Source organism: Carcharodon carcharias, chromosome 16 (assembly GCF_017639515.1).
Source record: "Carcharodon carcharias isolate sCarCar2 chromosome 16, sCarCar2.pri, whole genome shotgun sequence".
Taxonomy (NCBI): Eukaryota; Metazoa; Chordata; class Chondrichthyes; order Lamniformes; family Lamnidae; genus Carcharodon; species Carcharodon carcharias.
Window position 1 is genome coordinate 108,020,458 of NC_054482.1, and position 144,179 is coordinate 108,164,636.

At 43.5% G+C, this 144,179-nt stretch overlaps 2 protein-coding genes across 10 annotated transcripts in view; one reads left to right on the forward strand and one right to left on the reverse strand.

Moving 5' to 3' along the window:
* Positions 1-2,828: 2,828 nt before the first annotated feature.
* usp33 (ubiquitin specific peptidase 33) lies at positions 2,829-80,876 on the reverse strand. 7 transcript variants are annotated; one of them, XM_041208228.1, is made up of 26 exons: positions 80,785-80,876; positions 79,556-79,665; positions 72,361-72,480; positions 71,267-71,390; positions 69,940-69,993; positions 69,784-69,846; positions 66,484-66,627; positions 65,786-65,876; positions 65,480-65,549; positions 64,362-64,475; positions 62,692-62,770; positions 59,681-60,101; positions 48,787-48,927; positions 44,669-44,781; positions 41,705-41,877; positions 41,497-41,567; positions 40,302-40,335; positions 37,178-37,223; positions 36,304-36,484; positions 33,516-33,642; positions 25,423-25,592; positions 24,745-24,826; positions 15,966-16,074; positions 8,716-8,818; positions 5,364-5,432; positions 2,829-3,640 (listed from the first exon to the last, which is right to left on the reverse strand). In XM_041208228.1, the coding sequence occupies exons 4-26, from the start codon at positions 71,345-71,347 to the stop codon at positions 3,486-3,488; spliced, it is 2,691 nt and encodes an 896-aa protein (XP_041064162.1). In that variant the 5' UTR covers positions 71,348-71,390; positions 72,361-72,480; positions 79,556-79,665; positions 80,785-80,876; the 3' UTR covers positions 2,829-3,485. The 7 variants fall into 7 exon arrangements, with proteins under 7 accessions (XP_041064162.1, XP_041064163.1, XP_041064168.1 ...); XM_041208229.1 differs by having other exon boundaries at positions 80,719-80,811; XM_041208234.1 differs by lacking the exon at positions 72,361-72,480.
* Positions 80,877-88,826: 7,950 nt separating this feature from the next.
* miga1 (mitoguardin 1) overlaps positions 88,827-144,179 on the forward strand; it is a 90,432-nt gene continuing 35,079 nt past the window's right edge. For 2 of the 3 annotated variants that reach the window (XM_041207531.1, XM_041207533.1), the window contains exons 1-9: positions 88,827-89,176; positions 89,315-89,494; positions 93,598-93,787; positions 102,763-102,893; positions 106,341-106,470; positions 107,812-107,948; positions 114,112-114,235; positions 126,569-126,664; positions 134,034-134,131. In XM_041207531.1, coding sequence (XP_041063465.1) covers positions 89,387-89,494; positions 93,598-93,787; positions 102,763-102,893; positions 106,341-106,470; positions 107,812-107,948; positions 114,112-114,235; positions 126,569-126,664; positions 134,034-134,131 — 1,014 coding nt within the window. In that variant the 5' untranslated portion in view covers positions 88,827-89,176; positions 89,315-89,386. The remainder of the gene's footprint in view (positions 89,177-89,314; positions 89,495-93,597; positions 93,788-102,762; positions 102,894-106,340; positions 106,471-107,811; positions 107,949-114,111; positions 114,236-126,568; positions 126,665-134,033; positions 134,132-144,179) is intronic. The other variant, XM_041207532.1, reaches the window with a different exon arrangement.

Consider the following 144,179-nt stretch of genomic DNA (forward strand, 5'->3'; position numbering starts at 1 on the left):
TTTTTGCATTAGTTACATAATTTTACCCTAGAGAATAATCAGCTGTGCTTTTAGTGGAATACTCCCATGAAGTTAGGCAAGAATCACACTTCGGTCTAAACCCAATTGATAGTCTCCTTTTGCTGCAGGTTCAAATTTACACCATTACAGCATTGAGGAGTTTCTCTTTCTTCATTGGACCGTGTGGCAGGAAGCCCATGGATTTATTACAACATAATTGGGTTGTATTTCAACTGGTTGGCAGTGACTGGGTATTTCGAGTCACAATGCTCCAGCTGACATGGAATATGGGGCCAGGCTTGGTGGGTAGTAAAAGATTAGCTGGTCTATCACTTCCATATGTTCAGCTGTAGGCACGTTACTGAAGGTAGGAGATAGGAGCCTCTTGTCACTTTGTGGCATCTAAAAACAAGGTTCAGAGTCTCAGTGTGGGAAGATTGAGCTGGCGAACAAGAATCAAAATTTAGGATAATAACTCAAAGAATTTTATAGCGTCTGCCAAACACAACAAAACGCTTAGCTTACAGCGAATTACTTTTGAAGTGAAGTGGCTCACTGGAGGCCGAAGACAATTTTCACACAGCAAGAACCCAGAAATAGCAAATCAAATTTTGATGGTGGTGGCCATATAAACCCATCAAATACCACAGTGGGATCTTTAGAGCCGGTAAGCAAGAGCTCAGTTTAATATCTCACCTGGTCAATAGGGATATGACGTTGACAGTGACAGGGGCTGGAGAGGAGTGGTGGATAGTGGTTTTATATAGCAGGCTCCCCAGGAGTTAGTACTGGAACCACTGCTCATTAATCTATATTAACTTGGACTTGGGCATATGGGCACAGTATCAAAATTTGCTGATGAGACAAAACTTGGGTGTATTGTGAGCTCTGAGAAGGATATTGAGAGACGTCAAAGACGACATAGGCAGGTGGATGGAATGGGCAGATACATGGCAGTTGAAATTTAACACAAGTGTCAAGTCATACATTTTGGCAGGAAGAATGAAGAGAGGCAAAGGTTACAATTCTAAAGGGGTTGCAGGAATAGAGAGACATAAGGGGGAATGTGCATAAATTGCTGAAGATGAAGAGCAGGTTGAGAAAGTGACTAAAAAGGCAGATGGGATCCTAGACTCCATAAATCAAGGCAGAGTGTACAAAAGCAAGGCATGGCCGATATTGGCCCAAGTGAGGAGTGTGTGTGACTTGGAGGGGATCTTGCAGATAGCGGTGTTTCCCTGCATCTGTTGCCCTTACTTGTTTAGGTGGAGGTTGCAGGTTTGGAAGATGTTGTCGAAGGAGACTTGGTGAGTTACTGCAGTGCATCTTGTATATGGTACACACTGCTGCCACTGTGCATCAATGGAGTGAGTGAATTTATGAGGTTGTGGCTGGGGATTCAATCTAGTGGGTGGCTTTGTCCTGTATGGTGTTGAGCTTTAGTGTTGTTGGAGCTGCACTGATCCAGGCAAGTGGAGAGTATTCCATCACATTCCTGACTTGTGCCTTATAGATGGTGAACAGGCTTTGGGGAGTCAGGAGGTGAGTTACTCACAGCAGAGTTTGCAGCCTCTGATCTGCTCCATTAGGCATAGTATTTATATGGCTGGTCCAGTTCAGTTTCTGGTCAATGGTAGACCCCAGGATGTTGACGTAAGTAGATTCAGCGATGGTAATGACATTGAATGTCAAGAGGAGCTGGTTAGATTTTCTCCTGTTGGAGATGATCATTGTCTGGCACTTGTATGATGCAACTGTTACTTGTCCAAGTCTGATTGTTGTCCATGTCTTGCTGCATACAGGCACAGACTGCTTCAGTGTGAGGAGCTGCAAATGATTCTGAACACTTATGCAATCATCAGCGAACATTCCCACTTCTGATCTTATGTGGAAGGAAGGTCATTGATGAAGAAGCAGCTGAAGATAGTTGGGCTGTGGACACTACCCTGAGGAACTTCACAGCAATGTCCTGGGTCTGAGATGGTTGGTCTCCAACAGCCACAACCATCTTCCTTTGTAGTGACAATGACCCCAACCAGTGGAGTTTTCTCCCCAATTCCCTTTGACTACAAATTTATCAAGGCTCCTTGATGCCACACTCTCATCTGCCTTGATGTTAATGGCAGTCACTCTCATCTCACCTGCTCCTGTTGGCAGGAGGGTTGAGAAATAGGGGACACTGATTTAAGGTGAATGGCAAATTAAGCAAAAGCGCCCATGAGGAAAAATATTTTTAATGCAGTGAGTGATTGTGATCTGCAATGCTCTGGTGGTGGAGGCAGATTCAATTGTGGCTTCCGAAAAGGAATTAGATAAGCACCTAAAAGGAAAACTTACAGGGCAACGAGGTAAGAGGGTGGAAGTGGGACCAGCTAAATTACTCTTGTAGAGTGCCAGCAGGAGCTGGACAGGATAAATCGTCTCCCTCTGTGCTGTAACCATTTGATTCAGTGAGCACCACATCAGACTCCCTCAGGTGTACATGGGAAAGCCAGCAGAGATTGTACGTTAAGTCCTTATGTGGGGTTGACTCTATAACCTTCTGCCTCATGAGGTGTCAAGGCAGGAGCTTGAAAGCACCTCCAACAATGTAGCACTCTTCAGTAATCTCAGTCTTGATCATGTATACAAGTCTCTAGAGTTGGGCTTGAATCCACAACTTCTGACTCAGAGGCACGAGTGCTATCAACTGAGGAGAGTTGATAGTCTGACAGGAACAAAATTATGGAAGGTGAAAGAGGGTAAATGATGAATGATTTCTACTGCTGTTTCAAATTTGTAAAATGAGAGCATTGATTCAGATTAGAGGATAGATGAAAGTCATTTTCTCCACAGAACATGCAATGTTTTATTACAAGTAGTTACTGAGGCAGAGACATTGAAAAAAGGAATTGGATAAACAATTGAAAAATATAAAAAGGTAGGAGAGAGGATTAGATGGTAGCTGGAGTCAAAGACCTCATGCTGGCACTAATGAAATGGGCTGAATGGCTTTCTATGTTGCTTGTAATTTAGATGAACACAATACTTGGGAGTTAGCCTGTCCCCCACATTACGTTTAGACTCAACTTTACAATTTTTGCAAATTCTCCTGAGAATATTCCTTTAGCCGCTTACAGTAGCACGGACAAGAGCTTTGAAATCTTTGATTTTTCGTCTACAGTACAGTGCAAACAGATATCAGTGCTTTCCTGAGTCAACTTAATATAAGCAACCCGTTTCACACTAGTACACTTCCAGTGTGTGGGCCTTTCACAGATCAAAGCTACATCACATACCACTAGAAAACACTTTCAACTCTTCAGTACAGCTTATCTGGTAAGCCAGGAACCTACAAACTATATTACATAACAGGGGTTTAACTTTGTGATTGTCCCTAAAACACAAAACATTAATGCCATCGCAGGAATTGTTTTCAGAAAATATATCACACCCTGGAATGCTTCGAATCCAGCATAATTCAATTTCTAACATTTCCTTTAACATTATTGCACTGGACGGATTTCAACCTCAACTTTCTCTTCTACACATGACGTATCAGGATGACCAACGTTCTGCCGCAAGGTGATCTCTGGGCCCCCTCCATAGATAGAGTAGAGGAAGTTCCAGGTCTCTTCTGAGATCTGACCAGAATCAGCTCCTGGGTTGAGAAATTAAAAAAAAAAGAACACGATGAGCGTCACTACCCAAAAGGTGCTTCCCCTCAACACATGGGATCGTGGAACGGGTAAGAGAGCACCCTTCCAGGTCAAAACAACCAAAACATTTACAAGAGTTTTTGTGCTCGCCAGTACAGGGCTGGAGGCTCCTCCGGACAACTGAATCCTCCACATGGCCGGGCTGTTCAGTCCACTATTCTGGACTACCCAAAAATCAGCCTGATTTGCCTGGCTACTACAACGGCAGCTGATTAATAAATTTAAAATATAAAGCTAGTCTCAGTAATGATGGCCATGACAAATATCATCAATTGTTGTAAAAACCCAACTTGTTCATTAATGTCCTTCAGGGAAGAAAGTCTGTTGTCCTTACCTGGTCTGGCCTACATGTGACTCCAGACTCAGAGCAATGTGGTTGACTCTTAACTGCTCTCTGAAATGACCAAGCAAGCCACTCAGTTCAAGGGCAACAAGGGATGGGCAACAAATGCTGGTTTTGCCAGCAATGCCCACATCCCATGGAAAAATAAAATACTAGCATTATGGACATACCAGATAAAGGATGACTATGTGGATGAGAAGTTTACTTGTTAAATTACAACTTCTGTATTTACAACATATGCAAACTTCCTCTTACAGTACAGTGACTACGCTTAAAATAGCTTAATTGGTTGTAAAGTGCTTCTACTGAGGTCATAACAAGAACGACATAAATACAAGTCTGTGTTTCTTAGGTGCCTTCGAATTTTGACACACATGAACTGCACAGACTTTACCCCTATGCCCTTTGGATTCCTATTTGTTACCGAGTCGTCTGATCTCTGATACAACTTGGAGGTGTAGGCCCTGTCCCACCGATGGGACAAACCCAACAGAAGGTGGTGGCACAGGGGAGTTGCCCTGGGAGTCCTCAATATTGAGTCTGGAGCCCATGAAGTCTCATGGCATCAGGTCAAACGTAGGCAAGGGAACTACTGATTACCACCTACTAACCCCCTCAGCTGACGAATCAGCCAACTTTTTCTTATATTCTACTTTCTTCCGCATTTTCTTTAAAAGTTATTCTTTGCGGGTTCTTAAAAGCTATCCAATCTCCTGACCTACCACTAATCTTTACAGACTTGTACAGTGTTTCTTTCAATTTGATACTATCCTTAACTCCCCTATTTAGCCGTGGATGATGCACCCCCCTCAGAGTCTTCCTTTCCCACTGGGGTAAATCTTTGCTGAGAGTTATTAAATATTTCTTTAAATCTGCCACTGCATCTCTACTGTCCCAACTTTCAATCTAGTTTCTCAGTCTACTTTAGCCAGCTCTGTCATTCATGACCTTTAGTTAGGTTTAAAACACTCGTTTTGGACCCAGTTCCAATTTTGGGCTCCCCCATATGGAAAATTTTTAAAAAATTTCTATTCTAGTAAGGTCCTTCATTATTTTTAAGGCCTCTGTAGGTCACCTTCAGTCTTCCGTTTTCTAGAGAATAGAACCAGAGCATGTTCAATCTTTCCTGTCAGAATTCGGCTACCATAATTCTAAATCATCTTTGCACGTTCTCCTATCCCTCTTCATCCATTTCATAATATGGAAATCAGACATACATACAGTATCCCAAGTGTGATCTAATCCAAGCTCTATACAAATATAACATACTCCTTTTCAGTTCTATTAAAAAAAATCTAGTGAAATAAAGAATGTGTACATACCTTGTTTTAAAGTCACATGGCTGCTCTTGCCAACACCTATCTTGGTGTTATCAATTGGGCCAGGATGTTCTAAGACATGAAAAGAATTAAATCAGGGATGATACTTATGTGCATAATCCCCATTGGCTGGCCATTTATTTAAATGGCACAAAGCAGGTCAGATATCACTACAAATACATAATGTAAACAACATATTTTGCATTATTTTCATTGAAAAGCATCTTATTGAAGTGAAGATAGGCAATTTTTGAAAAGAAAATAGACATATAAAAGGTCAGCAGTATTACACTCCATCAGCATTATGTTCAACTGCTCCTCAAGACAAGTTCTGTCATAATTAAGCAAAATCCTAAAACCCAAATACCTAAAAAAAGTCAACATTGATCATAATATAGTTACAACACTCACCAGGTTTGGAAATCTACATCTGGTTTATAACACATCATAATTAACAGCTTTATAACATTAAACAGGTTTATTTTACATTTGGTTTCCATGGTATCACAATTTAATATGGCAATATTTTAAAATGTATGTTCTGTACATACTTTAAAAAATATTTTCTAGTAGAAGAGCTGCAAAGACTAAATTGAGAAATCCGGACACTAATCTCAGGATAAGAAGCAATTTGCTTGTGCTTATAAATTAATGAGGCAAAAATACTTCATAATAAATTGTGGACCAAAGTCTGCAGAGCAGGTTGAAAATAAAGAGAAACAGGATAAAGCAGAAAGTGAAGTAAAGTTGATATCAAGCTTTATTTTTGAAAAGCTGAAGTTTACACGAGATAGGGATGACAGATGCAAGAAGTGGCACAGTTTTGAGCTTCTGAGAACAAACATGTTGGAGTACAGGTGCTCCAGCGAGTCTGGGCTCCAACCCAGTCAGAATGTAAACACAGATTAAAGTGAAATATTCCAAAGAAAGATTCTAAAACCTGGGGGCATCTAGAATACAGGCTTCTCAACTTCCAACTGCTATTAGTTCAATTACTCTTTTTGTATCGCTTGTATTGCTCTGCATTACAGCCTTTGAACGAGATCCCTCATTAATTCAATTCAATATGGACTGGAGGGAAATGGATCCTGGGCAGGATATAGTCTGGTCTTGATATCATAAAAGGGATATAGAAGCTTTAAAGAAGGTGCAAAAGAATGGTACTAGAACTGAGAGGTTATACCCATCAGGAAAGTTTAAACAGACCGGTGCTCTTTCCTCCAGAGGATTTAAGACTGAGGGGTGACCTGATAAGAGGACTTATGAAAGAGCTTGATAGAATAGATGGAGAGAAGATATTTTCACTTGTAGGTGAGACCAGAACTAGAGGCTATAAATGTAAGGTAGTCATTAACAAATCCAACAAGGAGTTCAGGAAAAACCTCTTCATTCAGAGTGGTGAAAATGTGAAACCCACTCCCACAAGGTGTGGTTGAGGTGAATAGAACATAGAAAAATCTATGCTATGTTTCTATTTAAAGGGAAGGTAGATAAACATGAGGGAGAAAGGAATAGAAGGATACGATGATGGGGTTAAATGGAGAGAGGGGGAGCATAAAACGCTGGTATAGGCCTATTAGGCCGAACAGTCCATTTTTACACCGTGAATACTTTGTAAGATGTTTGGACTAAATCTTCAATACATGACCACCCTCTCAGACATGCACCAGATGTAGAAGTGTGAAATCTAAGCCACATAGCAGGCTTTACGTTCTGGATAGGTCAAACATTCAACTCCACTAACACATCTAAAATGGATGCTAAAACGTGAGCTGACTGGATGAGTCAAGTTCTTGTTTCCTGCTCCTGAATTCATGACCCATAACTCCTGATTCCCAGTGGGTGGGTGGGGTCAGATACGGGAGGCAGCCCAGATGATGTGCTGGTATCGCCCACCCTCCAAGGTCCAAGGACTGCACAGGAATTGCCTGGGAAGTTCAAACTTCCAAAGGGCAATTACCCTGGAGCTATCTGAAACTTCGATTAAAATCGGCGACTTCAGATGGTTCTGACTCTCTCAACCAAATAGTTACCCAGGAAAAGTTAAAAGAATTAAAACCATTTCTAACTCCTGGGTAACTATAGTACTGACCTCACCCTCCCCCCGGCTACTCTCCCTCCTCCACCCGCCCCATCCTACCTCCCCCTGACCAAACACCCGACACCCCCTCCACAACCCATCCTATCCCACCCCCGACTGACCACCCGACCCATCCTATCCCACCCCCAGCTGACCACCCGACCCATCCTACCCCACCCCGACTGACCACCCGACCCGTCCTACTGTCCCACCACCTGACAGCTAGTGCTGTAAAAACAAGAGGTGGCTTCCTTTCTCCAGACTCTGTTGCACTGGCCTCAGGAGCTGGCTTCACTGCGCTTTCCTCAACCAGTTCAAGTTGGAAGGTTGGGAGTGAAATGTGCAGCTCCCGAATAAGTAAAAAGGAGTATAGTAGGGCCACTACTCAGAAGTTCTGGCCCATTTACTCTTATGCCAAGTTACCCTCAAAACACTTACCCACTAGGAAAGCAAACAGTAAAAAAAGCATAACAAAAACAGAATTACCTGGAAAAACTCAGCAGGTCTGACAGCATCGGCGGAAAAGAAAAGAGTTGACGTTTCGAGTCCTCATGACCATTCAACAGAACTGAGTGAATCTTAGGAAAGGGGTGAAATATAAGCTGGTTTATGATTGGGGGGGGAGAAGTGGGGGGTGGGGTGGTGTGGTTGTAGGGACAAGCAAACAGTGATAGGAGCAGATAATCAAAAGATGTCACAGACAAAAGAACAAAAGAACACAGAGGTGTTGAAGGTGGTGATATTATCTAAACGAATTAAGCTAATTAGGTATAGCTCTGGTGGGAGTGGGATGGAAAGGCTAGCAGGGCATAAAAGATTTAAAAATAATGGAAATAGGTGGGAAAAGAAAAATCTATATAAATTATTGGAAAAAACAAAAGGAAGGGGGAAGAAACAGAAAGGGGGTGGGGATCGAGGTCAAGATCTCAAGTTGTTGAATTCAATATTCAGTCCGGAAGGCTGTAAAGTGCCTAGTCGGAAGATGAGGTGCTGTTCCTCCAGTTTGTGTTGGGCTTCACTGGAACAATGCAGCAAGCTAAGGACAGACATGTGGGCAAGAGAGCAGGGTGGAGTGTTAAAATGGCAAGCGACAGGGAGGTTTGGGTCACTCTTGTGGACAGACCGCAGGTGTTCTGCAAAGCAGTTGCCCAGTTTACGTTTGGTCTCTCCAATGTAGAGGAAAAAAAGCATCTCCACATCACAAACTAATACAACCTCCAAAATAACCAATGCATTAGACCATGTTAAATGTTTGTGACATTGTGGTTTACATACCGTGTTCCTTGCCCTTGACAAATCCTTCCCATTCTCTAAACCACTGCATGCTAATACAGTAGATAACAGAAGGCGATTCTTCTTCCTGGAAAGCTTTGTTTAACTATATTTTTTAAAAAAAAAAGAGTTTCAAATATTTTATTTGCCACACTTCACAAACTTGCCAAAGGGTTGCAGAAAACAGTTAATGTAAAAACACTCATGTACACGCTGAATATTAATTTTTAAAAAAAAATGAAGGCAAGTGTTGGCACTGTTGTGATGTCCGAAATGCTGCAGCCAATTTGCACACACCAAGCTCCCACAAACAGCAATGCTATCTGACCAAATACAGTAAACTCTGCATCATCTGGCATTGTGCCAACTGGAATGCTCTATTAACCAGAATTTCAAGGCTGGGCTTAAAAAAAAAAGAGGCTGTACCTGCCCTACACCTGCGCAGCGGTTCTCACTTCACACATTCACTGCAACTCAAGTGGCTCAGCTCTGCATTTGGGCAGTGTTAGGAGCCAGAAAAGATGTTTGAGAATTCCAAAGAGCGGCTGCTGAGGGCACAGCAGCGGGTAGGAGAGGAATCGGGAGGCAGACCGGGTTGTGCGCGGGAGAACCGGACCCAGGGCCGAGAACTCCCAGTGTTGGAATGAGAGATGCTTAAAACGGGTTCAGTCAGATTGCTGCTAACTTTATATCTAACTGAAATAAAATTGTTGGTTTAGCAGTGATAACCAGTCACCATGCCTCTAACCTACAGATAAAGGTAACTGCGCGTCTCAGATACAAAATCTACCCACTTTCTGTAAGTTTATAATGAGTTTCAGTTTCGTTATGAAAACCACTTGGTTTTCAGCATTTCTGAGTGCTGTTAGGTCATCTCGGCATGGCTAGACCAAGCTTCCAGTAGAGGCACTGGTAGTCCTTTTTGATTAACAGTACCACCCATTCCCAGAACATGCTGGATAACAAATGTTGCGCTGCAATTGGTCGAGTGATGCTTGAAGAGGAATAATTATTGGCCAAATCACCAGGGAGAACATCTCTGCTTCTCTTAAATAATACCAGGGTCTCTTTTATATCCGCCTGAGAGTGCAGATGATTTAATGTCTCATGGACAGTGATGTTCGTTCTTTCAATGCTGCACTGGTGTGTCAACCTAGAGTATGCACTCAGGTCTCTGGAGTGAATAAGTGAACCAACAGCCTCTGACATGGGTGTCACTGGCAAGGCCAGCCTTTGTTACCCATCTCTAATTGCCCATGAACCGAGTTGCTTTCTAGACCATTGCAGTGGGCAGTTAAGAGTCAACGACACTGCTGTGGGTCTGGAGTCACATGCAGGCCAGATCTGGTAAGGATGGAAGATGTCTACGCACATGCATGTACTTACATGTAAATTGCCACACACTTTCTTACACTAGCATGTCTGAATTTCTTTTATGAAATGGAGATGTTTCAGACAGGGTAACAAGATAGGAAAGGTTTACATGGCGCAGTAAACTGGGGAGAAAATGTTGCGGAGGTAAGTGAAATGTCAAGTGTTTTGAGTGGAGGGGACAGAAGAATGTGGCGAAGCAAAAGGAGGGATTTCAACTGAGTTGAGGGGTGTAGTAGCAAATAAAAGTCGAGAGTGCGTTCGTGTCAAGTGACAAATCAGAGTGCAGGGTGCATGGAAGGATGCAAAGCTGGAGAGTGTTGCTCAGATACAATGGGGGTGAGAACAGCAGACAAAATTAAAAATAAGGACGTTGAAATTAGTTTGCTGGACAGGAGGGAGTGGAACTCAAGGAGGATAGAAAGTTATTATTGAATAAATAATTATAAAATGGGATAAATCAAAAAATAAAGTTGCTTGGTAGTCCAGAACTTAGAGACACATATTCAGCTTTTCATCTTGCACCCATCAGGACAAATGCAAGAATGCCAAATTTCAAACAATCACAACAATTTATACTCCAGGAGAAAAGGGATGCTGATTGGTTGGCAAGTCAACTCTGAGTGCCTGAGGTGCTGCCATGGAGAAAGTGCTAATAGCTACACTAACAGCCAACTTAAGATAATCAAGCAATCTCTCAACGTGGCCCATTTATGCTTGCTAGAAGCGAAATACATTGATACACAGGGACTCTTTCTCTGTAAAGGAAAAGAATATGTCAAGCCTTGCGCCTTTTTTGAATTACCCAGAATCACTGGGAGCCTATAGTTCCCCACTGGCTGAGGCATTGCCATGGAGAAGGCAATCAGAATTGACTTGCCAAGCAACCAGCACCCCTTTTCTCCTGTAATATAAATTGTTGAGATAGTTTGAAATTTGGCATTCCTGCCATTGCACCGATGAGTGTAAGACAAAAAGCTTCAGCAACATGTCTCTCTTTTCAGCAAAATCATAAATATTTAATCTGCATTTAAATTTAATAGGAAAGTCAGTTACATGCCTTTGTGGCAATGAATTTCAAAACCTCTGTGATTTCAACATTCAATGATTTCATCCTCATACAACCTCCACTAGCTCCCTATGACACCCCCAGAGCGATTTCAAGGACCCTGCCATCACATGCAAATCCCCCTGTCTTGGATTACTGTTTGACCCTCTACGGCATCAGGGACTGATTTTTCCATGACTAAAGATCTATCCCCTTGAATTTTGATAGAACCATGGATTCTTTCACATGAGGAGTGCCATGCATCACTGCTAGCTAGCTCCATGAGAATAGCCTGCACAGTTAAATGGAAGCTAAGTTACACTACAGTGCAGTCAGTTACTAGAAATCAAAGGCAGAATCTTCTGCTCTGTACAGAAACTCTATACCGAAGCAGTCCGTGTCCATATGCAGCAAGACCAGAGAATATTCAGGCTTGGGCTGATAAGCTTTTTATATTTATTCGTGGGATTCATAGACTGCAGCTGTTTAAGGCAGCAGCTCATCACCACCTTCCCAAGGGCAATTGGAGATGGGCAATAAATACTGGTCTAGCCAGTGACACCCACATCCCATGAACAAATGAAAAGAAATTAGCTATGCCAGATTATTGAGCAAGTTCACTAGAGCATTTCAACGAGAATTTAAAAAAATTTAGAAACATTAACTCAAATACCAGTCTTTCACTTTCAATAATAGAATAACCTTTTAAAGTGGTTTATTTAACCTGCAAGTTATTTGAGCCTATTTTATGACAGAGCGCTCCAAAGAACATCTTAATGATTTGTGCAAGTTCATACTTGCAGCTGGGCTACTCTGCTAAAAGATTACCCTTGTCACTGCACACAGCTAGGTTCCGATTTCCTGTAGTTAATAATTAAGGAATAGGTCAAAAATGGGTCAAAATACTGTGGTACAGTTGAGAGCAGACATGCTATTAATAGCTAGTTCACAAGGGGGAGTGAAAACTTGTTTAAAACAAGTGTCTGAAATGTGAACGCAAGTGATATTCTTGCCTTTTATTGCTCCCAGTACAAATGAATGACATGACAGGAAAGAGCAATTTTACCGAAATTAAGGAGTTTAATTTTTTCTTTGTGCTAAGTTTAACTATGAACCATTAGTCATGTATGTTGAAATGCGCAAGGCAATGAAGTATGCTCATGAAACCCAACAAAACAGAAGCCAATTAATTTCAGACACTCAGTTCAAAAGGTAATGTGGTTGGGACTTTCCAAGTGAGGAGGGAACGAAAATTGCAGCAGTCAGAAATTTGAAACGAAAGCTAAGCGCTTGAGACATACAGGTCAGTCAACACTATTCAATATTTCTACACATTTGGGCTGAGTTACTGAATTCAAGGCTATTCATGCATATTAGAAGCCATATGAGTTCCAAGGCTGAGGCACATTGTCCCACCACAATTTTCAGCCATTTTTATTACCCATAGGAACATAGGAGATAGGAGCAGTAGGTCATTCGGTTCCTCGCGTCTGCTCCGCCATTCAACAAGATCATGGCTGATCTCCATTTCCTGCACTATCCCCATATCCCTTGATATCTTTACTATCTCGAAATCTATCTGCCTCAGTCATGAACATATTCAATGATTGAGCCTCCACAGCCCTCTGGGGTAGAGAATTCCAAAGACTCACCATCCACTGAGTGAAGAAATTCATCCTCATTTCAGTGCTAAATGACCTGCCCCTTATTCTGACACTGTGTCCCATGGTTCTAGACAACCCCCCCCCCCCCCCCCAAAGCCAGGGAACCAACGATTCCTGCATTTACCCCGTCAAGGCATGTATGAACTTTGTATGCTTCAATGAGATCACCTCTCATTCTTCTAAACTCTAGAGAATAAGGGCCCCAGTCTCCTCAATCTTTCCTAGTCATAGAGGTCTACAGCACAGAAAAAGGGCCCTTTGGCCCATCAGGTCTGCACCAAACAAGTACCTAACTTATTCTAATCCCATTTTCCAGCACTAGGCCCATAGCCTTGTATACCATGGCATCACAAGTGCACATCCAAATACTTCCTCAATGTTATGAGGGTTTCTGCCTCTACCACCCTTTCAGGCACAGTTCCAGATTCCCACCACCCTCTGGGTGAAAACCTTCTTCTTCACATCCACTCTAAACCTCCTGCCCCTTACCTTAAATCTATGCCCCCTGGTTATTGTTCCCCCCACCAAGGGGAAAGGTTCCTTTCTGTCTACTCTATCGATGCCCCTCAATTTTATACATTTCAATCATGTCCCTCCTCAATCTCTTCTGCTCCAGGGAAAATAACCCCATTCTATCCAATCTCTCCTCAAAACTAAAATTCTCCAGCCCAGGCAACATCCTCTGCACTTTCTCCAGTGCAATCACATCCTTCCTATAATGCAGATTCCAGAACTGCATATAATACTCTAGCTGTGGCCTAACCAGCATTTTATACAGTTCCAGTACAATCTCCCTGCTCTTATATTTTATGCCTCAGCTAACAAAGGCAAGTAGCCCATATGCCTTCTTAACCACCTTAATCTACCTGTCCCGCTACCTTAAGGGACCGGTGGACATGCACACCAAGGTCCCTCTGATCCTCTGTACTTCCCGGGGCCCTACCATTCATCGTGTATTCCTATGCCTTGTTTGTCCTGCCCAAGTGCATCACCTCACACTTATCCGAATTAAATTCCATTTGCCACTGATCAGCCCATCTATGTCCTCCTGTAATCTAAGGCTATCTTCCTCACTATTTACCATCCCACCAATTTCCATGTCATCCGCGAACTTACTGATCAACCCTACCACATTCAAGTCTAAACCGTTTATACCACAAACAGCAAGGGACCCAATACCAATCCCTGTGGAACCCCACTGGTCACAGGCATCCAGTCTCAAAAACACCCCTCGACTATCAACTTCTGCTTCCTGCCATTTAGCCAATTCTGGGTCCAATTTGCCAAATTGCCTTGGATCCCATGGGCTCTTACCTTCTTTATCAGTCTCCCATGCGGGACTTTATCAAAAGCCTTGCTGAAGTCCATGTAGACTACGTCAAATGCATTGCTCTCATCTACACACCTGCTCACCTCTTTGAAAAATTAGGACAATCCCGCTATCCCAGGAATCAGTCTTGTGACTCTGTTGCACTCCATGGGGACTATATGCTTCCTTAGGTAAGGAGGCCAAAGCGAGGCTGCACTTTTAATTTCTCCTCAAGTTCCAATAGTAGGCTTTTGGGCAACATCCTGATTTGGAAATATATCACCATTCCTTCATTGTTGTGGATTAAAATTCTGGAACTCCCCCTCCTAACATCAGGTGTACCTCAACCAGATGGACTGCAGCGGTTCGAGAAGGCAGTTCACCACCAACACCCCAAGGGCAATTAGGGATGAGCAACTAATGCTGGCCTAGCCAGTGACGCGCTCAGCCCATGAAAGAAGAAAAAAGAAAAATTTATGTTGAAGTGTTTTGTAAGTCAAGGTATAACACAGCATTGGGCTTTCCAGTTATCTATGGTGGCTGAGCCTTTAGACCATCACTTGCAGTTGTCCCAATCGAAACACTGCAATTTTAGTTCTAGTATACTTGGTTATTTGTTGGCATATTTTGTGTAAATTTGCTTCAGGCTATAAATCCAATTTGTTGCTTTAGTTTGAATAGTATAGTTTGACTGGGTGAGGTTTATCCACTCAGTAAAGAGGCTAGAGGTTAAGGCATGCAATCCAGGTAAAAGAGAATTGGATAAGCACTTGAAGAAAAAAAACTCCGGGCTACAGGGAAAGGGCAAGAGAGTGGGGCTCACTGACTTGTTCTTGCAGAAAGCTAGCATGGACAGTGGGCTGAATGGCTTCCTTTGTTGCTGTAACCGTTAAATGATTTTACGAAAATGTTTTATTATTAATTCTGCGGCAAATTAATTGTCAATCATGCCATGCTCAGAAACTATGAAAAATTATGAGTGTTGGGTCAAGGCCTCATGACATCTTCAATGGAGCGTTTTTTTAAAAAAAGTCTATACCTGAAACTAGCTTTTTTTCCCCCTCTTTCAACATGTGGATGGGTTTAATGTGTATTTCCAGCAGCTTCACTGAAAAGGGACAGCTACATGGAGAGACTAGACAAGCTGAGATTGCTGCCCTCAGGTTAAGGGGAGAGGCGTTCAAAATTATGCATGGCTTTGATGGATTAAATAAGAAATGTTTTCCACTGACAGGAAGGTTACAGATTTAAGATGACTGGCAAAAGCAGTGTAAAATTTCGCAGGGCTATGGGAAGAACAAGAGAGTGGAACTAACTGGATGACTTTCATGAAGCCAGCACAGTCAATGGGTTGAATGGCCTCCCACTGTGCTGGAATGATTCTATTTTAGGTTTTCAGAGTAAATTGATAAAACCTGCTGTAGCTGCCTTTCACACACTCCTGTTTGAAAATGTTGAAATCAGTGTTTGTGGATAATAACAGTGGCAGATGTGCCAAGATATCCCAATGCTACTTTCTTTTTTTTTGCAGGACAACTTCTCTCTACACAAAAAAACATGACTCTTGTCCCAATGTACTGTTTGCCCCAATATCTTGTATTAACAATTCTCTTAATTCTCCATTCTGCAAAGGCCCAAACCCTCAAACTAACAGGTAAGACCTTACTGACTTGATTCCAATTTTGTTCAATTAAAATGGAAGACATGAGTTTTTAGCGCAACCAGATAATCGACTAAAGCACAAATTCCCCGAACATACATCCTGTAAGTTCTACAGATTTAAATTTTGGTTCGGACACATTTCAGTCCATGTTGAAACTCAAAGTGAAACGTCAAGATTTTTAACAATTTGTTTTCTTACCCTTATGAACATTTCCAGTTCCATCTTCCTTCTCTTTTCAACCTTTTCAATCTCGATCTGGCAGGTTTGGCAGGTGTAGAGATGATTGACAGCTGGTCCACCTCCATACCTGACAGGAGAACAGAACTGAAATTCTGGCTTCTGTAAAACTTGCACTGCTGCATGCCAAGTCAAGAATGAGGAAATAACTTGTATTGATATAGAAACTTTCCTGACCTCAGGGCATCCCAAAGCTTTTTATTGTCAATGAACTGCTTTCGAAGTACAGTCACTGTTGTAATCTAGGGAAATGTGGCAGTTAATTTGTGCACAGGAAGGTCCCACAAACAGCAAAGACATAAGTAATCTGTTTTAATGATGTTGATTGAAGAAGTGTGCTGGGTGTTATACAGTGGCATTAAAATCTAACACCAAGCCAAAGTGATATTAGGGAAGGTGACCAAAAGGCTGGTCAAACAGATAGGTTTTAAGGAGCAAGTTAAAGGAGGAAAGAGAGGTAGAGGAATGAAAAGGTTCAGGGAGGGAGGTCCACAGATTAGAGGAAAGGCAGCTGGATTAACTAAAAAATAATCAAACAAAACTGATAACCGTCCAGAATTATCATCCCCCATCAGCAAACAAAACATCCAACTGCTTCTTAAATGGAGCCAAGGTTTTTAACTTCACTATTCCACACAGATGTCCATTCCACATGATGGTCATCTGAAATCAGTTCTAAACTTATCTTCCATTAACTTACCTGGTGCTCCTCTCTGAACTGTCATAGTTTATTTTCAAGTAGATTCCAGATACCTTTTCTGCACCATTCTCTGCTTTTTATAACTTGCTAGTGTATTTTTGTAGAAAAAGGCCAATCAAGCACAAGTGCAACAGTCAATCAATATGCAGCATATTTAACATAGGAAAAATGTCCCCAGGTGCTTCACAACAGCCTAATCTGAGAAATGGACTGCAGCTGAGTTAAATGAGTGAAGATTTATTTGGTGGGTGGGGGCTTTGGTGAAGTAGGGGGAAGGAGGTGTTTGTTTCCTTTTTCTTATGGTACTGGGTTTGTAACCCCAAGATCAAGAGTTCAAATCTCACAATGGCAAACTATGAAACAATGTAACTTCATCTGAATAGGAACAGATGGAAACGTGTTTGTACTCGAAAGAGTTACAGGGAAAGGAGCTAGCCGTTTGGTAAGTATCTGGTAACTAGGTAAATTCAATTCTATCCCTGAGGTTTAAAATAGTATAAAAATTGGTGGTAAGGTTAATAAAATATATAAAAAAGCAACATAAAGTGATTAATGTAATTATTTAAAACACATTAAGGATGGCAGGACAGGTGATGTGTCAAGGCTGCAGCATGTGGGAGCTCCTGGATAACATTGTGATCCAGGGCAAACACATCTGCAGTGTTTGTGGCTTGAGGAACTTCAGCAAAGAGTCACTGAGCTGCAGGCTCTGCAACACATCAGGGAGGGGGTACGTTACCTCGATGCTTTGTACCAGGAGGCAGTCACATCACTTAGGATAGGGTCTTCTGATTTGGTCAATCGTCAGGGACAGGAGGGTGTGACTGTGAGTGAGGCAGGTAAGGGGACCCAGAGGCAGGAGCGCAGGAATGAGAGCCTTTGCAATTGTCCCGTGGGCTTGAGGTTCTCTCAGCTTGTTTGGATGAGAGTGGGGGCTGCAGGGTGGATGAGTAAACTGACCACGACACCATGGTACTTGAAGCCATTCAAGTGGGAGGAGCAAAAAGTAACGTAGTGGTAGTACAGGACTGTATAGTGAGAGGGATTGACAGTGTTCTCTGCAGCAAAGAGCAAGAATCCAGACAGCTGTGTTGCCTGCCCAGTGCCAGGGTTCAGGGCATCTGCTCAGGGCTGGGGAGGAACTTGCAGTGGGAGGAGGAGGATCCAGTTATTGTGGTCCATGTAGGTACCAATAACATAAGTAGAACCAGGAAAGAGATTTTGTGTGGGGAGTATGAGGAGCTAGGCACTAAATTGAAAAGCGGAACCTCAAAGGTTATAATCTCTGGATTACTACCTGAGCCATGTGCAAATTGGCATAGGGTAATTAAAATTAGAGAGATGAACACGTGGCTCAAAGACTGGTGAGAGAATTTGGTTCCAGTTTGTGGGGTACTGGCACCACTACTGAGGAAAGTGGGGGCTGTACCATTGGGACAGTCTACACCTGAACTAGGCTGGGGCCAGTGCTCTTGCAAACCACATAACTAGGGAAATAGAGAGGGTTTTAAACTAAATAGTGGGGGCAAGGGATCAAACGTGAAAAGATGTGGTATATTAAAGAGACAAGGTGAGCGGTAAGTAGTAATATGGGAAAAGAGTGTCAGGGAATGGCAGGAAGGGACAAAGGGGAAAAAAACCTAAGAATGCACAAAGAATCAAGACTAGATGTCACAAAGATAAAAAGACTAAAGACTCTATCTGAATGCATGTAGCATCCATAACAAAGTAAACAAATTGATAGAGCACACAAGTAAATAAATATGATCTGATAGCCATTACGGAGACATGGCTGTAAGACGACAAGGATTGGGTCTTGAATATGGAGGGGTATATGACCTTCAAGAAGAATACGAAGTTAGGTAAAGGTGGAGTGATAGCGTTGTTAGTCAAGGATGGCATTTGTGCAATAGTTAGAGATGGCCTTGGTTGAGGAGAGATTAGGATGTGGAATCGGTTTGGGCGGAGATGGGGAATAGTAGGTGAAAGAAGTCACTAGTGGGACTGGTCTACAGGCCCCCTAACAGTAACCAAAATGTAGGACAAAGTATACAAGAAGAAATACTGGATGCTTCTGATAAACGGATGACAATAAAGGGATAGTTGCTTCATCAATGACCTTCCTTCTATCATAAGGTCAGAAGTGGGGATGTTCACTGATGATTGCATAATGTTCAGCACCATTCACAACTCCTCAGATACTGAAGCAGTCCATGTCCAAATGCAGCAATACCTGGACAATATCCAGGCTTGGATTGACAAGTGGTAAGTAACATTCATGCCACACAAATGCCAGGCAATGACCATCTCCAACAAGAGAGAATCTAACCATCGGCCCTTGACATTCAATGGCATTACCATCACTGAATCTCCCACTATCAACATCCTGGAGGTTAGCATTGACTAGAAACTGAACTGGACTAGCCAGAAAAATACTGTGGCTACAAGAACAGAACGGAGACTAGTAATCGTGCAATGTGCAATTCACTTCCTGACTCCCCAAGCCTGTCCATCATTTACAAGGCACAAGTCAGGAATGTGATGGAATACTCCCCATTTGCCTGAATGAGTGCAGCTCCCACAACGCTCAAGAAGCTTGACATCATCCATAACAAAGCTTGATTGGTACCACATCCATAAACATTTACTCCCTCCATCACCGATGCACAGTAGCAGCAGTGTGTACCATCTACTGCAGGGCTCCTTAGACAGCACCTTCCAAACCCACAACCACTACCATCTAGAAGGCCAAGGGCAGCAGATAGATGGGAACACCACCACCTGGAAGTTCCCCTCCAAGTCACTTACCATCCTGACTTGGAAATATATCGCCATTCCTGCACAGTCGCTGGGTCAAAATCCTGGAACTCCCTTCCTAACAGCATTGTGGGTGTATCTGCATCATAAGGACCACAGTGGTTCAAGAAGGCAGCTCACCACCACTTTCTGAGGGGCAATTAGGGATGGGCGATAAATGCTGGCCCGGCCAGCAAAACCCACATCCCGTGAACGAATAAAAAATACCCACTCTTCTCCCTTTCAAACTGGATGTAAAATGGTTGAGCCAAGGACACTTATCCTGAGGAACTCCTGCAGTGATGTCCTGGAGCTGAGATGATTGGCCTCCAACAACCACAACCATCTTCCTCTGTGCTAGGTATGACTCCGACCCATGATTCCCACTGACTCCAGTTTTGCTAGGGTCTAAGACTAGTATTTTAAACTTAAAAAAGGGCAACTATGTGGGCATGAAAGCTGAGCCAGCTGAAGTCAACTGGGATACTAGGCTAGGGGGTAGATCAATAGAGAAGCAGTGGCAGACATTTAAGGGGATATTTCAGAATACTCAGAATAAAAATATTCCTCCTTTAAAGAACATTTCTATAGGGAGGGCACACCATCCATGGTTAACTAAAGTAATTAGGGAAAGCATCAAATTTAAGGAAAAAGCATATAATTATGCCAAGGTGAGAGGCAGGTCAGCTGATTGGTTAGAATATAAAGAACAGCAGAGAATGACTAAAAGGTTAATCAGGAGAAAGAAATTAGAGTGTGAGTGGAAGCTAGCTAGAAATGGAAAAACAGACAGCAAGAGTTTCCACAGGTATTTAAACAGGTAAAGTGAGTGTTGGTCCTCTGAAGAGTGAGAATGGGAGTTAATAATAGATAATAAGGACATGGCGGATGAAATGAACAAATATTTTGCTTCTGCCTTCAATATAGAGGACACAAAAAACACTCCAGTGATAGCTGTGAATCAGGAAGTGGAGCAGGAAGGTGTTAGAGTCGATCATTAATGAGGTTATAGCTGGGCACTTGGAAAAGTTCAAGGTAATCGGTAAGAGTCAGTATGATTTTATGAAAGGGAAATCATGTTTAACCAATGTATTAGAGTTCTCTGAAGGAGTAACATGTACAGTGGATAGAGGGGAGGCTGAAGTTGTACTGTACTTGGATTTCCAGAAGCATTTGATAAGGTATCACAAAGGTTATTGAGGAAAATAAAAGCTCATGGTGTAGAGGGTGATATATTAGCCTTGATAGAAGATTGGCTGGCTGGCAGAAAACAGACAGCATGCATAAATGGGTCTTTGTCTGATTGGCAAGATGTGATGAGTGGAGTCCCACAGGGGTCTGTGCCGGGGACTCAACTTTTTACAACTTACATCAATGACTTAGATGAGGGGAATGAAGGAATGGTAGCCAAATTTGCAAACAACACAAAGATAGGTCAGCAAGTATGAAGAAAACATAAGGAGTTTGCAGACAGATATAGAAAGGTTGAGTGAATGGGCAAAATCCAGCAGATGGAGTATAATGTCGGAGAATGTAAAGTTGTTCACTTTTTAACAGGAAGAATAAAAAAATTAAACAAACGGAAAATGACCACAGAATGAAGAGGGATTGAGGTGTTCTTGTGCACAAAAAGTTAGTATGCAGGTACAGCATGTAATCAATGTGGCTAATGGAATGTTATTCTTTATTACCAGAGGAACTGAACATAAAAGTAAGGCTATTATGCATCGGTTATACCGGGCATTGGAGAGACCACATCTCGAACTGTGCGCACAGTTTTGGTCTCCTTATATAAGGAGGGATGTAAATGTGTTGGAGGCAGTTCAGAGGAGGTTTACTAGATTGATAACTGGAATGAGCGGGTTGTCATAAGAGGAAAAGTTGGACCGGCTGGGCTTGTTTCTACTGGAGTTCAGAAGAGTGAGGGGTGGCTTGATTGAAGTGTATAAGACCATGAATGCTCTTGACAAGGTGGATGTGGAAAGGATGTTTGGGTGAGTCCAGAACTAGGGAGCGCTGTTTTAAAATTAGGGGTCACCCTTATAGGACAGAGATGAGGAGAACTTTTTTCTGAAGGTTGTGCGACTTTGGAACACTGCCTCAGAAGGCAGTGGAGGTGGGGAGTCACTGAATATTTTAAAGGCAGAGGTAGATTGATTCCCTTGCCTAACAAGAATCTAAGGTTATCGGGGTAGATGGGAATGTAGAACTCGAAACACATACAGGCCAGCTATGATCTTATTGAAGGGTAGAGCAGGCTCAAAGGGCCAAATGGCCTACTTTTGCTCCAATTTCATATGTTTGTATGTTCATAAAAACTAACACTAAGTCAAAAAAGGAAATAAAAGCAAAATACTGCAGGTGCTGGAAATCTGAATAAAAACAGAAAGTGCTGCAAATACTCATCAGGTCTGGCAGCATCTGAGGACAGAGAAAGACAGTTAACGTTTTGAGTATGACTCTTCTTCAGAACCAAAGGAACATAGAAACTTGATGGGTTTTATGACTTTGAAAGGGGGGAGGAAGAGGAAAAACAAAAGGGAAGTTCTGGGATAAGGTTGGGAGCAGGAGCTATTAAATGACAAAGATGTCATGGAACACTAGGCAAAGGGAGTGGTAAAGAAACAAAGCATTTCTCCAGAGTGAGTGTGAATGGCAGAAGAATGAACAGCTTTGTCTGAGAAGACAGAATCAAAATGGGAGACAAAGTTCGTGGTCCAAAAGTGTTGAACTCAACATCTAGTCCACAAGACTGTAAAAGTACTGAATTGGAAGATGAGGTGCTGTTCCTCAAGCTTACATTGAGCTTCACTGGAACATTGCAGCAAGCTGAGGACAGAAACGTGAATGTGAGAAAATGGTAAACAACTGGAAGCTCATGGTCATGCTTGCAGATGGAGCGGAGATGTTCAACAAAGCAGTCACCCAATATATGTTTGCTCTCCCCAATATAGAAATGACTAAATTGTGAGCCGCGAATACAGAATCCCAAATTGTTAGAAAATAAATCAAGTAAATCACTGCTACACTTGGAAAGAGTGTTTAGAGTCTTGGATGGCAAGAGGAGGAGGTAAAAGGGCAGGCATTACACCTCCTGCGATTGCAAGGGAAAAGGACGAGGTGTTGGGGGTGATTGAGGAGCAGACCAGGGTGCCAGAAGGAACTGTCCCTTCGTAACGCTGATAGGGAAGGCAGGCAAAAATGTGTTTGGTGCTGGCATCACGCTAGAGGTGTCGGAAATAATGGAGAATTTTCCTCTGAATGTGGAGGCAGTTGGGGTGGGAACTGAGGCCAAGGTGAACCCAATCATAGTTCTGGGAGGAAGTAGACAGTGTGAGAGCAGAAGGGGGGGAAATGGGTCAGACAGTTGAAGGCCTTGTCAACCAGCGCAGGGGAATCCTTGATTGCGAAAAAAGGAAGTCATATCTGAAGCACTGTCATGGAAGGTAGCAACATCAGAACAGATGCGATGGGAGATGGAAAAATTGGGAGAATGCAATGGAGCTCTTACAGGGGGTTGGGTGTGAGGAAGTGTAGCTGAGATATTTGTGGGAGTTGGTAGGCTTACAATGATTATTAGTAGACTGTCTATTCCCAGAAATGGAAAAAGGGGAGTTAAGGAAGGGAGGGGAGGTGTCGGAGATGTAAGCGTGAGGGAAGGGTGGAAATTGGAAGCATAGTTGAAGAAGTTTTCCAGTTCCAGGCAAGAGCAGGAAACAGCACTGATGCAGTCTGCAAGCATGACCCTGAGCTCCGGGTGCTTGCCATTTTAATTCACCATCTTGCTCTCACACTCGCATTTCTGTCCTTGGCCTGCTAAAATGTTCCAGTGAAATTCCACATAAGCTTGAGGAACAGCACCTCTTCTTCCAATTAGGCACTTTACAATCTTGTGGATTCTTTCAGACCATGAACTCTATCCCCCATTTTGATTCTGCTTTTTTGTCACATGCCAGTCTTAAGCTTGTTTTTCATGTTTTTGCTTTTGGACAGAGTTGTTTATTCTTCTGCCATTCACACTCACTCTGGAGAAATGCTTTGTTTTTTTACCACTCTCTTTTGCCTTGTGTTCCATGACATCTTTGTCATTTAATCTCTCCTGCTCCCAACCCTATCCCAGAACTTCCCTTTCGATCTTTAAAAGGGAGGAGAGGATTAAAGGCATAAAACCCATCACTTTTCTACCTTCCTTCTGTTCTAAAGGAAAATCATATTTGATACAAAACATTAACTCTGTTTCTCTCAGAAAAGGAAATATCAGGATGGGTGACCAGAGATTTGGTTCAAGAAGTAGGTTTTCAGGAGGGTCCAAAGAGGAAGAGATAAAGGTAGAGGTGGCAAGTGTAGGGAGGGTAAACATTTGGGCTTGACTTAGGATGCAACTGGCTGGACTATTGCATTGGTGCATTTTGCCCCAATGGTGCGACTATTACAAACCTACAAGACCCTTTACTAATAAAATAATATTGACGCAAACATTTTGGGTGGGGTCCTGCAATGGTTTGAACCAAAAGATATCAAGATCATTGACTTACCAGAAGAGTGGTTTCACAACTCAAAACAAAAGACACATTGATTCACATCAGCTGCCAGAAAAGTCCCACCACAGTAGGCGGGGAAGTTGAAACAAGCTACGACTTATTCAAATATGAGGCCATAAAATAGTACTCTGATGATAAAGGAATCTGGACAATGAACTTCCTACTCAGTGTCTCCAAATGAAAGCCACACCAAAAATGCTAGGTAGTTATCAATAAAATGTTGAACCAATTTATAGGGAACTCTCAAAAAATGTTTTGACTGCAATGGCAGCAAGGCAATGCTGACTGAAGTAAAACAACACTTATCTTGTAGCTTAAGTACACCAAATAAAGGTCACCCCAGCCTTTTACATCTTAAAAAGGGAATGTTTAAAACCAGATTTTTGGGCGTTTATCAGTGAAAATGGAAAATCAATGCCCTACACACAATTTACAAATGGCCCACTGAATAGCATATCAAATTCCACTTCAGTGATTCTGTGATTTTGAATGTGTTTACTGGATGGTCTTGCATAACTCTTTCAGGGATCGAATGTCATGATATTAGGTTTTCCTTTCGCAACTATGTGTTTACCGTGAAAACCAGTGGCCTTGCAAATCTGTAAAGGCACTACTGAACACGAGACATTATTCAGGGAAAGATTAACCCTAATAATCACTTGCAAGGGAAGGAGGAGAAGGAAGAAGGTGCCACATTACTCACCTGCTGTACAGATAGTCCCACACATTCTGAGGCAACATCAGTACAAGATCATCTATGCAACTGGCCTTCTGAGGGGGGACACCTGCAACAGACATGTTTCAGTGAATAGAATGTTATATATTGACTCTGCAATGCCCTGTTTCTATGATTCTTTAATATAAAATATGCAATGTTGGTCATAGCAGGAACTTATTTTTATGGTGACTTTCTTCCCTCATCTTCTTTTGAAGATGTTGACTCTTTGCTGGGTAAAGTTCCACAGACACCCTCTGCACAGCAAAGCCTAATGATATCTGACTTAAGAACATAAGAAATAGGAGCAGGAGTAGGCCATTCGGCCCTCAAGCCTGCTCTGCCGTTCAATAAGATCATGGCTAATGATCTTGTGTTTCGATTTCCACATTCCCATCTAATCTCGAATAAGAAATAGGAACAGGAACAGATCTATTCATGTCTTCTTCAAAGAGGTCACTGCTAGATAAGGATTTTCCTTTTACTTTGTCCAGGAATGCAGAGGTTAATTTTAAACAGAATCTCTGACTACCACCTCAGATGAGGTCAGTTAGCACTGTATAAAATGGGAATCTAATCTAGGACCTGTTAACCTACCCCTCCCCCCCAGACCCACCAGTTGCTAACAGTTGGCATGGCTGCAATGTCTTTCAAGCACCACCTTACCTCCATGAGCACAAAGGAACTCATTGTTGCTAATGGGGCCTGGCTCAGCAAAAGTCTTGAATTTGTTCAGCCACTGGCGTGATATGTAGAACTGAAGCAGACTAGGTTCCATCACATTCAGCAGATGAGTTACCCTCTGCCTTTCCTTCTGCATCTCCTCACTGCATTTCCTGCCAAATAAAAATGACAAGACAATGCAACATTGAAAATTTGCAGCATCTGATTTCCTGTTGACCCCACTGCAGAATCATTTTATCCTCTTCCTGTGGTATTAACAGTAATATTGTTGGAATCTGCACAAATCCATTCCCAAAAAAACGAGTCAGCTCAAATTATTCCATAATGAGAGGCACACCATCAGGTGTCATCTTCATATCATATTTGGATCAAACATCAGAGAATCATACAGCACAGATTGAGGCCAAGTGGTTCATTATGCCTGTGTCAGCTCTTAGGAAGGAACTATTCAATTATTCCCATGCCCCTGCTCTTTCACTACCAGATCCCACAAGTATTTCTTCTTCAATTTATTATTTTCAAAGTTACTATCGCTTCTATCTACCTTTCAGGTAGTGCATTTCAAACAATAAATCACTACATAAAAAACGCTCTTCTCCTGGCTTTCTTTCCCCTCTCCTCTTTGTCCCAGCTTCCAACACTGACAGCAGACTCAAATCCTAGTGACATTTTAACTGGGCAAAATGGAAAATCTATTAATCCAAGCCTGCATTTTTTTTTCAAATCAGGGGTAATAACGTCATTCTACCGAGTAAAAAAGTGCAACTTTCCTACAGGCTGCTTTTCTGAACGGTAGGAATAACTTATATTCAGAAGCAAAGAATAATCAATAATTTATGATCGCTGTAGGGATTTACTGAATGGCCCCCCAAAATGAAGAAATTACCAATAAGATTCCACTTTTTGTAGTTGTTACTTTAACACGAATTAGAACAAACCCAAATTAAACTTGAATTAACAGGCAAACGATACTTCAAAGCAAAAGGTAAATTTCACTTTAAATAGTCAATACGAAGATACGTCTTACCAAACCACAAGCATTCACATCACTCCCAGCATAAAGGTGGTACAGTCCCACAAAGTGGTGTTCTTTATTCACGCAAGGTAAGTCAGGAAAGTCCAACAACAGCTTTCACTTCAAGTTTCACAGGTACAATCATCATCAGCAAGGCATACTTCTACAAATCCTCTCTCTCTCTCTGGTTCATGACAACCCTGATGTCCCAGAGTTCTTCTTCAACTGACCAATAACATCCTGGTTCCTGGTTTGGCCACTTCTGGGAGAACACCCACCTCTTTAGCGTCTCCCAGCTACTCTCACAGCTTTCCAGTTTTTAGACTTTTTAAGCCAGCTCGCACAATACCCCCAAGGGCTTATGTCTCCTTTTCTGCCAAACAGAAAATCTGACCTCTTCCTGAAAGTGATTTACTACTTCCCCTCAAGAATTCTGTGGTCCTCTTTCTGTCACTGTCTACTTTCTCTGTCTCTGCATTCGTGCACTAATCAACTTCACTTTCCTGAACTCAGCAGGTCTGACAGGATCTGCGGAGAGGAATACAGTTAACGTTTTGAGTCCGAATGACTCTTCAACAGAACTAAGGAAGAATAGAAGAGAGGTGAAATACAAGCTGGTTTGTGTGTGTGTGTGTGGGGCCGGGGTGGTGGTGGGGGAGGACAGGGAGAGCTGGATAGAGGGCCAGTGATAGGTGGAGACAGTCAAAAGATGTCATAGACAAAAGGACAAAGAGGTGTTGACGATGGTGATATTAGCTAAGAAATGTGCTAATAGGTGACATTAAGGGTAGAAAGCAGGAGAGCAAGGTACAGATAGCCCTAGTGGGGGTGGGTGGGGTGGGGGGAAGGGATCGAAATAGGCTAAAAGGTAGAGATAAAACAATGGATGGAAATACATTTAAAAATAATGGAAATAGGTGGGAAAAGAAAAATCTATATAAATTATTGGAAAAAAGGGGGATCGAGGAGTGAGTTCATGATCTAAAGTTGTTGAACTCAATATTCAATATTTTGAGAAATTGAGTTCAACAACTTTAGATCATGAACTCTCTCCTCCATCCCTTTCCGATCCCCCTTTTCTCCAATAATTTATATAGATTTTTCTTTTCCCACCTATTTCTATTATTTTTAAATGTATTTCCATCCGTTGTTTTATCTCTACCTTTTAGCCTATTTCGATCCCTTTCCCCCACCCCACCCCACCCCCACTAGGGCTATCTGTACCTTGCTCGTCCTGCTTTCCTACCCTTAACGTCACCTATTAGCACATTTTCTAGCTAATATCACCACCGTCAACACCTCTTTGTCCTTTTGTCTATGACATCTTTTGGCTGTCTCCACCTATCACTGGCCCTCTATCCAGCTCTACTTGTTCTCCCCCCACCCCCCAACCACCACCCCCCCCCCCACACACACACACAGACACACATAAACCAGCTTGTATTTCACCTCTTTTCTATTTTTCCTTAGTTCTGTTGAAGAGTCATACGGACTCGAAAGGTTGACTGTGTTCCTCTCCGCAGATGCTGTCAGACCTGCTGAGTTTTTCCAGGTAATTTTATTTTTGTTTTGGCTTCTTTCTTAACTTCCTTCCCGTTGGCACTGCTTCAAGATCAATGGGTGCCTGGTCACATGGGCTAGTATTTCTTATCCAAGAAATTTACAACTGATCCCTTTACAATTGATGCAAACTCTTAAAAGTCCTTTCCAAATGTTTTCAAAAACAATTACAGATTCCACAAGCATTTGAAAGAAATTACAAATTTTCCCAATTGTATTGCTTCTGGGTTAAAGGTCGCCACGATGTTAAATATTAAGGGTTGCATTATGTAAAATAACACTGCAAATCAGTACTTCAGTGTAGTATTGCATTGTTGGAGGTTCTGCCTCACAGATGAGATATTACAGGCCCTGTCTCAGAGTCAGAGGTCTACAGCACAGAAAAAGGCCCTTCGGCCCATCAAGTCTGTGCCGGTCAAACAAGAACCTATTCTAATCCTATTTCCCAGCACTAGGCCCATAGCCTTGTATTTCATGGCATCGCAAGTGCACATCCAAATACTCATTCAATGTTATGAGGGTTTCTGCCTCTACCACCCTTTCAGGCAGTGAGTTCCAGATTCTCACCACCCTCTGGGTGAAAAAATTCTTCCTCACATCCCTTCTAAACCTCCTGCCCCTTACCTTAAATCTTTTCCCTCTGGTTATTGATCCCTCCACCAAGGGAAAAAGTTCCTTCCTGTCTATTCTATCGATGCACCTCACAATTTTATACACCTCAAATCATGTCCCCCCTCAATCTCCCCTACTCCAGGGAAAATAACCCCAGTCTATCCAATCTCTCCTCATAACTAAAACTCTCCAGCCCAGGCAACATCCAGGTAAATCTCCTCTACACTCTCTCTACTGCAATCACACCCTTCCTAGAATGCGGATTCCAGGACTGCACACAACACTCTAGCTGTGGCCTAACCAGTGTTTTATACAGTTTCAGCATAACCTCCCTGCTCTTATATTCTATGCCTCGGTTAATAAAGGCGAGTATCCCATATGCCTTCTTAACCACCTTATCTACCTGTCCCGCTACCTTAAGGGACTGGTGGATACGCACACCAAGGTCCCTCTGATCCTCAGTACTTCCCAGGGTTCTACCATTTATCGTGTATTCCCATGCCTTGTTTGTCCTGCCCAAGTGCATTACCTCACCTTCATCCGGATGAAACTCCATTTGCCAAAGATCAGCCCATCTGTAATCTAAAGCTATCCTCCTCACTATTTACCACTCCATTAATTTTCGTATCATCCGCGAAATTACCGATCAACCCTCCTACAATCAAGTCTAAATCATTTATATATACCACAAACAGCAAGGGACCCAACACCAATCGCTGTGGGATCCCAATGGACACAGGCATCCAGTCACAAAAACACCCCTCAACCATCACCCTCTGCTTCCTGCCACTCAGCCAATTCTGGATCCAATTTGCCATGAATCCCATGGGCTCTTACCTTCATTATCAGTCTCCAATGCGGGACCTTATCAAAAGCCTTGATAAAGTCCAAGTAGACTACGTCAAATGCATTGCCCCCAGCTACACATCTGGTCACCTCTTCAAAAATTCAATCAAATTGGTCAGACATGACCTCCCCTTAACAAAACCATGCTGACTGTCCTTGATTAATCCCTGCCTCTCCAAGTGTAGAGTAATTCTGTCCCTCAGAATTGCTTCCAATTGTTTCCCCACCACTGAGGTTAGACTGACTGGCCTGTTGTTCCTTGGTTTATCCCTTCCTCCCTTCTTGAATAATGGTACCACATTGGCTGTCCTCCAGTCCTCTGGTACCTCTCCTGTGGCCAGAATGGTCTCAAGTAGATGTAAAAGATCCCAGGGCACCACTCAAAGGGCAGCAGGGGCATTATCCCAATATCATGACCAACATGGATTCCTCGATCAGTACCACAGATTGTTGAGTCAATTATCTTATCGCAGTTTGAAGGAACATGCTGCGTGCAAATTGGCTGCTGCGCTTCCTACATTACAGTAGCTACAACACTTCAAAAGTATTTCATTGGCTATGAAGTACTTTGGGACTTACTCATGAAAAACACAGTACAAGTTCTTTCTAGCAAAGATATATTAAATGGTATTTTGCAATCTTAATACATGTTCTAATGACACTTAATGTCCTTAAACATTATACCACAATAGTAAAGAAAAAAGTGAATGTATGTGTAATATACATCACTTCACACACAATGAATTACTTTTGAAGTGTAATGACTGCTGCATAGACAGATGCAGCAACCATTTTGCACACAAGATCCTGCAAACAACAATGGGAATGGATGACCAGTTTCACTGCTTTTGGTAATTCTGGTTGAAGGAGGAATGTTGGCCAGGAGATGAGGAGAATACCCAGCTCTTTCATAAGTGGGATCTTTAGAATTATATTCAGTTTAAATCAAGTCTTCCAGAAGGTTATCAGGAAACCAATTCATACCACATGATATTTCATCTTAACTGTGCCAAGTTGCCTTAACAAGAGCTTCTAATTTCCAGTTACTACAAAAATAGCATTGATTCTGCTGTGGTATATCATGGCCAAGTGTTCACTTTGTTTTTACATGAAATAAGAGAACAAACATCAAGAAATGACCATTACAAAAATGAAGCAATTCTGTTAAGATACTAAACAAAATCTTGAAGTTTGTTATGCCATATTGCTGCAGTCAATGGACCAAATGGTCTCCTTTGTGCTGCACTGTTCCACATAGAAAATTGATTTTATCTCCTATAGTACAATTGTTATTCAATCAGTGGCTGTTATTAAGTTGGTGCCCAAAGGGCGAGAAATTCAATTCAAATACAAACATTGCGTGTAATTTGTTCAAATCTATTTTTGATTAGAAGCTCTTTTTTCAACTTAACTATTATTATTAATATGTTCTAATCCAGTTTATTTACTACAAATTTCCAATTGAAGCCCAAATCAAAGTGTAATGATATTGGTAATGTTACTCTACTGTCTTCCGAAGACACGGCTAATCGTGCGAGGGAAAATGATAAAATCAGTAGCTGAAGAAAATGGAAGGTGGCTCTCTTTTGTTCCCCGGATATGCTGCAAACTTAAAGATATCCTGGCAAGTTAAAACACTGATGCTAGGATTGCTTAAAAGAGTAGTTTCAAGTAGACAAAAATATCCATAGTAAATACAGGATAAAAAAACAGGTCCCAAAAAGTACAACAGCTTTGTCTTCCAGCATTGTACTCAAATCTAAGTTAGCTTTGCACTTTAAACAAGAGATGTTAAATTGAGAGTTTTCACGTGATAAATGTGACTGAGCATAAGTTTTATAGCTTATCACTGCTTGCTTGTCCCTACAACCACACCACCCCCCCCTCCACTTCTCTCCCTCCACCCAACCCTGCACCCCCACCCCCCCACCTTAAACCAGCTTATATTTCACCCTTCTCCCTGGATTCACGCAGTTCTGTTGAAGGGTCATGAGGACTCGAAACGTCAACTCTTTTCTTCTCCGCCGATGCTGCCAGACCTGCTGAGTTTTTCCAGGTAATTCTGTTTTTGTTTTGGATTTCCAGCATCCGCAGTATTTTGTTTTTATCTATAAGTTTTATAGTACTTGGAGTTTTAAAGTGCGTTAAAATGTGGCATTTATCATTTTCATCATTCTTGTAGGTTGCAGCAAAAGGAAGAATGTTACTGTACTGCACCATTTATATAACCATCTACAGTATATACAGAGTGTTGATTTGACTTCGAACTAAAAAATTCTTTTGGAAGTTGGGAATAAACAGATTATATTTGTGAAAATTACGTTAATTATGCACTCCCCCTCAAGGCATTCCGATTCACAGCAGCTGCATATGAATTGGGTCGGTTTTTACTGCAGAGCTACGTGGCAGGTTCCAGTGAATTTGCATTGTAAAATTTGAGTTGCTGCTAGGTGAGTCGACTTCACAATTACTCCCCTTCTGCAGCGCTACCGATCACAATTGTAAATTGAATTGTCTGGACCTGATGCAGCAAATTCATAACCTTTTGACTTCCACAACAGTCTTGTATAAACGTTTGGTGTTTGAATAAGAAGAGTGCAATAAACTCATTTTAACACAGTGTCTGGCATCCCAGTATGATATGTGTAACAAAGTCAGCTCGCTGCCAAAGTTCATTGCAGGGAGAGAACCATTATAGTGCTTTAACATATGCTGCAGTGTGATTTTTATAGAGGCATAGAAAGATGCAAAAGGTATAGAAAATCCAAATGCAGAATCCTACTTTAAATTAAGCAGTGACACTAGGGCAAGTTCCAACCAAAAAAAAATGCAAAGTCAGCTCCAATAGTAGGAGAAAACTTCATAAACAGGGCTCAGTGGATGGAAGTGACCAAAGTTGTGTAGCGAGAGCAAAAAGTGCAGAATCATTTAAGCAGCAGCTGGTTTCTGGGGTGGTGGGGGGCAGAGGGAAGGGGGGAACGACAGTCAGACCGTTCTGATCAGAAGAGCTCTGAAGGATTAAAACGTCCTTCCTCATTCACAACCACTGTCCATGCAAAGAGGCAGAGGTTAGATCTTAACTGTAGCTCAATCTACGATTACTGAAGATTTGCATGCTAAACGATATATGCACGACACTAAATAAAACTGCTGCTATAAAGAACTTTAGGGAGAGAAAAATACAATGCAGTAATCAAAATTGTGGAATTAGTATATATAAACAATGCATACATTTTGTTCAGGGACCAATCAGACTCACATTTTTCTTTTATTTTGAACAAGTTGGGCCAAGAGGGAGGGAGGTGACGACAATTTCACAGTGGTTTTGATCCTGATGTCACTATCTTGGTCACACCACAAAGACCAAAAATACCCCAAACCACTGCACTCAGGGAGGATCCAAGCAGTGCAGGAAGTGTGGAACGAGAAGGAAATACACAAAGATTATAAATAAATGACCAGTCAATGAATTATTTTGGACATACGGACAACTGAGCCAGAGCGGCCAGTTAAGGACAGGATCATGCACAGCAAGCTCCCACAAACACCTATATGACGATGACCAGATAATCTGCTTTAGTGATGCTGGTTGAGGAATAAATGTTGATCAGGAGACCAGAAGAACTCCCTCGATCTTTTAAAATAGGGTCATCTAAGAGGGTGGATGTGGCCTCTGTTTAATATCCATTCTAAAAGTGGCAGTGCTGGCCTAGATTTCATGCTCAAGTTACTGGAGTGGGACTATATCTCTCAACCTTCTGACCAAAGCACTAGTGCTACTACAGAATCATTGTTTGCACCACAAGATCACAAGCAGGGCCACTAGATTTCCTCAGCCAAGCAGGACTGCACTGAAATTGAGGTGATGACTTGGCTGACTAAAATCCAAATGGTAACATTTAAAGCCATGAACTGCCAGGTCCACTGGTTTTCAGGGTCTGGATAAGTCAAACCCTATCCTTATTATGGGGGAAACCACAATTCTACGCCCTTTCCCATGGAAAACAAAAACCAGCAGCTTTCATCAAGAGAATGGATTTACCTGTAGAAGAGCACGTAAGCTTCTGCATTCTGCACAGTGGATTCAGACACTTCCATAACACTCTGGTCATCGAATTCAAACCATCGATCATTCAGGTCATTTAGACAATAAGCTGTATAATGGCCACCTGAAGTGAGAAAAATACACAAACACTTGTAAAAGTATCTTGGATGAACTGACAGATCATATATTATAAACCAGGGCCACTGGCCTATAGCAGCAGAAAAGCTTAATATTGTTATTGCATTGGGGAATCTTTAACAGAGTTTTGGGAGCTCTGAAAACCATGACCTTTCTGACAATACATACAGAAGCTTCCATTCCTCCATAGGTGTTACGCAGTAAGCATATTCTCTCCCTTCTTTCACATGAGTCTTTCACAGAGCAGGTTACAGAGTCATAACCTACATGACCCTAAGAATTTTGATTAACTCTACCTTCTAGGCTTTGGACCCTATCCGTCAATTCCTCTCCTTCCAGCAACACATTTCAACTGTCTCCAGTATACTTTTACACCACCAGTTTCAACCAACATCTCTAGCAATTCATCCTGCAAGCATTACCCTCTGGGAGAAAGCAAGAATGCCCACCATCTCGCTCACACCACCAACGCATTTCTCTCCTTCCCCCAGCTCCTCTTTCTGTTAATTTTCTAGTAGACAACGCTGCACTAAATGGCAGTTTTTAAACAGCTTGAACAAAGCTGAAAATAATCATTATAAAGCAATTGGGATTCTGGGATTTATACAAAGGAATGCTGAACATAAAAGACGAAGAGATATTGAATTTGTGCATGGCATCAATTAGGTCCCAATTCAGCTACTACACTCATCATTATAAAAGATTATCAGAGTCAAGCAAAATACAGCAAACACTAAATTGTTATGAAGACAGACTCAAAATAATTCAGGGCTTTTTCACCAGAAACGAGGAGGGGAAGGGGGAGGTTGAAATTATGAAACGCTTAGGAGGGGTTCAACAGTGACAGACTGTTTCCACTGATTGTCAAAATCTAAAGACTGATAATCATTAGGAATTCAAGGGAGATGTTAGAGGAGGCATCAAATGAATATACAATCCTTTACCACAAGTTGCAATTGGGACATAGGTTGCAACAATTAGAATGGAGGGTAACACAGGCACAACGAGCGAAACTACCTCTGGAATTTCTATGCATCTATAAATCCTGTTATCCTACACTGTAACAGACTTGCATTTATAAATCACCATGACCATATGACATTCAAAAACACTTCACAATCAATTAAGTACTTTTGAAGCATAGTCACTGTTGAAATGCAGGAAGCATGGCAAGTAATTTGTACTCAGCAAGGTCCTACAAACAGTAGTGAGACAAAGACTAAATAATCTGTCTGAGAAATGCTGGTTGCAGGATAAAGTAATGGTGGCACAAAATATTGCTTCTCATGCTAAGCAAATTTCAATCATATGGATATTGAAGAAAACCTTCAGAATAGCATTAACTTAACGTTTATGTTTAAATAAAAACTCAATGCAGCAACCACTGTGTGAGAACAATATTTTGTCAACAGCAATGAGATGATTCATCCAACTTTTAAAAATTTAACTAGCAGAGGGAAAAGTTATTAGCCAGTGTTAGAATCATATCTCTCAAGACTGAAGTTTTATTTTACACAACGGAAGGAACTGGCATGATCTGATCATCTGGGTGCTAAGCTGGGACCTTTTTTTAAAACAAAGGTCATAAATTCACCTTGGAACTGTCAACAAGCAGGCCTCTTTTAATAAATCACCTGATCTTGATGGTGCGTGAGGAAGATCTGATTGTTTGTTTTGAACTGCAATCATTTTAATGAAAAAAAATCTGAAAAGGAAGACTGATAACATGTTGAAAATCACATTGGATCGGGGTGGGGGGACGGGGGGGGACACTTCAGTTGTGAGCCTGCTTGTTTTGGACACAGTCTTGTTGGAGAACAAGCTGAGGAAAGAAGGCTCCCTTCTCTGTACCTTGTCTAAAATTGTATGTGGCTATCAACCTGCAGCCAGAGAACCCTCATCTGAGTGTAACCAGTCTGCATCTGGGCCTACAAAGGAACCAGTTGGTGGGAACTTCCAGGCATTTACTGGGACCACAAGAGAAATCCAGGTCGACAGCGTTGAGGCCCTGTGGACTTGATCCTTCATTCTACAATGCCCATCATCCAAAGTCCATCTCTGCAGAGAAACCATCTGTTTGTCCTTTGCGCGTCTGCACACGCATCCACACCTGTGTGTGTGCGCGTCTGCCTGTGTGTGTGTGTATGTTAGGGGAATTCTTTTAAGAGATAGTTATACTTCCTGATTATAACTGTGTGTTAACCAGTACTTGCAACCTGTTAAAAGAAGTTTTATTTTAAAATAAATTATTCATTGAGTTTTTGAAAGAAGCCTGGTCAGAGTCTCTTCTGGGTGCTAGAGGTTTGGATACACAATTGGCTATTATGATGAGAAAATTAAATATTTAAATTAATTAATGGTGCAGCCTGCAGAGTAGTGGAGCTTGGTAATTCACAATCTCCTCCCATCCTGGTTAGAACACCAGACAACATGAGAACTCCCTGCTCTTCCAATTATGACATGGGACTTGATATCACAATTGGATCACTAGAACAGGCAGGTGGGACCTCGGTTTAGCATTCCATTTGGAGCAAAATACACTGCCTTAACTAAAAAAAAATTGGTGTCATTAAAAACCCCCGCAATGAAGCAACAGCTCAGTGAAGAGTAATGCATTACATTGAAAACAGCTGTTTGTGATACTCACAACTGGCAGTACCATGATGGCAGATAACTGATAAAAGGTTATAAGTCGTGATTTGAGAAGAGCTGTCTTTAGCGAGGAAAGGTTGAAGGTCAAGCCCTTCCAAAGGGAATGACACATGGCTGTTGATTTTGGTAGAAAACATGAGCTCATGTCTGAACCTCTTTAAGTGAATGCACAAAATCTACAACACAAAAAAAAAATACAATTACAATTTTATTTGATACGTTTAGTGCTTCACATGTAATTAATTAGTTTAAAATTCAATGATTTATTGGCGCAGATATGGCAGATATTCAATTTAAATCAAGATCCCCCAGCAGCAGCAAGATAAATGGCCTCAGCTTAGATTAAATGTTCAAGTCCTGGAGTAGGGTTTGAAACCACACCCTTCTGAGTCATGGAAGAATGTTACCACTGAATCAATTGGATACCCGACAGTCAGTTTCACCAGTGGATATATCACAGCCGCACCATTTAGCCCATCCGATGGGAGTCCATGGAAAGCAATCAGAAGTGGGAGCTCTGATTGATTGCTGCCTTCCCCACTTAACAGAACTAACTGCACCACTCAATTAGAAAATTGTCTGAGACCAATGATCGAACCTTGAAATTTCTGGTCTCCAGGGCAACACTTGGTGGCACTTCAACTCTGTAGGTCAACAGGTGAGTGCCTACTATGTTCCTTTAATACAGGTATATCCCTGCAATTATATAATTGGCAAAGAAATCACGTGGTTAGCCTTTGTTGGAGGAGGAGGAGGAGGAGCAGAAGCTCAGGATTCCCTGGAATAAACTATTGAAAGTTCAAAGGATTAATTAGCCAAATTTTAAGAACGAAAACCTAGGATTTAAAATCATGATTGAAAGAATTTACCTCTGGCAACTTTTGCACTTTGCAGAATTTCACTCCATTTCTCAATCTGGAAAAAGAAGTTTATAAATTAACTGTTCAATGCCAAGATAACAAAGCACAAAATCATGAAGGGCTATCTTGCACAGATCACACACAATCTACTGTTTTATGGGCTCTATCACCCAATTCATCTGAGGGAAAGATCTACCTAAATTCTCAACTGATCCCCCAACTCCCCCCTCCAAAGTGATCAAACAAAACAACAAAATATCAATTTACCTAAACAGCTTAATGTTCAACATTGGTCTGAATTTCCCTTCACAAATATTCCCTTTGCCTCACAGCCCTCAGAACATACAGGAACCATAGTAACCTGTGGAAAGCTTGATCGCTTCAGTCTATACTTGTCCACATCACTTCCCGTCCCAATTATATAACACCATTCTAAACTCTGAAAAATAACTACTTTAGCTGGAAGTCTGTTTACAAGATAGCTATGGATGAGGAAGGCCATTTGTCACATCCTTGCTGTTATGACACAGCAGTTGGTAAAGGCTGAGCTGTTTAAGTCCCAGAGGGAAATTTGAACAACTGTCATAACCTATATTTTCAATTGGTATGTTTGAGATGCAGCTATGAATTCAGGAATAAGACCACCGAGCCTCAAAAGATTTTTTTTTTTTATACAGAACTAAATTATACATTTGTTAATTTAACAACAAATTAAACACACACATCTACAAATTACTACCATAATAACTTTTAAACAAATTCCCAAATTAATCACTCCCAGGTTAATCTTCACCAAGGCAACAATAACCCATAGACTTTAAACAGACACCGGACAAAGCACATTTGACTGTACAAATTCAAAATGAGGTCCCTTGCAATTTGCAGACAGTTGTTGGTTTACAGGCTGGTTAGATCTTACATGCCTCTGACAAATACACACACAAACTCCTGTTTATACCTAGCTTACCCCTTTGAATGTAAGCTTTCCATTGTATTACTAGGTTTTTAAAATTTTACCTCTCCTAATAATAATCCTTTCATTCCACCAATTTTATTAGTAATATAAACACATTGCTTGGTGTTTCCCAGCTAGGTGCAAGATTTTACCCATTCTTTTGAACGTTTTATTCAACAAATGCAAATATATTATTTACCTTCTATCAAACTACTATACAAAGCACCCAAGACTAGCTGGCTTTAATCCAGTTACGTCACACACTGACACACATTGACAGACTCAATTCCAAATTAAAAATAATTTCCAGTGACATTATAGACATTAACATCTCTTCATGACACTTGCTCATCCATTGATAAAGAGCCGACAGTGACTACCTCACATGCAGCTGAGTCTTAAACGATTCTTAGGTTCGTACCTCCATTACCCATCTGGAAGTTAACTGCATGTGCTGTTCAGTCTTGTGTGAAGATTTTCCTCATATTGATTCTATGTTTTTTTTATCTTTTGCCAGTGTGAACCAGTGTTCTCTAGTTTAATGATCACTAACTTGAGCGAATATTTGTGATATACAAGGTGTTCATAAAGTCCTTGTGTAACTTCAATAACTTTGGCTGTATATATTATAGAAGCTGTAAATGGGATACGAAAGCATAAATCAAAGCTTTTTTTACATATTAATATTGCAATGCTATGTTAATGATGTTGAAACTAATCAAAAATGGCAAGTCTGGAAGGAAAGCTGAACTGTTGGAAAATTGGATTGAGTAATGTACCACGAAAGATGGCTGTTATGTTGAAATCTATAAATTTGAACTGTGAAGTGTCAAAACTTCATAATGCTTTCATATGCTATTTGCACTTTGCTTTTAGCACAAGCACATCCAACGTTATTAAAGTTTAAAAGTTAAACAAGGAGTTTATAAACACCTTATAATTTTCAAACACTATCCTACCTTGTATATATAATGGAGTTCCCCCTCTAAAGTTGTTTCCTTTCAGGACTCAAGGTTATCCTAGTCCTGAGTTTCACCAAAGGGATACAAAGCTGAACAGCAATAAACTGCATAATTCTGCAGTGTCACGCCAAGATGGTTGACTCTTAACTGCCTTCTGAATTGGCCTAGTAGGCTTCTGATTGGGTCAAGCCTGCTACCAGCAGTTCAAGAGGATGGCAACCAGGCATGAGCAATAAATGTCAACCTTGCCAGAAATACCCATATCCAGTGCCTTCAGCTGTCAAGGCCTTAAAATCTTTGGAATTTCCTCCCTAAACCTCTCTGGCTCACGGCTTCTCTTCCTCCTTTAAGACGTCCCTTAAAACCTACGTTTCTGACCAGATATATGGCCAACTGCCCTAATGTTGTTTTATGTAGGCCAGTGTCAATTTTTGCTGCTGGGCAGCACCTTGGGATATTTTATGTTAAAGGCATCTTATAATTTCAGGTTGTTGTTGTGGAGAACGAATACATTTTTCAAGGGGTGACTTGCTGTACTGCCACTGTTTTCTTCGTATTTCAGACCTTTGGCTTTTGCAGTTTTTTTCTCTTTATTTTACTGCTGCTTCTCCTAGGGGAATGCCAGGCCTTGAAGTATGCTCCTCTTTGGTCCCAGTTGTTTCCTCTTCCCATTTGTGTCTGTTGCTGTTAATCTTCAGTACTAATGAAGGGCTATACAGCCAATACATAATGAGCCCGACTTTTCTCTTTACAGATCCCAACTGACATGCTGTGGTTTCCAGAATGTCCCGCTTTTATTTTGCTTAGCTCTTTCCTCATAGCGCTTTTCTGACGCTACTCTACATATTTCTGGTCACATTGCATGAAATGCACGAACAACCCAAGCTAAAATCCTGGTACTGCCTATCCAACAGCACTGCTGGTGCACCTCTACCACACAGACTGGTTCAAAAAGGCAGCTCACCACTGCAAGGGCAACTGGGGATGGGCAATAAATTCTGGCTTTTCTGGGAAATGCCCATACCCCCAGAAATGAATTCAAAAAGCTCCAGATAATCAACCAAAAACAGCTTGATAATTACTCATTAAAAACCGATGAGCCAAGTTCAAATGACTAAGATGCGAGAATATTATTGGACAGAGGCACAAATAGGCTGTAAAACATAAATCTAATTCAAGCTGGACCACAGACAACAGAAACATGTACTGTACTTACTTTTTACACTTCTCACAGCTGTACATGTTATCACCTGTAATATTTTAGAACAATTTTACAAAGGATATAAATAGAAAGATGTGTAACAAAGTATAACAGTGATTCAAAAAACTTCCTCCTCTTTGCCATTTGTAAGCAATCATGTCTTGGTTTTGAAAACAGCCAGATTTTACCATCCACTCCCTGACACCAAAAACAGCAATTGATACTAAACTTTGTGGCCTTGAGTCATTATGGCACAGGAGGCCATTTAGCCCAAGTCCATGCCATAAGAGAGCAGTAATCACATCAGTATGCAAAGCTATATCAATCAATAGTTTTCCCTCCCAATAGCACCCTTGCTGGAATCTATTGGAATGGGTGCCTCTGACAGGACCTCAAATTCTGTCTTGACTGCAAGAGCTGGCAATCATTTGATCAATAAGAAATTCATAATAAGCTTGATCTCGCCTTGACCTAATGTAAACACATGTACATGGCGACCACGAACCATCTGGATTGTTGTAAAAACACCATCTGGTTCAGTGGTGCCCTTTAGGGAAGAAAATTTGCCATCCTTACTGGGTCTGGCCTACACATGACTCTGGACGCACAACAATGAGGTTTATTCTTTAATCCTTTCTGAAATGACCTAGCAAGCCACTCCGTTGCATTCATGAAGACAACTCACCACCATCTGCTCAAGGAGAACTGCAGATGGGAAATAAGTGCTGGCCTTACCAATGAAGCCCACATCCAATGAATAAGAGAAAGTTTCTGCACACACTTTTCAGCAGGCAGCTCTAGACAGCAAGTAGCAGGACAAAAAGGGACAGAATTTCTCAGAGACACAAAGGCTGATTGCGTCTCACCCAGTTCCTCTTCAAATGGGATCAGCACAGAACAGGAACTGACACATCAACATTCAAGCCTGTAGAGCACAGTACTACATTAGGCTGTGCTTTTATGTACCAGTTCACTTGAGCCAATGTAAACCCATTTTGCTGCCAAATCACAACATATTCTTTGATATAATCTTTGTAATATAGCACAACACATCTGCTGTTGACATAGTTGATTCAGAAGACAGCTCAAAGATGAACAAAGCTGGTGTAATTTTCTCTTTTAATGCAATGCACAGAGGTCATTATGTCCACCCCATGTTATCCTCCCCAACTATAAAAGAACTTTAATAGTATTCAGGATCCTTACTCACCTTTAAGTTCATCTCTAGCAAAAAAGGCAGCCAGACAATCCTGCAAAGATACCACAGGACCCCAGAACCAACTAGGAACACAGGAGATAACAAACAGAAATATTAATTTCAAAAGGTTGCAACTGCATTCCTCTCTCAGTAGGAAAGCAGCTTTAAAAATGTTTTAATTAAACTTTTGTTTCCCTCCCTCCTAAAATTTGACACGCACCTTTTAAGGTACTCCATCACATACGCTATCCAACCTTGTGGAGTGTATGCCTCACCACACGACCCTGCCTTCACTAAGGACATTTGGTGACTTGAGGAATGCAGCTTGGCCAGGTCTTCTTTACCCGGGATTGGCAGAGAGAGATCCTGAAAGGTCTCCAAGGTGGTAGACACCTACAGGCAAAAGCACCCAGACAGGAAACAGATTTTTAAAAAATAGCAAAAATTCTGAAAATATGAAATGAACAAATGCCACAGTTACACATTAGGATTGCCAGCCACTAAGAAAAGAGACAAAATAGCATTCTGTTTGTCAGTACTGACCCAGCTCAGAGAGGGCAGCCCCTTTATAGAGGCAACCAAAATGAAAAGTGGGGGGTGGGGCAGGGAAGGGAGAGAAGCTGTCAGCCAAATATGCTATCAACTGATGCAAACAGGAGATGCTAATTGATAGCATTCATATTCTGCGCTAAAGCTTATAATTTCACGATTTATACAGCAACTAATTGCACCCCCCAAACCTCCCTATATATCTCACAGCTTTTTGCATCCCTAATGTCTGCACGCAATGTTTACCTGGGTTTAATATAAAACACTAAGCATGATATAATTAACAAACATAATTCACTGTGGATTTTTGTGGTGAGAGGAATGACAATGCTGAGCAATCAAACACTTCCCTTCCACAAACAGTGTCAGCATCAGTGTCAAGCAATCCCAAGAACAAATTACTTATTACTCACCTGCTTAGACACCAGCATTTCCACAGATTCTGTGACTGAATGCAAAATTGAGCAACAAATCACAGTACGTTTGGTATATATTATGCATTAAGTCCCTTGATCCCACTTCACATTATATGCAGTGCACAGGTCTCCCTGGATCACATCAACAGGATTTCTCAAACCAAATTTCATGATCATTGTTATACCATTAAGATAGCTCAAACTCCACTGTAAACACCTGCTGAATGTGATATCCAACTGCTCCTAGGTTATTGGTGACCACCACTTGGTAATTTTTTTTTAAATATGAAAAGTTTTGCCCAACAAAATACAGGTTATTTACTAATACAAGAATTACCCAAGTTACAGCAAAAGACTAAATACATATGTTCCAGCCAATTATTTAGATTCCAACTCAATTTAGTCTGGCCAAGGTGTGAGGGCGGATGCGCGGGAGATGGGCCGGACACGGTTGAGGGCCCTGTCAATCACTGTGGGTGGAAAACCTCGGCTAAGGAAGGAGGTGGACATGTCAGAGGAACTGTTTTTGAAAGTGGCATCACTTTCAAATGGGATGGAGTCCTTACAGGAAGCTCAACTTAGTCTACTGCATTCGTTGCTCCCAATATGGTTTCCTCTACATTGGAGAGACCAAACGCAGATTGGGTGACCGCTTTGCAGAACACCTTCGGTCTGTCCGCAAGCATTACCCGGACCTCCCTGTCGCTTGCCATTTCAACGCTCCACCCTGCTATCATGCCCACATGTCTGTCCTTGGCTTGCTGCATTGTTCCAGTGAAGCTCAATGCAAACTGGAGGAACAGCACCTCATCTTCCGACTAGGCACTTTACAGCCTTCCGGACTGAATAATGAGTTCAACAATTTTAGATCATGAACTCTCTCCTCCATCCCCACCCCCTTTCCGTTTCTTCCCCCTCCTTTTTGTTTTTTTCCAATAATTTATATAGATTTTTCTTTTCCCACCTATTTCCATTATTTTTAAATGTATTTCCATCCATTGTTTTATCTCTACCTTTTAGCCTTTTTAGTATTCCTTCACCCCACCCCCACGAGGGCTATCTGTACCTTGTTTGTCCGGCTTTCTAACCTTAATTAGCACATTCCTTAGATAACATCACCACCTTCAAAACCTTTTTGTCCCTTTGTCTGTGACATCTTTTGGTTATCTCCACCTATCACTGGCCCTTTACCTAGCTCTTCTTGTCCCAACACCCACCTCTCCACCTTAAACCGGCTTATATTTCACCCCTTTTCTATTTTTACTTAGTTCTGTTGAAGGGTCACGAGGACTTGAAACGACAACTGTGCTCTTCTCCACCAATGCTGCCAGACCTGCTGAATTTTTCCAGGTATTTTTGTTTTTGTTTTGAATTTCCAGCATCCGCAGTTCTTTGCTTTTATTCATTTAGAAACCTACTTACATCTTCCGGCTCCACACACAAATTACCACTATGGTCCTTAATGGGCCCTCTTTCCCGTAACGTACTTCTAAAACAATGTTGGATTTTCCTTTATTTTACCTGCCAATGTTCATTCATGCCCCCTTTTTGCTCTCCTAATTTCCTTTTTAAGTTCTCCCCTACACATTCTATACTCCTCTAGGGCTTCCGCTGTTTTGAGCCCTCGGTATCTGCCATAAGCCTCCTTTTTTCTCTTTATCCAATCCTGGATATCCCTCAACACCCAGGGTTCCCTGGATTTGTTGGTCCTACCCTGTGACTTTACTGGAATATGTTGGCCCTGTACTCTTCCTATTTCCATCTTGAATGAGTCCCACTGCTCTGACGCAGATTTACCTAAAAGTAGCTGCTCCCAGTTCACTCTGGCCAAATCATATCTGACTCCTAGTTCTAGATTTTCCACAAGAGGAAACATCCTCTCCACATCCACCCTAGCAAGGTCCCTCGCGTTCTTATGTTTCAATTAAGTCACCTCTAACTCTTCTAAACTCCAGCAGATACAAGCCTAGTCTCATAAGCTTTCCTCATAAGACAATCCACCCATTCCAGGTATTAGTCTGGTAAACCTTCTCTGAACTGCTTACAATGCATTTACATCCATCCTTAAAGAAGACAACCAATACTGTCGACATTAGATATTAGGTGTTAGATCTCTCCAAGCTGTTAAAGGTTACGTGCTGCAAACAAACTTACCAAATTTAATTTTGTTAAACATAGGCTGCAAGTCATATTGGAGTTGCCACTAGTTGCACACTTACCCGGTCACAGGTCAAACACTGCACCGAGCTCACAATAGTGCCATCAAAGACATCAGAGATAACGCTCCTGTACTTCACTTGCTTTCTCTTTTTAAAAGGCGTGAAAGAGGCAACTAAAATATAAAAGACAGACACAAAAATAATGTCAACGGGAAGGAATTCTATATTCAAATGATTTTAGGAATTGCACATTTTAAAAGAGAATCACACTCTTTACTCCAGTTGCTTTGGAGCTCAAATCCAGCAGAGGCGGGTAGAAAGAAAGCTTCCATTGCCCCCGTGAAGATGCATGGTGGGCGTGGAAATTGCTGCAGTTGGTGAGTTGGGCAGGCACGATGGCGGAGGGTACCTGTGAAGTAGTAGCTGAAATTAGAGCACAAAACTCTGCAACCAAACCATACTTGATCTGGGAGTGTTCGGTGCTCAAACAGAAAAGTGGCCCATTAGCAGTAAGCACAAACTTTCACAAAGGAAACTAACTAAAAACCAGATGGTTACATTCTGCTTTTTTAAGTCAGCAGAATTTGTTGCACTGTTGGTCACTATGTAAACATACCTGGAAGCAGTATTCCGCATGGTGTAAGTCCATCTTTCTTTCCCCTTGTCAAACAGCATAAGAATCGTTCAAACATCAGAAGATGAAGGTATGGAACTCGGGGAGAGAGACTGCGAGGTTCTTGAGCAAATTGATATAGGGAGTGACAAGGTATTGGAGGTGTTGGCAGGTTTAAAATTGGACAAATCTCCAGGTCCGGATGATTTGTGTCCCGGGCTACTGAGGGAGGCAAGGGAGGAGAACGCAGGGGCTCTGACCCAAATTTTTAATTCCTCTCTGGCCACGGGGGAGGTACCAGAGGACTGGAGAACAGCTAATGTGGTTCTGCTATTTAAGAAGGATTGTAGAGATAAGCCAGGGAACTACAGACCAGTGAGTCTCGCATCAGTGGCAGGGAAACAATTGGAGAAAATTCTGAAGGAGAGAATCTATCTCCACTTGGAGAGGCAAGGGATAGTCAGCATGGCTTTGTCAGAGGGCGGTCATGCCTAACAAATTTGATTGATGTTTTTGAGGTGGTGACCAGATGTGCAGATGAGGGTAGTGCAGATGATGTAGTTTATATGGATTTCAGCAAAGCCTTTGACAAGGTCCCACAGGGGAGACTTATAAAGGTGGCAAATTCTCATAGGATATAGGGTAATTTGATTCAAAATTGGCTTAGTTGTAGGAGACAGAGGGTGATGACAGAAGGATGCTTTAGTGACTGGAAGCCAGTGTCCAGTGGCGTACCACAGGGGTCTGTGCTGGGTCCCCTATTATTCGTCATTTATATAAACAACATAGATGACTATGTGGTAGGTAGGATTAGTAAGTTTGCGGATGACACAAAGATTGGCTGGGTGGTTAACAGTGAGGTTGAGTGTCTTGAGCTACAGGAAGATATAGACGAGATGGTCAAATGGGCAGATAGGTGGCAGATGGAATTTAACCCTGAAAAGTGTGAGGTGATACACATTGGAAGGAGTAATTTGACAAGGAAGTATTCAAAGAACGGTATGACACTAGGAAGTTCTGAGGAACAAATGGACCTTGGTGTATGTGTCCACAGATCTCTGAAGGCAGAGGGGCATGTTAGTGGGGTGATGAAAAAGGCATATGGGACACTTGCCTTCATCAATCGAGGCATAGATTACAAAAGTAGGGAGGTCATGTTGGAATTGTACAGAACCTTGTTGAGGCCACAGCTGGAGTACTGTGTGCAGTTCTGGTCGCCACATTATAGGAAGGATGTGATTGCGATGGAGGGGGTGCAGAGGAGATTCACCAGGATGTTGCCTGGGATGAAACATTTAAGTTATGAAGAGAGGTTGGATAGACTTAGGTTGTTTTCGTTGCAGCAGAGAAGACTGAGGGGTGACCTGATCGAGGTGTACAAAATTATGAGGGGCATGGACAGGGTGGATAGGGAGTAGCTGTTCCACTTAGTTGAAGGGTCAGTCAAGAGGGGACACAAGTTCAAGGTGAGGGGCAGGAGGTTTAGGGGGGATGTGAGGAAAAACTTTTTTTTACCCAGAGGGTGGTGACGGTCTGGAATGCGCTGCCTGGGAGGGTGGTGGAGGTGGGTTGCCTCACATCCTTTAAAACGTACCTGGATGAGCACTTGGCACATCATAACATTCAAGGGTATGGGCCAAGTGCTGGTAAATGTGATTAGGTAGGTAGGTCAGGTGTTTCTCATGTGTCGGTGCAGACTCGATGGGCCGAAGGGCCTCTTCTGCACTGCGCGATTGTGTGATCACTGTCAAATAAACATGTGTTCCAAACCTTTCCTATTATTTATTCTGAAACATATGGATTAAATTAGCACACATGCTGAGATTGACATCAAAATGACTGATTGCCTCGCATCCTTTAAGATACAGACACCATGATGGGTACAATTCTCAAATGCCAACAGCTCTCTAGTACCTCGTCTAAATGGCCTTTCTTTCTACATGAACCTCAATGAGTGTTAGCACCAAAACGGTCAATTACTGCCCCATCAGTCTACTCTTTATCATTAGCAAAGTGAAGGAAGGTGTTGTTGAGAATGCTATCGAGCAGCACATGCTCAGCAATAACCTGCTCACCAATGCCAAGTTTGGGTTCTGCCAGGACCACTTGTCTTCTGACCTCATTACAGCCTTGGTCCAAAAATGGTCAAAAGACCTAAACTCAAGAGCTGAGATGAGCTCAGCTACCCTTGACATCAAGGCAGTGTTTGACCAAATGCAGCATAAAGAAGCTCTCACAAAATTGAAGTCAATGAGAATCAGGAGAAAACTGATGGTAGTGGTTTTTATGAGGCCAATAATCCTCACTCCAGGATATCTTTGTGAAGTGCCTCTGGGTAGTGTCCTACGTCCAACCATCTTTAGCTGCTTCATCAAGGACCTTCCCCTCCATTATAAGGTCAGAAGTGGGGATATTCACTGATGATTGCAGTGATCAGTACCATTCATGACTCCTCAGGTACTGATATTGACTGTACCTGCATGCAGCAAAACCTGGAGACAACATTCAGTCTTGGGGCAGTGACATTCATGCCACACAGGTGCCAGGCAATGGCCATCTCCATTGAGGGAATCTAACCTTCTCACCTTGACATTCAATGGCATTACCACCACTGAATCCCCCACTATTGACATCCTGGGAGCTACTATTGACCAGAAACTCAAATGAACTATTGATATAACTAGACTATGGTATAGAGGCTATGGCTACATCAAAGGCTGGGAATTCTGTGGCGAGTGACTCAGTGCCTGACTCCCCAAAGCCTGTCCACCATCTTAAACGCACCAGTCAGGAGTGTGATGGAATATTCTCCACTTGCCTGGATGAGTGCAGTACCACCAACACTCAAGAGGTTCGACACCAACCAGAATAAAGCAGCCTGCCTGATCAGCACCCCATCCACCACCTTAAATATTCACTCCCTCCATCACTGACGCAGAGTGACAGCAATGTGCACAAGATGCACTGCAACAACTCACCAAGGCTCCTTCGACAGAACCTTCCAAAGACGTGACCTGTGCCATCTAGAAGGACAAGGGCAGCAGATGCATGGGAACACCATCACCTGCAAGTTCCCTCCAAGCCACACACCATCCTGACTTGGAAATATATCGCCGTTCCTTCACTGTCACTGGGGCAAAATCTTGGAATTTCCTTCCCAATAGTGCTGCGGGTGTGCCTACACCATATGGACTGCAGTGGTTCAAGATAGTGGCTCACCATCACCTTCTCAAGGGCAATTAGAGATGGGCAACAAACACAGGCATTGCCAATGACACAGACATCCCATGAATGAATAAAAGAAGGATCTACTACTATCCTAGCCAAGTTCGATCGATCAGCATTGGGAGCCTCATCTCCTCCCTCAGTGCAAACCTAGTTTAGAAGCACTGATGACAACTCTAGATCTCCAATTATTGCCTGGGATGAAATCAGCTCATCCAGAGAACCTGGAATCTTCAGTTTTGTACAGCTCAGCACCACAGGAGACTGTGATCCCACACACTGGGGATAATGGGGATAATATCTGTGACAATTTTCAACTCCAACCGAAAACAGAGCATACCTTTTTTATGTGAGGAAACAAGACCTCCCCACACTGAAGCGGATCTGGGCGGACTGCTGGGCAGCCTTGAATTCACAGTTTCATCAAACACAGGACTGCTAGGTCTTGAGGGGCTACGCATAGACACATCAGAGGTAACTTCTAAAAAAGAAAGAAAAATACATTTTGGTTGTACTGTACTTGAAAGTAATTTGATAATACCCTGTAGTTAGTGCCATGCTCCACAAATTAGTCTTGTTCTTGATAAATGATGTGGACGTGAGTATAGAAGGAATATTAAATTTTTGTCAACTATTCAAAGGCGGAGGCAGAGAAACAAGGAATTTAGAAGACTGCAGGAAGATACAAAGCAGCTTAGTGGATGGGCAGATATGTGCCAAATGCAGTTGAACAGGACTCACCTGATAAGTAGTTTTAAAAGGATAGCAGATGGAAAAGGGCAGAAAATACAATTGAAAGATTGAAAACAGGGGACCACTAAAATAAAAAAAAGACAAACTGTAGAAGAAACTGGTTACAACACAGGAGGAGTACTGCATGCAGTTGTGACTAGACCATTATAGAAAGGGTATCGAAGCCATGGGGAGGTGGAGAAAAAGCACTGAGATGTGATATTTTGAAATTCATTTTCAAGAAATGGGCATCGCTGGCAAGTCCAGCATTTAATTGGGCATCTCTATTTGCCCTAGAAAAGGTGGTGGGCGAGGTCTTCTTGAATAGCTGCAGTCCACGTGCACCCACAATGGTGTTTGACAGGGAATTCAAGTACTTTGAGCCAATGATGAAAAAGCAATGCATGCCCAAGCTTGGCCACCACTGGCAGCTGTGCAGAGCCCTATGCTCTGGAAATCTCTCCATAAACTTCTCCATGCCTCTTCTCCTCTTTTTAGACACTCCTTAAAACCTCCTTTTTACTAAGCTTTTGGTCATCTGTCCCAATATTTCTTTAAGTGGCTTGGTCAGATAACCCGTGAAGCATCTTGGGCATCTTACAATGTTAAAGGCCCTCTAAAAGGCTCAATATGAAGACAAATTGTGGTTGCTTATGGCTTGGAGGGGATGCCAATCCCACATAAACCTGCTTCCCTTCTCATTCCAGGCAGTAGAAGTTTGAGTGGTGCTTTTGAAAAGTGATCGATTTGAAAAACTCAGGCAGTGGGCATGGCATACAGGAGTCTAAAATCAGTGTTCAAAATGTTGAGTTTATGGATGCATTACAAAATATCACTTCCAACAGTTGGTGGAAAAATATTAATGCAATATAAGATTAGGATTGGAATTAGAAGTTAAAGGAGATGTGAGAAGGAACTTCTTTAATGCCAAAAATCTTTTGGGCATCAGTACAAATGGCTACTGAATCAAAAAACATTTAAGAGAGAATTTGATTAGCATTTCAAAGAGGGACAATATTACAAGGTACAGAAATAGGGTAGGGAAATAGATTAGAGTATTGATGTGGCAGTAGCACTACCAAGAGTATGTTGAGGACAATGTCTCCTGTTCTCATTTAAGGCTCCAAGAATGCCAAATATTCTGCGCAGGGAGTTCAGCTGTTCTAAATCAATATTATAAAACCAGTCTGAAATCAATAATCAAGGCAGTTTGCAGCTAAAAACACTGGAATAATGCTGCAGGCTACCAATTGCACGCAAAACTCTGTTTCTGGCTAGAAAATGTTAAATGCTTCCAAAGTGCAGGCTTGAGCACCCCTCACAAAAGAAAACCAAGAAAAAACATTCTGTAGTTTATTAAATTCAGGCAGACCCCAGGGTGGAGTTGTGCTCCAACGCTATCAAGCCCAATCCAGGCAAGCCTGAGTGCCCTAACGGGTCTCTCTATATATTATTCCAAAGTCAATTATAGGCAAAGATACAGAGCCTATTGATGTATTGCTGAAAAAGAGGCATGTCGAAGCTTTTTGTCTTGCACTCATCAGGACACTTGAAATTTAAGTCAGGCAGCTTGACCCGGATTTAAATTTCAAACAATGCTGGGCAATTAACTGTCAGCCACCATCAACCGGTGCATTCTCCATGGCAACGCCTCTATCAAAGTCCACTTGCCAACCAATCAACATTCTCTTTTCATACAGTATAAACTGTTGTTTTCCCCTTATATTGATATTCTTGCAAAGTATCCTGATGAGTGCAAGACAAAAAGCTTCAAGGTCTCTTTTTTTTAAATCAATACTCATTGTACTACCAAACGGCTACCGATGTATCACACAACTCTTGGCAGGGTGACCATTTAAGTGCAGTAGGAGCCAAGTGATACAAATTTGAAATTCGTAGCCAAATGGAGAACGGAACTGAGTCAGACTTGGCCCAGTTATGTCATTACTCTTGATCTGCTGTTACCTGCTCAACAGCAGCACAAAAGGAACAGTGTTACTTGCATCTTTAAGACATTGTGGCTAGGTTAATGAAATACTATGACGCTGTATATGTCAGACTTAACTGAACCAATGAAATGTGGAGCTTTTGGACATGAGCTTTTTTTTAAAAAATCCATCACCTTGTTGCCTTCCAGGCACCGAGCTTCACTCAATAGGGACACAAATTGGAGAGCTGCTGGGGGCTTAGTGTGTCCAATTTGTGCTGACCACTACACTCAATTCATCTATCTCTGCTTCCACCGACACTGCACCGGAAGTTTAGCAACACAAAACACACATAGTAGATCTTTGGAAGAGAGCCCAAAAATTGAGAATAGGCAACATGAAATATTTCATCCAGACACAGATGACCTGGCCATGAGTTCAATTCTCAATTAAAATAAATTAGCTGTGAATTTCAAATAGGAATAAATGCGAAATACTGTGGATACTAGAAATCTTAAATAAAAAGAGTGCTGGAAAAACTTAGCTGGTCTGGCAGCATCTGTGGGGAGAGAAACAGAGTTGAGGTTTCGAGTCCGATGTGACTCGTCTTCAGAACCGTTGAAAAGAAGTGTCATATTGGACTTGAAACATTAACTCTCTCTCTTCACAGATGCTACGAAGCCTGAATTTTTCCAGCACTTTCTGATCAAATAATAAGAATCTGGGCAGGAGTTGCAAAGTGCATCAATAACCCAAATCCTTTTCTACTGATCACTCAAAACTTTATGAGATCAACCCAAACCATGAACACAGACCATATCTAGAAACTCCAGTTTAAACCAAAAGGTGTCAACGGAGGCGATGCGGTAGTGGTATTGTTGCTGGACCAGGGTAATGCTATGGGGACCCAGGATCAAATACCACCATGGCAGATGTTGGAATTTGAATTCAATAAAAACCTGGACTTAAAAGTCTAACAGGGACCATGAAACGATGACCATGAATTGTCGATTGTTGTAAAAACCCATCTGGATCATTAATGTCCTTGAGGGAAGGAAAACTGTCGTCCTTACCTGGTCTGGCCTACATGACTCCAGGCCCACAGTAATGTGATTGACTCTTAAATAACCTCTGAAATGGCCCCCATCTGGGGGCTAATGCCAAAATTGGGAGAGCTGTCTAACAGAATTATACTTTACAGATCATGTCCCAGACACCACCTGGTTATGTCCTGTCCCACCGGTAGGACAGGCCCAGCAGAAGTGGTGGCACAGTGGTATACAATCGGGAGGGAGTTGCCCTGGGAGTCCTCAACATCGACTTGGGACCCCATGAAGTCTCATGACATCAGGTCAAACATGGGCAAGGAAACCACCTGCTGATTACAACGTACCTCCCTCCCTCAGCTAATGAATCAATGCTCCTCCATGTTGAACACCACTTGAAGAAAGCACTGAGGGTGGCAAGGGTGCAGAATGTACTCTGGGTGGGAGACAATGTCCAGTACCAAGAGTGACACGGCAGCACCATTACAGACTGAGCTGGCCAAGTCTTAAATGATACAGCTGCTGGACTGGGTCTGTGGCAGCTGGTGAGGGAGCTAACAAGAGGGAATAATGTACTTGCCCTCATCCTTACCAATCTGCCTGCCGCAGATGCATCTATCCATGACAGTATCAGTAGGAGTGACCACTGCGCAGTCCTTGTGGAAACAGTCTCACCTTCATATTGAGGATACTCTCCATCGTGTTGTGTGGCACTACCATTGTGCAAAATGGGATAGATTTCAAGCAGAACTTGCAACTCAAGACTTTACATCCGAGGTGCTGTGGGCCATCAGCAGCAACAGAATTGTACTCGAATACAATCTGTAACCTCATGGTCTGGCATATCCCCCACACTGCCATTACCATCAAGCAAGGGGATTAACCCTAGTTCAAGAAGAGTGCGGGAGGGCATGCCAGGAGCAGCACCAGGCATACCTAAAAAATGAGGTGCCAACCTGGTGAAGCTATAACACAGGACTCCTTGCATTCCAAAAAGCATAAGCAGCAAGTAATAGACAGGGCTAAGCAATCCCACAACCAGCGGATCAGATCCAAGCTCTGCAGTCCTGCCACACCCAGTCGTGGATGGTGATGGACAATTAAACAACTCACTGGGGGAGGAGGCTCCACAAATATCCCCACCCTCAATGATGGAGGAGCCCAGCACATCAGTGCAAAAGATAAGGCTGAAGCATCTGCAACAATCTTCAGCCAGAAGCTCTGAGTGGATGATCCATCTCGGCCTCCTCCAGAGAACCCCAGCATGACAGATGCCAGTCTTCATCCAATTTGATTCACTCCACGTGATATCAAGAAACGGCTGAAGGCACTGGATAGTGCAAAGGCTATGAGCCCTGACAACATTCCAGCAATAGTACCGAAGACTTCTGCTCCGGAACTTGTCGCGCCCCTAGCCAAGCTGTTCCAGTACAGCAACAACATTGGCATCTAACCGGCAATGTGGAAAATTGCCCAGGTATGCCCTGTACACAAAAAGCAGAACAAATCCAACCCGGTCAATTACCACCCCATCAGTCTACTTTCGGTCATCAGTAATGGAAGAGGCATCAGCAGTGCTATCAAGCGGCACTTGCTTAGCAATAACCTGCTCACTGACGCCCAGTTTGGGGTCCACCAGGGCCACTCAGCTCCTGACTTCATTACAGCCTGGGTTCAAACATGGACAAAAGAGCTGATCTCCCGAGGTGAGGTGAGAGTGACTGTCCTTGACATCAAGGCAGCATTTGACCGAGTGTGGCATCAAGGAGTTCTAGCAAAACTGGAGTCAATGGGAATTGGGGTGAAACTCTTCATTGGTTGGAGTCATACCTAGACAAAAGAAGATGGTTGTGGCTGTTGGAGATCAGTCATCTCAGCTCCAGGACATCACTCCAAGAGTTCCTCAGGGTACTGTCCTCAGCTCAAAAAGCTTCAGTTGCTTCATCAGTGACCTTCCTTCCATCATAAGGTCAGAAGTGGAGATGTTCACTGATGATTGCATAATGTTCAGCACCATTCCCGGCTCCTCAGATGCTAAAGCAGTCCATGTCCAAATGCAGCAAGGCCTGGACAATATCCAGGCTTGGGCTGACAAGTGGCAAGTAACATTCCTGCCACTCAAGTGTCAGGCAATGACCAACTCCAACAAAAGAATATCCAACGATCGCCCCTTGATGTTCAATGGCATTACCATCACTGAAACCCCACTATCAACATCCTTGGGGTTAGCATTGGCTAGAAACTGAACTGGACTAGCCGTATAAATATTGTGGCTACAAGAACAGGTCAGAGGCTAGGAATCTTGCGATGAGTAACTCACCTCCTGACTCCCCAAAGCCTGTCCACCATCTACAAGGTACAAGTCAGGAGTGTAATGGAATACTCCCCACTTGCCTGGATGAGTGCAGCTCCTACAACACTTAAGAAGCTTGACACAGTCCAGGACAAATTTTCTTGCGAAAAGGGTACACAGGGTGGTCAACAGGACTTTAAGCTAGAAAGTTGGGGGAAGGGAAGGGTAAAACTCCAAGAAGTACGACTAATGGGAAACAAAGCAGCAGGTTAGCATGTGGGGGGTGGGGTGGGGAGTGGATTCAACTTCATGGAAAGTTATGAAAAAAACTGAAAAGGAAGGAGAGCCCAGGAGAGGCTATTAAAGTCTCCAGAACACAAAATAGGACAGAGTGTTTGGAAAGGGCTAGGAATCTAACTTCAAGCACATCAGATAAAGGGACGACAATGAGAAGGGGGAGGGGAAATACAGGACTGAAGGTGTTGTATCTGAATGCATGCAGAATGCTAAATAAGGTACATGAGCTTGTGGCGCAGAGTGAAATTGGCAGGTATGATGTGGTGGGCATCATGGAGACATGGCTGCAAGGGGATCAGGACTGGGAGCTAAATATCCAAGGATATACATCCTATCGAAAAGATAGGCAGGTTGACACAGGGGGTGGAGTTGCTTTGTTAGTAAGAAAAGAAATTAAATCGATAGCAAGAAAAGACGTGGGGTCAGATGATGTAGAATATGTTTGGGTAGAGTTGAGGAACCGCAAAGGTAAAAAAACCATAATGGGAGGCTGCTCAGTAAGACAAGAGCCCATGGTGTTAGAGGCAAGGTACTAGCATGGATAGAAGATTGGCTGTCTGGCAGGAGGCAGAGAGTGGGGATAAGGGGGTCCTTCTCAGGATGGCGGCCAGTGACTACTGGAGTTCCGCAAGGGTCAGTGTTGGGACCACAACTTTTCACTTTATACATTAATGATCTAGATGAAGGAACTGAGGGCATTCTGGCAAAGTTTGCAGATGATACAAATATAGGTGGAGGGACAGGTAGTATTGAGGAGGCGGGGAAGCTGCAGAAAGATTTAGAAAGGTTAGGAGAATGGGCAAAGAAGTGGCAGATGGAATACAACGTGGGGAAGTGTGGGGTCATGCACTTTGATAGGAAGAATAGAGGCATAGACTATTTTCTAAACGGGGAGAATTCAGAAATCTGGAGTGCAAAGGGACTTGGGAGTCCTAGTCCAGGATTCTCTTAGGGTTAACTTGCAGGTTGAGTCGATAGTTAGGAAGGCAAATGCAATGTTGGCATTTATTTCGAGAGGACTAGAATATAAAAGCAGGGATGTGCTGCTGAGGCTTTATAAGGCTCTGGTCAGACCACAGTTAGAATATTGTGAGCAATTTTGGGCCCCGTATCTCAGGAAGGATGTGCTGGCCCTGGAGAGGGTCCAGAGGAGGTTCACGAGAACGATCCCAGGAATGAAAGGCTTAACATATGAGGAACGTTTGAGGACTCTGGATCTATACTCAATGGAGTTTAGAAGGATGAGGGGGGGGATCTGATTGAAACTTACAGAATACTGAAAGGCCTGGATAGAGTGGACATGGGGATGATGTTTCCATTAGTAGGAGAGACTAGGACCCGAGGGCACAGCCTCAGAATAAAGGGAAGACCTTTTAGAACAGAGATGAGGAGAAACTTCTTTAGCCAGAGAGTGGTGAATCTATAGAATTCATTGCCACACAAGGCTGTGGAGGCCAGGTCATTGAGTGTATATAAGACTGAGATAGATAGGTTCTTGATTGGTAAGGGAATCAAAGGTTATGGGGAGAAGGCGGGAGAATGGGGTTGAGAAACTTATCAGCCATGATTGAATGGCGGAGCAGACTCGATGGGCTGAAGGGCCTAATTTCTGCTCCTATGTCTTATGGTCTTATGGACAAAGCAATCTGCTTGATTGGCACCACATCCACAAACATTCACTCCCTCCACCACCGATACACAGTGGCAGCAGTGTGTAGCAGCAATGTGTACCATCTACAAGATGCATTGCAGGAATTCACCAAGGCTCCTTTGACAGCACCTTCCAAACCCATGACCACTACAATCTAGAAGGACAAGGGCAGCAGATAGATGGGATCGCCACCAGCTGGAAGTCCCCCTCCAAGTCACTCACCATCCTGACTTGGAAATATGTCACAGTTCCTTCACTGCCGCTGGGTCAAAATCCTGGAACTCCCTTCCTAATAGCAACGTGGATGTACCTGTACCAGATGGACTGCAGCGGTTCAAGAAGGCAGCTCACCATCATCTTCTCAAGGGCAACTAGGGATGGTCAATAAATGCTGGCCCAGCCAGCGAAGCCCACATCCCGTGAATGAATAAAAAAAAACAAAGTATGCCCATCATTGGATGTTTAGCCCTGCAATCACTGCTTTAACGAGTGCAGTGATTCTACCTAGTCAGCAACTGGAATCTATGCCAGAATTCTGTGCTTGTAAACTGTGTAGTCTTTCCTCATTAAAACTCCAACAGTACACTTGATGGATCCTTTGGGATCCCCAAGCAAACCCGGTCTAAATTCTTTGAATTTAGTTAAGGGGGGGAAATACGGCCTTATTGAAAAGCCTGTCCTTCATATTAGGTAACAGGAGGTTAACTTGTGAATTTCTCAGTAGGTTGTTTTGGCGATTCTCAGGTATCGTATATATTTCCTATGCTTCAGATTCTCATTTGATTCCCCTGCAAATACCCCACAAATTTGTATATTTGCTTTTATGAAATCAGACGATAAAAATCATTTATAAATCGATTCCACACCAATTACTCTGCCATGTGAAATTCTGTCACAGGGAGCATCCACGTTACTAATTAACTATCAATCCCTGGTATTACCTTGGTAACTCTACGCTGTCTATGGCTATAATGTCCATTCTACTAAACTCTACAAAGTACTTCAGCTGTGGCCTAACTTATTGTTTCGTACAAACTCATTATTTCCTTTGTACCTTTCATTAAACCCAAACTTTTTTATGCTTCTTCGATCCACAATCTCGCAGTTGTGATTTAACTCTCCATACATTTCAGTGTTCATCAGGTAAGATGTGCAAAACATTGCACATAAAGCATACATTGCGCGCTCACCAACATGCTTGAACTCAACCTGCATCCTCCCAACATCAAATTCCACTCAAAAAGCCCAGTCACAAACACTGCAGTCACGCCAACTTGTATTTACATAGCACCCTTAATGTAGTAGAATGTTCAAAGGCATGGCACAGGAATGCTAAAGTAAAATTTGACACCAAAACACACAAGGATATGTTCGGGCAAAAGTAAAATACTGCAGATGCTGTAAATTTAAATAAAAACAGAAAATGCTGAAAACACTCGGCAGGTCAAAAGCTGGCCAATGAGTTAGGTTTTAAGGAGCATCTAAAAAGAGAGAAAAGAGGTAGAGAGACAGAGTATTAGGAAGGGCATTCTAGAGCTTTTCATCCACGAAGGCCACCAAAGGTCAACTGATTAAAATCAAGAATGCTCAAGAGGAGCACAAATATCTCAGAGGATCGTGGAGCTGGAGGAGATTACAGAGACCGGGAGGGATAACTTCATGGAAGGATTTGAAAACAAAGATGAAAAATTTTAAAATCCAAATGTCGCTTGACTGGGAGCCAATGCAGATTAGCAAACGCAGGGATGATGGGTCAACGGGACTTAATGCAAGCAAGAGTGCAAGGTAGTAGAGGTCCGGGTGACATCAAATTTGTGGAGGGTAGAACATGGGAGGCCAGCCAGGAGTGTATTGGAATAGTCAAGTCTAGAGGTAGTAAAGGCCTGGTTGAAGGTTTGAGCAGATGAATTGAGGCAGGAGTAGAGTCAGGCGGCGTTACAGAGATGAGAAAAGGCAGCCTTCGTGACAGTGCAGATATGTGGTTGGAAGCTCATTTCAGGGCCAAATATGACACCAAAGTCATATTTCATCTAAGTTTCACTCCCGTTACCGGCACTCACCATTCATTCACTATTGAGGAATGGACACTTAGAGCAGAGGGTGATTATTTGGCCAGTCACGTCTGTGTTAGAGGAAAATAATTAGAGGAACTAATTTCACTGCCTTGGTCTCGTCCCATAGCTCTGTGCCTACCCCTCCTTCAAATATTTATCCATCTTTCCCGTACAAGATGTACTACTCTTTGCTCCAAATGCTCCTCGACAAAGAATTGCTCAAACAGCCTGATTGAAAGAAAGTGCCCCTCACTTTTGACAACACTTTAAATTGATGAATCCTTGTCACCAACTCACCAAGAGGAAACAACTTTTCCTTATTCACTATCAAAACTCTTGAAAAACTTATGAAATCTCATTTCAACCCTCTCAAGTAGAAATAGTCTCAGTATCTCAAGTTTCTCCTAAGGCTTTGATGAAAGCAAAATGCTGCAGCTGCTGGAAATCTGAAATAAAAACAGAAAATGCTGGAAAAATTCAGCAGGGCTGGTAGCATCCATGGAGAGAGAAACAGAGTTAATGTTTTGAGTCTGTATGACTCTTCTCAACGCTTACTGCTTTCCGATCCCATGCATCATCTTGGTAACTCTACACTGTAAGCACACACTGTGGTTATAATACAATGTCATTTCTATAAAGGACACAAAGTACTCTGACTGTGGCCTAACCTAGATTTTGTATGCACTTAATGTAACTTTTTTTTAAACTCTTGTGCTCGATCACTATTTATAAAACAAATTGCTATTGCCTTGTGTTATGGCATTATCTGTCCATTGTCTTCCTTCCAGAATATTGATATTTAAATCCCTGTTCTTACATTACCTTCAGTAATTCTCTGTTGAGGGTATACTCGCATTCCTGGTTTTCATCCCAAAGAGTACTAATACATTGTCACATTAAACTGTATCTGCCACCTGCTTCTGTGTCTTCCTCAAGTCTTGCACAGTCCTCCTTGCCATTTTCTACACCTCTCGAGTTAGCACATTGAGCTGAACGTTTATTAAAAAGTAAAAATATTATACTATAAAACAAAAGGCTCAAGTCTGGCCAACATAAAAAACATCAAACAACAGAAACCATAAAGTCTAGTCATCTCTCTCATTTTTAAATCAGGAACCCTGTGGTTACAAATGGCACAATTATCCAACTTTAGACAAAAGATTAAGAACTGCTTTGCACAAACAGGAGAATAGGATTAAATCCACACAATGTAAACAAGAATACACCATTTACCTGGCAACCTGCTTTGTATCTGCACTTTGACTGTCCCATCACTGTCTAGCATTTGATCAACACCTGGCGAAGTGTCCATGTCTTTATCCAAATCATCTCCTGAATTGGGCTTATAAAGCTTATGTAGCAGATTCCTTTCTCGTTGCCAGCCTTTAGCTGACGCACGATTCTTCACTTCTTCATGCACCAGCATCTCTGCCTCTGTGCAGTCTTCTGTTGACATCTTAGAGTTGATGTCGGGATCAACCTTGTCACTGCCAGCACATGAATCGCAAGACTGAAATTCATTATCCGACAGGTTTTCTTCTTCCATTTGCTCTTCCATGGTTGCACATAGGCCATCTTCAATATGTTCTATAACTTGTTCCTTCAACTCCTCATGAAGTTGATCCATCAAACAGCGCAGAAACTCCTGGGCATCCTGGAAAAGGGAAATAACAGCATCTTAACTTAGCTAAATATCGACAGGTCAGAAACATTAAGTCTACAATGTAGTAACTTGGGATGGCTACTCAAAATTCTAATAGAAATTGTGATGCAAGGTACTCAACCTGCAAAGTTAACACAAACTCTCCTCCTAACCTGAGTATTTCCAACAATTTCTGCTCTTATTTTAAAATTCCAGCATCTGTAGTAATTTGCATTTGTATAAGTGGCTTGTTCTATGTATTTCAATCACAGACAATTTAAGATGTTAACGTTTCATGGAATAAAAATATACATCTACTTTATGGCCTCATTATTTGCCCAAAAAAATTGCACCTCAACAAACCCATGATCATGGTTTGGGAGGGAGGGAATTTGGGGGGGGGGGGGGGGTTGTGTGTGTGCATGAAGCTAACTGCCACAGATTGTTTCATGTAGGAACATAGCAACAGGATTGGGTCATTTATCTCCCCAAACCTGCTCAGCTATTCAATTTGATCATCACTGATCACAGAGGATCCGACAGCATAAAAAGAAGTCATTTTGTCCATCGTGCTTGAGTCTGCTTCATTAAAGAGCTATACAATTAGTCTCACTTCCCTCCCCTCCCCATCTCTTTCCCTTTGCCCTGCAAATTTCTCCTTTAAAAAGCCAATTCTCTTTTTAGTATTGCTATTAAATCTGCCCTTTCAGGTAGTACACTCTAGACCATCATAACTCACCAGGTTAAAAAATACTCTGGTCTCCCCTCTTGATTTTTACCTCAAAAGGTCTGTGTTTTCCCCACAGGACTTCAACTTTCCATTAGCTTCAAAGCTTGAATTTCTGACGTGTAGCTGTTACATGCGTGTGTATTCCAAACCTCACTGTAAACAGCTACTTCCAGGGAACATGTCAATCTCCACAGCAGCATGCAATAAAAATAACTCAACCCCAAACAAGTCAGTGACGGGTACGTATTAATTGCTTGACATCTGCACCTTGACTCCATTTATCCAGTTCTGATCCATATCTTGATACCCTTAACCCAATAAAAAATTATCAATATCAGCCTTGAAAGTTCCAATTTGTCCCAACATCTACAGCCTGTTGGTAATAAGTGTTCCATTTATACTATGCTTTAACTGGTTTCGGCGAGACCACATCTGGAATATTGTGTGCAGTATTGGCTTCCATTTTTAAGGAGAGATATAGATGCATTGAAGTGGCACAGTGAAGGTTTGCTAAATTGGTCCCTGAGATGAGAGTGTTGGCTTATGATGAGAAGTTGAGTAAACCGGGTCTACATTCTCTAGAATTTAGAAGAATAAGAGGCAATCTTAAACATATAAGATTTTGAAGGGTCTTGATAGGGTGAGAGATCGTTTCCACTGGTCAGGGAATCTAAAACACAGGGTAACGGTATCAGTATAAAGGGCCTACCATTTAGGACTGAGATGAGGAGAAATTACTTAATCAAAAGGTTGTGAATCTTTGGACTTCTCTACCCCAGAGGTCTATGGATGCTCCATCACTGAATACATTTAAGGCTGGGATAGACAGATTTTTGGTGTCTCAGGGAATCAAGAAATATGGGGAGTGGGCAGGCAAATCAAGTTGAACCCAAGGTCAACCATGATCATACTGAATGGTGCAGCAAGCTCGACAGGGCATATGGTGTACTCCTGCTCCTATTTCTTGTGTTGTGAGAGAAAATTTGCTTCCTGATTTCCCTCCTGAATGGCCTATTTGTAATTTTAAGAATATTTTCCTCTACTATTGACTCCCCCACCAGAGAAAATAGTTTCTGTGCATCTACCTTATTGAATTCATTGAACATTTCAAACACCTCGATCGGTCTACCCCTCAATCTCGTCTAATGAAGGGAATACAAGCCTAGTTTCTGCACGGGCTTATAATCGAAAATTTTCAATTTCTTATCCAACAACCAATATTGCCCATTTCTGTAGCATGCTTAATGGCACAACAAATCCACTTGCCACATAAAACTCCCCAGCAGCATTACCTGTACTAGTCTGATATTAATATGGAGTCAAACTACATACAAAGCAGTAGGTACACTGTGCAGCTTTGCTCATAACTTGATGTGGTTGCAAAACCACTCGTACTTAAAACAGTTAGAAAGATTTCAACATCAAAAGGAGAATGTGCCCAATTATGAAAGTGACCAAGGCCAAAGTGACTAGGGCTGAATATAATGGCTGTACAGGTGAAGCTTCTGTGAGAGGAAGCAGGGTTGGTGAACTAAATTCTAGACAGCTACTTTGTGAAAATGTGAGAGAATTATGCATTAAACTGGGATAAGTTTTGGTGATATTAGAGTGAGTTTCCGGTGATACAGCAGTGAACTGAAACTGGATTGTGCTGATCATTTGATCACTTCATTAAGACCAGCTAACTTTGTACTGATATGGAACTGAATTTGGGATCTTCCTTCCTGGTCTCCAAGACTGAGTCCATACAAGAGGGTAACTGTTTTTTTCTTTTTGCTTTCAAATACTTTAAATATATTGTAACTGAACATTTTCTTATTCAACAACCACAAAAAATTCAGTGAAAACATTTGCCAGTGATAAAGCTCTCACCTGTTGAGAATACCCCCGAAACATTGGATTCACAGTTTTAATTCCCTGGAACAGACTTGTAGGCACAACGTAGCTGGGGCTGGAGAAATGTCATACAAATCATAAGGAATAACATTGGTTAATTTACCTCATATATATAGATAGGCAGAGTACTGACCATACCCAACCAGCCTGTGTTTGCAAAATTCAGAAGCGTCCAATGTTAGATATTATTCTGCATTGGACAGCACTTGCTGAACAGTCTTGAGTGTGCTAATAATTACATCAACAACCAATTTAAGATTATCAGTTGGGTTTGCAATGTGGCTCACTTATGCTTGCTGGAAGCTACATATATTCAGACACAGGGACCTGTACTCTCCAGGCAAAAGTAAACATGTACAAGCATTGTGCCTTCTTTGAATTAAACAAAATCATGGGGGACAACAAATCCCTGCTGCATTTTCCATGGCAACACTTCGACCAGAGTCAACTTGCAAACCAATCAGTACCCTTTTCTCATGCAGTATAAATTGCTGCACCCATTGAAATTTAGCATTCTTGTGTCTGTTCTGATAAGTGCAAGATGAAAAGTCTTTGACAACAAGTCTCTTTGTCAGCAATACTCAAGCTCTGTATTACCAAGCAACTATATTTTATATATAGGCCCCGACACTTATGACTGGTGTGTTCAAGTGAATGCAGTTTACTGATTATACACAATGGCCAGAGCAGTAACTCTATATAATAAGAGTGTCGTTCCACATCTGTCTCCCCAGCCCCCAAATTAACCTGCCTACAGAAGGACCCTTGACCCCGAGCTTCGAAGTGCCAACCTCATCCTGGTTGTGGACATAAGGAAACTGGAAGAGTAGGGCCAGTCATTCAGAAACAAGACATTAGCAGGTACAGCATCATGGCAAGATCCAGGGAGGAGGGACAAATACACAACTCTTAACTTCTTCACTGAACAACCCAAACACCTAATGAGGGTACTAAATTTCAGATACTGGAATTATTGTGCATGAAGTGTTACTTTTGTTATATGTAAATATATTTTAACAAACAAGCATTAGTTTTATTATATGCATTTCATCCATACAATATAACGAGGATGTTTCTAGGAACCAATCAATTCTGCGCTAATAGCTGAAGGTGAACCCTTGTCATTAATGAAATGCAAACTAGTGAGTAAGCACCTCCTTTCCCAAATAAATGGAGTGTGTTAGGACATTATAACTAGTAACTTTGAAAACAGAATTTAATGCAAATACAATGGTTTGCTGATTTTGGCCAAGATAAGCGACTGCTCATTTTAGATTTGGTCAGTTAAGCTGTGGAGACTTTATTTATAAATTGTGATAACCACATGTGCAGCCAAATACTGTACGTATGTTTCTATAGCTCTTCCAACACTTACTGTCCTGATCTGCTCTGGCTATAGCCCATCCCACATCCTCTAAATTACAATTCATTCCCACTCCCCTAGCTCCACTATTGAAGGTCATTTTGGAATTCTTTCCAAACCACTTACTTCTAAAGGCAATTTAAAAAAAAACCTTCTCTCTGATCATACTGTTTCCAATCTGCCCAGCACCCTTCTCTACCTATTTTGAGGTGCTCCAAGACAACCATTAATTCGGGGATGTACCATTAAATGTGGGTACTGTAGTAAGTGTCGCGTGGCTTACCGATTCTTGTGCCATATCTCTGCCATCAGCTTCTGGTAACTTTTTGACAGAGCTGGCTTCTTGTCTGTTTGCACCAAGCCTCCACATTCAAGGAAAAATAAAGTCAAGGGAGGGCTGGGGAAAAAAATAAATGACATTCTTTACATATCATCATCAGGAAATCCCCAGTTTGTACTTTTGCAACAATGCTTCCCAATCCCATGACCTCTGCCACAGAGAAAGTCAAGAGTAGCAATATCATGGGAACACCATCGCCTTCAATTTCCCCTCCAAACTGCATTCAGACATTGACATGCATTGCAATTCCTTTACGGTCGCTGGGTTAAAATTGCTCGCCGTCCCTGCCCAATGCCGTTACAGGAGCATCAGCACAAGGACTCCTATAGTTCGAGGGGGAAGGTCTACCATCTCGTAGTCAGCTAGGATTGAGCAATAAATGCTACTGTGCCATTGCTACCCACAGCCCACGAACAAAAAAGAATTTAATTAGAAAACTGATTGAAATTTCATGATTTGGGCAATGACTTTTCCCCCAAAGGAACCTCACAATTAGTAGTTTAGAGCACAAACAACAAATAACTATGACATTTTAAAAGAGGGCAATGAATTGCAGAATAGAAAAATCCTTTTTTAACCTTCCCATCATCTCCTGAAAGTGAATGAATACTTGTAGTCAACAGGTATCCTGAAGCAAGTCATGCAACAGGTTGTTCTTTTGGGGTGAACAGGAGCAACACAGGTTTGACTAATGCAAGCATATACTCTCGACCATATCAGGAGCTGTGATCCCATTTGACTCTCTCTTACGTAGGTCGGTGAGAGAGCCCAAAATCTAGCATCTCTCACAGTAGTTCCAACTGAAAACAGCTTGCTCAGCAGACTGGGATTGACGCTACGAACAGCCAGTTCTTTATGGCTCAGCTAGTCTTTGACCTTTAGCAACTGAGGGGAGCAGTAAAGGTCATAAAACAAACAACAATAAAGTAAACAGAGTACAGGGAAGAAGCGTTGAGCTAAACTCTTAACAGTGTGCATTCTACAATATTCACTTTGGAAAAAGAAGCTAGCATGAAATTTGTTAGGGTGCTCAGATAAAACTTGTCAGAAGCTAGTCTTACCAGTTGGAAAGAGCTTGAAGAGCCGCATTCAAATAACAAGTGTTTCCAATGTTTTTCAATCCAGTGAGACCTGAAAAAACGATACAAGAACTTCAAAATCCATATCCTTCGCAAGATAACTTTCTTTTGCATGAACAGTTTTATACTTACAGAATATTACACTCAGTTTCACTGTAATTGCCCATTTCTTTTTAACCAAAACCTCCCAAATCAGGGCGCTTTTCACAGACGAAATAGGGGAAAAATAGGAATAGACTAACAGAGGAACACACAGGAAACTTAAAGCAGCAACTTTGAATGTCAGACCTCTTGTCTTTATGTCATCATATTCTGCATCTAGATCATGTCCCACTATAGTAATAGGAGCTTTCAATATCTGGTCACAAGGAGGGGAGTCCTAGAATACAAAACACACAGAAGGGCATAAGCAAAGTCAAGGACAGTCTTAGAAATAAGAAGAGAGCTAATGACCAGCACGTTGTAAACCACGAAGTACACACAATTAAAGCAAGCAACTTTACACTGCAGATCAATTGTCACCATCGTGTTCTCAGAGCAACTAAGGATTTGGCCTCATAAGCATCGTCCCACCTAGGAACAAATTTAATTCTGCAAAAATATCCAACATGTGGTCAGCAGGCTTTGAATCTTATCAATCTTGCTGTAGTCTACTGGAGAGGCTACTTTAGTTAGTGTAAATGTAGCCATCAAATTTCAATAAAACTGAGAGCCTGACTGATAAGTTTACACACATGAAACACGTTTTATCTCCCCTCCACCAAAATGCCCGAGAAGCAAACGTGTCAGATTCAGAGTTTCAGTGTGACAGATATTTCAAAATAGGGTAAAACAGGGATTGACCCTGGAGTAAATACCTCTGCTATAATATTTAGCAAAAAAAGTATCTATTCGTGCACCTTGGTGGTCATGCACCTGTTGTAATTTTTAAAATCAGCCGTACCTGGCTCTTTCACATCTGCGGTATCATCTGAATGGAGTCCTACCTGGTGTTCGTGTGCCTGTGGTGATCTCCCACGCTGCAGTGTCGGTGGAGGTCCAAGCTTCCTTTCCAAAAACACTTCTTTACCACATGCATAGCACCAGACTCTCAAGGTGGTAAGGTTAACAGTGAGGTTGTGCTTGGTGTCCTAGAAAAGCATGAGCCACGTTTAATTCAAAAGGAAAATCAGATCCCATTTAAATCCCAAGACCAAATGCTGCCTTTGAATTCATCTCGCCAAGCACACAAACACATGAAATAGCAAAAAGTCGGCCATTCAGCCGCTCGAGCCTGCTGTGCCATTCAGTAAGAACAAGGCCGATCTGTTTGTGTTTCGAATTCTACTTCCATCTGCCTCCATTAACTTTTGATTCCCTTGCCTAACAAGAATCTACCTCTGCCTTAAAAATATTCCATTACTTGGCCTCCACCGCCTTCAGGCAGAGAGTTCTAAAGCCGCACAACCCTCAGGACAAAATTCTCCCCGTCTCTGTCCTAACAGGGTAACCCCTAATTTTGAAACAGTACCCCTTAGTTCTGGACTCACCCTCAAGAGGAAACATTCTTCCCACAACCAACCTTGTCAACACCATTCAAGATCTTATATACTTAAATCAAGTCACCCCTCACTCTTCTAAACAAGAAACCAATAGTAAAAGAACGAGTTTGGCCAAATAACAGTAGAACACTCTGCACAACAAATCTGTACAAAAAACAGGAACTCTCCCTTCCCTGGCTAGTGTGTGAATTCACTCCCATCCACTGCTCCTGGGCCACAGCTAGCTTTTATCTCCCATAGCAGCAGTAACACTGATCTCCCACAAGGTGACACAACATGCTGTTCAGAAACAGGTTGCCACCTTATTTTGTTTGGCCTTAAAACAGGCTCCCCAGGTGTGCTGTACAGAGGTGAATGCATCTCTCCACGTGCCAAGGGGGGAAGCCTGAACAGAAGCTACCCAATTGCAGCCAGCTTAACCTGCACAGGAGCACCATCTATACATCGTCAAGCTTGTAAGCCACAATAGTTGCCGTGTCATTTACTTGTACAAAGCTGGATAATATGGTCACTTAGGGTTTTAACATGCCCCAGGAGGACACCAATGTTCAACAACGTGCCTCAAAACGGGCTGTACTTGAGAAAGATTTGATCAGACAGCTCCTAACCTTGTCACAGTGTGACAGGTGAAAATAACAAAAAATATACTCCCGTGAAGCTGCAATGCAAAAGATAAAGAGGCGCTTTTCTCAAAGAATAAAAAAAATTCAAATGCTGATCTTGGGCTGGGCAACACCATGGCAAAAATAGAAGAATCCTTTAAAAGGCCAACTGCAGCCGCCATGAAAAAAATAATCCAACAAAGTCCCTACAGCTGAAAACTATCCACTGACCCCTGCTGGAAAGTGAGATAAATGACAGGTAATGGCAAGGTCAGACTCAGCTCTGATCGCTGTCCCCTTTTGCGCCAAGGAGCCTGCCAACACTGCCTTGCATAATATTCTAATGCATTTGCAAGATCATTCCTTTATATAGAAATACTTAAAGAATCATTGAAAGCAACTTTTCCGCCCACAAACTGCAACCAACCGGAATAGAATGAACGACCACAAACCAATGGTGCTGATCAGAAGGAACAACAATTCCTTCGCTCATTATAGCAATACCAGCAGAATTGAACGTAGAATCCACCCTTTAAAACACTCAGAACTCTGTGGAACATATATGGAATTTGACTATAGCAGTTAGATTATTAGCCTTTATTGCTACTTATAGGTGAAGAGAGACACCCCGCCTCCCCACCCTAGGTCAACCAGCCAGCTGATAGTCAAAGAACTGAGCAAGATAATAGAAAATCAGTGGGCATCACGGACCTACAATCCAGTGACAATCACCATGCTCAGGCAAGGGGGGGGGAAGGAAAAAAAATCAGAACGATCCACCTGCGTCATCTCAGTTTAATAGGGATGTGTTTCAGTGTTGCTCTAAGTGGTAGAATGGAAACTCTCTAGGTTTTTGCATCCAAGAATAATTAGATGACCTTTTAGTCTGCCAACTGCAGCATCAAGAAAAATAAATTATGAATATTCTAATGCTTTAAGTAAAGGTGGCCATCATCAACATCAAGCTTTGGCAGTTCTGTATTGAAATCCTCAATACTTAGCAGATCCCTCATCATGCTGCTCTCAAAGTTGGAAGATATGCTGCTTGAGAACAAGAGAGATATCAATCTTTCTTTTTAGAGCTAAAGATTAAAGGGCGTTAAAATAAATCAGTTTAGCTCCTAAATTAGATTTAAAAGGGGTATTAACAAGTGTCTTGTCAAGTTGGCACAAACTTTGTAAATCAGCGGTTTGGTCTCAGCTGGAGCACTGTGGGCATCGCACTTCGGAAAAGATGTAAAGGAGTCAGGAAGACTACAGAGGAGGTTTACCAGGATGCTGCCAGGCATGAGGGATTCTGTTATGACAAGAGGTTGGAAAAGATTTTCACCGGAACAGGAAATATTCTAAGGTGACCCAATTAAGACATGAGAGGCTCTGACCTAGTAGATAAGAGAAAAATTATTTCCTCTGGCGAGTAGGTTAATAACTAGAGGCCATAGATTTAAAATCATTGGCAGGAGATCTAGGGGGAAAATGAGGAGAATTTTTCCACTTAAGTTGTCAGGATTTGAAACGTTGTATCTGAAAAAATGGTGGAAGCCGATTACATAAATAGTTTTAAAAAGGAGTTGGACAGGGGCTTGAGGACGAGAAACTTCAAGGGTAATGGACAAAAAGCAGAGGCATGAGACTAAGCACGATTATTCTTTCAAAGAGCCAGCGTAGGCAAGGCAAACCAAATGGCCGTCCCCTGTGCTGTGAGCTTCTATGATTCTATGAATACACCACAGAATATTAACATGAAACTGGCGCAACGTCCCCTAGGAGTTTATTACAAAGTCTTTACAAAAGGCGGCTTCAAAACACGTCTTTCAAAATATATCAATACTAACTTTGAATGGTGTACTAGACATTTGTTAGTGCGTTCTAAAAACAGATGAGCCATTTATTTTGTTTCATCTGCTCTCTGAAGTGAATACAGAAAATCCCATGGCACCATTTTGGAAAGAGCAAGTGGCTTGGGCAATATTTATATTAACAGGTCATTTATCACATTGCTATTTGAGAGAGTTTGCAACAGTGACCACATGTCAAAAAGTGCTCAAATGGTTGCAAAGCACTTTGGGATGCCCTGAGGTTGTGAAAGACAGTGTACAAATGCATGGCTTTTTTCATTCATAAAAGCAAAATTTATGCCTACCTGGGAGTGAATGGTGCTGTGGTCAGAGTGGGATTCTCCACATCCAACATAGGAACACCCATTCTGTTAGCAAAGGAAAGAAACCCAAAAATTAAAACAAAAAATACTTTTAATGTCACTCAATGTTTCGTAAGCACAGATTGTTTACCACCTTACCTCCAAACATGCCCATAGGTTTGGCCCTCCAACTTGACAGTCTTGACAAGTACCCTATTCAGAAAAGAGAGAAAAAGAGAATATAGGTATCATTTGAGAAAAATAGGGATGTAAAATCTAGTCTTATGCTAAAGTTAGAAGGCAGTTTCCATTTGCAGTGGAGCTGATCTACACCAAGAGTATTTTCAAAAAGCTCAGCTTAATTTTTTCATGCTCTCTTAATCCAACTCTTTATTCTCTAATCCAAAAAATTGGGGCTCCTGATTGTTTTTCCTTTCCTCCAGAATTTTAAAAGATAAGTTTGGGATTGATGTGGGGGAGGGCACCTAATGACAATTTCCTGATTAAACTCATCCCTTACTCTATTCTCAATGGTGACCTGCACAGAGTCCTGGCCTAGCACTTGGCTTTTTCGATGTTTTTTACACCCTAATCCCTGACACACACACCACCCCCCCCCGCCCCCACTCCCAACAATCAATGCAGTACTGAGGGAGTGCTATATTGTCTTTTGGACGAGACAATAATTCAAGGACCCCTCTACCCTCTCTGATGGGCATAAATGATGGTAAGAGATGGCACTATTCTAATATAAGTAGCAGAGTTCTCCCCAATGTTTATTCTTCATCCAACACCATTAACACAGATCGCCTTGACATTAGATTGCTGTTTGTGGGGGCTTGCTGTGTGCAAATTGGCTACCACATTTCATATATTATAACAGTGACTACAGGTCATTGGAGGAATGCACATAGCAATATTTTGAGGTTAAGAAAGGTGCTTTCTTAGTCCTAATCATCTCACTTCAGAAGTGTTTGGAAGAGAAATCAGTGAATCTACATTGCACAAGGAAATTCATTCAGCTCAGATTTAATTTAAACCTGTTCAAATTAACAAACTAAGTGTTTTGTGGAATAGTACACTTTCACGTTAGATTTTCGTTTTATTATAAATGAATCCATAGGCTGGTTTGACATTTTTACAACGTTGTAAAGCAAGTCACCACTTGTCTGCTCTTGATGGCTCAGCGCAACTTACTAGTGGCAGTAGTCCACATTACTCCAGAGTGCTGATCAGTGAATCACAGAGCGTGGGGCGTCAGGCATGACTCTGCTCCAGTGGAACTGCTCATCGCCCTCCACACAACATAGTGGAAGAGGAGTCAAACAGATTGCTTGGCAGCAAGGGGGTCTACATCTTCAAAAGGGGAGCGCAAATCATTGGCAAAAGAAAATTAAATTCACTAGGCGTTGGAGGGCGTGGAGTGGGAGGAGAAATGATTTGTTCCTGAAATCAAAAGACAATTTGAGCTAAAAGTGCAACTTACATGAGATTTCTCAATCAGTTCGTCTTTCGTTACTTCACCCACTGATTCCAAGTGTATGCAGTCACTAGCGAGATGCGACATCTTCACAGCAATACACTCCTGCAGGCTCTGGATTCAGTGCTACCTACACAACAGTGAAAAAAAAACTGCAGTTAAGTAGATAGTGCTATTTTGAGAAGGATACAGCTGCTTGTTAAAAGGCAGCAGTGATTGCAGAAAAACACAATACCTTAAGGCTGAAATAATTGCACTCCATTCAATGCAAACCACCTAGCCATAAGACTATCACCTCCTGCAGTTTCTAAAAAAAATCAAAAGACTCGCTTCACAAATGATCCTACACCATACAGGATACTGCACCAACTTTTAACCAATGAGTATTGTCAGTGGGTTTACTTTTTTAAAAAAAAGATCACATTCAAGCCAATGCAGCTTGTGAGACTCTATAACTCCAGCATCACCATGAGGCTTTTTTTCAGGTGTTCTTACTTTGCTTCAGAAAAATGCCACACCCTCGACTCTAGATTCACACGACAAATTTTGCATCAATGAAGCAGAAAGTGACCAATTTTAATGCATTCATGTAAAGGCACTGAGGGGAATTAATGGCGCAGTAGTAATGTCATAGGACTAGCAATCCAGAGGCCTGGCTTAATGCTCTGGGGACATGGGTTCAAATCCCACCACAGCAGCTGGTGGAGTTTAAATTCAATTAATGAATATAGAATATAAAATTAGTCTCAGTAATGGTGGCCATGACAGCTATCATAAATTGTTGTAAAAACTCATCTGGTTCATTAATGTCCTTTAGGAAAGGAAATCTGCCATCTTTACCCAATCTGTCCTACCTGTGGGTCCAGACATGTAGCAATGTGGTTGACTCTTAACTGCCCTCTAAAATGGCATGGCAAACAGTTCAAGGGCAATTAGGGATGGGCAACAAATGCTGGCATTACCACGTTCCATGAATAAAGGAAAAAAAACCTATGAATCATCTCACATTTTTCTCATTAGCAAAAAGGGACAAATGAGGAACTACAAATCACCTCTTTTTTTCAAAAAAAAAAGGGGATATAGAAGCTAGTTGAACTTACCAAGTCCTGGAAGGATAGGCATTCAGTCCCAGTGCAAGTGAGGGAACAAGTTGCAGTGCTGGATAGATTGTAGTTTATGGAGGGGAGAGACCAGCAAAGGAAGAGTTGGAGAAATCCAGCCTTGAAACAATAAAAGCACAGATTAGTCAGCAACCAATGGCAGTGCAGATGTGCTAGCCTTATCGCTATGAAAGTCATTGACATTGTCATCTCCTGCACAAAGGACTGGCTCAAGGAGCTGAACTGCCTACTCCTCTTCCTATTAATATTTGAGAGCTACACAGTCTGGAGGGCTCCCAACTAGCACTGCTGAGTTTGTTTCACGTGAACAAGATCAATAAGCTAGCTTAGTTTGAGGAGGTAAACAGGGAATAAAGCAACATGGTCAGAGAGTGAAACATCACAGGACATAAATTCATCAGCCTAGGAAGGTAGAAAATGCAGAGGGCTGTTTAGGCATGGAACATCCTATCACAAATAATGGCAAAAAAAGAAACCGCAGCAGCTTTTAAGATATGCAGATAAAGATCAAAAAAGAGAATGAAAAAAAAATTTGGGGAAAGGGGTGGGAAACGAGACGAAAAGTGGATAATTCTTTCAGCGAGCTAGAATAGGCGAGATTTGCTGAATGCGCTCTAAAACTGGTTCTATATTCAATCATAGAACAAAATTGCTGCCTAATCTTTTTATTTGGCAAGGATATTAAGGGTTACTGAACCTAGGCAGACAGGCATTAGAATACAGACCAGCTATGATCTTACTGAATGGCGGAATAGGCTTTTGGGGTCGTATGGCCGTTTCCTGTTTCTAGAAATATAGATATAGCTTAACGGAATGTCGCAGTAAAACTGCAGAGTGGAAACACATCTAAAAGAACAAAGGTAAAGTGAAGGGAGGTGTCTGCTGCAGTCCTAATATCAGGTTGAATTAGCTGGTCCCAATCCTGCCTCAGTCATAAGGTTCTGGGGCTTGAGCCCTAAATCACTGGAACACATGACCTAGGCTAGCATTCCAGTATAGTACAGCACTGCGTCGCAAGAAGAGAACACCTCTGATGTTAATCTTTGTGCCTGTGTGGGTGGAAAAGAAAAAGCTGTGTTGGCAAGGCAGCAGGCTTACATTAAATCCAGGAGGATGTGATAAAATGGCTTTTCTTCCTCCAAACTGATCTTGAGAAGTTTGACTCTTCAGAACTGCCATGCTGTTAGGGCTATTTTCCCATACACCTCGCAGGGTGCGAAAATAACAAGGTTACAAAATCAAATTCAAATTCATGCTTAATAAGAGAATCCTAATGGCAGAGAAGTTCTCCCAATGTGCTGACTAATAGTTAATCTTCAATCAACATCACTAAAAATAGATTAGCAAGTCAATTAGCTGCATTTGCTGTTTGTGGGACCATGTGTGCAAATTAGCTGCCTGATTGCCTACAAAACAGTAGCTATACTTCAACAACAGCAACATCATATTTACATAACCTATGAATATAATGGAGCATCTCAAGCCTCTTAACTAGAGCGTTATGAAAAATTGGACATTGAGCCACATAAGGCAATTGTTCACTGAAAGATATAGGCAAAATACTGCAGATGCTGAAAATCTGAAACAAAACCAAAAAATGCTGGAAAAACTCAGCAGGCCTGATGGCATCTGCGGAGAGAAAGACAGAGCAGTCATACGGACTCGAAACGTTAACTCTGTCTTTCTCTCCGCAGATGTTGTCAGGCCTGCTGAATTTTTCCAGCATTTTTCGTTTTTGGTCACTGAAAAAGAGTTGTGTTTTAACAAGCATCTACTAAGTGCAAAGCAAATAGAGAGGTAGATAACATTTAGTGAGGGAACTCGAGCTTAGGGCTTGGGCAGCTGAAAGCACAGTCACCAATGTGGAGCAGTTAAAACCAGGGATGTTCAAGGGGCCAGAACATATGAACAAGGCGGAGTAAGTCACTTGGCTCCTCAGGCTTGCTCTGCCATTTACCAAGATCATGGCTGATCTGATTGTAACTTCAAATCTGCATCCCACCTACCCCTGATAACCTATCACCCCTTGCTTACCAAGAATCTATCTAATTCTGCCTTAAAAAGATTCAAAGACTCTGCTTCCACCGCCTTTTCAGGAAAACAGTTCCAAAGACTGACAATCCTCAGAAAACCTTTCACTTCATCTGTTTTAAATGGGCGATCCCTTACTTTTAAACAGTGACCCCTCATTCTAGATTCTCCCATGAGAGGAAACATCCACTCCTCATCCACCCTGTCTAGATCCCTCAGGATCTTAAATGATTCAATCAAGTCGCCTCTTATTCTTCTAAACTCCAACGGATACAACCTTAGTCTGCCCAACCTTTGAAGACAACCAGCCCATTCCAGGTATTAGTCTGGCAAACCTTCTCTGAACTGCTTCCAATGCATTTACATCCTTCCTTAAATAAGGTGACCAATAATTTAGGATGTCCTGAGAGACATTTTTCTCTAGGGTCAAAGGCAGGCACTTTCCTCTGGCTGGGGTGTCTAGAACAAGAGGTCACAGTACCAGGATATGGGGTAGACCATTTAGGACTGAGATGAGGGGAAACGTCTTCACTCAGAGGGTGGTGAACCTATGGAACTCTCTGCCACAGGAGGCTGTGGAGGCCAAGTCACTGAATATATTTGAGGAGGAAATAGGTAGATTTCTGGACTCTAAAGGAGTCAAGGGGTATGGGAAGAACGCAGGAGTATGGTGTTGAGATAGATAGAACATAAGAACTAGGAGCAGGAGTAGGCAATTTAGCCCCTCAAACCTGCCCCGCCATTCATTACGATCATGGCTGATCTCATTTCGGCCTCAACTCCAATTTCCCGCCCTCTCCCCATAACCTTTCAATCCGTTACTAATTAAAATTCTGTCTATCTCCTCCTTAAATTTATTCAGCGTCCCGGCATCCACTGTACTCTAAGGTAGTGAATTCCACAGATTCACGACCCTTTGAGAAAAGTAATTCCTCCTCATCTCTGATTTAAATCTACCACCCCTTAGCCTAAAACTATGGCCTCTCGTTCTAGAATGCCCCAGAAGGGGAAACATCCACTCCATGTCTACTTTGTCTATCCCCTTTAGCATCTTATATACCTCAATTAGATCTCCTTTCATCCTTCTAAACTCTAGCGAGTATAGGCCTAAACTGCTCAATCTCTCCTCATAAGACAAGCCCCGCATGTCTCGAATCAACCTAGTGAACCTCCTCTGAACAGCCTCCAATGTAACTACATCCTTCCTCAAGGGGACCAAAACTGTGCACAGTACTCTAGGTACGGTCTCACCAATGTCTTGTACAATTGCAACAACACTTCCCTATTTTTATACTCTATTCCTTTAGCAATAAATGCCAAAATTCCATTTGCCTTCCTTATTACGTGCTGTACCTGCATACTAGCTTTCAGCAATTCATGCACGAGGTCACCCAGATCCCTCTGCACTGAAGCATTCTGAAGTTTCTCTCCATTTAAATAATAAGTCGCCTTTTTATTCTTCCGACCAAAATGGATAACCTCACACGTATCCACGTTAAACTCCATCGCCCAAATTTTGGCCCATTCACCTAACCTGTCCATATCCATTTGCAAATTTCTTATTTCTTCATTGCAACTTACTTTCCCACCTGTTTTGGTGTCTTCTGTAAATTTAGCAAGAGTACCTTCTATCCCTGAATCCAAATCATTAATATCGATTGTAAATAGTTGGGGCCCAAGGACCAAACCCTGTGGCACCCCACTAGTTACAGCTTGCCATCCAGAAAAAGACCCATTTATCCCGACTCTCTGCTTTCTGTTGGTTAGCCAATCCTCTATCCAAGCTAATATATTACCCCTAACTCCATGTGATCTTATCTTGTGCATTAATCTTTTGTGCAGCACCTCATCAAAGGCCTTCTGGAAGTCCAGATATACTATATCTACAGGATCCCCATTATCCACTTTGCTTGTCATATCTTCAAAGAACTCAAGCAAATTAGCCAAACACGATTTACTCTTCATAAAACCATGCTGACTCTGATGGATTGCATTTTGACTTTCCAAATGCCTCATTATTACTCCCTTAATAATGGATTCCAACAATTTCCCAACGACAGACGTTAAACTAACTGGTCTATAGTTTCCTACTTTCTGCCTTTCCTACTTTCTGCCTCCGCCCCTTTTTGAATAAGGGCGTTATATTAGCATTTTTTCAATCCACTGGAACCTTTCCAGAATCCAGGGAATTTTGGAATATTATAGCCAATGCATCTACTATCTCCACTGCCGCTTCCTTTAAGATGATCAGCCACGATCATATTGAATGACGGGGCAGGCTCAAAGGGCCAAATGACCTACTCTGGCTCCTATTTTCTATGTTTCTATAGCCATCCAATTCCTTTTTAAATACCTCGATCGAAACTGCCTCCAACATCCTCTCAGGAAGTTTGTTCCAGACTTGGAACTTTATGGCCATTCCTTCAGTGTTGCTGGGTCAAAATCTTGGAACTCACTCCCCAAAAGCACTGTGGGTGTACCTACACCACATGGGCAGCAGCAGCAGCTCAAGGTGGCGGCTCACCACCACCTTCTCAAGGCCAATTAGGGATGGGCAATAAATGCTGGCATAGCCAGTGATGCCCGCATCCTATGAACGAATAAATATTTTTTTAGAATAATTTCACCAATAAAGGGTGACTGATTTTGTATTGGAACACTAATCAAGATCCAAGGCCGCCATTATATTACACGAGATCAGCAGCTGTAGTTTGCATAAGCTTGGCCATAACATATATCCTTTAACGCAGATCATAAATCACATTCTATCCTCAAAGGGCATATCTCTCTGGGCACATAGTGGCACCTGTTCTTGCAACCCTGCCTCCTGGCTTGTAACGTGTTAATGTTTGATGATCGTGCAAGAAAGGCTGTCCACATTTCCCAAATGTTAAAAGCTCGGAAGTTTGTGAATGATCTCAGAAGTTAAATTTACCCTCTGAAATTACCCTTTAATATAATTTTTAAAAAACTGATATTTATATAGTGCCTTCAACAGAAGAAAAATCCCAAAGTCCTTAGCAACAATATAATCTGACAAAAATTGACATCGAGCCAAAGGGGAATGTATTAGGACAGGAGATTAAAAGCTTGGTCAAAGAGGTAAGTTTTTAGGAGGGTGTCAGAGGAGAGGGAGGCAGAGCATTTAGGGAGGGAATTCCAGAATTTAAGGCCTAGACAATCAAAGGCATGGCAGCAATGGTGGAGCAAAGGCTGTGTAAGTGGCCAGTTGGAGTAATGCAGAATTCTGAAAGACTGTAAAAAGAGATAGGGAGGGGCAATAGAGTTGTATTCCCGACAGACAAATACAAGTGGTAGCAGCTGCACAGAGAGGTCTCCTGCTGCAGCTAAAGTCAGATTGTGATCTATGCCGCTATTTTTCGCACAATGCAGTTTTGGAGCCACTTAACATCGATGCTAAAATTGAATGTAATTCTAACCCACGTTTGCAAAATTGAGCTGAGAAAAATCTCTTACATCAGTTCCCACTGAATGTTCATCAGTAATTTAATATGATCTAAAAGTTGAGGCTCCTCTGCTCCCACACAGAATCATTATTTCAGGGGCAGAATGAGATTATAGCTGAGGTGTATAAATAAGAACGGCCAATACCCCTCACCATTTAACACTAACCACTGAAACTAAGACCCAAGTCTTGTTAAATTTACAAAATTCCAAATGTTAAACTGCTGTGTAATCATGTAAGGAAATTAACAGCTTCCTCCCAGGGCTGATTAGGTAAAGTATCTGTGTGCTACTGAGCCAAACACAGGTTCGCTTCCTGATATGTGTTGAGTACAGGTGCCCTAACATCACCATAACCCCACAGGGCCCATGATTTTCAATCATCCTTGCCATCCATCAACACCTTAGAATCAGCAACCTGCCACTGTTCACTTCCCTGGCCAAGCAGGTGAAATGCCAGAGGTCTGCTGCCATCCTTGGACTTGTACCTCACAGCAGTGGGCTAGGGGGGTGGGGGGGAGAATAGCAAAGACAACAAAATATAGGATGCTCTGATAAACACAACCGCAGCAGCATTTGTTTATGAATAACATTGTCAGTGATCCACACTTCTTTGAATTTTTCTTCCTTGTTCCTCTTAAGCTGCTGATAATCAGTGAAATAGAAAATAGGATCAGGGATAGGTCAATCGGCCCTTCGAGCCTGCTCCGCCATTTAATATGATCATGGCTGATCCTCTATCTCAACACCATACTCCCGCTCTCTCCCATAGCCCTTGATGCATTAGAGTCTAGAAATCTATTTCCTTCTTAAATATATTCAGTAACCTGGCCTCCACAGCCCACTGTGGTAGAGAATTCCACAGGTTCACCACCCTCTGATTGAAGAAGTTTCTCCTCATCTCAGTCCTAAATGGCCTACCCCATATTCTAGACCCCTTGTTCTAGACCCCCCCTCCCAGCCAGGGGAAACATCATCCCTGCACTCAATCTGTCCAGCCCTGTCAGAATTTTATACGTTTCAATGAGATCCCCTCTCAATCTTCTAAACTCCAGTGAATACAGGCCTAGTCGGCCCAATCTCTCCTCATACTACAAACCTCCAATCCCAGGGATCAGTCTGGTGAATCACTTCTGTACATTCCAGTCTCCTCTTCCATTCATTCCCAATGTCTCAAAACTGTCAAAGATCAGGAATTGAGCCTACCATTCCTCATACATTCCTCATACAAACCCTAACACTTTCAAAACTCAAGCTTGTCACTAAGTCACCTCACAACCTCCACCATCTAGAAGGCCAAGGGCAACAGGCACATGGGAAAACCATCATATTACATGGGACATATGACACAGAAAGAGGCTATTCTGCCCAATTAGTCCATACTGACATGAGCTTCCTTCCTTCTTTCCTCACCTAAAATCCGTTGTAACCCTTCTCCCTCAAATGCATCTATGCTATTCACTTCAACTACTCTCTGCGCTAGCGAGTTCCATATTCATCCCAAGTACCCCCCAAGTCACAACCATCCTGTCCTGGACACGCATTGCCACTCAGTCAAAATTCTAGAACTCCCTAGCTAACAGCCCTGTAGGAGGGCCTTAACCACATGGACTGGAAGTCAAGAAGGCCCACCACCACCTTTTCAAGGGGGTTTTGAGGGGGGACAATAACTGTTTACCTTGTCAACGATGTCCAATATCCCCAGAATGAAGAAATAATTCACACCACCCGATCTATCAATCCTACACTTCTCAACCTTGGTGACATCCTTCACTCTAGCCCATGGTACTGCAATGTTGAAAGGAAAAGGGACAATTGTAAACTCACTGAAAACCTGGGCACAAAGACACATTGTATGAGGTTCTTTGAATTGGCAGAATCCATTCCCCCTTAAATGAATTTAACGTTACACAAACTAATTATCAGCCAAGTGATTCTAAAGTGACTATCAGAAATATTAAAGCCCATATCAATGGTGTTTGCATGATAGCCAAAAATGGTAGTTTATTTTGGTTTTAGATGGAAATATTTAGTCCTACCAACTGACAGGCCAACAGGTCATGTGTGTTATATTGCGCCTGCACACCGAAAAGCAGAAATAGTGCAGGCATGTTTTAAGCATGGACCTGGGTTGTGTATTAAGATTAACAGTGAAGCTATCAGCACTCGCTATTATTATGGAGCTAAATGGGACAGCAAAATCCAGAATCTGCACACATGCAATTAAATGGAGAATTGCAGTTGGTGCTCAAGTTGCTCTGCTGCACCACAATTGGGGGGGGGGGGGGGGAGTATGGGAAGGGGGAAGGGGGGGGGGGGGGGGGGGCCGGCGGGCAGGAGAGAGAGTCCGATCCCTGGAGACCCTGTCTTCAGTCGGCTCGGGTTGTCGGCCTCATTCAGCATCAACCCGCGGCTCCCAGCCCGACCGCCAAAGCGGCATCCTCACCGGACATGGGGGGCCCCGAGGCCGGCTCTGTCCCTCCCCGAGTCCGGAGGCCAGGGAGCCGGGAGCCGACTCTGTCCCTTCCCGGGGCCGGGGACTGGCTCTGTCCCACCCCGAGGCCGGAGGCCGGGGGCCGCCTCTGTCCCTCCCCGAGGCCGGAGGCCAGGGAGCCGGCTCTGTCCCTCCCCGAGGCCGGAGGCCGGGGGCCGCCTCTGTCCCTCCCCGAGGCCGGAGGCCGGGGGCCGCCTCTGTCCCTCCCCGAGGCCGGAGGCCGGGGGCCGCCTCTGTCCCTCCCGGAGGCCGGGCGCCGGCTCTGTCCCTCCCCGGGCCCACACACTCACTCTCTCTCACACATAGAGAGAGACTCCAGACCCGCACATTCCGGCCCGAAGCCTCACCTCCACCTGGAAGGACAGTGAGGGAATGGGCCTGAACTCCAGCCCCGATCGCCGGTTCTCACTCACCAGCTCCTAAACCTCCCTGAGATGGGCGCCTGCCACTGACTCAACCCAGGCCACGCCAGGCCAGGCCAGCCCCGCCTTCTGCCTGTCAATCATCCAGCCCACAGCCTGTCAATCACCGCGCCCCGCCCACACCCCACAGCCTGTCAATCACCAGGCCCGGCCCTAGTCCCCTCGTCTTCCAATCATCGAGCCCGCTGCCACCCCACCGTCAAGCACCGAATCCCACCCCTATCCCCTGTCAATCACCCAGTCCCCGCACCCAGCCTGAATCACACCGCCCCGCCCTATTCCCCGGTCAATCACCGCCAGCCCCGCCTGTCAATCATCGACCTCTGTCCCCGGCACGCCCCAGGCTGTCAATCAGCGAGCCCCGCCCTTACCCCCTGTCGATCAGCCAGCCCCGCCCACCCCCCCCCCCCCCCCCCCCCCAGCTTCAACTGTCAATCACCGAGCCGCACTCCCAGGAGCTGCTTATGGATTCACCCCCTTTTCTGTCTCACTGAACCATTCAGTCCATCAAGGTTTCTCATTGCTGATCTGTATCTTAATTCCATTTACCAAACTCCCCTTTCCCTTGATGGGGTTGGGGGTTGGGGGTTGGGGGTTGGGGTTGGGGGTTGGGGGGGGGGGGGGGGCAGTATTCCACTAACTTTCTTGATTTCACCCCAAAAAGACCTAGACCTAATTCTGAGGCTCAGCTTTGGCTCAGTGGCAACCGTCTCACATCCAAGAAGGTTGTGGTTTCATCGCCCATTCTAATCAAGGCTGACACTGTCAAAGGTAGAAACAAAAAAACTGCGGATGCTGGAAATCCAAAACAAAAACAAAAACAGAATTACCTGGAAAAACTCAGCAGGTCTGGCAGCATCGGCGGAGAAGAAAAGAGTTGACGTTTCGAGTCCTCGTGACCCTTCGACTGAGCTGGCAAAGGTGTTACACTTCAGGCGAAATGGTAAAGCAAGGCCCAGTCCCCCCAGCCCCCCTGACAAATAGAAAATTAAGATTCCATGGTACTATTTGACGAAACGTGTCTTCCGTTGCCCAGGTTCTAAGCTGTAAAATCCCCTCCCTCTCCCCCAATCTCCCTCCTCCTTTAAGGAGGTCCTTAAAACCTACCCTCACTTTCCCTAATATCTCCTGGTGTGACTTGGTGTCAAATTGCATTTAATAATTGCTCCTTGAAGTGCCTTGAAATGTTTGCTCAGCTGAAGGCACTATACTAATGCAAGCTGCTGTGATTGAGGAGCAGGTGACTTCTTCTGGTGCCTTGGACAATATTTATTCCTTAAGTAATACCCATGGAACAGATTATCTGGTCATTCATCTCCTTGCTGTTTGTGAAAGTTTGCTGTGTGCATATTTGCTGTGATGTTTCCCTATATTAGAGCAGTGACTATAATTAAAAAGTACTCTATGAAAAATTTGGTATAAATCAAATCCTTTAATTTAAGATTATGCCTTCTTGTTCTGGATTCTCTGTCCAAAGGAAATCATTTTTCTATATATTTTTAAAAGTCATTGATGGGATGTGGGCTTCGCTGGCTGGGCCAGCATTTATTGCCCATCCCTAGTTGCCCTTGAGAAAGTGGTGATGAACTGCTCTACTCTACAGAATGCCTTTATCATTTTAAACACCTTGCTACTCCGATTTCTAAACTTGAGGGCATACAATCTAAGTTTATGTAGCCTATCCTCATAATTTAGTCCTTTAATAATAATTCTGGCCAATCTCCACTGTGGACCCTCCAAGGCCAATATATCCTTCCTGAATTTCAGGAATTGTATGCTGTTCTCTAGATGGAGTCTGACCAAAGCTCTGTACAACTGAGGTAATCATGCCCTCATTATTGTATTCCAACCCCCTTTCAATAAAGGTCCTGTTAGCCTTTTTGATTATGAATTGCAAGCTGGCCACGAAACAGATAACAGACAGTAGGAGATTAGCAAATGGTGGGAAATGGTGTTCCACAATGATCAGGTTTGGGACCACTGTTGTTTCCCATTTATGTAAATGATTTGGACAGGGGAATCCGAAATACAATTTCAAAATTTGTGGATGATGCCAAATAGGGGGATGTAGTTAATAAAGAGGAGAACAGCGACAAAATACAGGAATACATTAATAAATTTGCAGAATGAATGTGCTATTGGCAAATGAACTTCACCACAGATAAGTGTGGTGGAACTGTCATGATGATGTGACTTGTGCATGAGTGATATCAATCTGTAATTTCATTGGCTGATCAAATATATACTGAACTGTTTAAAAAGGACTTTTTAAAAGCAAGAAAATGCATTAACTTATGGTTGCCACAAGTCACCTGATGTCTGGCAGTTTCTGGAAAGTTCCAATGTGAATTACAATTCAGACAAGCCACAACATCCTCATAGATGTTCACATCCGCTGATGTCAAGAATTACTTCAAAAGATTTACTGAAACTGCACTGGACTTCACATTTGCTTTTCCAGAAGGCTACCTCTCAAGCAGAGACAAGAAGTCTACTCGGGAAATAGCTACGTGGAAAGGTGTTCTTCTAATCTCAAGATGAATAATTGATATTCAGGTATTAATGGTTGGGACATGAAACAACCTAGGCCATGAGACAAAAGCCATGGTCTGTCCAGATATCAGTTAAGCAAATGGCTTCTGAAATCATTATGCGGAGAGAGGTCATGTGACTGGGGTAACCATTTTTGAAATCTCTTTTAGTACAGCACTTAAGCTGTACAACAGTAGTCTGGAAAAACTGTCAACGAAGCAGTAATGAACTCCCTTCTCTTCACTTCCAAGTTAAGATCCAGTCTCTATTCCAATTTAAAATCCAGCACGGAGATAGAGAATTTTTTATTGAAAGGAGCCTCAGCGGTAAAAATCATTGACTTCTGGAAAAGATGGATTACGTTTTAAAAAGAAAATGTCTCCGGCAATTGCAGTTTTACATGGGATTCAATTCCTGAAATCTTAAGACCACCTTGGAGAAAAATGTTATGCAGCCAAAGGCTCATAAACAGTGAACTCTCAATTTTTTTTACCTCTCAGCATTGAATCACAGAATTATTATGGTGCAGAAGGAGGCCATTCAGCCCATCATGTCTACACTGGCTCTCTGAGCATTTTAACTTAATGCCAATCCCTTGCCTTTTCTCCGTAACCCTGTATGTTGTTTCTATTTAAATAATCATCCAATGCCCTCTTGAATGCCTCAATTGAACCTGCCTCCACCACGCTTCCAGGCAGTGCATTCCAAACCCCAACTACTCACTGTGTGAAAATGTTTTTTCTCACTTTGCATTTGCTTCTTTTGCAAAACACTTTAAAACTGTGCCCTCTGGTTCTTGATCCATTTACGAGCGGGAACAGTTTCTCCCTACCCACCTTGTCCAGACCCCTCATGATTTTGAAAACTTCTATCAAGTCTCCTCTTAGCCTTCTCCTCTCCAAGGAAAACAGTCCCAATTTCCCCAATCTTTCCTCATAACTGAAGTGTCTCATCCCTGGAACCATTCTCATAAGCCACTTCTGCACTCTCTCCAATGCATTCACATCCTTCCTGTTGTGTGGCACCCAGAAGTATACACAATACTTCAGCTGAGGTCTAACCAGTGTCTGAGATAAGTTTATCAAAACCTCCCAGCTCTTGTACTCTATGCCCCTATTAATAAAGCCTAAAATACTGTATGCATTAAAAACTGCTCTCTACCTGTCTTGCCACCTTTAATGACTTATGTACATATACCCAGGTTTCTCTGCTCCTGCACACCCTTTAGAATAGTATCCTTTATTTTATACTTTCTCTCTATGTTCTTTGTACCAAAGTGTATCACCTCACACTTCTCCACATTGAACTTCATCTGCCTACTCCACCAATGTGTGTATGTCCTATTGAAGTTCTACACTGTCCTCCTCACAGTTTACAATTCTCCCAAGTTTTGTGTCATCCGCAAACTTTGAAATTGTCCCCTGCACACTAAAATCTAGATCATTTATATATGTCAGGAAAAGCAAGGGTCCCAATACCGATCCCCGGGGTACTCCACTACAAACTTTCTTCCAGCCTGAAAAATACCAGTTAACCATTATTCTGTTTCCTATCACTCAGCCAATTTTGTATCCATGTTGCTACTGTCACTTTTATTCCATGATCCATAACGTTCCTCACAACCTTAATTTGGCTAAGAAAGTAACTACCTACTGTATAGTTTGTAATTCTGCATGCTTGTGTGTGTTTGTGTGTGTGTGTGTGTGTGTGTGTGTGTGAGTGTGTGTGGGATTACCCTTTTAAGTATTTTTTATATATTTACCTATGGGTATTTTTTACACAATAAAAACTAACCCCTTTTTGTTTTAAATGGTGTTGGGGAAATTAATGGGATTGAAGGCTGATAAATCCCCAGGGCCTGATAATCTATATCCCAGGGTACTTAAGGAAGTGGCCCTAGAAATAGTGGATGCATTGGTGGCCATCTTCTGAGATTCTATAGACTCTGGAACAGTTCCTACAGATTGGAGGGTAGCAAATGTAACCCCACTATTTAAAAAGGGAGGTAGAGAGAAAACAAGGAATTATAGACCATCAGCCTGACGTTGGTAGTGGGAAAATTCTAGAGTCCATTATAAAAGATTTAATAGCTGAGCACTTGGAAAACAGTGACAGAATTGGATAGAGTCAGCATGAATTTATGAAAGGGAAATCACGCTTGACAAATCTACTGGAATTTTTCGGAGATATAACTAGTAGAGTTGGTGAAGGGGAGCCAGTGGATATGGTTTATTTGGACCTTCAGAAGGCTTTCGACAAAGTTCCACATTAGAGATTGGCATGTAAAATTAAAGTGCATGGGATTGGGGGTAGTGCATTGAGATGGATAGAAAACTGATTGGCAGATGGCAAACAAAGAGTAGGAATAAACCGGTCTTTTTCCAAATGGCAGGTAGTGACTAGTGGGGTGCCGCAGGGATCTGTGCTGGGACCCCAGCTATTGACAACATATATTAATGATTCAGATGAGGGAACTGGATGTAATATCTCCAACTTTGCAGATGACAAAGCTGGATGGGAGGGTGAGCTGTGAGGAGGATGCAGAGATGCTTCAGTGTGATTTGGACAAGCTGAGTGATTGGGCAAATACATGGCTGATGCAGTATAATGTGGATAAATGTGAGGTTATCCACTTCGGTAGCAAAAACAGGAAGGCAAATTATTAACAAAAACAGAATTACCTGGAAAAACTCAGCAGGTCTGGCAGCATCGGCGGAGAAGAAAAGAGTTGACGTTTCGAGTCCTCATGACCCTTCGACAGAACTTGAGTTCGAGTCCAGGAAAGAGCTGAAATATAAGCTGGTTTAAGGTGTGTGTGTGGGGGGCGGAGAGATAGAGAGACAGAGAGGTGGAGGGGGGGGGTGTGGTTGTAGGGACAAACAAGCAGTGATAGAAGCAGATCATCAAAAGATGTCAATGACAATAGTACAATAGAACACATAGGTGTAAAGTTAAAGTTGGTGATATTACCTAAATGAATGTGCTAATTAAGAATGGATGGTAGGGCACTCAAGGTATAGCTCTAGTGGGGTTTTTTTTATAATGGAAATAGGTGGGAAAAGGAAAATCTTTATAATTTATTGGAAAAAAAAAAGGAAGGGGGAAACAGAAAGGGGGTGGGGATGGGGGAGGGATCTCACGACCTAAAGTTGTTGAATTCAATATTCAGTCCGGAAGGCTGTAAAGTCCCTGGTCGTAAGATGAGGTGTTGTTCCTCCAGTTTGCAAATTATTATCTGAATGGCTATAAATTGAGAGAGGGGAATGTACAACGAGACCTGGGTGTCCTTGTACACCAGTCACTGAAGGTAAGCATGCAGGTGCAGCAGGCGGTAAAGAAGGCAAATGGTATGTTGGCCTTCATAGTGAGGGGATTCAAGTGCATGAGCAGGGATGCCTTGCTGCAATTGTAGAGGGTCTTGGTGAGACCACATCTGAAATGTTGTGTGCAGTTTTGGCCTCCTTATCTGAGGAAGGATGTTCTATAGAAGGGGTGCAGTGAAGGTTTACCAGAATGATTCCTGGGATGGCGGGACTGACATATGAGGAGAGATTGAGTCAGTTAGGATTATATTCGTTGGAGTACAGAAGAATGAGGGGGGGTTTCATAGAAACCTATAAAATTCTAATAGGGCTTGATAGGGTAGATGCAGGAAGGATGTTCCCGATGGTGGGGAGTCCAGAACCAGGGGTCACAGTCTGAGGATACGGGGTAGAGCATTTAGGACTGAGATGAGGGGAAATTTCTTCACCCAGAGAATGGTGAGCCTGTGGAATTCGTTACCACAGAAAGTATTTGAGGCCAAAACATTGTATGTTTTCAAGAAGGAGATATAGCTCTTGGGGTGAAAGGGATCAAAGAATATGGGGAGAAAGCGGGAGCAGGCTATTGAGTTGGATGATCAGCCATGATCATAATGAATGGTGGAGCAGGCTTGAAGGGTAGAATGGCCTACTCCTGCTCCTATTTTCTATGTTTCTAGGTTTCAAGTCCTTGTGACCCTTCTTCAGAACAAGATAGAGGTGAACAATTAGATTTTTACAACAATCAGAAAGCTTGGTAGTTGGTCACTTTTACCAATAACAGATTTTTGCATGTTCCCCATTTAATATTTTAAAATGAAAATTCCTGCCCACACCCAGAAACTAGTTGCTTAGCCAGGCAGAGGTCAAAGTGCATGTCACACCAAAGCTATGTTGTTGCTGCATCTGATGTCATTCAGACTGAGGCCGTAGCATGGGCTGTAACAAGGCTGCACCACAGCATGAGGTCTGCTGACTGTCAGATAGCGGTTATCAGCACATGACAAACAGTTGAAAAATCATTGCCAAATTCCATCATGAGTTTTTTCTTTGAATTTTTACTTGTCAGAACATGCAACCCTCATTAATCAACATCGGCACCAGCTTTTTGTTGCATTTGTGTATCAGTTGTGGCTCAGTTGGTAGCATTCTCCCCTCTACATCAGTACATTCATGTCTCAAGCCCAGGAATTGAGCTTGGAAGTCTATTCTGACATTCCAGTGCAGTACTTTTTGGATGAGATGTTAAACTGGGGGGGTCCTGCCTGCCCTCTCAGGTAGGGGTAAGGGTAAAGATCCTGTGGCACTTTCTTTTTATTCTTTCATGGGACGTGGGCATCATTGGCAAGGCCAGCATTTGTGGCCCATCCCTAATTGCCCTTGAATTGAGTGGCAGTGGGTCTGGAGTCACATGTCGGCCAGACCAGCTAAAGAAGGCAGATTTCCTTCCCTGAAAGTGAGCCTGATGGGTTTTTGCGTTATGGTCACCATTAAGAGAGTAGCTTTATATTGAAGGGTCATGAGGACTCGAAACGTCAACTCTTTTCTTCTCCGCCGATGCTGCCAGACCTGCTGAGTTTTTCCAGGTAATTGTTTTTGTTTTAGCTTTATTGTCTTGAAATTCATCATTTCAGCAGTATTCAGACACAATGAACTTTGTGCCCAGACCAAAGCTTCAGGTACAGTGAAGAGCCTGTTTTAGCTTTATATTCCAGTCTTGTTCACTGAATTTAACTTCAACCAGCAGCTGTGGTGAGATTTGAACCCATGGCCCCAGGGCATTGGCCTGAGCCTCTGGATTACTGGTCTAGTGACACTTAGCGCTACACCAACATCTCCTCCTAAATTATCTTGAAGAAGAATGTCCTGACCGATATTCATCCCTCAGTTAACATCACAAAAACGGGTGATCCGATCATTAGCCCATTGCTCTTTGTTGGGATAAGTCGGCTGCCACATTTCCAACATTTCCAAAAGTACCTCATGGCGCTGCAGAGCAATTGGAGAGGGCGGGTGGTCGTGAAAGGCGCTACATCAATGCAAGTCTTTCTTGCTCCCTCTCTCTCTCTCTCTGTCTCTTCCATCATTGCCGGGTGGCATGTGGTGAAGCATTTGGAACCCGGAAGTGGTGAGTTTTGGTATATTGTCAATCATATCAGGGGAATGGACAAAGAGCCCGGGGGTTGGGTGGGAGGGAGGAGGAGGCTTTGAATGCAGCAGTAACAAGCAGATAGCTTCACTCCCTCGGCCGCAGCAGGAAACCAGCACCCCTCCAGCCACAGACAGCGACCCCGCTGCATTCTCTGCCCACCTCTTCTACCCAGTCACAAGGTGGAGGAGGTTCGGGTCCCTCCTCCTCCTCCTCTGAGGGTTGGCGAGTGTATTTGACAGGCACCTCGGTGCATTAATGCGTCGGAAAGAATCCAGCTTTCAACTCGCACACCTTTCCGACCAAATGCGAAATTATTTCAACCTTCTCTTCATTTCACCTCCCTGTGGGGCGCAAACAGAAAACCGAGGCTGAGGTTGCTCGGTGTTGCAATATCAAGGTAGGGGTTGTGAAGAAAAATACACCGATGTTATTCCTGAATTTCTGGCTGGAAAACAATGCCGATAATTATCGTTGAATGCAAAATTACCCGGCCGATCTATTTCTGGTCGAATAACGTGTGTTTTGCATTTGTCAGGTTGCCCCCCCTCCCACACTCACCCCCTTCACAGGTCGGCTGGCGGCTGAAAGGGGATGGAAAATCGAAGATATGCCAGATCTACCCGAGGGACACATTAAGGATCCAGCGAGTCATTTGAAGAACCTGGCGCTGCGAGCAGCTGACCTGCCGGTGTCTCTGTACAATACCCTGTCCGAGGTCAGGCCACTTCGCACCTCCAACCGAATGTCTTCGTGGGCACCAAAGCTGGATAAAAGCTACCCCATCCCGTATTTAGGTTCTACAAAGGAGGGGAGGGGAGGGAGGGGGGGTGGGGGTGGGAGTTCTGCAAGCTCATCAGCTTTTATCAGGCTACAGTTTTGAAAAATTCTGTTTTTGTTGACTCCCTATTCCTGCAATCAGCAGAATGGCACGCGTTTGTGACACTGCCCGAGAGAGGTCAGGGGGGTCCCTGGGGGGTCTCTCAGTGTTTACACAGGTCCCTGGGGAGCGTGTCAGCATTTGCAGGGGGTCCCTGGGGAGTGTGTCAGCATTTGCAGGGGGTCCCTGGGGAGTGTGTCAGCATTTGCAGGGGGTCCCTGGGGAGTGTGTCAGTATTTGCAAGGGGTCCGTGGGGAGTGTGTCAGTGTTTACAGGAGGTCCATGGGAGTGTGTCAGTATTTGCAGGGGGTCCCTGGGAATGTGTCATTATTTACAGGGGATCCGTGGGAGTCTCTCAGTATTTACACAGGTCCCTGGGCAGTATCTCAGTATTTTCACGGGGTCCCTGGGAGTGTATCCATATTTACAAGGGGTCCCTGGGAGTCTCTCAGTATTTACACAGGTCCCTGGGGAGTGTGTCAGTTTTTGCAAGGGTTCCCCAGGGAGTGTGTCAGCATTTACAGGGGGTCTCTGGGGAGCGTGTCAGCATTTACAGGGAGTCCCTGAGGAGCGTGTCAGCATTTACAGGGTGTCCCTGGGGAGTGTGTCAGCATTGACAGGGGGGTCCCTGGGGAGTGTGTCAGCATTCATAGGGGGTCCCCAGGGAGTGTGTCAGCATTCACAAGGGGTCCCTGGGGAGTGTGTCAGCATTCACAGGGGGTCCCCGGGGAGTGTGTCAGTATTTACAGGGGGTCCCCGGGGAGTGTGTCAACATTTACAGGTGGGTCCCTGGGGAGTGTGTCAGTATTCACAGGGGGTCCCCGGGGAGTGTGTCAGCATTTACAGGGGGCCCCTGGGGAGTGTGTCAGCATTTACAGGGGGTCACCAGGGAGCGTGTCAGTATTTGTGGAAATTTAAAGTCACTTGTAGGGTGCATTTGTTTCAAGTGTTTCCATAAACTGTATTGGCTGTGAGTTTAAGCCATTGAACTGTAATGTTTTTATATTTGTTCATGGGATGTGGATGATGTGCCCATTTATTTGCCTATTTCTAGTTGCCTTGAGAAACTTGCCTTAGAAATACTACAGACTTTGTGTGATGATGCTCCCATAATGATATTAGGTCGGCAATTGCATAATTATGACCTACCAATGATGAAAGAATAGTGATATATGTCCAAGTCAGGATGGTACATTAGTTGAAGGTGAACTTGGAGGTGATAGTGTTCTTGCAGCATTGCTCCTTTGTTAAAAATTCATTCATGGATTGAGGGCTTCACTGACTGGACCAGCATTTATTGCCCATCTGTAGTTGCCCTTGAGAAGGTGGTGGTGAACTGTCTTGTTGAACTGCTGCAGCCAACATGGTGTAGGTACACCCACATTGCTGTTAGGAAGGGACTTCCAGGATTTTGACCAAGTGACAGTGAAGGAACAATATATTTCCAAGTCAGGATGGTGAGTGGCTTGGAGGGGAACTTCCAGCTGGTGGTGTTCCCATGTACCTGCTGCCCTTGTCCTTCTAGATGGTAGCAATCGTGCATTTGGAAGATGCTGCCTATGGAGCCTTGGTGAGTTCCTGCAGTGCATCTTGTAGATGGTACACGTTGCTGCCACTGTGCACCGGTGGTGGAGGGAGTGAATGTTTGTGGGAGAGGTGCCAATCAAGCGGGCTGCTTTGTCCTGGATGGTGTCAAGCTCCTTGAGTGTTGTTGGAGTTGCACTCATCCAGGCAAGTGGAGAGTATTTCATCACACTCCTGACTTGTGTCTTGTAGATGGTGGGCAGGCTTTGGGGACTCAGGAGGTGAGTTACTCACCATAGGATTCCTAGCCACTGACTTGCTCTTACAGCCACAGTATTTATATGACTAATCCAGTTCAGTTTCTGGTCAATGGTAACCCCCAAGATATTGATAGTAGGGGATTCAGCGATGGTCATGCCATTGAATGTCAAGGGGTGATAGTTAAATTCTCTCTTGTTGGAGATGGTCATTGCCTGGCACATGTATGGCACGAATGTTACTTGCCACTTGTCAGCCCAAGCCTGGATATTGTCCAGGTTTTGCTGCATTATATTACTCTTGATGGCTTTAACAAACACAAAATCTATCAATTTCAGTTTTGCAACTTTCAATTTGCCCCCAGCCTAAACAATTTTTGGAAGAACAGTGTTGCTGATTTCCACTACCCTTTGTGTGAAGATGTCTTTCCTGACATCAAATGTCTTATTCTAATTTTAATGTTATGCCCCCTTGTTCTGGACTTCCCAAATCATCCTACTAATTATGCAGTTGTATAAAGCTCTTGTTAGACTTCATCTGAAGGACTGCATTGAGTTTTGGCCACTGCACCTCTGAAAGAATGTATTGGCTTTGGATGGGTACAACACATGTTTATCAAAATGACACTCGGACTAAAAGAATTAAATTATGAGGATTTAAATTAGGTGACACTAAGTTTGGTTTTTAAAAGCCTGAAGGAGGAAGGGGAGATTTGGGGAGTTGGGATGAATTTTCTCACCAGTTGGCTGTTCTGAGATTTTGGTAAAGAATGAGTTTAAGTGGGAGAGGGTACAATACATCTTGATTTCAACACAATCAGAATGTAGGAAGGAGGTTGAGTATGTAGTGCAGAATAGTTTTTTTTATTCAATTGTGGGATGTGAACCTTGCTGGCTAGGCCAGCATTTATTCCAATTCTTAATTGCCCTTGAGAAGCTGTTGTTGAGCTGCCTTCTTGAACCGCTGCAGTCCATATGTTGTTGAGCTGCCTTCTTGAACCGCTGCAGTCCATATGGTATGGGTGCACCCGCATTGCTGTTAGGGAGGGAGTTCCAGGATTTTGACCCAGCAACAGAAGGAACAGTGATATCATTCCAAGTCAGGATGGTGAGTGGCTTGGAGGGGATCTTCCAGGTGGTGGTGTTCCCATGTATCTGCTGCCCTCGTTCCTCTAGGATGCAGAGGCTGCAGGTTTGGAAGGAGGCTTGGCGAGTTGCTGCACTGCATCTTGTAGATGGTACACACTGCAGCCACTGTGCATCCGTGGTGGAGGGAGTGAAAGTTGAAGGTGGTGGAAGGGCTGCTGATCAAGTGGGCTACTTTGTCCTGTTGATTCAGAAGAAGTAGAGGTGGAAGTTTCTGGGAGTACAGACCATAGCAACACTGACCTAATTGAAGAGGTGGACTATTTGCTGTTTCTAGAAGCTGTAATAGCTGAGTGTTTGCAGCTCATCAAACCAACAAGAACTAATTTAAAAGTATCTTGTAACTGATGGGTGCACTTAATAATAAAGATATGAAATTAGCAAACACAAAATGTGGTTGAAATTTGGAATTCTCTTCCGCAAATGGCAATTGGTACTTGATCAATTGTTAATTTTAAAACTGCGATTGATGGATTTTTAATAGCCAAAGATGTTAAGGAATATGGGACAAAGGCAGGCATGTGGCGTTAGGTTGCAGATCACTTATGATCTCATTAAACAGGCTCGAGGAGGTAAATGACTTACTCCTGTTCTTATGTTCCTAAGATGTTGGCAGCCTGTCAGAGCCAGTATCTTTCTTGAATGGAAACAGAAGGTGAGCTCTTGCTCTGCCTGGCTGCTTGGTGAGTTTCTGCAGTGTGTAGTTGAGCCATACAGATCAGGAAGGTCATAGATTCAGTGCCGAGTAAAGCCAAGGGAGTTGTTTGTCTGTCACCGTTGGTTTCATCATCATCACCGGCAACATCACCTTCACCAACAAGAATCATATTATAGAACCTTACAGAATAGAAGGAGGCCATTTGTGTGACTTGCCAATCATTTCCCCCCAGAAGGAATGTTGTATTGCAGTGTTTCAGAACCAGTAATTTCAGAAATCCCTTGCAAGATGTCTTTTTGCATTAATTAATAAATACATTTATGAATAAATCAGCTTTCCTTTCCTGCCTGCCTTAGGTAAAGCTCTCTCCTCTTGTGAGGAAACTCTTGCTGATCTCCGTCGTGGGGGCTGCTTCACTCGCTATTTTGGCTCATCAGTTAAAACGAAAGCGTGGGAGGAAGCAGAAGGAGAAGGAGAAGGAGCAGTTGCCATGGGAACAAGAGCTTTTTGTTCCTGAATTTTCCAGGACAGCAGCTTCAGAAAAAGGTAAATGTGGGCACGTTTAATTTAGCTGGCTTCGTGTTTTCTGTTTCATACGTTCCGTTACAGCCTATAACTGATTTTCTCACCTTGACTTCCCAGAATGTTTTCTTGCAATATACTGATCACTCTGGGGAATAGGAACAGGTGAAGCCATTTGGCTCCTCAGGCCTGTTTTGCCATTCAGTTCGATCATGGCTAATCCATGTCTCAACTCCATTTTAAAAAAAATCATTCCAGGATTGTGGGCCTCAATCATCCTTAATTGCCCTTGAGAACATAGGATACAGGAGCAGGAGTAGGCCATTCGGCCCATCGAGCTTGCTCCACCATTCAAACAGATCGTGGCTGATCATCTACTTCAACGCCATTTCCCCCCCACTATCTCCATATCCCTTGATATCATTAGTCTCCAGAAATCTATCGATCTCTGTCTTGAACATGCTCAGCGACTGAGCCTCCACAGCCCCCTGGGGTAGAGAATTCCAAAGATTCACCACCCTCTGAGAGAAGAAATTCTTCCTCATCTCTGTCCTAAATGGCCTGCCCTTTATTCTGAGGTGGTGTCCCCTGGTTCTAGACTCACCAGCCAGGGGGAACATCGTTTCTACATCTGCCCTGTCATGCCTGTAAGAATTTTGTGAGTTCCGATGAGCCACCTTCTCGACAATGGAAAGGCTTGCTAGGCCATTTCGGAGGGCAGTTAAGAATAACCCTCACTGCTGAAAGTCTGGAGTCAAAAATAGGCCAGACCAGGTAGAGGTGGCAGATTTCCTTCCCTAAAAGTCAGTTGTAGACCGGAGTATTATTTATTTAGCCAATGCAAATCCCCAAAGCCAAGCAATAGCCTCTTCATTTGCTGAGTTTAAGGTGATTAGTGCCACTTAGCCCGTACAGGGGACACTCCTTGGCAACGTGCAGCATTGTTTGTGACTTTCTATAAGTGTATAAGGGGTTTGTACTGAGGCATCAGCGGTGGACGTTCGCCTGTCTTGAATCTGTTTAGTAAGGACCACACTCCCGGTGGCAGTTCGAAGCCTGCCATTCAACAAGATGGAGTTTGTCGCAAGGAATTTGTTAGTGACTTTCCGTGTTTCCCATTCCTTGATCCAAAGGATGTCTGTTCTGATCTCACTCAGGAAGGGTGCTGATCTGGAAGGTGGGCAGCAGGTGGGCTGCAGGTGGACCAGATGGATTTTTATGACAATCTGCTAGTTACATGCTCACCATTACAGAGATGGTGGGCAGATTCTCGGCAATGGAAGGCAAATCAGAGGCCTTCTAGTTCAAAAGGAGCAGCAGAATGTAATGGAAGGTAAGTTTATAGAGAGGGTGCTTCAACATGGAGATGCCCTCTCACCAACTTTTAAAAAACTAAATAATGGCTTTCTGTAGAGGTGTGGTAGGGGAGAACTCCTCTACGGGGTGGCCGGTGGCTGCTTCTGCACCTAGGCAGGCAGGGTGGGCCTCTAGGTCTGCCTGGTGTGCTAGGCCCCAGCCTGGCACCAGAAGCCTCCCCCAGAAGCACTTAAACTGGCTCCGGCTGCTCCCGGGAACCTGGAGGTGACTGGAAAATCCCAGTTGGCCTCATTGAATTGCCCTTAATTAGGCTATCAGTGAGTCTACCCACAGATTGGGGGTGAGTAGCTTTGCCAGCTCCCATTCCCGCATCAACAAAGGTGGCTCGGAGTAGGGATGGAGTTGGGCAGGAAATCCAGCCCTAAGTTTGTACAATCTGTCTTCGTGGTTTAGCTCTTTTAGCCTGGCATTGTTGTGTGAATCTGTGATGCACCCCTTCCAAGATCTATATATCTCCTTGAGGTGCGGTGCCCAAAATTGAAAGCAGGATGCCAATCGGATTTGACCAAGGCTGCGTACAACTGAAGCATCAGTTCCTCACTTTTGAATCTCCTTGAGAAAAAGGCCAGAATTCAAACTAGCTGCTGCACTTACTTTTTTATACTGACTGCCATTCACCTCTTTCAGTCTGCCTGACTGAAACTTCAATTAACTCCCAGAAAGGAGAGGTCTTTGTGAAGGCACTCCTCTCTCAGAAGTTCAATTATTAATGCTTAAATGGCACAGATTGTACAGACTGCATTTCCCAAATCCTTCGATTAATTGCAGGTAGAAAGAAAAAAAGCTACGTTAATATAGTATCTTTCCCAACCTCAGGATATCCCAAGGTGATTTACCACAAAGGAACTATTTCTGATGTGTAGTCACTGTGGCAACACAGAAAATTTGGTAGCCATTTTGAACACAGGAACCTCCCACAAGAAAGTAATGGGGTAACTAATCAGATGATCTGATGCTGATTAAGAGATAAATACTGACCAGGAAGAACTTCCCTGCTCTTCTTAAAAATAGTGGCATGGGATCTTAAAAGGGGAGGCTGGGACTTAGTTCAAAGTCACATCAGAAAGTCAGCACCTCCAACAGTGCTGTAGTCCCTCTGTACTCAGATTGAACCTTTAACCCAAAAGTTATTAAGAGTTGTTGAATATGTCACCACAGAAAATCATCAAACCAGATGCCATAAATAGCCTTAAGGAGCAATCAAACATGTAGGTCTGGAGAGAAAAAAAAAGATTGAAGAGCATGGTGAGCAGATAGTGGTTGGGGATTGATCTATGAAAATGGAACAGCCCTGTTTGAGACTAATGGCACCTTCTGTTTTTAAACGTTCTTATATTCTTATGTTTTTAAATGTCCCTGAGGATGACCTTTGTATTCATTGCCATATGGTAATTTAAAGCAGAACGTTTTCAATCCTTATGTGGAATTGCGGGTCAAATACAGGTTAAGTGTCCAGAAGAAAACTGACAGCTTATGCACATCTGAATGTAGATTCATCCACTAATTTTCTATTAAAAGGTTTACCATATGCTGATTGCACTCTGAGTTCACAGATTGATAGTTAAAGGATTTGAGAATGTTCTCTATACTGAACTTTGTGTTGTACTGATGCAAGGCTGTATTGTTGGGTTCCTAGGATAAGGTATTAAACTGAGACCCTCATTGCCTATTCTGATGGTTAGGTTGGAATTTAAAGATTTCATGCCACCATTCATAGATGAGCAGGGAGTTCTGGTATCTGGGGCAACCTGTCTCCCTCAGCCAACACCATCAAGAACAGATTAGTTGGCTGTTTGCCTTGATTGCTGTTTGTGGGACTTTATCTGTACGCAAATTGGCTGCTCTACTTCCCTACTTTACAGTAATGACTGCATTTCACAAACACTTTGTTGGCTGCGACATGCTTTGATGCATCCTGAAGCCATGAAAAGCGCTGTGTATAATGCAGGCCTTCTTACAGAAGCCTCATTTGATGGGTCAGTGCAGATTCTTGTACGTTGGCCATATCTATTTCATTGCAAGTTAAGAAACATTAAAAAGCTAACACGCTTTATCAGTGTAGCTAGGGTACATAAGATTACATAAGATATATAACACAGGAACAGGCCATTCTGCCCAACTTGTCCATGTTGCTGTTTATGCTCCACTCAAGCCTTCTCCTATCTTTCCCCATCTAAATCTGCCATTCATTCCCTTCTCCCTCATATGCTTGTCTATCTTCCCCGTAAATACATCTATTCTATTCACTTCGATCACTCCCTGGGTGGTACTGAGTTCCACATTCTCACCACCCTCTGGGTAAAGGAGTTTCTTCTGAATTCCCTATTGGCTTTCTGGTGACCATCTTATATTGATGGCCTCTGGTTATGCTCTTCCCCACAAGAGGAAACATTCTCCCTGTATCCAATCAATCAAAACCTTTCATCATTTCAAAGATCTCGATAAGGTCACACTCAGCTTTCTCTTTTCAAGAGAAAAGAGGCCCAGCCTGTCAATCCTTTCCTGATATATATCTCTGGTATCACCCAATCTTCTCTGTACTCTCTCCAGGATCTCTATCCTTTTTATAATGTGGCATCCAGAACTGCACACAGTGCGCTAAGTGTGGTCTTAACAGGTTTAGCATAACTTTGCTACTTTTCAATTCTATCCCTCTAGAAATTAAGCCCAGTGCTTAGTTTGTTTTTTGTAAGGCCTTGCTAACCTGTGGCACCACTTTTAGTGACGGGTGTATTTGTACTCTAGGATCCCTTTGTTCCTCTAACCCACCTAGAGTTGCACCTTCCAGGTAACAAGTGACCTCCCTATTCTTCCTAACAAAACGCCAATTATTAGCCCATTCTGCAGCTAATTAATGTTGTCCTGTAATTTGTTGCATTCCTCCTCAGCTTTGACTATACCCCTAATTTGGTGCCATCCACAAATTTAAAAATTGCGTTTTTGATTCCAAAGTCTAATTGTTAAATTGTGAACCAATGATAACCTTTGACCAGATTTACAGAACAAGGAGTTACTAATAATGGAACAGATGGAGCAGCTAAGAAGCTCATCTGAATGGCTGATATTGTAGAATGTGTGCAATTTCTCAGCTTTCTCTGTTCTGGTTGAAACAGAACCCTGTCCACAATTCTACAAGGCACAAGTCAGGAGTGTGATGGAATACTCTCTTCTTGCCTGGAGGAGCACAGCTCCAACAATACTCAAGAAGCTTGACAACATCCAAGGCAAGTCAGCCTACTTGATTGGCACTCCCAACTGTGCCGATGCACAGTGATGGCAGTGTGCACTTGCCTGGATGAGTGCAGTTCCAACAACACTCAAGAGGCATGACACCATCCAGGACAAAGCAGCCCACTTGATTGGCACCCCTTCCACAAACACACACTCCCTCCACCACCAACGAACAGTGGCAGCAGTGTGTACCATCTACAAGATGCACTGCAGAAACTCACCAAGGTTCCTTAGACAGCATCTTCCAAACCCACGGCCACTACTATCTCGAAGGACAAGGGCAGCAGATACACCGGAACACCACTATCCGGAAGTTCCCCTCCAAGTCCCTCACCGTTCTGACTTGGAAATATATCGCCGTTCTCTCACTGTCACTGGGTCAAAATCCTGGAACTCTGTGGGTGTACCTGCACCACATGGACTGCAACTTCTGAAGACCTTTAAGAAAAAGCAATAAATGCTGGCCTTGCCAGCGAAATCCGCTTGCCAACAACGAACAAAAAAAAAATTAAAGCGGCATACTGAATTAAATGGTCTCCGCCATGTGCCAAAATACAGCAGAAATCTGTGTCATTTTTCATTTTCAGCTCGGTGAGGCAGCTAAAATCAGGTTCCTAGATGGCTTACCACAATAGCTGTGCACTCTCCCTCCTCCCACTGCCCTTGCCAGGATTTTTTTAATGGGTTTCTATTATGAATGCAAAATTTTAATGCTGTTTGACAATCGGAAAGCAGTAATGGGTTTTAACATGTAATTGTGTCTCTCCTGATTGAAGAGCCTCTTATAAGCTGACCACGCCAGTGCGTATCAAGTGGAAACACTTAAACATTGAACCAAAACTTCCCCATTCTCACTTCTAATTGGAATCAATAGAGATAAAGATTTTTTTCCATGTGCTCATCCAGCTAAGTGATATCACTGAGACAAAAACAAAGAACTGCGGGTGCTGGAAATCCAAAACAAAAACAGAAACAGAAATATCTGGAAAAACTCTGCAGGTCTGGCAGCATCGGTGGAGAAGAAAAGAGTTGACGTTTCAAGTCCTCATGACCCTTCAACAGAACTAAGTAAAAATAGGAAAGGGGTGAAATATAAGCTGGTTTAAGGGGGCGTGGGGGGGATGGTTGGGACAAGAAGAGCTAGGTAAAGGGCCAGTGATAGGGGGAGATAACCAAAAGATGTCACAGACATAAGGACAAAGAGGTGTTGAAGGTGGTGATATTATCTAAAGGAATGTGCTAATTAAGGGTAGAAAGCAGGACAAACAAGGTACAGATAGCTCTAGTGGGGATGGGGTGGGGAGAAGGAATACTAAAAAGGCTAAAAGGTAGAGATAAACAATGGGTGGAAATACATTTAGAAATAATGGAAATAGGTGGGAAAAGAAAAATCTATATAAGTTATTGGAAAAAACAAAAAGGAGGGGGAAGAAACAGCAAGTGGGTGGGGATGGAGGAGAGAGTTCAAGATCTAAAGCTGTTGAACTCAATATTCAGTCCGGAAGGCTGTAAAGTGCCTAGTTGGAAGATGAGGTGCTGTTCCTCCAGTTTGCGTTGAGCTTCACTGGAGCAATGCAGCAGGCCAAGGATGGACATGTGGGCATGAGAGCAGGGTGGAGTGTTTAAATGGCAAGCGACAGAGAGGTCTGGGTAATGCTTGCGGACAGACCGAAGGTGTTCTGCAAATTGGTCACCCAGTCTGCGTTTGCTCTCTCCAATGTAGAGGAAACCGCATTGGGAGCAACGAATGCAGTAGACTAAGTTGAGGGAAGTGCAAGTGAAATGCTGCTTCACTTGAAAGGAGTGTTTGGGCCCTTGGACGGTGAGGAGAGGGTAAGTGAAGGTGCAGGTGTTGCATCTTCTGTGGTTGCATGGGAAGGTGCCGTGGGAGGGGTCGAAGAGAAGGGGGTTGATGGAGGAGTGGACCAGGGTTCACGGAGGGAACGATTCCTACGGAATGCCGCCGGGGGGGTGAAGGGAAGATGTATTTGGTGGTGGCATCATGCTGGAGTTGGCGGAAATGGCAGAGGATGATCCTTTGAATGCGGAGGCTGGTGGGGTGATAAGTGAGGACCGGGGGACCCTATCATGTTTCCGTCGCATCTGTTCTGATTTCTGATGATGCCACTTTCAAAAACAGTTCCTCTGACATGCCCTCCTTCTTCCTTAACCGAGGTTTTCCACCCACGGTGGTTGACAGGGCCCTCAACCGTGTCCGGCCCATCTCCCGTACATCCACCCTCACGCCTTCTCCTCCCTCCCAGAAACATGTTGTGTAATTGATATCACTGCTGGGGTTCAGAACATATTGTATTTCTCTTTTGTTTCAGTTTGTGTGGTACATTTTGTAAGTGTTAATAACACTTCAAAAATACATTTTAAATAGCAGTAGCCTTGGGAATATTTGCTAAAGGGATGCTTTGCTGTTTGATAGAAAAAAAATTTAAAAGGAAGGAACTTGCATTTATATAGCCCCTTTCATGGCTTCAAATTGTCCCAAAGCGTTTTACAGCAAATGAAGTAATTTGGAAGCGCAGCCAATGTTGAAATGTAGGAAATGGAGCAGTCAGTTTGTTCACAGCAAGCTCCCACAGACAGCAGTGTGTTAATGACTAGGTCATCTGTTTTGATGATATCAGTTGAGTGATAAATATCAGTCAGGACACAGGGAGAACTTCCTCACTCTTATTTGAAATAGTGCCGTGGGATCCTTTATGTTCACGTGCAGTGCTCGTTTAACATCTCATCTGAAAGATGGCAATTCTGATAGTGCTGCACACCCTCAGTACAGCTTTGGAGCGTCAGTATAGATTTGAACCCATGGTGCGATTTGAACCCATGGTTGTTTTAGAGGCATTTTACCCACTGGGCCATGGCTGACAAAAGAAGCGATGTGACATGTTAAGAGCCTGTACAGCCGAGTGACGTTGTAGAGAAAGATTATCCTAATTGGTGGGTGTTCAGCTTCAGTTGTACAGAACCTCGGTCAGACTGCAGCATTCACTTTTGAGTTCGGCACTTCAAGAAGGATGTATTGGCCTTGGTTAGGGAAGGCCCAGAAGGAAAAAACAGTTCAGACCCAATACTCTTATTTCCCAATTTTACTGGTGTTCCATTTTAAGATATACAAGACCAGATTGGACCAGTATTACTGTTTTTCCCTTCGGGGTCGGGGGGGGGGTGGTGGGCGGAGGGGGGTAACAAATTAAGGTTAAAGTTTGAGGACAACTGAGTTTAGGAAGTTGAGGAGTGATCTAATTAATGTCTTCAAAACGACTCAACAACATGTGAAAGGAAAGCTCAAGGTGACTCTTTGCCAATCTACTGCTCCATTAATCCTCAATCAAATCTCTCTGGTTAACTCAAATTGCTTTGCTCTTTCAATTAGGGACGGCAGATGTACAAAGACTGCAACCTTTCTGAGTGCAGGTAGCACGATTAATGTATTTTAAAAAATTCATTCAGGGTATGTGAGCTTTGCTGGCTGGGCCAGCATTTATTGCCCATCTCTAATTGCCCTTGAGAAGGTGGTGGTGAGCTGCCTTCTTGAACCGCTGCAGTCCCTGTGGTGTAAGTACACCCACAGTGCTGTTAGGAAGGGAGTTCCAGGATTTTGACCCAGCAACAGTGAAGGAACAGTGATATATTTTCAAGTCAGGATGGTGTGTGACTTGGAGGGGAACTTCCAGGTGGTGGTGTTCCCATCTATCTACTGCCCTTGTCCTTCTAGATGGTAGTGCTCCTGGGTTTGGAAGGTGCTTTCGAAGGAGCCTTGGTGAATTCCTGCAGTGCATCTTGTAGATGGTACACACTGCTGCTACTGTGCATCAGTGGAGGAGGGAGTGAATGTTTGTGGATGTGGTGCCAATGAAGTGGGCTTCCTTGTCCTGGACATGTCTATCTTCTTGAGTGTTGTGGGAGCTGCACTCATCCAGGCAAGTGGGGAGTATTCCATCACACTCCTGACTTGTGCCTTGTAGATGGTGGACAGGCTTAGGGGAGTCAGGAGGTGAGTTACTCGTTGCACGATTCCTAGCCTCTGACCTGCTCTTGTAGCCACAATATTTATATGGCTGAGGGTAAAAGATCCTGTCGGCATTCTTGGGAGCTCTCCCTGGTGACCTGGTCGATATTCCCCAACCAATGTGATTAAAAATAGTCTATCTGGCTTTTGCAGTGCTCCCAGTTTGAGCTGCCACATTTGCTGCATCACTGCAAGTGACTACATTTCAAAAGTCTTTCATTCAAAGCGCTTTTGGACACGCTGAGGTTGTGAACTGTGCTATATTAGTACAAGTCCTTTCTGTCTTTCAAGCTGTGAAAGTCAACAGGGTAAAGCAAAAGATGCATTTGCGACAAGGTCACCCTCTCTTTGTGATTTTCATCCGCAGGTTCCAGTTGTGCGAGCAGTCGACAAAATCTGAGCCTCTCCTTGCAGTCGAAGGGGTCGCACTCGCTTAACACGTATGCCTCTCTGGGACTGCTCAGCAAGTACTCTGGCTCAGCGCAGAGCCTGGCCTCGGTAAGTGGATGATGAGCAGTGAGTCAAATCTTCAGGGGTTTACTCTCACTCAGACAGGAAGGAGTGGTGCATCGTGAGCCATAGGGGCAGGGTCAGGGGAAATACATCCTGCCAGCCGGGGCAGAAAAGCTGAGCAGGTGCTGACCGGGAGCTGCCAACTGACCCTCATTGCTGCAATTTTATACTAATTGGATTAGTCCAGTCAGGGAAGGTGATGGAGGCTCGGCAAAGAGTCTGTGTACAATCTGATACCACGTGACTATATCTGGCAAAATTCAGTAACCAGCACATATATACAGATGACGCGTAGGAATTAGGTGGAGATGATGGTGAAGTGGTTAAGTCACTGGACCAGTAATCCAGGCCAGTGGAACGTGGGTTCAAATCTCACCAAAGCAGCAGGTGGAATTTAAATTAATTCAGTAAATCTGAAATTGGAAGCTTGCCTCAGTAATGGTGACCATGACGGCTATCATCTATTGATGCAAAAGCTCCTCTGGTTCACTAATGCCCTTTAGGGAAGGAAATCTGCCATCCTTCCCTGGTCTGGCCCACAGCAATGTGTTCGACTCTTAACGGCCCTCTGCAATAACCTAGCAAGCTGCTCATTTCAAGGGCAATTAGGGTTGGGCAACAAATGCCAATGACTCCCACATCCCATGTAAGAATTAAAAAAAAAATGGGACCATAACAGCCTACATGACACAACAGAATGGGGAACATTGTCTGCAGACTTCAGTCAATTCCCAATTCACAAGTCAACTGTTCCCAGTAAATCATAACTGGCCACAGCCAAAGCTGGCTGACAAAATTGAGTGCCAAATGATTTCTGGTTGGATTTCCCAGTTGTTCTGGCTGCCTACCAGTTATTCCCAGCGGAGGCTGGTTAGACACAGTTGCAGCCTTCAACTTATTTTACTTTCTGGGCAAAAGGTGGGCTGCACTTTTCCATTTGGAGCGTCTGTACAACAACCACCCAGGGTCTGATTAATCTGTACCTCAATACAGCTTCATTTCAGATCAAAGACAGATTTGTAAAAATCTTACAAATATTATTAGCAGCTGCAAATGAAGCAACTTTCCAGAGGATTGAAATGGTGTTTTTTTTAGAAATTCATTCATGGGATTTGAGCATCGCTGACCGGGTCAGCATTTATTGTCCATGCCTAGTTGCCCTTGAGAAGGTGGTGGTGAGCTGCCTTCTTGAACTGTTGCAGTCCGTGCAGTGTAATGGTGATTTAGTAAAGCTTCCCATCTCCACTACATTTTTTCAACCTCTGGTTTGCCCACTGGTTTACACATTTCATGCCTGGCCACTCAAAACTCTTTAAGACAACTAGTAGGAAAGAATTTAGCTCTTTTCTCTGGAAAAGCAAAGGAGGCCTGGTAGTGGCCTTACTGTGAAGGGGTTCGATAGCGTGGATGTGGAGAAGTTAGTGGGTGAATACAGAAATAGATATGTATATAAAACAAAACTACTGACAGACCAGTAAAGAACGGAGGAAGAATTTCATTATATATGGAGTGGTGTGAATACAGAACTCGCTGCTGCTTGGAGTGATTGAAGCAGATTGGCATATTCAAGGGAAGGTTTAATGCAGGTGTGAGGGAGAAGTGAATAGAGGGATACAAGAGACAACAACAATAACTTGCATTTATATCTCACCTTTGACATATTGAAAAGCCCCAGGCAGAAGTTGGTACCAGGCCACATAATGAGATATTAGGGCAGATGGTCAAGAGCTTGGGCAAGGAGGGAGGTTCTAAGGAATGTCATAAAGTAAGAGAGATGGAGGGAATTCCAGGGCTTGGGGCCCAGGCAGCTGAAGGCACAGCTGCCAATGGTTGAGTGATTAAAATCGGAGATGCATGACAGGCCAGAATTGGAAGAACACAGAGATCTGGGAGGATTGTTGGGCTGGAGAAGGCTACAGAGATAGGGAGGGGGAGGGACTGGAGATCAAGGGCGAGAATTTTAAAATTGGTTTGTTGCTTGACTAGGAGCCAATGAAGGTCAACAACAGCAGGGTGAGATGTGGTAATTGGAATGGGAGGAGGTTCATGTAAAGTATTAACAACAGAACAGATCAGTAAGGCAGAAAGGCCTCTTGCTGTGCTGTAGAGTCTATGAAACAACACAGAGTTACGGGGTTCTCTCAGGTCTGTAACAATATAAATTCCATGGATGTCTTGGGTCAGTTGCCAAGTTTATGAACAAATTGGCAACATGTTCCTCCTACTCCTCTTTGTATTTAACAGTGAACTTCCTCCCACAATTATCATCAGCCCACTGACTCTCCCCCCCTCCCCTCCCCCCCACCACCACCACACTTCATCCACCAACAAAATAAACAAGAAAAGTGGCTAAGTGCAGCCTCAGGGAAATTGCTGACAGTTTTAAAAATGTTAAAAATAGGAAAAAAGTCCTTAACACATCCCCCTCATGTCACATGAGATGGGACATGTTCATAAATTACACTAAAACTTTATTAAACTTTTTAAATCCCTACATGAAACCTCATCCTGCCGCTGGATGAGGTTTCATGTTTTTCCTAGTTGCCACCGGGGCTCCTGGCCTGACTGACAGCCTTAAGGTTGGACGGGCAGGTCCTTTAATTGTTTCAATGATCCTGTCGAGGGCCTCAATTGGCCATTGACAGGTTGGCGGGCGCACAGCTGATTTTGCAGTGGGCCCGCCTTCCTGAAAATTTAAATGGGGCACGGTGACATTGGGGGTTCTGCCCGACGTCATCCTGCATCATTTTACATGTCAGCGAGTGGGCCCCGCCCCCTGATCGCCGACAGCAAAATTCAGCCCACTGTTTCTAAACTTCACCTGGCTAGGTGACCCATTTCACCCCTTCTTTGAAAACAATCTCATCAGGTTCATTTAAAAATGCAAATGTCCTTTTACACCTTACATTCTAAACTTCCCCCATGTTTACCATGTTTACATCAAAGCCTTCAGACCAGCTGCCTTTAATCTAATTAAATCTCACATACAGACACAGATACCACTATTTTATAACAAATTCCAATAACGTTATGAGAATTATTATATCTTCCTGACACTTTTACATCGTTTTAGAGCCCTGAAATTGTGTGAGTCTGTTCGAGTGTGAGTCTCACTTCATGGGAACCCGAGTTCCACTGGCCCTGAATTTTCAAAGAGGAAACCTGCTTTTCTGTCGCAACTTTCACATCTTCAGGACATCCTGAAACACTTCACAGTCGACAAGTTATTTAATATTTATCACTGTGACTGTTATTTTGAGGGAAACACAATTTGCACACATCAAGGTCCCCCAGACAGCAGTGAGACAAGTTGCCATTGACTGACCTCTTTCATTTGCTGTTTCAGGGAGGCAGGTTATTTTTTTTAACAGTTACAGAGTTACAGAAGTGGAAAGTGATTTAAGCTGTTGCACCTTTTGTTTCTGTACCCAGGCTCGGAGTGTGAACTCTTCCCACAGTTGTGTGTGTGCTGCGTCTAACTTGTGGGACAAAGTTGCTGAAGATAATGATGTCAACCTGGTTAATGTGCCGGTGACTACTCCTGAAAACTTGTATCTGATGGGTATGTGACGGGAGAATAAAACAGAGAATTGTAATTGTGTGAAATGGAAGACTGAGTAGTTTAAAGAAAGAAAGAACATAAGAGATGGGATCAGGTGCAGACTATACAGCCCATCAAGCCTGCTCCGCCATTCAACGTGATCATGGCTGATCTTGGGCTTCAGCTCCACTTTCTTGCCCACTCCCCAAATCGCTTGATTCCCTGAGACACCAAAAATCTGCCTATCCCAGCCTCAAATGTATTCAACACTGGAGCAATCACAACCCTCTGGGTCAGAGGATTCTAAAGATTCACAACCCTTTGAGTGAAGAAATTTCTCCTCATCTCAGTCCTGAATGATCGGCCCCTTACCCTGAGACTGTTACCCCACGTTTTAGATTCCCCGAATCTAGTGGGAACAATCTCTCAGCGTCTACCCTGTTGAGCCCCTTCAGAATCTGTATCTTTCAATGGGATCGCCTCTCATTATTCTAAACTCAGAGCATATCAACCCAATTTACCCAGCCTCTCATCCCAAGTACCAATCCAGTGAACCTTGCTCAAACTTGCATTTATGTAGCACCCTTAGTGACATCCCAAAGCGCTTCACAGCCAATGAAGTGTCGCCACCTTTGCGAAGTAGGGAATTGGAACGATTAACGTGTGTACAGCAAGATCCCAACAATAGCAATTTGATTGCAAAGGCAATCATCTGTTTTTGGTGATGTTGGTTGAAGAACAAATACTGGCAAGGACACTGGGAGAATTTCCCAGCTCTTCTTCGACTAATGCTGCAGGATCCTTCATGTCTACCTGAAAGCTTACAAGTGTACAAGATTATGAAGGGCATGGACAGGGTGGATAGGGAGCAGCTGTTCCCCTTAGTTGAAGGGTCAGTCGCAAGGGGACACAAGTTCAAGGTGAGGGGCAGGAGGTTTAGGGGGGATGTGAGGAAAAAGCTTTTTACCCAGAGGGTGGTGACGGTCTGGAATGCGCTGCCTGGGAGGGTGGTGGAGGCGGGTTGCCTCACATCCTCTAAAAAGCACTTGGATGAGCACTTGGCACGTCATAACATTCAAGGCTATGGGCCAAGTGTTGGTAAATGGGATTAGGGAGGTCGGTCAGGTGTTTCTCATGTGTTGGTGCAGACTTAATGGGCCGAAGGGCCTTTTCTGCTCTGTGTGACTCTGAGAGAGGGAAGCCAGGGCCTCAGTTTAATAACTGGTCTGCAAACCGTGCAAATATAGATGAAAGTTTTCCCTCTCTGATATCTGCAGTTTTATTTTGTAAATCTCTCCATGATTCGTGCCAATGACAAAGATTGTCATGTTGCTGTTACCTCTGACTCTCGCCCCTGTGCAGGTATGGAACTGTTTGAGGAGGCACTCCAGCGCTGGGAGCAGGCTTTGACCTTCCGCAGCAGGCAGGCAGAGGATGAGGCGAACTGCACTGCTGTTAAACTGGGGGCAGGAGACGCAATTGCGGAAGAAACGGTGGAGGTAAGGCTTAACAATGAGAAGGTGACATAAAACATTAACATGGAACGCTGGGCAATCCAGGGTTACTCAGCGCTGGAGAATTTTGGAGCAAGACAGCATGATGAAAGAATTTGTATTTATGTCACACCTTTCACAACCTTGAGATGCCCCAAAGCACAGCCAATGAAGTACTTTTCAAATGTAGTCACTATTGTAATGCAGAAAATGCGGCAGTCAAATGGGGCACGGCAAGCTCCCACAAATAGGGATGCGATAATGACTGGAATGCGGTACTGATTTTCATTGAGAGAGGACAATTGTTCAGGAAACTGGGGAGGACTGGCCTGATTTTGGGATCTTTTACATCCACCGGATTCAATATCTGATCCAAAAGATGGCACCTTCGACAGTGCAGCACTGCTTCAGTATGGCACTGGAGTGCCAGCCTAGTATTTGTGCTCAAGTTTCTTGAGTGGTACTTAAATCCAAAACCTTCTCACTCTATGGTGAGAGTGCTCCCTTTCGAGCCACAGTGGACACTGGAGTTGGATATCATTTAGGCTGATTACAATGTGAGCTCCATAGCTGGACAAGTACTCAAGAATGTTTGGTTTTTTTTGGACTTTGCCAGTTGTTAGTTAAAGATGCTGTGAATTAATCTGCATGCTTTTTGAAGTATGGTCACATCTTATTAATCCCTTCAGTAGGTAACTGATGAAGGATGCCAATAGATACTGTAATGATCTTGTACAGACCAATAACATTTAAAAGGAAATTTGAACTTCCAGTTAATAGCTGAGGAATTGAAGGAAATTTGTGTTAGTGAGAAGGTTGTATTGGAGAAATTGATGGGACTGAAGGTTGATAAGTTCCCAGGACCTGATATTCTACATCCTGGAGTGTTGAAAGAGGTAGCTATGGAGATAATGGATTCATTGCTGATCATCTTCCAAAATTCTATAGATCCTGGATTGGTTCCTGCAGAGCAAATGTCACCCCACTACTTAAGAAGGGAGGGAGAGAGAAAACAGGGAACTACAGACCTGTTAGCCTTACATCAGCAGTAGGGAAAATGCTAGAATCTATTATAAAGGGCGTGATACTTGGATAATAATGATCTAATTGGGCATCGTCAACATTGATTTATGAAAGGGAGATTATGTTTGACGAACCTGTTGGAGATTTTGAGGATGTTACTTCAGAATTGATAAAGAGGAGATGGTGGATATGGTATACTTGGATTTTCAGAAGAATTTTGATAAAACCCCTCACAGGAGGTTAGCAAAATTGGAAGTGACATAATGGCATGGATTATGGATTGGTTAACAGGCAGAAAACAGAGAATAGGAATAAACAGGCCAATCTCTCATTGACAGGCTGTGACTGGTGGGGTACCGCAAAGATCTGTACTTGGGCCCCAGCTGTTCACAATATATATCAATGGTTTGGATGTGGGGATCAAATGTTATATTTCCAAGTTCGTTGATGACACAAAGCTAGGTGGGAATGTATGTTGTGAGGAAGATGCAAAGTGGCTTCAAGAGGACCTGCACAGACTTAGTGAGTGGGCAAGAACATGGCAGATTGAATATAATGTGGAAAAATGTGAAGTGATCCACTTTGGTAGGAGGAACTGAGGTGCAGAGTATTTCTTAAATGGTGAGAGATTAGAAAGTGTTGATATACAAAGGGATCTGGGTGTCCTCATCAGTAAGTCACTAAAGGCTAACGTACAGGTGCAGCAAGCAATTAGGAAGGCTAATGGTATGTTAGCCTTTATTGCAAGAGGATTTGAATACAGGACTAGTGAAGCCTTGCTTCAATTGTATAGAACCTTGGTCAGACCGTACCTGGAATACAGTTTTGGTCCCCTTACCTTAGAAAGGATATTATTGCTATAGAGGGAGCGTAACGAAGGTTCACCAGACTTGTTCCTGGGAGTATGGGACTGTCCTCTGAAGAGAGATCGGGGAAACTGGGCTTGTATTCTCTAGAGTTTACTCAGAGGGTTGTGAATCTTTGGAGTTCTCTACCCCTGAAGGCTGTGGAAGCTTAGTCAATGAGTATTTTTAAAGCAGAGATTGACGGGTTTCTAAATACCAATGACATAAAGGGATATGGGGATAGTGTGGGGGATAAAGGCATAGATGTGGATGATCAGCCATGATCGTATTGAATGGCAGAACAGGCTCATTGGGCTGAATGGCCTACTCCTGCTCCTATGTTCCTCCCCATGACAACATGAAACGTTGTATCTAATTAGGGAGTTGAGGTCAAGACTAGCTATCATCTTAGAAGTAAAGGGACAGTTTACAGCATAATTGTTTACAGCTCGGTACCTTCAACACCTTTCTGGGACTTTGGGAGACTACTCATTATAAATTCAGACAAATTCATTATCTTTAAGCATAAATACTTTGCACCTTTTTCTCAGTAAAATCATCTAAGTCTTCCTTTGATCTCTAAAAATCAATCTACCCAGGCTTACTGTCGAGCAGATTGCAGAACAGGTCATATGATCCCCTTCATTTACCCAGAATTTAAAACTGCAGGTGCAAAATATAATAATCTTACAAACTATATAATTGTGCCAATAATTACTAAAGGCTAAATATTCCCCCGTTGGGGGCGAAGTTGAAGGGTGGGCACGCACAGGCGCACTTCTGATCAGCGCCCCCAACTGATCAGCGCCAATTAAGGCCTGCCCAATGTGACGTCTGCACAGAAGTGATTCCCAAAATCGAGAGAGCGCTCTTTCGCGCATGCGCACAAAAGAGCGTACTCATCTCCCTGAGGCTAAGTGCAGCCTCAGGGAGATCGGCTCTAAATGTTACAAACCTAAAAATAGAAAAATAAAATTTCCCTAACATGTCCTCTCGTGACAATGTCACATAATGTCCATAATTTTTACAAAAACCTTTAGAAACCTACATGAAATTTCATCCCGCCTGTGGATGGGGTTTCATGCTTTTTCTACTTTGCACCGGGGCTCCTGGCCTGCCCACCAACCTTAAGGTTGGACAGGCAGGTCCTTTAATTGTTTAATCGACTCTGTCAATGGCCTCAATTGGCCATTGACAGGTCGGCGGGCGGACAGCTGATTTTGCTGCGCCCCCGCCTTCCTGAAAATTTAAATGGGGCGCGGTGACATCGGGAGTTCCCGACGACATCGTCGCGCATCATTTTATGCATCGTGGAGCGGGCCCTGCCCCCGCTCGCCAACGCGTAAAATCCTGCCCTAAGATTTTCACACAGCATTTAACAATGTGAGGCTTCTTGACAAAATTAAGGCTTGTTGACAAATGAGCAAACTGGTTTGAAAATTTGTTAAACTTTAAAAAAGAAAGACTTGCATTTCTATAGCACCTTCCATGAGGTCAGGATGTCTCGAAGTGCTTTACAGCCAATGTAGAGCTTTGGAAAAGGGCAGCAGATGCACGGAACACCACCGCCTGCAAATTCCCCTCCAAACCACTCACCATCCTGACTATATCGCCGTTCCTTCTCTGTCGCTGGATCACAATCCTGGAACTCCCTCACTAACAGCACTCCGGGTGTACCTACGCCACATAGACTGAAATGGTTCAAGGAGGTGGCTCACCACCACCTTGTCAAGGGCAGTTAGGGCTGAGCCAGCAATGCCCACATCCTGTCGACAAATAAATAAAAAATGTCTCGTGTTTGCACTTTTCATAAATAATTGAACATGGAATTTCTGGTATTATAATATTTACTTATAATTTGAAGCTGCGTGGAGAATAAATGGATTTTAATGTGGATAAGTGAAAGGCAACGCGTATTTGGAACAGGAAAATGAAGCCAAGATACAATGTACAGGACCCATTAGCAAGAGCGGGAAAGAGCACTTAGATACAATTATTGGCTGTGTCTTGAATCTGTTACCAAAAAGGCTGATCTGGGCACATATTTAAATGTCAAAGTAAGTTACGTTATGAATTAAGGTTGTCTCACATATTGTATACAGTATCCCAACCTCACAAAGGCATTGATCCATGGAGGCTTTCATAAAAGGGAAAAGAAAGAAAGACTTTGCATTTATAGAGCACTTCCCTTAATCGTGTCATTGGTCATGTCAAAGTGTTTTATAGCCAATTAAGTACTCGAAAGTGTTGTAACTGTGGTAATGAGGAAACACAGCAGCCAATTTGTGCACAGAAGCTCCTACAAACAGCGGTGAGATAAATGACAAGTTAATTTGTTTTTAGTTAGGTTAGTGTTAGAGCCAGAGTTGGCTTGTAAAGGGCATGTCATGTCAAACTAAGGTAGTTGCATTTTATTTTGAAGAGGTAACTAACATGGTAGATCTGGGAGTGTCTATGGATATTAATTATATGGACTTCTGGAAGGCCTTCAATAAGGTCCCGCTCGAGTGACTGTTACCAAAAATGAAACTGGTTGGAATTGGAGGCAACCTATTGACATGGATAAGGAATTGGTCAGGAGGTAGGAGAGAGAGCTGGGATAATGAGTAAGCACTCCACCTGGCAGGATGTGATAAGCGTAGTCCGCCAAGGGTCTATAAGGGGCCTCAGCTTTTCACTGTCCTTATGAATGATTTAGGTTAAGAAATAAAGAGCCTTATATTCAAGTTTGCTGAACATGCTAAGCTAAGTGGCAGAGTAACTGGTGTAAAAGAGATCAGAAGGTTACAAAGGGACACTGATAGATTAAATGGTTGGGCAATTCTGTGGTAGATGGAATTCAGTGTGGGGACCAAAGAAAGATTGGATGTTGTACTTTCTAAATTGTAAAATGTTAGGGACCGTAAAGAAGTGGAGTGATTTAGGGCTCCCTGTAGAGAAATCGCTAAAAGCTAGAGGACGGATACAAAAATTAACTAGGCTATTGGAGCATTAGCCGTTTTCTCAAAGGGGTAGAAAACAAAGTGGCGGTAGTTATGCTAGACTTACATCATTAAGCTCTGGTTAGACTGTATCTGAAGTAATTGTGCTCGGTTCCAGGCACCACACCTCAGAAAGATATATTGGGCTTGGGGTGGGTGCAGCATAGATTCACCAGAATGATACCAGGGCAAAAAGGGCTAAATAAGGAAGCCAGATTGCATAGCTTGTATTCCTTTGAATAAGGGTTAATCTAACTGAGTGTTCAAGATTATTAAAGGATTGATGGGGTAGATAGAGAGAAATTATTTCCTTGGTGGGGGGAGTCCACGACAATGGGACTAAACCTTAAATTGGAACTAGGCCATTCAGGGGTGATATCAGGAAGCATTTCTTCACACAAAGGGTAGTGCAAATTTGGAACTCTCTTTCCTATGATTGAAGGATAAATATTGAACAGGACCCTGGGGAGAACTCCAGTGTTCTTCTTTGGAATAGTGCTTTTGGATCTTTTATGTCCTCCTCAGAAGGCAGCGGGGGGGCTTCAGTTTAACATCTCACCTCTCAGTGTGCAGGACCCCCCACAGTACCGCACTGAAGTTGCATAGAACCTTGGTGAGGCCACAGCTGGAGTACTGTGTGCAGTTCTGGTGGCCACATTATAGGAAGGATGTGATTGCACTGGAGGGGGTGCAGAGGAGATTCACCAGGATGTTGCCTGGGATGAAACATTTATGTTATGAAGAGAGGTTGGATAGACTTGGGTTGTTTTCGTTGGAGCAGGGAAGACTGAAGGGAGACCTGATCGAGGTGTACAAGATTATGAGGGGCATGGACAGGGTAGGTAGGGAGCAGCTGTTCCCCTTAGTTGAAGGGTCAGTCACAAGGGGGCATAAGTTCAAGGTGAGGGGCAGGAGGTTTAGGGGGGATGTGTGGAAAAACTTCTTTACCCAGAGGGTGGTGACGGTCTGGAACGTGCTGCCTGGGAGGGTGGGGGAGGCGGGTTGCCTCACATCCTTTAAAAAGTACCTGGATGAGCACTTGGCACGTCATAACATTCAAGGCTATGGGCCAAGTGCTGGTAAATGGGATTAGGTAGGTAGGTCAGGTGTTTCTCACGTGCTGGTGCAGACTCGATGGGCTGAAGGGCCTCTTCTGCACTGTGTGAATCTGCGAACTGTCAACCTGGATTATGAGCTCAAGACAGTGGATTGGAGATTGAAGTTGCAACCTGCCATTAAATAACTTGATTTACAGGGCGCATTCTAGAAGGACAGTATTGTTCTGTGGGTAATAAATCTGTCTCTTCTTGCCTTGAATAGGATATCATTAGTGCGGAATTCATACACAAGCTGGAGTCGTTGCTTCAGAGGGCTTATCGTCTACAGGAGGAGTTTGAAGCCACTCTGGGTGCATCTGACCCAACTTCTCTTGCAAATGACATTGGTGAGTCTGTGCTTGTGTAGTTTACTTGTATAATCCACTGCTTGTCTGTGCAATTGAAAAAGTACGACAGCACTATTCTAATGCATTCCTGTCTGGCCTCCCATCTTCCTTTATTCTTTCATGGGATGTGGGTGTCGCTGATAGGGCCAGCATTTATTGCCCACCCCAAATTGCTCTTGAACTAGCTCGCTCAGCCACTGCATAGGGCAGATAAGAGACAACCGCATTGCTGTGGGTTTGGAGTCACGCGTAGGCTAGACCAGATAAGGACAGCAGATTCACTTCCCTAACGGTCACTAATGAACCAGATGGGTTTTTACAACAATCAGTAATAATTGTCATGGTCACTGTTACTGAGACTAGCCTTATATTCCAGATTTTATTAATTGAATTTAAATTCCACTAGCTGCCGTGATGGGATTTGAACCCATTTCCCCAGAGCATTAACCTGGGCCTCTGGACTACTAGTCCAGCGATATTACCACTATGCTACCTAAATTGGTCCCGACGTGGCATAGGCTGATTTTTAAAAAATTTTCGTTCGTTTTCAAATCCCTCCATGTCCTCACTGGCCTCACTATCTCTGTAAGTTCCTCCAACCCTCCCATTGTCCAAGACTTCTGCATCCTTCCAATTCTGGCCTCTTGTGAATCCCTGATCCTTCATTATAACATTAGCGGTCATGTCTTTAGTTGTCTAGACCCTACACTCTGGGATTATCTCCCTAAACTTCTGTGCCTCTTTACCAATCTCTCATGCTTGAAGTCACTCCTTAAAACTGAACTCTTTGACCAACCTTTTGATCAACTGCCATAATATCTCCTTATGTGGCTTGGTGTCACATTTTGTCCGGTTTTGCTCCTGTGAACTGCCTTAGTAATTTTTACTGTGTAAAGGTACTGTATAAAAATAAGTTGTAGCTGATATTACATGTGAACTTAACAGCAAGTCGTGAAAAATATATCCAAAACTCAGGACCTTCCAAAAATGCAAAGTAAAATGGTCTATGCAATATCATCATCATTTACATGTCGCACTTTTATTTGATAATTGAATGCACCTACTCACTCCCTCGGGGGCCAGTGACTCCTCTAGGCCAATTCCCCGGCCTTTGATGGATTGCTTTGCATTGTTCCTCCTGAAGGCAATAGTTCAGACTGGGGTTGCGGTCCCTCTCCTACTCATGCTTGTCACCAGCCTTTGGTGCCATACTGAGGAAGTGCTGCCCTGTCAGAGATGCTGTCCTGCTGATGAGACATTATTATCGAGGTACCTTCTGCCCTCTCGGGTAAAAGTATCTCACGGCACTATTGCAAAGAAGACCAGGGGATGTTCTCCTCGGTCCCCTGGCCAACATTTAGCCCTCAACTAACACCAATACAAATGGATGAAAGCACAGTATTACACAATTCCAGCATCTGCACTAATGGAAAATGTTGGAAACGTTGGCTAGATCAGGCAGCATAAGTGGAGAGAGGAACAAAGCTAATGTTTTTGGTCCATTACATTTCATCAAAACAGGTGATATGTTCATTTATTCATCACTGTTTGTGGGATCTTGCTGTGTGCACATTGGCTGCATAGGAACAGAAGTTCCCCCGGCCATTCATTTGGATCCCAGGTGGTTTTTACCTTGGCTCCATTCACCTCTCTTGGTTCCGCTTCCCTTGCATAACAGTCATTTCTTGATCTTGAGTTTTCAAATTTTCAATCGGTTCCCAGCCTCGGTTGCTTTTCGTGGGAGCGAATTCCCGATTTTCAGCAATGGCCAAATGTCAAGTAGTTCACTGGCTGTAAAGCACCTTTGCTGCCGTTGAGGTGATGAAAGGCACTATAGTCTTTCTTTCCTTTGTCTCTCTCTCTCTCTCTCTCTTTGTCAGTTTATTGAAGAAAAGCACCTACAGCTCACCAGAGGGCAGCAGTTATCCCAACTCATCAGACTGATGACATTGCATAATGGCTCAGTCTCCGGGGAATGGAGGAGGGGCGGGGTAAAGGAGCCATATTTAGGTACTGGCTGCCTGCCTTGCATTTTTCCCTGTCACCTGCTGTTTAAGCTCTGTAGACGGGTTGCAGGCTACAAACCCTACATGCCTCACTGTGCGAGACCATGGAGACTGACTCAGGTTTATTATTTATGGGCCTATGACGAGAGCTCCAGCTGCTGCCTTGTCAGTTTTACTTCGTTCTTTCCAATTCCCAATGGAACTTATAATCTGGCGTTAATGGAAAGAAAGAAAATCTTGCATTTATATAGCGCCCTTTGTGCCCTCGGGATGTCCTTTACAGCCAATGACAAACTTTTTTGAAGTGTAGTCACCGTTGTAATGCCGAAAATGCCACAGAAATTTGCATACAGTGAGGTTCCAGAAATGGTAACCTAATAACGACCAGTATTTAGGTACTGACCAGGATGCTGGGGAGAGTTTCCCTGCACCTCTTTGTAATAGTGTCGTTGGATCTTTTATGACTGCGATTACAAGCCCATGGTTGCAGCATTTAACAACCTAATCGCTAAGGATACGGGTCTCCGGAAATGGAATTAAATGCAGAGCAACTTAAACGACTAAGGTGCAAACTGGGAAGCAGGGCCAGTTTCATCCAGTACTATTCTCCTCGTTTAAAAAGAAAAGAATATTATATTTACGTTATGTCTTTCACAACCTTAAGAACATAAGGAACGGGAGCAGGAGTAGGCCATTCAGCCCCTTGAGCATGATCCACCATTCAATAAGATTATGGCTGGTCTGATTGTGACCTTAACTCCACTTTCCTGCCTGTCCCCGATAACCCTTGTGTAGTAACTGAAGGTATAGCCTCTCCTGCTGTCTATCAGGGGGTCACGTGATGTTCTTGGAGGCTCTGACCAATGAACCTAAAAGCTGGATATTGCTGATGAGAGTCCCGATCAAACATGCAGCATCTGAAAAGCTCTCTGTAATAAAGTTTGCCTGTTTCTTGTTGAAACCTGTCCGGTACGCCACGTTATTACATTTGGCGACGAAGGTAAAGTAGCTCCTACGCTGCACCTCGCCTGGTTAACGTTAGTCCATCGAACCTTAAGAAAAAGAGAAAACTACTCACCAGTCATGCTGCTCTTCAGCAGAATTGATCCTTACGATGGGGCCATGGAAGACTGGAGCCAGTGTCTAGAGCCCCTTGGTTTTTATTTCGTAGTGAACTAAATTACCACATAGGAAAAACAGAAAGCAATCCTCTTGAGTGTATGTGGTAGCAAGACATACAATCTCAGGTGTGGTCTGACGGCCCTGTATGCATCCAATTCTAAGTCCTTTAATGAATTAGTGGACCTCGTGGAAATGCATTACCAGCCGAAGCCAACTGTAATAATGCAAAGGTTTAAGTTTAATTCTAGAGTTAGGGACCCGGGAGAGTTCATCACAACCTATGTAGCGAAGCTAAAGCAGTTGTCAGAACACTGCGACTTCGGAGACACACTCAATGATATGCTGCGGGACCGGTTAGTTTGTGGAGTTCAGGATGACGCCGCCCAGTGCCACTTACTCACAGAGATCGAGATCGACCTGAAGCACACCCTGGAAATGTCGCTCTCCATGGAAAGTGCTGCGAGAGACTCGCAGGCTTTGCAACACGTACGACATGGCGCTGTTTTTCATGTGGGGCAGGAACCTACCACCAGGCGTAGCGCAAAAACCAGACCCACAGCATCGAAGCGAGTGGCAACGTTCACTGTTAGAAACATGAAAAGACCAAGTAGAAACACTTCAGCAGCGACTCCAAGATTAATTTGTTATGGATGTGGGGGTGACAATAGACTGGACACCTGCACATTCAAGGAGGCAGAACGCCATTACTGCCATAAGAAAGGTCACGCAGTAAGGCAATGCAGGGCGAAGTCAAAACAGCCCATAGAGCAGCAAACCAACATGACTGAATTAAAGAATACAGCAGAACCTGAAGCTGCCGACACCGACATTTATTCCCTGTATAACATCACCACTGTAAAAACCAAACCCATCACTGTCACAGTCCAAGTGAATGGGAATCCACTAATAATGGAAGTAGACACGGGAGCCTCGACCACAGTGGAGGAAAAGCACACATTTAAATACCTAAATGAAGGTACCCAACCTCTGAATCTGGAGCGGACAATCGCTAAATTGAAGACATACACTGGAGAATGTATACAGGTAAAGGGCATTGCTACAGTACCAGTGTCTTATAGGCAACAGATAACCCAGCTGCCTGTGATAATAGTGACAGGAGAAGGACCCAGTCTTCTGCACCAAGACTGGTTATAGAAAATCAAGCTTGACTGGACTGAGATATTTCATCTGAAAGCATGAGGAGTTCCTGAGCTGCTAAGGAAATACGACAGTGTATTTCGGGATGAATTAGGGAAGTTTGAAGGCTGGCACGCAAAAATATATGTGGACCCTCAGGCGACACCATGGGCAGAATGTTCACCTCTGTGGGCGGACGCACACACCCGACCCACTCAAGCGTGAAATGACGTCAGATGAGCGTCCCGACATCAACGCGCAGTCACGCGATAGTGCACAGAAATCGGCAGCGCGCCCTCCGACAATTAGAAGGTCTATTAAGGCCATTAAAGTATTAAATTAACTTAAATTTTTCGCATCCATGGGGCGGGACGAGGTTTCCAACGTCAAATAAAAATAAAATAAAATTTCATTCATGACATGTCCCGACGACAGAGTCACCTGAGGGGACATGTTGTATAACATCTCTAAAATCTTTATTTCTACTTTTTTAAAAAAACTCTTCATTTCTCAGGCAGATTTTCAAGCGCTCGCTCACGTGCACGTGTGAAGTTCCCCGCTTGCCCCGCTCGCCCTCCTCCCCCGCCCACACAGACAGCGCTGATCACTGCCGCTCGCGTGTCACGCTGGGTAGGCCTTAACTGGTCCGCCAGAGTGGAATCGCGGTCCGGCCACGATTGCGGGCTGGGGGGAGGGGGGGGCGGGGTGGGGGGGTGGTTAGCTTCCCAACCACCACCGCTCGCCTCTGCCGAGCCCACACGACAAGGGCAAAATTCTGCCCCATGTTTCTTTAAGGCCAGGCCTGTGCCTTATGCGTTGAAGGGGAAGGTGGATGCGCAACTGTGCCGGTTAGAAAAGCTGGACATTATCCAACCTGTCCAATTCTCGGAATGGGCAGCACCCCTGGCTCCAATGGTTAAGCCTGACCAAACCATACGCATTTGTGGGGACTATAAATTTAACGTAAGCAAGATAGCCGAACTAATAGTACCCCATTCCAAGGATAGACAACTTAAATGCAAAGCTAGCTGGAGGCAAATCCTATACAAAATTGGATATGAGCCATGCCTACCAACAATTAGAGCTGGATAGCACATCTAGAGGATATGAGACTATCAACACACACAAGAGTCTTTATCAGTACACTCACCTACCCTTTGGAGTATCGTCTGCATGTGCAATCTTTCAAAGGACAATGGAGAGTCTTTTGCAAGGACTTCCCTCAATGGTAGTATACCTAGATGATGCTCTGATCACAGGGTCAACTGAAACCGAACACTTGGTCAACCTGGAGGAGGTGCTAAGAAGATTCATGGAAGCTGGCGTATGATTAGAGAAAGAGAAATGTACATTTCAAGTGCCAGAAGTTACTTATTGGGTCACAGGGTGGACGCCATGGGTTTGCATCTGGTAGAAGAGAAAGTTCAGACAATAAAGGATGCTCCCTCACCGCCCAGTGTAACCGAACTGGGTATGATCAATTACTATAGCCAATTCTTGCCAAACTTATCAACTGTGTGGGCACCGTTACACTTGTTAAAAAAAGAATCACCGTTGGTTGTGGAATTCACTATGGGAAGAAGCCTTTGTGAAAGTAAAGAAACTGTTGCATTTGTCGTGTTTATTGCTACACTACAACCCATTGAAAGAGTTGGTATTAACATGTGATGCTTTTCCTTATGGGGTAGGAGCTGTGTTATCACATAGAATGGAAAATGGATCAGAAAGGCCCACTGGCCATGCCTCAAGAGCCCTCTCCACGGCCGAGAAGGGTTTTCCCAGCTAGAAAAGGAAGATTTATCGATGATATTCAGAGTGAAGAAATCCCACCAGTGCCTACATGGACGACATTTTACCATTGTGTCGGACCATAAGCCATTAATGGGTTTACTCAGTGGGGATAAGGCAGTTCTGTCAATAGCATCAGCAAGAATACAATGTTGGACTCTGATATTATCTGCATATGAATATACCTTTATGTACTGTCCTGGCCTACGCATTGCAAATGCGGATGCACCTAGTCGTCTCCCGTTACCAGATAGCATTGTACATGCCCCAGTGCCACAAGAAGTTGTGCTTGTGCTGAATTTCTTGGATTCTTCACCTGTGTGTGCAAAACAAATTAGTAATTGGATGAACAGAGATACAATATTGTTGAAAGTCAGAGACTGTTTTACAAGGATGGTCAAATTTGCCTGTATCTGAAGAGTTGAGACTGTTCCATGCCAGAAACACAGAGTTAAGCTGTAAAGATGGAATTTTGTTGTGGGGATCAAGATTTGTCATTCCATTGCAAGGTGGAGAATCACTCTTGGCAGAGCTTCACAGTGCGCATCCAGGCATATCAAAGATGAAAATATTTGCACAAAGCTATGTCTGGTGGTCAGGCATTGACAGTGACATTGAAAGTGTGGTCAAGCACTGTCTCCATTGTCAGCAACAACAGAAGTTGCCTGTTTCAGCTCTATTGCATCTGTGGGAGTAGCCTGGTCAACCCTGGGTTAGATTATATGTTGATTATGTATGTCCATTCTTAGCTACCATGTTTTTTGTTTTTGTTGACCATAAATGGATGGATGTATATGAAGTCAGATCACCGACATCAAGCACAACTATTGAGAAATTGCGTCACTATTTTAGTATACATGGCCTACCAGAAATCATTGTTTCTGATAACGGTACAGCCTTTACCAGTACAGAGTTTGAGATTCATGAATCTGAATGGAATCAGACATATTAAAACAGCCCCAACCCATCCCTCATCGAATGGTTTAGCTGAGAGAGCTGTACAAACTTTCAAATCTGGAATGAAGAGGTTATCAGAAGGTTCTCTAGAAAATGGAATTTCCCACTTTCTTCTCCATTATCATACAACGCCACATTGGACTATGGGTTTAAGACAGTCTGAATTATTGATAAAACACCGCTTACATGCAAGGTTAAGTCTGGTGTTTTCAAACTTAGAGGGGAAGGTAGAGAGGAATCAGAGTAATCAAAAATTGAATCATGATATTCATAGCAAAGCTCACAGGTTCACTGTAGGAGACACAGTGTTCGTGCAGAATCGTGGGACCTTGTTGGTTCCTGGAACCATTGTCTCAGAGACTGGTCCCTTATCCTTCCAGGTCGACTAAATCGTTCGAAAACACATGATAGAGAGACATTCCAACAACCAACTATTCCATCTGTGATTAATGTAGAACCATAAATCCTTGAGGTGACAGATCGACCTAGAATAGACATGCCCCATGTCTCTGTAAAGTTGCCAAACCCTGAACTCTCTAGTGATGTCTCATGTTGCAATTCCTGCTCATGTCGATCCTGTGGAGGAACCTCAAGTGGTAAAGCTACGCAGCTGCAACTGAGTAAGCAAAGCACCTCAGAGACTCAGGCTGAGATTTTCCATGCCTGCCGGTATTGGGCATGCTCGATGGCATGACTGGACAATATGGTGCGATCGGTTTCACGATGGCGTGAAACCAGCTTGCGATCGTTTGTTCAGCCTGCCAATGGTGGGTTGTATTTCCCGCCATCAGATATCAGGAACCTCATTGTAATACATCAGCATTTCATTATAAGGCCAGCCCGCTGGATCGTCTGCCCACACCAGCAGAAAAACACAGCGACGTGTTTCACAACAGCACATAAGCAACATGCACCTGGCGGGCTGCACTTCACTCGGGACTTCCAAGTTTTGTTTGCCTACCTTGTTTCAGTCAGCACTCACTGTCATCAGCACTAGGTTTCACAGACAGCACCACATCACTTGTAGAGGGGCTCACAGGTAGGTCTCTACCTACCAGACCAGCCATATGTGTTGGGCTGCAGGGCAAGGTTTTGCTTGGGGAAGGGGGAGAAGTGGCCTCAGGCAAGGGAAGAGGCTGCAGGGCGAGGGCTGTACTGGGGAAGGGGGGTATCCCAGGGTGTGTGTGGGGGCACATGTTGATCTGCACAAGTGGCCTCATGATGGTAATGCCTGAGGACATAGTCTCCAGAGGAGATGAAGCCAGATGAACATGTCAGGGTATTTGTGTGAGAATGGGTGGTGATGTTCCTTGAGCTGGCAGTGAGTAAGAAGCCAGTGAATGTGTGGTGGGCTTGAGTGTGTGAGTTTAGAGTAATGAGATGGTTGCCATACCCTGGCTGCAGGAATGAGATCATTCATCCTCTGTCTGCAATGGATGGTCAACCTCTTGTGTGCAGCATTGGCACTGACCACCACTGCCACCAACTCCCATGCTCGATTAGTGATGCCGCTGCCCATCCTGCAGCCAGAGCGGGGGCAGGCCTCCACGATGTCCAAATGGCATTCCAGTCATGACTCATTAAACCTGGGGGCTGCAGTCTTTTTGCCTTTCGTGGACATCTTCCCTGCAGCAGTCATGGGCTGGAAGGACTGAGATGTGTGCTCGTGGCTGGACTTTAAATATGGCGCCCGGCGTGATGAAGCAGAAAGGTGATGGTGTGGCGGGTGAATGAGAGCCCGTGCACCTTGGAAATGGTGTAATTCCTGGGAATGCGTAAGTAATGCGGTGGGTTTGGGATGATACAGCCTGAAAATCTCCTTCGTGGCCGGCGAGTGAAACATCATTTTACCCACCCGATGCCACACTTAGTGCAAATCTAGGACGATTCTGCCCTTAATCTTTAATCACCCGAAGTTGTGTGTATATATAATATGTTGTTGGATATTCAAATGTTCTCTGTAAGTAGAAACTGTAAAACAAAATGTAGTAACTGAAGGTATAGCCTCTCCTGCTGTCTATCAGGGGTCATGTGATGTTCTTGGAGGCTCCAACCAATGATCCCTAAGAGCAGGGGTTGGGTCTTCCTGACCAAAATCTTGATCGAACGTGTAGCATCTGGAAAGCTCTCTGTAAGAACGTTTATCGCTTTCTTGTTGAAAATTGTCCGGTCCGTCAAGTCATTTCACTTTCACTCCCTTGTCAATCAAAAATCTGTCTAACTCAGCCGTGAATGTATTCAATGACCCAGCCTCCACTGCTCTCTGGGGAAGAGAATTCCAAACACTAACGACCCTCTGAGAGAAGGAATTCCTCCTCTTCTTCATCTTAACTAGGAGGCCCCTTATTTTGAAACTGTATCCCCTAGTTCTAGATTTCCCTCATGAGAGGAAACATCCTCTCAGCATCTACCCTATCAAGCCCCTTCAGAATCTTACGGCTAGAATTTTACACTCCACACACCTCCACCCCCCCCCCCCGCCCCCACGCCGGTGTGTTCTGAGGCAGGGGAAAGGGTGGGGAGCATGAAACTGCATGGACGGGATTCCTCCGTTTGCCTGGGGTGGGCAGGGCCTCGGGCGTGAAACCCACCCTTGCCCCGGTTAAGGCCCTTAAGTGGCCACTTTATGGCCACTTAAGGGTCGTTTCCCACCCAGCCTCAATTATTTAGCTGGCGGGTGGATGATAGATCAGGGGCGGGGGGGAAAGCCAGAAATGAAGGAGTTAGTTCTTGGGTGGGAAGTTGGAGGAACTGGGTAGGAAACATTTGTTTGATTGACAGCTAAGGCCCTCTGATCTCTGTGGCCAATTTCACAATGTTTGTTGACATAACTTAAGTGGTTTCAAGTGTCTGTGGTTTGTACTTTTTGAAACTTTAGAGGGCCTGAAACATCCACACTTTTATTTGCTTGGTCCAGACTTCTATTCAAGTTATCAATGGCTTACATTTTTCTAAGCTTTCTTTTTTTTACATATTCCACTATACACTATAGTGTTCATTGGTTCTAGAAAGTATACTGTGGGTCAATGGTTTGGATGTGCCAGAGCTTGGCATAGGGGCATGAAGGGCCTAAGGTTTTGTGTAGAAGGACAGAGCTTGGCATGGAGAGTGGATGGCAGGGCAGAACTTGGCATAGGGGCATGAGGGGACATGGGGGTGGGTGGAATGACAGAGCTTGGCATGGCGGCATGAGGGGACATGGTTTGGGTGGGGCACGAAGTGGCATGGATGAGGCATGGGGAGTGTTTGGAGGGTGAAGGGGCGTGAGGGCTGGAGGGCCTTTGAGTTATTTTTCACTGGGACAAAGTCCCACAGCACCGAGGTGGACCTTTCAAACAGCCCACCTCCGCACCCAGCAGCTCCTGTGGCTGCTTCTGCACTTCTCCCAGGGCCGGCTGTTCCCGCTCCAGCTCACACAGCCAGCCCCCGGCAATAAGATCCAGCCTTTGTGGGCATTTTCTCCCGAAGCGGGCGGGCTGAGCCGGGAATATTCCCGACTCCCACTGTATGTTTCGAGGATGAAGATCCAGGCCAATGACTCTGGGATTAAGAGCCCCATTACCATCAAATGAGCTAGCCAGGCTGTGCAGGAATTCGGATTTGCTGTAACGCTGATGCTCCTGCTGCTGATGGGAGAGGAGTCACGATCAGCTGCACATGTGCTGGTAGCCAGAGTGTGGGCCAAGTGCATGCGCACAACCAACCCTGATGCTTTTCCAGTCAATGGCTGGAATTACAGGAATGTGATAATGACGGCATAACCTGTTTTGCTTTATAAGCAAAATACTGCGGATGCTGGAAATTTGAAACAAAAACAGAAAATTCTGGAAAACTCAGTAGGTCGAATAGCATCTGTGGAAAGACAGATCGAGTTAACGCTTTGAGTCCGTATGAGTCATACCAACTCGAAACGTTAGCTCGGCCTTTCTCTTCACAGATGTTGTCAGACCTGTTTTGTCTTGTTGGGTTGAAGGATATAAATCCAGTGCTTTAGCAGCTGAAGATTTTAGGAGGAAGAAATGAGTTCCGCAGACTGGTGAGGCCCGATGAAGGAATGAGTCAGAAACGGAAGAGTGGAATTAATCTGTCAGATGCTCGTACTTTTGTTGTGAGGGGGAGAGATTGTTATAAGAGGAGACATAACTCATTGAGCATCGGTTCCAGCAAATTCTGTCATCTTGATGTCAGTAAGAAAGATATATCAGAGAAGGTGAAGATAACTCCCCAAAGGAAACCGTTTCACCACAGCAATCTCTGGATCCGGGCAGCTAACTCAGGATTCATTGTCCACCATACTCGCCCCAATAGCTTGGAGGATAGCATGGACAAGAGGTGATGAATGCAGAGAGTGATTTGGCACTCGGCCTGTTATCTTCCTATAATGAACGAGTTATATTTCTTTTAAAGCTCAGTTAGCTGATGGGGACTGTTGAAAGTTGTCAAGCGGTGTGAATAAGGGAGACAGGGATGCTCAAGTGACCAGAGCTGGATGTCCAGCTGAGGCATTAAAAACTGAGGAGAGAGTCACCGGACAGCTTGGGCCTAGGCTGTGTGGTCCCTGTCACTGTGGGCGACATTTTTCCACTGCAGATGCACAGCAACAACACAGCATCTTGGTGAGCTGTGGTCTTGTGGATAATAGAGAGCTGAAGGTGAAGCTCAGAGAAAAAGACAAGGAACTTTTTTTAAAAAAAAAGTGAATTGGAAATAATTTTCTCATTGTTTTTGGCGGGGGTGGTTGGGGGGAGGAGGGAGGTGGGCAGTGGCAAGTTGTGGAGGAAATGCAGCAAGAGTAACCCTGCCTCCACGTTGGAGAAGTGAACGACTTCAGACAGGGAGAAAATTGGAAAGAAACATAAAGGGAAATAAACCAAATTAGGAACAAAATAACTTCTGAATGTTTTTACGGTGCTGAATATTGAAAGATTTCGAATCACTTTTTGGAAGACCAATTGGCGGACAGAAATGTCCCCCAAATACCAAAGAGATGGATTAAGAAGTAGGAGCAGGTTTAGGCCATTCAGCCCTTCGAGCCTGCTCCGCCATTCAACACGATCGTCGCTGATTTTCTACCTCTGCACCACGTTCCTGCCCACTCTCCATATATTCCCTTAGCACCTGGAAATCCGCTGATCTCAGTCCCAGTCCGGAATGAAAAGGATATCAGTTCCATTCTGTAAATACAAGTGCTCACACCCATAACCCACTGGCCATGGCGTACTGTGCCAATTTGGTTTGCTGCTGCTGAGATTTTGGGTCTGTAAAGACTCCTGTGCAGTTATCAGGTTTTGGATAGTTTTAATAACCGATCTTTATTTTTCAGGCTGGCTTTCTCCTGTTTCCACCCTTACTACGAGACAATTCCTTGGACACCACTATTATCATCCAAGAGGTGGTTGGTCTTCATTTACAGACATAGGTCAGCATTTGAGTGCTGGCTTGGCTCGTTGGTAGTTCTCTCTCCTCCGTGTCAGCCAAATTTTGGTTCAAGCCCCGCCCCAGAACATGGGCGTTCAATCTGAGCTAACGCTTTACTGAAGGATTGTCAAAGGTGCTACCTTTCAAATGAGTTGTTAAGCCAAGCACCTGTTTGCCTGTTCAGTCAGAGATAAAAGATGCTGTGGCATTGTTCTGAAGAACAGCATTAAGTTCTCCCTATCCCGCAACCAACATTAGCAGAACAGATTGGCCTGGATTTTGAAGTCAGTGGCAGGGAATGGTGCTTGCTGTTTAACATGCTGACGGCCGCCCCTGGGTTTTGCTGTCATTGGTCGTCCGAAACGGAAATGGAGGTGCTCTCTGTAACAGGGAAAAATTAAAAGTTGCACATGGCCACAGCTGTCAGGCCGTCATTGTGGAGGGGGAGCCCCTCCAGATGATATCTTGTGGCCGCAGCTGTGGTCATTACATCTCAGCGGATCTGTGTTAGGGTGATCAAGTTGAGGCATCCGCTGAGTCTCGATCAGGAAATATAAATTAGATTTAAATCGTGACCAGAAAACAAAATAAAGAGAGAGATAGAAAGATGGAATTAAGAGAGAGAGAAATAAAAATATCAGAAAGAAAAAGTTTTAAAAAAAATCACTTTTAAACAAATCTCCAATGCTAATTAAATTCTGACTGAATGAGACTCCACACTTATAAAATTAAATTTTCTGCTGCGGAGATGTTGCTTGGCAGTAATTACACGTGTTTCAATGCCCAGTTTGTTAGCAGGGTTCTGTTATAGCATAACTTGTGGAGAAGTAGGTTAGAAATAGGTTGGTTAGCAATTTCTGGATTCCCACATTTAACTATGCATGTATGGAATCCAGTCCAATTTATTCTATAACAAGATAAGCACTATTAATTTTGTTATAATTCTCAATGTAAAATCAGGCCATCCGTAGTCATTTTTAGAATCTTGCTTTGTGCAAAATGACTTATTTATTTTACATTACAACAGTGACCACATTTTGGGATTAATCCTGGCCGATATTTTTTCCTCAACCAATATCATTGAAAGGACCTGGTCAGTATAAGGTCATTGTCACATTGCTGTTTGTGGGAGCTTGCTGTGCACAATTTGTATGCTGTTTTTTCCTGCATTACAACAGTGACTACACTTCAAGGAAGTACTTAAATGGCTCTCAAACACTTTGGAATACCCTGAGGTTGTGAAATATGCTATGGAAATGCAAATAGTTTATGTATTGCAAGCTTTGGGTGGGAATATTCCTAGTCTTTGAATTGTGGTAAAAATCTTTCAAATGGAAAAAGTTGTATTAGAAACTCTCTTTCTGTTTACGTGCTGGTAATATTGCAGCAGGAGTTTAACTGTCAAAATATTAGGCATCTGACTTTGCCTTTGGAAAGTGGGAGACGCTCCAACTGCAGCTGGCCACGGAGATGATGTAATTGCTGAAGAATGGCAGATTTTGCCAAGTGATGCTTTTCACTTCTATTTTTAATCTCTATTCATTAGGCTGCATATCAGACAACCAACGGAATTCAAAGACAACAGCTTGCGTTCATTTAGCACCTTTAAATGGGGAAACATTACAAGGTTCTTCTTGGGGTGGGTTGGTCGGTGGTTGTGGGGGTGCAAGTGGAACAGAACAGGAGCTTTGTGAAGAGTTAGGAGAGATGGCTGAAGACCATGGTCAATAAGGTAGATTTTTTTTTTTCCTTCATTCTTTTTCATGGGATGTGGGCAAGGCCAGCATTTGTTGCTCATCCCTAATTGTCCTAGAACTGACCTTGCTGGGTCATTTCAGAGGGCAGTTAAGAGTCAACCACGTTGCTGTGGGTCTGGAGTCACATGTAGGCCAGACCAGGTAAGGATGGTAGATTTCCTTATCTAAGGGTCATTAGTGAACCAGATGGGTCTTTACAACAATTGATGATAGTTTCATGGTCACCATTGCCAAGACTAGCTTTATAATTCCAGATTTATTAACTGAATTCAAACTCCACCAGCTGCTGTGGTGGGATTTGAACCCTTGTCCCTAGAGCATTAGCCTGGGTCTCTGGATCATTAGTCTAGCAACATTACCACTATGCTACCATGTCTGCTACAGGTAGTGTTTGCAGGGCTTTTGAGGATCAGAAAGACTTGCATTTCTATAGCATCTTTCATGACCTCAGGATGTGTCAAAGTGTTTTACAGCCAATGAGGCATTTTTTGAAGTGTGGTCACTATTGTAATGTCGGAAACACAGCATCGCATTTATACACAGCAAACAGCAATGTCATAATGATTAGTGTTATGACACATAATTGGTAAAGGTTGAGTTATTTAAATCCCAGAGGGAAACTCAAACAACTGTCATAACCTATATTTTCAATTGGTATGTTTGAGATGCAGTTCTGAATTCAGAAATGAAATCACCAAGCCTCAAGAGGTTTTTTATATAAACTAAGTTAAACATTTATTAATTTAACAAGAAATTAAACACATATGTCTACAAATTACTACCATAATAACTTTTAAACAAATCCCCAAATCAATCACTCCTAGTTAAATCTTCACCAAGGCAACAATAACCCATAGACTTTAAACAGACACCAGCCAAAACACATTTAACCTTACGAATTCAAAATGTGGTCCCTTGCAATTTGGTTCCTTTGCAGACACAGTTGTAAGGCTTACAGGCTGCTTAGACCTTACATGCCTCTGTCCTCCATATACAAAACTCTCTTCTGTTTATACCTAGCCTTCCCTTTGAATGTAAATTCTCATTGTATCACTAGGCCTTTGAACTCCGCCTCTTCCAACAATAAATCCCCTTTCATAGCACCAGTTTTATATTTTTTTATTCATTCATGGGATGTGGGCTTCGCTGGCTGGGCTAGCATTTATTGCCCATCCCTAGTTGCCCTTGAGAAGGTGGTGGTGAGCTGCCTTCTTGAACCACTGCAGTGCATGTGGTGTAGGTACACCCACAGTGCTGTTAGAAAGGGAGTTCCAGGGTTTTGACCCAGTGACAGTGAAGGTATATTTCCAAGTCAGGGTGGTGAGTGACTTGGAGCAGAACTTCCAGGTGATGGTGTTCCCATCTATCTGCTGCCCTTGTTCTTCTAGGAGGTAGTGGTCATGGGTTTAGACAGTGCTGTCGAAGGAGATTTGGTGAATTCCTGCAGTGCAGTGTAATATAAACACATTTCTTGATGTCTCCCAGCTAGGTGCAAGATTTTACTCCCTTGTTTTGAATGGTTTATTCAACAAATGCAAATATACTCTTTACCTTCCAGCCTTCTGTTTATCCAATTAACATCTCAAACTACTATACATCAAAGCACCCAGACTAGCTGGCTTCAATCCAATTGAGTCACACACAGACACAGACCCTACTACAAGGCCAATTTAAAAATAATTTCCAATAATTATACACATTAATATCTCTTCATGACAATTAGTTAATCTGCTTTAGGTGTTGGTTCAGGGATAAATATTGGCCAGGCCGCCAGACGTAACTCCCCTGCTCTTCTTCAAATTTGTGCCACGGGATCTTCTCTGTCCACCTGAGAGGGCAGATGGGGCCTTTGATTTGACATGTCATTCAAACGTTGGCAGCTCTGACAGTGCAGCACGCCCTCAGTCAGGGTAGTCTTTTCTGTTGACTCCCTGAGTGCGACTTGAACCTATGAGCATCTGACTCCAAGGGCTTGATTTTGTGTAAGCCATTGGAGCAGGCAAGACAGTGGGAGGGCACAGAGAATTGTGCAGGAGGCCATGTGTCCTGGACTCCCAGGAAACCTGTAAACAAATAAGTCAGTGGCAGGAAGGTAACAAAACCTGTTGACAGCAGGAAGCTCATTGATATGCTTAACTGCCTACTTGTTGAGTTGTATTTAAATCATATACGTGACTTAATGCTGCTTTCCTGATTTAGTGAAACTCACACAAGTGTCTTGCGCCTTCAGTAACCCGCCCAGTGAAAGTTGGCAACTTCCACGTGGCTTCCTTGACTCATTGGCTTGGATTTTCATCCTTGGGGCAGGTAGGGAGAGTCAGGAAAATTTCAGGCGCGGCCAGCAGGCCCCGGGAGAAAGTGCCCACAGAAGGCGTGATCTTCATTGCCGGGGGTGGCTGAGGTGGTAGGCTGGAGTAGGGTCAACCAACCCTGGAAGAAGTGTGGAGGCAGCCGCAGGGGCTGCCAGGTGTGGAAGCAGGCTGTTTAACAGGCCCATCTCAGTGCCATGGGACTTCACCCTCAAAACACTCCCCATGGCCCATCCTTGCCACTTCACCCTCCAAACACTCCCCACGGCCCATCCATGCCACTTCATGTCCCCATCCACACCCCATGGCTCCTCATGCCCCCTATGCCCCTCAACCGAACTCCTTTTTCCCCTCATGCCAATCTCCAGCTTTCTACTTATCCCCTATGGTTCCTCATGCCACCTATGCCAGGTTATGGCACTTCCATCCCCGTTGATCCATTGGACACTTTGTAGAACCAATGGATACTGTAAAGTGCAATGTGTTAAAAAAATTCCTTGAAAGAAATGTCATTCATTGAGAAGTTTCTTCCATTGAAAAAGTGTTGGAGTACAAGCTAGAAAAAGTGTCAATCATCCAGGTCCTTTGAAGTTTCAAAAAAACACAAACCATAAAACCTTGAAACCACTTAACTTGTGTAAACAAACATTATGAAATTGATCACATAGATCAGAGAGCCCTTTGGGGTGGAGAGGGCTGTGGTGGGGGGTGGTAGGGGAGGCGGTGGAACGTTAGCATGGGAGAGTCTGAAGATGAGAGTTACTGAGTGATGGCTGAATGCTCTGGTAATAATTTGCCATTGTGAGATTTGAACTCTTGATCTTGGGGTTACAAACCCAGTACCATAACCACTTGGCTATTTAGGCCAAGCGTTGCTCTGGTAATAATGGTGGATGGTGGAGGAAGGGGGAGTAAAGAGGTGCAGGAAGTGAGCATCAGAATACTGTAACAGGGGCATCTGGCTGGAGAAGCTTGCAATGGTAGAGAGGATCACAGCCATGAATAGGTTATTACAAAAGGGGACTTGTGATTATGAGTAATGAGTTCCAGGATATCAGGCTGTAGAGGTTTGCAGCACAGAAGGAGGGCATGCAGTGCACCAGGACCATGCCAACTCTTTGCCAGAGCAATCCATTTGTCTAACAGCTACGATGTTATTCCCATTACTGTATAATAAATTCTATGGCAGCCTTCCGTCTTGTAAGACGATGGTTAGTACCATGGTTTTCGACACTGTGTTAAGCATTGCCTGGTGTGACAAGAGTTAGTCTTCCAGGGCTAAAGGGAATGGAGATGGGGCAACAAAAGAAGCAAAGGAATGAAATATGTACCTAGAGCAGCTGTGCTGCTGACTGAAAGCAAAAATAAGAGGAAAGTTGATGCAAGCAAAGAGAAGGAACAATGGGCATGGATATTATGGTCTGAAATTGTTGAACTCAGTTTAGTTTAGTCCAGAAGGCTGTAAAGATGGGGTGTGGTTCCTGAAGCTTATGTTGAGCTTTACTGTAACTGTGCAGCAGGCCAAGGACAGAGATGTGAGAGCAAAGTGGAAAATTCAAAAGGGAGCTCAGGGTCAATCTTGCGGACCATCGTCTTACAAGACGGAAGGCTGCCATTGACCTCAGGGTCAATCTTGAGGACAGAATGGAGGTGTTCCACAAAGCGGTCACGCAAACTGCATTTGGTCTACCTCTCCTGTCTTTTGCCCTATCACAGACCTTCCTTTTGTCCTTATCCCACCCACCCCTTGCTCAAGACCTATTACACCTCTAACTTCTCCTAGTTCTGGTGAAAGGTCATTGACCTGAAACGTTAACTCTGTTTCTCTATCTTTTGGAGGAGATGTTAAACTGAGGCTCCATCTATCTGCTTGGGTGGATACAAAAGGTCCTGTGGTGCTATTTCGAAGAAGCGTAGGGGAGTTTATCCCTGGTGACCTGACCAATATTTCTCCCTCAATCAATACCACAAATCACAGATTATCAGGTCGTTATCACATTGATGTTCATGGGAGTTTGCTGAGTGCAGATTAGCTTCCACATTTCCGACATTACACCAGTGACTACATTTCAGAGAAGGTGCTGCATTAGCTGTAAAGCGCTTTGGGATGTCCAGTGGTCATGGAAGGTGCTATGTAAAAGCAAGTCTTTGTTACTCTCACGGCAAAGGTTAGAAGCTTACTGCATCCTTGGCCTCTGTGATGTCACTTGAGGCAGGTTTGGCAAGGCCTGCAACTTCTTTGTTTCATTTATCCTTGGGATGAACGCCAGCATTTATTGTCCACCCCTGGTTTCCCTGGAATAGCAGCTTGATATGACTGGGAGGCTTGTTAAGCCATTTCTGAGGGCAGTTTAGAGTTGACCTTTGAAACGCATTCCAAGCTCTGTCTTTTCTTTGAGTAGACTTTCACTCACAATGGGGGTACCCACCACCCCACCCACCAACACTCCCCCCAACTCCCCTTGGTAAGTCTCTGTTCAGTCCCATCTGTGAATTGTTGTTGCCAACCCTCCAGGATTGAGCTGGAGATGGATCTCCGTGAATGATGCCAAGGAGAAAAGACACATCACGGGGCAGTTTTTAATCTTTGAAAACTTTCATTTGTTAGTCAAAAATGAATTTGTTAGTTAGAAATCTTGGCGATGGGGCAGGAGCAGACTGTTTGACAGGGTGGGGTGGATGGTTTGAGATCATGCAATGAAACCTCAAGGATTAAGTTTGACCAAAATTGGGAGCCTTGCATTGATGGCTTTTTTTCATTTGGCTTCAAAGGTGTTAAGTAAATGCAAGTTAAGGAGCAGATCAGCATGATCTAATTGAGTGGCAAAAGAAGCTTGAGGGGCTGAATGTCCTCTTCCTGTTCTTATTGTCCTTAAAAAGTGTGTTGCAGTCAGACTCACTGCACTCTGTCACTGGACTGGCAATCCAGAGACCCAGAGTAATGCTCTGGGGACCCGGGTTCAAATCCCACCACAGCAGATAGTGCAACTCGAATTCAGTAAAAACCTGGAATTAAAAGTCTAATGATGACCATGAAACCATTGCTGATTGTTGTAAATACCCACCTGGTTCACTAATGTCCTTTAGGGAAGAAAATCTGCTGTCCTTACCTGGTCTGGCCTACATGTGACCCCAGACCCAATGTGGTTGACTCTTAAATGCCCTCTGAACAAGAGCAGTAAGGGATGTGCAATAAATGCTGGCGACACCCACATCTCATGAATGAATAACAAAAAAAGCTTTGCTACTGTAAATGCCTCTTAAATATTGCAATCGGATTAGATAATTGTTTGCCTTTTTACAGACAGGGAGACCGACATCACTGTCAGAGACACTGAAGATTTCTGCCTGAGGGACACAACCAGCATTGCGTCGACAGACTCTTTTGTCTCAGCGGCTGAGGTGAGTACACTCCTGACGCATGCAGCACCTCTGTCCGCAATACAGTCTGATTCTGTCTCCCCATTTTTAAAAAAGCTTCTTTATCTCTCTGCAGGTAAATGTGCTTTTATTCTTCTTCATTTCCCCACCCCACAATCTGGAGACACTGAGACAATGACCCCTTTAAGGGACACGGTTCCTTGTGTCCAAGGACACCTTCACTGCCCCCGGTGCCTCATCTACACGGTCATTCTCCATTGTTCAGTTGAGTGTCGATGGCCTGCTCAACCAAAGGGTCCATTACGGTGCATTCCTGCCCTTGCTAGAGCAGAGAGCACCGGATAGTGAGCAGAAGTGAACACTTTGACCTAGATTTGGGTATAAAAATAATTTTGGGGGAGAATTTCGCCCAATACTTTTGGTGTGAAAGAACAGGGTTTTTTTCAGCTGTGATGCCAGTTTAGCCTCTGTTTCGTGCAAGATGCCTGGTGGCTAAAGGAGCTAAAGCACGTGCCAGGAGTGACTGGCCAGAGGCTTGTTAAAAAGCAGATTGCCACATAAATTAACGGCTAGCACTCATTAAAGAGGCTGCAGGGCACTTTAGGGACCAATGCCCTTCCTAAGAGCCATGCTGTTTAGAAGTAAACACAGCATTGGTGTCGATTTCAAATGGCACTTAAAGGGATACTCACCACTTAAAGGGATACTCACCACATAAAATGATACTCAACATTTCATGGTGATTAATGCTGGAGCTGTGAAGAAGACCTCATTTTGAAAGACTTTTTGGGACATCCTGTCAAGCCTTGGAACCCTCGAGCAGCATTTATTCTGGAAATGCTCTGAGGATTTCACCTAAAATGATTGAGTGCTGTGCTGCTGCTCTGTACTGGATGCCTAAGGGGAGTCACCAGGAGAAAGAGAGGGCTTGGTCGGGAACCTTGGAGGACCTTCCCCCTCCCCTCAGCCTTTTTCACTATTGCCATCTCCAAGTACGCCCTCGCCCTTGAGCCTTAAGCCCTGCTGAAACCTGCTGCTGTATGTCAGCCAGATCCATCACCTTCTGTAGAAGTGGATGCCAGAAGCCTACATATACTGCTTCACAAAAATTGTGTCTAATCATGACTTGAGTGCTAAACCTGCAGGTTCCCGGTAAGTTACAGGTAACTTTAAATTAAGGTGACCAGCAATTCAGATCCTAATTGTGTGCAAAATCCCGACTTTCAAACAGGTATTTCTTATTAGCATTGCACCCATGTAGTGCTTGTTTTCATCCTTTGCCCAATTAGGTGATAAGGTTTGAGGAGCTTAAAATGAGGTTCCTGCAGGACAAAATTGAATCATCCATGATTCAGCACTGATCGGACAGTCTTGATCACTGATGCCACATGGATAGCTGACATGGGAAATGAATGGTGTCTCCAGACCAGTAGAGGGCTCAGTTTTTGAGGTTGGGAATTTGGTCACATTTTCCAACTTGGTAGGTAAGAGAAGACTCCATGTGCAAAGTTGTTGCAATGGGGGCAGGGACAATCAACACAACAAACCCAATACAATAGGGGAAGAAATTGGCTGAGCCCCATAAACAGGTATGGAGACCACAGTGTGTGATTAATTCATGTCCATCCCTTGCATTGTAGGCAGAACATTAACTTGCTGCAGTCTGCTCTTTTAAATTCTTGTTACGCTCCCTGCAGCGTTCATTGGCTGCATGCATTAGCAGGGTGTCTGGTATCATGAGTGACCTTTGCTACTAAAAGGCAGCCTTCACACCTATAAGAGCAGATGCACTGTAGCTGTAATAGTGGTGGGAATTTTTTCAGAAGTCCGTTTGGGCTATGATGCTTTGAACAGTGGACAGTGCAGGGCACATGTGAAAGAGTGAACACCAAGATTTTCAAACGAGGCACTGGAGGTCTTGGTAGATGAAGTGGAAATCTGCACCCATATTGTATGCAAGAGGTCCTTCAGACTGGAGGCAGTGGGAAGAAGTAGGGGCAGAGGTTAATGCCAGGAGTGTTGGTCTATTATTATGAATGTAGTGCAGGAAGAAGTTTAATGATCTGACACCTGTTGTCAGAGTGACTGAGTTAATTTTCGATTGGTATATCTTACCAACAAACTCATCTACTGATCAATTCTCTGCACTCCCATCATCCACCTACCAACAATCTCTACCAATCAGTCCAAAGGAATGTAAGGCACTACACTTGGACTGTCTTGGATGCAGGAACTGCCGGAAAGGTGACATATTTGGGCTGTACTTGATTTTTTGTCAGGGTTTACTCCCTTAATCTTCATCTCTCACGAGGTATCCACAAAGCTATTGAGCGATTTGCCCATTGCTGAGGGTTTGATTCATGAGTTGCCAGGGCATGTTCACATGCCAGTGGGCCTGCACACTACATGTTTAGGGACCAAACCTCCTCCGAGTTCCTCTGTAGCTTATTATGACACAACTGATGGTAAAGGCTACATTGTTCAAATCCCAGAGGGGAACTTGAAACAACTGTCATAACCCATTTTTGCAATTTGTATGTTTCGAGATGCAGGCTTTGAATTCAGTAGTAACAAGACCACCGAGTCACAAGAGGTTTTTCATAAAACTAAATTAAACATTTATTAATACAAGAAAGATTGTAAACACATACATATGTCTACTAAATTACTACTATGATAGCTACAAAAATCCTCTAATTAATCTGATTCTCAATTACACCCCTGGTAAGGCTACAGTAAAACAGACCTCTGGCAAATCATACCCTGGACAGTCACATTCAAAATGAGTTTTCTTCAACTCTGGGTCCATGCAGACAGACTTGAGGCTTACAGGCTGGAGGCTTCTCACATATGTTGAATCTTAAAATGCCTCTACCTTACACACAACCTCCTTTCTCCTTTATACATATCTTTCTTTTTTATGTAAATTTTCCATTGTGTCACTAGGCTTTTAACTTTACTGTTCTAACAATAACATTCTTTCATCCCACCAATTTTATTAGTAGGCTGAAAAAAAAAATCACCTGGCATCTTCTAGCTATGTGTAAGATTTCACCCACAGTCTTGAATGGTTTCTTTTAACAAATGCAAATTTACACTTTACCTCCTACCCTCCTTACGTTTATCTAATTAACATCTCCAAACTACTATACGTTAAAGCACCCAGACTAGCTGTCTTTAATGCAATTAAGACACAGACAGAGACCCCACTAGAACTCTATTTTAAAATAATTTCTAATAACATTATTATAACTTCTTGACAAGCTTTAGCTTGGAGCTGTGCGGGACCCAGCTTCTGTGTGTCACCACAGGATGCACAGCTGAGGACATACTCAGAGGCTGTGTACTGACAGGCAGAGACTTATACATTTGGGTCTCCTTTTCACATTGTTATTAGCCAGCTGTGTAGGTTGAAAATGAGAAGCAAACTAACATACAAAAAGCATGCTGGTTCTCTTCACCCACACACTAGACGCATCACATCAACCTGTTGAACACATCAGTACTCAACCCTGAAGCTTATATGCTTTATCTCATTCACATACACTTGGCACCATTGCAAGCCTTGCACACACAATCATAGATCATCACACTGGTAGCTATTCAACTATGACAGCCACATCACCCAAACATATTACATGACACTCAGGGACACCCTCGCCCCAGTTGAGGCCCTTAAGAGCCACCTCCCATCCGGCTGCACTTTTGATGCTTGGATCTCGAGCAGGAGAATGGGACTGTCTCCCTCAAGGGCCTCCTTTCCACACTGGGCACCCCTCCTCCCAAAGTTCTGACCTCCCCCCAACCCCACCGGCCCTCACCTTGATGAGACCCCTGTGATTAACTGGTCGTCCATGCCAGGATTTAAAATTTGCCTGTAGTCCCAGTCCTGGCCACCACTGCCACTGGTGCTGTTGGGACTACAGTGTTGCTGACCAATCAGATTGGCCATCAGCTCTCTGAGGCGGGACTTCCACCCGAGTGGGTGTCTCCAGCCAATTAACACTCTTTGGAGCATAAGGTGGCTGTGGGGCTGAAGTGATCGACGGATGCTTTCCCCACAGACTCTTCGGGTGGCGGGTTGGGAAAGCCCATGAAAAATCCTGCCTCATATTGTAGAGACTAGGACAGAGATGGGATCTGTGGTGAGACACTGGGCACAAGTGCACAGGAGCCAGGGCTGTAATAAAGGATATTTAGCTCAGGAGCCAACTCATTGGAGGGTGAGACCATACACTCATTCGGTTACAGAGGTGTCAGATGAGGACTTCAGTGGACCAGGCTACAGAAGGCGGCTGATGTGTATACATAACCAGATGCTTGGTGCATTGGGAAGACTGACAGAAAGCCTTTGCTCAATGCCAAGGAGCATGGTGAAGTCCAGGTCCAACTTGGCATAGGGTTTTGTGTGGAGCTTGGAGCCCGTCCTTTCCAAATGGTTGCTAACTCCACCATGGATGCAGGGTCTGGTGGCCAATGTCATAGCTTTCATTGCAGCATCAACAACTTCCATCAAAGGTCTGAGTGCCCCATTGGAAGCTCAGGCTTCTGCCATCATAGCTCTGGATACAACTATGAAGAAAGACTTCCAGGACATCACAGCAGTCCATCAATCTCTTACCCAATGGGTTAGTAGGATCGTTGAGATACTGCCCCGGGAGTTTGGCTGTGGCTCTATGGAGTACGACCCTGCTGTTACCTCAGGATGACAGCATTCCTGCTGCCACTTTGTGCCAATCCTCCTGTGCCCGACTGTCAGCCAGGCAGCCCAGATTATTGCAGTCCAGGCTGAAACCCAGCCTTCTAGGCCCAGAGTTACTCAAGGTTGCCCCCCCACCGCAAGGCCATCAGCAGCTTTCCATCAGCCATGTTGCACCCAGGGAAAAAACCTCAGAGGAAGACTAGGAATAGATAAAGGCAGATGGAAGCCAGACACTTACAGACACAAGAGTAATTAACTTCTTGTTGCATTATGTCATCACTGAATTGATAAAATTGGTTTGGAATGTGCATTTTCTGGTGATTATTTTTGCATTGGAAAGAGTATGATGTGGTCAATGATGGAGGAAAGACAAGGAGTGTGGAAGTGTTGGTGATTGGGGACGTGTAGTTGAAGTTTTGTCTGTTGCTCACAAGTTATTTGATCACATAGCCTGGGAAGAAGGGGGCTGCCTCCATTGTAGCCTCCCTTCCTCTTGGTGCTCCTCCACTCCCTGTTTTACCTTCTCTTCCTCCGGATCCTTTTCCTCCTCTTCCTCGTATAGCTCCTTTTCATTTTCGCACCTGATTGGAGGTGGCAGGAGCTGTTCTCTCAGTATGGTGAAGCTGGGCAGCATACTGCCGCATATCTTGATATCTGCTCAGCTGAATTGTCTTCCAGAGTGGTCAGGGCAGCATTGCTTGAAGATGCTAATGGTGTGCTCCAGAATGTTCCTTGTGTGGCAGTATGGCCCTCACTCGCCCTTCTGTGCATGTGTGTGAGGTTTCCAAACCGGAGTCACCAGCCATGGAGTGAACGAGTGGATAATCTTTGAGGCCCAGTAACCAGTCTTTGATTTGTCATTGTGGTTCAAATACAATTGGCGCAGAGGACTGCTGCAGGATGAAAGAATCATTGACTACTGCCAGGATAATGGGCATTGACCTGTGCGATGAGCTGCCCGTTGTGACATACCAGCTGCACATCCCTTTCAGCACGTTCATATGTTCAATTCATGAAAATGGCCGAGTTCACACGAGGCACACGCAAGGCCATATGTGTGCGCTTGGTCACTGCTGCCCTGCAACACGGGGAAGACTGCAATCCATGCTCACGCTGCCTGCTTGCCTCTGGCAAGAGGGAGGGAGATAAAGCTGTCTCCATCTGTACAGAGGGCCTCAGCAAACACCCTTATTCAGTGCAGCAAACGACAAGATGTTATATCTCCAGCAGCCTGGGTGTTAGTTGCCAAGTTTCCTAAAAGTGACTTTGTACATTGTTGGCTGTGAAGTGATTTCGGATTTCTTGAGGTCAGTCTCTCTATCTGATGTCTTCGCATTAAATGCAAGGAGTATATAAATATTTACAGAGGGTGACGGCAGACTACAAAATTGTCAAAGAGGCCGATTTTCACTTGGGAAAATCGTCATTAAGCGGACCCTAAAATGGAGTCAGTAGACTAAGCAACCTGTTAACACAGCCGTTCACTCTCTGCACCTTTCACAGGGAATTAGAGCTTACCACACCCCCACCCCACAAACACTTGCCTATTCCAGGCAATAAGCCTCTTTTAATATTCCAAAATGGGGTCCTATGATGTGTACTGTACCTTATCAGTTGCCATTTTAAGAATTGAACCAGTCAAAGTGGATGTTCCGGTCAGTTCCACGAGTGACAGGGCCCCTGCCCCCCTCCAACTAATTCACCCCTCAAATGAGGCCCAGGTCTCAAAATGGCTTCTTTGCCTCATGCTCTGACGATTAGTTGGCTTCTGCCAGTTGGGCATCCAAATTTAAAAATGTTAATAAGGCTATAAAAATAGAAAATGACATGCTGGAGTTCACTAATTGAGAATAAAATTCAAAAGCAGAGAAGATGTGTTAAACTTGCATGGAACCTTGGTTAGACCACGCTTGGAGAACTGTGCACCGTTCTAATCTCCATTTTATGATAAGAATGTAGAGGCATTGGAGATGGTGCAAAAAAAGTAAGATTTGGTTGTTTGGTAGTACAGAACTGGAGTATTGCTGAAAAAAAGAGACATTCTATCAAAGCATTTTGTCTTACACTCATCAGGATCACTGGCAAGAAATTACCAACAGTAATGAGGGAACAACAATTTATACTGCGTGGGAAGACAGTGCTAATTGATTGGCAAGTGGACTCTGATTGGTGGAGGTGTTGCCATGGAGAATGCTGCTGTTAACTGTTCCATGCTGCATTCTCCATGGCAACGCATCCACCAATCAGTGTCTACTTGCCAACCAATCAGCACTCTCTTCTCGTGCAGTGTAAATTGTTATTCCCCCATTACTGTTGGTAATTTTTTGCAAGCTGTCTTGATGAGTGCAAGATGAAAAGCTTTGATAGCATGTCTCTTTTTTTCAGCAATACAGAAATAATATTTATTAGAGCGTCAGCAGTACCGAGAAGGCACAACTATCAGGAAAGACAGGCCGGGATGCTTTTTTCTGGGAAAGAGAAAGCTGAGGCCTTTAAAATGATGGAAATGCTTGATGTTTCTTTTTCAAGTGAGACCAGAACTAGGGGCCATAAATATAAGATAGTCACTAATAAATGAAATATGGAATTCAGGAGAAATTTCTTTACCCAGGGTGGCGAATAGCATAGATACAGTTAAAGGGAAGCTAGATAAGTACATGAAGGGGAAAGGTTTAGATCGACATGCTAATGGGATTAGATGAAGCACCCCGGGAGGAGGCTCACGTGGAGAATAAACACTGGTATAGATAAGCTGGGCCGAATGGCCCCTTCCAGTGTGGTAATGACTATGGGTCTATGAATATATTAGTATTTGCAAGGAGTTCCCATGTTTGTTCAACATAAGCAGGGGCTTTTTGGGTGTATGTCAGTATTTGTATAGAGGTTCCCAGGAGTGTGTCAGTATTTTCAGAGGACCTTTGGCTGTGTATCAGTATTTCCTGGAGATCTGTTGAAGTGTGGCTTTATTTACAGGAGATCCCTGAGTGTACGCCAGTTTTTTTTATAGGCACCTCTCCAGCTCTTCTCCACCTCTTACACACTGAGACAGGTGCACACACAGGCACGCAAGTGTGTGCCCACACACGTGGAAAATGGAAATTCCCTATATTGGCCGAAGAGACATGTTGCCAAAGCTTTTTGCCTTACAATTGTCAGGACAAATGGAAGAATGCCAAATTTCAAACAATCACAACAATTTATACTGCAGGAGAAAACGTTTTAAGGGGTATAGTAGGTATAGTAAAGGGTATAGGCTCCCCAAGCTCCCAGGTAATTCAACAAAGGTGCAAGGCTTAAATACTGCCAGGACGGTGGTGTAGTGTCAATGTCACCGGACCTGTAATCCAGAGGCCCAGGCTCGAGCACTGGGGACATGGATTCATATCCCACCAAGGCAGCTAGTGGGATTTAAACTCAATAAATAAAATCTGAAATTAAAAGCTATTCTTAGTAATGGGTGACCATGAAACTATTGTTGATTGTCGTAACAACCCACCTGGTTCATTAATATCCTTTTGGGAAGGAAATCTGCCATCCTTACCTGGTCTGGCCTGTATGTGATTCCAGACCCACAGCAATATAGTTGACTCTTAACTGCCCTCTGAAATGGTCAAGCAAGCCACTCAGCTCAAGGGAAATTAGGGATGGGCAACAAACGCTGGCCTTGCCAGTGAGGCCCACATCCCATGCTTTCCCATGGCAAAGCGTCAGCCAATCAGAGTTGACTTGCCAACCAATCAGTACCGTTTTCTCCTGTAGCATAAATTGCTGTAATTGTTTGAAATTTTGCATTCTTGAATTTCTCCTGATGAGTACAAGACAGCATTTCTCTCTTTTCAGCAATATTCAAGATCTGTATGACCAAGTGACCCCCCTCTCTCTCTCTCTATCATATATATACACCCACAAAAAGTCTGGAATTATAGTCATAACTGCATTAAAGTTGACCATCTGCTCTCCCATGGCCTGATCTGAGGTACGACTCTGGCAATTTCCATTAAGCAGTGGGCAAAGACCACCAGTCGGACTGCTGGGTATATGCAGAGTCCAGTGAGACAGAATCTTAGTGTATCTTAATCATACCCACTGTGACCAACAGCAGTAAAAATAATCACTGTACAGAGAGTGTTCCAGAGGACTAAACAAGGCAGGTTGAAAACTTGAAGCCAGTCTTTATAGAAAAATTCTGGAAATAAAGCATTGCTATCAGTGACTATGAATCCATCCAATTATCGCAAAAACTCAACTAGTTGACTAATATCCTTCAGGAAAGGAAATCCGCCATCCTTACCTGGTCTGGCCTATAAGAGACTCCAGTCCTACAACAAATGATGATGACCCTTAGCTTCCACTCAGAAGTGGCTGAGTAGGTCTCTCAGTTGAATCAAATGAGTAACTGGGGAAGGCAATAAATGCTGGCCATGCCAGCAACGCCCGCCTCCTAAAAATTAGTTTTTGATAAACAAGAATCAGATAACAAAAGTAGAATAGGCATTCCATGTCTATTTATGAAGCTGGACATAGTGCCCAGGAATCCCTGCTATCTGCTACAGATGACTACTGGCAGTTTGCTAAATTTATAATTGCAGCGCAGCGATAAACAGAAGGCTGTAAATCTCTCCACACACTCACAAAATGTTTTGACTGTCTAGTCCAAACATTCTGACGACTGTCCTGTACTGTTAACGTATGGGTCATTCTCCTAACTTTGCTGCCCTGTTCCACAATAACTTGTCTTGATGTCGTGACTTTAACCTAGTAAAGCTTCACAGCAGCGTTACCAGACAAAAATTGATGCCAAGCCTCGTAAGGAGATAATAGAACGGATGACCTGAAACTTAGTAACAGAGTTAGATTTTAAGGAGCACCTTAAAGGAGGGGAAAGGGAGGCAGAGAGGAAGAGAGGGGAAGGGATTCCAGAGCTGAGGGTCCCAGGCAGCTGAAGGCAGGGTCACCAGTGGTGGGGTGATTAAAATCAGGGGATGTGCAAGAGGCTAGAGTTAGAGGAGTACAGAGTTCCCAGAGGGGGGGGGAGGTGATTACATAGATAGGGAGGAATGAGGCCTTTTTGGGAGTGGAAAAGAAGGATGAGAATTTTTAAATTTATGTTTATTGGACTGAGTGCCTATGCAAGTCAGCAAGCACAGGGGTGATGGGCAAATGAGATTTTGTATGAGTTGATATATTCGCAGTAGAATTCTGGTGAGTTCAAGTTTACAGAGGGTGACAGCATTGGGAAGCATTGGAATCCTCAGGTCTAGAGACCCTGCTCACTGGTAGTTCATGATCCATGCAAGGCAAGCAAACCAGAAGGTGGCCATTGTCTCATACATTGAAGGACATTTGCATGACACAGGTTAATTGGCC

Coding starts and splice junctions, on each gene's coding strand:
- usp33 (XM_041208234.1), bottom strand. CDS start 71,347: ATGTCGCATCTCGCTAGTGACTGCATACACTTGGAATCAGTGGGTGAA. Junction 69,994..71,266: donor AACTGATTGAGAAATCTCAT/GTAAGTTGCACT, acceptor TTTTCTGAATAG/GGTACTTGTCAAGACTGTCA. Junction 60,102..62,691: donor TTCGGGGGTATTCTCAACAG/GTGAGAGCTTTA, acceptor TCCCTTTTCCAG/GATGCCCAGGAGTTTCTGCG.